Source organism: Chroicocephalus ridibundus, chromosome 11, assembly GCF_963924245.1.
Source record: "Chroicocephalus ridibundus chromosome 11, bChrRid1.1, whole genome shotgun sequence".
Taxonomy (NCBI): Eukaryota; Metazoa; Chordata; class Aves; order Charadriiformes; family Laridae; genus Chroicocephalus; species Chroicocephalus ridibundus.
In genome coordinates this window covers 15,804,793-15,929,025 of record NC_086294.1, presented here as the reverse complement: position 1 = coordinate 15,929,025, position 124,233 = coordinate 15,804,793, and the positions used below count along the sequence as shown (strand labels likewise).

Sequence of the window (124,233 nt, the reverse complement as noted above, 5' to 3'; positions counted from 1 at the left end):
TCCCAAAAATAAATAATAAATGTTTATTTTAATTAGTGAGAGACCGCTGGCCTAGTATTAAAATCACCTTCTGCTGACTGGATGCACTTAACTGACTGCTGATGTGCTCAGTCAACGGGGCTGTTAGTTCTTTCATTAATTCCAGACGAGAAAAACAGTCCCACAACAGAGTTGGCTCTGCTCATAAACAGCACCCATAATTATGGCAGCACATCTGTAGTTAAGGTTAAGCCAGTCTGCTCTTGCAACCTGTGATTTCCCAGGCTTCTACCTGGCAATAATGGGATCTGCTGAACCAAAACTTCTGCACTTTGCTCCTTGTCCAGTCTCTCTCATCTGCAGCAGCTCTCCAGAGCGGCAGGAATGCACATTTAAGCCAAATGAATTGGCAATTAAGGTAGTCTCGTGTTATCTTCCCATTAGATAACTGCAGTGAAGCAGGGAGCTTGACCCCCCCAGCCCTGCATGCAGGTACCTCACTGGGACTGATGGAAGTCCTTCTCCCATCTCTGGGTGTCATGTCTATGGCAGGGTCTGTCTCAGGCTTCCCCAATGGACAAAAATCAACCATGACCCAACCTGAGGTTTCTTCAACTCCCTGGAGCAGGACAACTCACTTGTTTAACCTTTGCAAGCATCTTCGTGCCAGTAATTCCCTGCTTTCCCTACGCAGGCTTTTAGATTGTTTCGAATGGGATGTTTTTTTTGACTGAAGGCGAAAGTAACCTCTTACAATGAGAATCCAGTTAATGCCTGTAAATATTAGCAGACTGCATTTCCCCACTGCCTGGACTAAGATAATCTCCCAGTAGTTGGGGTATCTCACTTTTACCATCGCCCTGTAGTATATTCATTGGTGATTCTTATCATGTACCTGAGTCTTTGTGTCCTCCGAACAGTAGGTAGGCTACCAGGAGAGGCGCTGAGCGATTAATAATGCAAGTTCCTGGTGTTCATCAGGAGTTATCCATCCAGCCCTTCAATTCTTCTCTCTCTGAGGGGATGGGGGAAACAGCATTCATTGACTGACTCCGATCCAAGAGGAGACGCAGCCCTGAGCTTGGGAAAGCAGATAGACTTGCTTCGCTGCAAGGTACCGTGTGTTGCAGCTGCCAAAATCCCCAAGGGGAGATGACCCCTGCAGACTTACCTTCAAGCCTGGCACAGCCCAGACCTGGGGAGGTGCTGGGCTGAGGCTGGTAACGGGGCCAAGCCCCCCCCCGGCAGCGGGGGCTCGTCCCTTCCTTGCAGCCACCTCTGGGGTGAATCCAGCAAACGAGCTGGGTTGCTTTGGGATTCGCCGCTGAACCTGCACCGCGTTACCCCAGGTAGTCACCCTGGCCAAAATGCATCCGAATAATACCCCTCGGAACAGTTCTTCCAGACGGTGTTCGCAACATGCCCACTCGTAAAACAGGTGATGCTGCTTTTGGTGCAACTGCTGCAAGCTCACATCATGCTCCAGCAAGTCTGCTCAAAGGTAGAGAAGATTTTAACTTGTCTACTACTTTGTTGAAGGTAGACTTAAACCAATACCTTTTTTTTTTTTTCCAAGTCTCTTTTAAATGACAGACTCCTTATCTCCTGATTCAAAGTTAGTGTTTCTCCTTGTTTAAGAAAAGAAGCCTGGATCTGAGACATCAGTCAGCCTTTTGCTGGCTGACACATACATCCCCGTGGACTGAGACAGGCTCGCTTGCTAAAGCCCTACTGCCACATGACAGCAGAAATGTTTTCTTTGCAGTTCAGAAATTACATCTGAGTAACAAGGCTACAGAAGGAGAGAAAGAGTTTTCAGTAGAATAATTATTTAAAATATATGCAGGTTTGCCACAAAGGGGTGTTCTCAAAATCAATACGACGGCATCAAGTGCCAAATTTCTATTAAATGTGAAACCTTTAAAAGAAACCCCAGTAATGTCCCATCCGTTCGCTGGGGAAACCTAACAGCCAGCCAGCCAGTGCCTCAGTAATTGCACATTCAAAACAAACAGCCACCGTTTGTCACTCTCAAGTATCAACACAAAAAAGTTTGTGGCCGCTCCGCTGCACGCCCCCAGAGTAGGGAGGAGGGTTTCCAAGGGCTGCCTTTGCAGTTCGCCTTTCTCCCAGGTAACCTTTCGGAGCCAGCAACCGTCAGGCTGAAACCTCTGCTTCTGACAAGCTGCTCGGTAAAGGTCAGCCACTTAGTAATGAAGCCATATACATCACCGGCAAAAAAGGAATACAAATGACGGGCAGTTCTGGGAAATAGCGGTCCCTGCGCTGCACATGCCACACTATCTGTCAGCGATGGCCCCTACGTTTAATTTGCTCCATGCCCCCAGTGAAAAGAATCAGAATAAATCAGGGAGTCAGGATGGGACGTCATCAGTCCATGTTTCTTCTGCTTCGTATCAGACCGAAGTCGTATTTGAAGCCTTCTAGGAAGAGGTTCAGATTGGGATTCACTGGCTTCACGTGCCACACCGGACACGGAGCCCGCAGCCTCACGTGCTGCTAGTGCCACGCTGGCACGGCACGGGACGAGCTGCCACCTCCTCCTGGAAACAGGGACACACCTGGGGGGCTGCCCCCTTCCCTCTCCACCCTGGCATCTCTGATGTCTGATTTTGGTCACTTTTTGTCTCCATCGCCTGTCGGGAAGAGAGCATCTCTCCATTTCTCACGAGCCAGAGGAAACCCTCTTTGAAACAAGTGCCATGATGACACACTGGCAGAGAGGCCACACACTGTCCCACAGGGATGGTGCTATGTGTCACCTTGCAGCTGTGATGGCTGTCCTTGGCTCTGACGGACCCGTGAAGATCTTAGCTGGATCAGGCATGACCCATGAATTAGCTTTCTCCTGATAAACATATATATATTATATACATATACACACATATGTTGTGTGTATACACACACACACATACATATACATACATACATTATACAAAAATAGAGATATATCATATAAAATAAATGACAGTATTGGACCTGAGGATGTGTTACTGATTACCTGAAATAATGAAAGGCAGCGGCAATTTGTTTTTTCCCCTACAGGAGAAGGGCATTTAACAAAATTACAATTGAAACATTATTTATAGGGTAACCTTGCCTCCAAAATCTCTTACAGCGGAAATAAATTAGGGCTCATCCGTCATGAGCAAATGCTGCTGTTCCCATCTCCTCTGGTGCAGTTTCATACCAGAGTAGGCAATTTCCCACGATTTCGCCAAGCACCTGGAGCCGATCCGATCTCGGCTGCCTTGGGCCACGCTCGGCTGCGTGGTTAATGCACCCTGCCTGCACGAGGGGTCCAGGCGAAGTCAGCACAAACGTTAAGGTAATCTGGAGCTTCCTGGTTCAGACAATTAAAGCTGGATCCCCAGGGCTTGTCCCCGTTGAGAAATCAGTGCAAAACCTCCAGGATGTGAATTGTCAGTGCCACAAGCATTCGCATTAAATCCTCCTGCTCCCCACTAAATTTAATTTCTCCCGGTTCAGCCTAACCCAGTTCCCAACCTGAACTGAGCTCAGCGACACAAAGGTAATTTCGGAGAGGAGTGAAGGTGTTGTGGTGGAAATTAGTGCAAAAAGCCGCAACTCAGCAGTAGTGGCTTTGCCTGCTCTTTCAGACATTCCAGATGGGTCTTTGGACATATTTCCTTTTGAAGGCAGGAGAGTCATCTTCCCTCACTTCCTACCTGCTGTCTTATTTTAAGTAATAAATCACAGTTTACTTTTTCCTCTTTTTCCCTTATGAAGCTGAAAATGCAGATCAAGCTTTTCTAGTCCTTCGAAGCTCCAGACTTCTGCAACATCAGCAGCAAGTAACCTCTGCTGCTATTAAACATTATTTTATCATTGCTGTGTGCCATTTGTCATAGGGAAATGACACTTTTCTGATTTCTTAAAATATTCCCCATGGTGATAGACCTTGGTTTTTCCCAAACCAGCAAACTTACTTCTGATATTCAGAAATAAGGGAAATATTCCACTCTGAAATGTCAGGATTAACTGGAGGTCACATCCAGGATGTCTGTGAACCTCCTGAACCATGCAGGAGGTGAGAAGACCGTACACGGTGTTGGGTCTTTTTTTTTTGTCAGCGAAAGATGATTTTATACACTTTTATAACAGAACATGAGATCTTGGAAATTATTTCTGGGTGAAAAATGACGGGGGAAAGCAAAGCAGCAAACAAACCTACCCCGGAGCTGATGACATGTCACCAGTGCAGCGTGCACCACGTCCTTCAGCTGACAGCAGTTTCATTAGCGGCCGAGCACGCTACATTTGCTCCAAGGTGCCTAAAACGCGCCAGACTGACAGCTCTTCGGTTGCTTTATTGGACCTGTTGGAGATAGGAGCAGGGAATCAATTAGCAGTCAGAATATTTAGGTTGTGCGGAACCGGGTGGACAAACACCCCAAAGCGACTCTCAGCCCACTGCAGAGGCTGGACCAGCATTTATCACCCCGAGGCTGCCGGCGTTGTAAGTGAGGGGGCAGAGACAACGATAAACAAGGATAATTTGGGCAAATTGTCTGAGGACACGCTCCATCATGCGGAAGGAGCCATTAAATCCCATCTACCCTGCAGGGGAGGGATTTGCTGTGGGGCAGCGCAACCCTCACCCAGCTGCCAGGAGCCACGTTACCCCCCAAGCCTCACAGTTTTCCAAGTTCTTCCCTGGTGGGAAAAACCTTTCTGGACTTGGAGGGAGAGAGTTTTCTGGGTCAATCCTGTCAATCAAGTGCCTTTTACAAGCAGCAAATTAATTTCCAACGTAAAAGCAGAAAAATATGAAAACTCAAGAGGAAACAGAAGGTAGGAAATCTAGGAAAATAATTGCCCGCTTGGCCAGACTGAAAGCGGCAGATTGCTTTGCAAGCTTATTCAGACCGTACGCGAGTACCCAAGGCTTTTCTCTTGCAAGCGGTAAAATAATCAATACCTACCCCACTTGTGAGGTTTAGTGAAAATAATGAACTGGCGAATATTTATAGCAAAAGCCACGGCACATTAGGTATTCCAAAGGACTTATGTAAGCACCACTTTCTTTAATACAGCTTGAGAGGAAACGCTTTAAGAAGCTTTATCAGCATAAAACATATTTTGAAATTCATGAAAATTAATAATTGGCATAGCAAAGTCAAAGCCATCTAAGTGGAATGACTTAACCCTGCTGGACAGTATTTTTCACTAACTATAATGGTTAATGTGTCAGTTGAGAGAGGAAAATTCTCTTCTATTGTCAAATGCAATGAAACAAAGGGGGAAACTTCTCCAGCTGATGGGGACTTTATGGAAATAAATGGAGTATGGCAAGCTCTATAGAATAAAGCTTATTCTTCAAAATCAAACCAACTAACCCCAGCTAAGTCGAGGAAACTGAGGCAGAGCAATTTCCTGTGACTGAACGAAGTGCGGGGTTTTAGTCTGGCCTCAGCCTCTATCTCCTGAGTGGGTATTTTTTTTGCACCAGGCCCTATAGGGCTGGCATGAATTTTGTATCGAAGTCCTTTGCTCTGAAATATTTGCAGTGTTCAGTGGCCGACTCCAACATATATTTTAGCATACAAATGTCAGAGGCTAAAGCTTGGATTTTCCTCCAGGAGGCTGTAGCCAGGAGTCCCTGCAGGAGCCAGGGCTGCATAGTCCTGCACTGCTACACATTCCTGAATTTGCTCAGTTGAATGTACGAATTAAACATACATTTACATATGGAGAAGCGTGACAAGGCTTTGTGCAGTTTAAGTTATACCCTGAAACTTGTTGAGCTTCCTATCTTACCCTGCCATTCTTGCAAAGAGCACCCAAACCCCACTTACCACAGTAGATTAATTTAGAAGAACCTTCCTCTCTCTTGGGTCTCAGGATAATTTTGTGCTTTACAGAGTTGTTTGGGGCAGTTATGGGCACCTCAGGCTTGGGATGCATCCTCCTGCAGCTACAAGCCAGCTCCTGGTGGCAATCATTCCTTCATGGACAAATCACTTTCCTGCCATCATCAAATACATCCCCATTAACAACCAGCAAACGATTCTCCCTGCCAGCCAAACCAATCAATCTCTGCCTAAAACCAACTACCTGTCTTCAAGCTTCCTCCTACCAAGGGCTGCAAACAAAAGTCTCTTATTTATCCTAGACTCAGTTTACCTCTCTGTGGCTACTTGCTTGCACATTCTCTATTCTTTGCTGAGACCAGGAACATTGGCTCTTTACCCTGTTACATTAAAGGCGTCCTTCCCAGTTCCCTGTTTAGAGGAATCCACAAGTGCCAGAGGTGGACACTCCTGGGCCAGGCTGGGCTGACCACAGCCTCCTCCCAGGCATCGCTTCTGTTCCTCCCTCAACCTCAGGCTGCCGTTGTGTTATACGGACCTCCTGGAGCTGTTTAAAATGAGATCATTTTGGATCACAAGACTTCGCCTGCATCCTTCTCTTTTCTGGCATTTATCACCTGTTGAATTTTTGGGTTCTTCATTGGAAGAAGCCACCATGTCAAAGCAGAAGTGATTACCCGGGTTCATCGAGTTTCAAATGAAAGCCACAAATACCACCAAACCGCACAGGATTTGTCTCTGAGTTAGAAGGGGTGAGGATTTGTAGCCTACAAAATCTAAGATCAAATGAAACCTCCAGCATCTCCATACCAATAAAATGAATCATTCCCCCTCAATAAATTCAAAACGCTGTACCTCCCAAGGCCATCTCAGCCAACAGTCATTTCTACTTTATATATCTAATTTCCTTTTGTTACAAAACTCTGAACTCTGAGAAACATGCTGCCCACCTGTCACCATCTTCCACAGCCTCCAACACAGAACCGATGATGCAATTTTTCATAGAAACACTCCTTACTCTCCATCATGAACTCCTTGAGGCAAGGAATGATTTCTTTCTCTTTCTATATGTTGTGCCTGACACAGCAGGGGCCAGATTTGTATGAAGCAGCATATAATAGGATCTACAGCATAATGCAGCATAATGAGCGATCACAAGCACAGTAGTAAATGATGTCATTTAGTGCACGCTCTCCCTGTGGTTCCCTATCATCAGCTTTTTATCGAGCAGGCTTGTCCTCACAGTTTCTTACCGATCTAAAAGTTTGTCTCTCTCATTATACCTGTCCAGGTGTCTATTCAATGCTTTTCTGCTGCAGCTCCTCTTTTCCTGCCCCTCTTTCTTTCTTAGCCTGCCCCAGGGAGTTGGGGACTACATTCCTGTTTATCCCTTTTTTCCCTTTATTTATTTATTCATTTATTTCCTTTGCTGCTTAGCTTCCCAACTTTGTAAGCAACGTGGACAGTCGAGTGCTCCGGAAGGCCAACACGTGATATGGAACCGCAGAAAGGCAGATTGGCCCCAAACCCGGAGATGATCCTCACAACACCCCTTCTGCTTCCTCTGCTGTGGAGGGGCCGAGGACTTTCACACCCCGAGATTGTCATCTCGGGTTTTAGCTCGCAAGGCCCTCAGTCCTCGTCCCACCTGCACCACCTCCTGCTACTTCCATCTTCACTCCGCACCTTTCAAAACACGCAGCAGGAACTAATACAAAGCTGCTTGCTTATATTTCCATGAATTGTCTTTCCCTCGTCCCATCTGCCACCTCTCTTCTTCAGTCTGGCCCACCCAGCTCCCAGATTTCGAGCACTCACAATACAGAAGAGTTAATCAAATCCAATCTCTCAGCAAAATCTCTGGCATCTGCTGTTCCATATTTGGTTCCCAGCAAGGGCTGCTCAGTCCCAGCCTCATCTCCCTTGTTTGTACCGCGGTTCCCATTAGACCAAATGAAGAGCGCAATTAATTAACCAGTACCCAAACTTGAGAGTTCCGCATGCATCATTAGAAATAATCAAAATAGCTCTGCTGTACATGTAAATATTTTTTGACTATGTCTTATCATTTACTATTTGCACGGTAGCAGTAGCTAGAAGCCGCAGCTCGCCCTAGGATCTCGTCACTGCGGGTCAGAAGTGGGCGAGACGCAGACAAATCAAGGGAGGGAAGGGGGAGCAAAACAAGGAAAGAGGCAAAACTTCTCCACGGTCCACATCATGCATCCACTTGAATAACACGCATACGAGCATGGTTTTTTTAACACAAGCTATGAAAATAAAAAAAAAAATTAAAAATCAGAAGTAGTATGCTCACCTCTACCAGGTTTACCTACTTTTTTTAAACAGAATTTCTCAACAAGATTTCAAAGAAGGGATTTTTAAAACCATAACCACAGTGTCTGATTTATCCCAGATACCAGGGTGTTTTCTGGCACAACAACCACCAGTGCTGGAGGGGGGGTGAGGGCAGGGCCGGGGGAGGCAGCCCTGAGCGCTGTCGGATGCAGCGGGCAAAGTCCCAACAGCCCCAGGTGGCCCTTCTATACCAGACCCGGCGGTGTTTCCCGAGTTTCTTCCGTGTGTCCCCCTTGGGGAATACCTTGTCCTGCATGGTGTCTGTTGGCATTTACCGCTCCTGGATTTCAGCTGATAGTGGCACATGGCACATCTCTCAAGGAGACATGTTAACCCTTTTGGTACCGGCATCGTTGGTCTGCCGACATCAGCCCAGTGAAGCGCTGGGCCTGGGGACACTAATGGAAAACCTATTATCCACCAGGCCAGTCCCACTTTTGCTTTCTTTGGAGGATGGCACCTCAGGCATTCGCTTATTTGACATGCATTATTTTTTTCTGGGACCCAGCTGCTTTAGCTCTACCCCTCATTTCTTTTCTTCGCAGAGCTAATCATTTAGATGCATGCGTAGCTCTGAAACAAAGCAGCCATTTCTTCCTGCACAGCAAAGCCTGCTGCCTTCTGCTGAAGATAATTCATGCGCCTGCTGTTCTCAGCAGTGGGGATGTAAAGGGAAAGGGTTGGGGTATGTTTAATAAAAATATATCTTATACTGTTTACTGACTGAAGAGTTCTTCGACAGATGCTCCGTCCTTAGCTATGTTTAAATTATTCCCTAAGCAAACAATACAAACTGCACACTTCATCTTACCCAATACAAAAATAAACAGAACATGCAAAATATATGGTCCTGGTATAAGATCCCATACAAAGAACACCGATTTCTCCTTTGCTTAAATATTTTCTGCACAATGTTTGTTCAGTAATTTATTCTTCCACTCGCTACAAAAAAATTAAATGTCCAAATCTGTTTATCTTATGAATTTTCAAGAGTAATAGTGAGTCTTCTATTTCAGCTTAAATAATGTTGTTGTGAGATACCTCTTGATGGATTGCATAAATAAAGCCAGACACAGAGACAGAAAAAAAACTCCAAGAGCTGGGATTTTTTTCCCCATTTTTCTTAGTTTAGCAGAGAGGCATGTGAATACTCTGATCAGCAATATTTTCCCTAAAACTTCTGAGGTGTTTGGGTCCTTTATAGAGGAAAAAAAATAAATCGCTACCTGAAATGGATTGCAGAAGAGATGTTTTGCTGCTTTCAGGTCCTTCCTAACACATCCCCTCTGTGTCCTGCCTTGGATGCGGGTGAGAGGCAGGAGGGGATCGGGTGAGGCGGGGAGCCAGGGGGGCCCCGGGGAGCTGGGGGGGGGGGTCCCAGGGAGCCAGGCGCCCGCCGCCCCCCAGCAGCTCAGCACAACCCGAGCTGCCGTGGTGCTGGGTGAGTCGTGAGCAAGTGGCCCCTGTGAACCCAGACCGGCTGGAGCCAAGGAGACCAGCCCAAACCGCAGAGCCCCCTCCCCTCCAGCCAGGGCCACCCCTCGACCGACTCCGTTCACCCTTGGACAAGCCGAAACATGCAATTTGGCCATCAGCCCAGCCTTGCAGGTCATCCCTGTAGGGCGGTGCGGATGCTGCTGTAAAGACTGATAAAAATCAGTTCTCACCTTGACCTTTGAAATCCAGAGCTGTGTCAGACGTACCAGACACCAGATTAGGGAGCAGGAATCTCCCTGATGTATCTGAGGGAGGATCTGACACATCGCCCACCACAGCCCTTCATCCCATATTCCCCCAAACTGGGCTCTCGAGGGCTGCCGCAGAGCCTGGAATATGATCCTAGCTAATCGTCTTTGCATGCACTTAGTAGAAGTGTTTCCCACTAATTAAATTACTTTCTCACAAGTTGTAAATGGGCTAAGCCTGGCAAAGACCTTTCATAGCTCTATAGCCACCTTATGTTAACTCACAAACAAATTACACCAATTCATTTCTCACGAGACTCAAAAGGCAGAGGGAGGAAGAGACAATTTAGAAACATCCTGGCACTGCTGCCAGGAGCTTCCTATCATTTTCACTGCAAAAGCAGAAGCTGGGTTATGCTCCGGCTTTCTTGAAGCTCAAAAACAAAGCAACATGTAATGTAGCTCTCCAGAGCCCGAGAGAGCGCCGCCATCCACCTGCTGCCAGCAGTTCCTGCGGATGCCACGTGCTTGGAGCCCTCCCAAGACAAAAACATGAATTTTGGTATTGACATGTTTGTAACAGGGCCAGGGACAAGCTCCTGCCTTGCTTTCACTCCTGGCAGACTTAAAATTGTCAGCAGCAAGGAGCCGATGGGGCAGACACGAGCCTGTTTCCTGGTGTGTACGTTAACCCACGTGTTGCACCAGGGCTTTAGCTGGGGGAGTTTCGATATCGACTTTTTTGGATCTGCCTCACCATGTCACTTCCCACCAAATATATTTAAAGACAGGAATAAAAGAATAAAACATCAGGGAGCTAATGGGTCTGATTCATGGTGGTGTTTCTCCAGATTTAGGTAATTCCTCTCAACACTCTGCTTCAGAAACGCAATAAAACTGAACGCAGAGACCAGCGGTGGGAGCGGAGCAATTGCGGTGAGCAGCGATGCAGGAACAGTGACGCAGCCCTTGAGGGAGAGGCAGGGTGCAGGTGGGAAGGGAAGAAAGGAGATGGCCTCAATTTATCAATTACTCATTCAATGAAGAGATTAGCAAAATGAGGAGGGCCCAGGGGTAAATGAATAATGCTTTGGTTTCTGCTTAGCTCTGCTGCTCCGGCTGGAGGAGCCGAGGCGCAGGCACTGCGGGGCTTTCAGCAAGGGCCACGGGTGCGTACGTGGGGTGAAATGAGATGAGAACCCCTCGAGGAGGGATCAGAAGTGCAGCTATTCAGATAACTGGGATGTTTCTCTGCTCTTGGTGTACACAAACTAGCGCGGTGAGGCTGGACCAGTGACAGAGACTGCAATATATGGACCTTTATGTTTAACAAGCTTTCTGGCTGGGGATAAAAATGTGTCTTTGAACAGTAAAGGGGCAGGAGGGATGGCACTGGCCCCTTCCCCGGGAAGAAAAGCAGAATAAAAGCAACTTTCTTATCACATCAGGAGAGGGAGAGGTTTATCACACTCAAGGGTCCCACCATACCTGTGGGTATTTCCAAAGGAGCTGAAGAAATATGGCCTAATTTCTCTCCATAGCCAGGGGATCACTTGTCCTGACTTCACCACAGGGATAAAACAGCTGTGCACAGAGGGCTTTTTCTGTTTGTCCAAGTGTCCTTGATAAATCACATCCCTGCCATACCTGGAGGGCTGCGTACTGACACTTCCAGGTACAACTTGCCACTCTCCAAATGAGCCGTAGGTCAGAGGGGTGTTAGAGATGGTAACAAAGCCGGCAGGATCCAGTCTAGCATCTCACGAGCCTTATGATAAATGTTTCTAAAAAGGGTTAGACAGAGACATGTAGTTTACCTGCAGCAGGAGCTGGGATGGGACAGGAGCGATGGGAGATCTTGGAGGGTCCATGTCTGACGCTGATCAGGGAGAGCTCACACGGACTCTTGTGATAATATTGAGGGGGAAATATTTGCCTGTGAAAACAACAAACCAAAGCAAAAAAACATTACCTGAACTGACTCCTCAGGAGTGCCTTTGATAAGAGCTTTGCAGTAAGGAAGCCCCCAGTTTCTCAAGAAGTTGAAGATAAGGAGTTTAGCTAGAATACATGGTAAATAGAAAACAGTAACCTGCTTAGAGTTAAGTACATTAACCACAGTCCAAATAACACTGAAATTAAGGTAAGCAAAGCACGACAGCTCCCACCGGACCCCTGGGAACTGCACACATAAAATGGTTCCTTCATTTAAATAACAGTTTTTCCAAAGTTTATTTCTTACTCAGCAGCAGTGCTAAGAGGGAGGGAGCATCTCTTGCAGCTTCTTCTCACTAAGAAAATTCCAAACTCAAGAGAAAATACCCGTAACTGAGAGAAAGAGGATATACTACTTCAGTTTTCTTTGCATCCATGTGCGCTGCTGAGTCTCATCCCCGTGAATTATGATAGCTCACTCAGCCTGGGACCTCTTTACAATCTTCTGGAATTAGCCCCATTAACAAGTCATGGAAATATTCCATTCAGGAGAATGATTAGGAAAAGATACACACTCTTGGCAGGAAAATTAGCAGCACATCTGAACGAATTTATGAGCTCCCCTCCCTCCGCCCTGACACCAAAGGCTGCAGCCGGCACGGGCTAAGCCTGGCTGTCCCAGCCGGAGCAAGGCCTGTTTGGGGTTTTATGGATGCTGAAGGAGACACCTGCTCTGCCTCTCATCTGCTGGGGGTCAGAGCAGCTGCAGGGGAGACCTGAAGGCACGCGTAGGAGCTGGGATACCGCCGGAGAAGCAGGTACAGCCCTCGGGAAGGAGCTGGGCAGACCTGGGGTCCAACCTCCTCCATCGGAGCGGCCGGTTCTGCCGCGACTGCCCCGACACCATGCACAGTCAACGGTCTAAGAAAATAGCGCGTGCTCGCAGTAATGATCTCTTAAACCTCCCAGCTGCTGCAAGGGGAGAGTCAAATACAAATACTGGTCACTTGACGCACTTTCCTGTTCCCGTGAATTGGTCACATCACGAGGAATTGCTGTGAATCTGCTTTCCACTGATGTGCAGCAGCTACATGATTTCGACCGCCAAACGCTGCTTGGGAGTTAGGAGAGTTTATTGCTGAGGAAACACGATCCTAGCGGTCCCTTTCCTTGATCCTTGATGTCCCTTCCAGCCTGGTATTCAATCTGTGATTGATTCTATGAAACAAGCACATACAGGGCTGGTTCGTTAGGACTCACGAGCTGGAAAACGCTTTCAAAACGCACTGAATAGAAAGATAGACGAGGAGAAGAAACACATCGTAAAATGCCTCTTTGAACATTACTGTCGATGAACCCAGTAGTACAAATACTTTTATGGCATGTTTGACTGTGAAAGAGACTGCGAGAGTCACTATTCTGTGAATTTTGGTAGATTTTCTTCTGCAAGACGGTACTGCACAGAGGTATCAATACAGGCCCAAAAGTAGGAGCAACCCAGATTATCTTGAATATCAAAATGTACAATCGTGCATTTTCTGCAAAGGAAATAAGGATAACTCGGTATTGCATAACTATATCCTCATTATCATCATGACTCACTTATTATTTTTACTGCATAGCTTTTTTCCAGTGTCAGACCCACAGTTATCTCTAAATGAGAGGTTTATATTCCCCTTCTTGTAAATCTAACTCAGTACAAAGGAAATTTTGCAAAATACATTTTGCTGACCTTTTGCTGTTGCCTCCGTGTTAGCCTGTCCCAGCCAAATCCCTGCGTGTCCTGTTGGCCAAACAGTTAAACTCCTTCCACCAAAATTACACGCTGATTTTGCAGATCCCTTGTTTTTCACTATTCCATTAGAGGGTAGAAAGAACAGCATAAGGCTTATCTAAACGGTGACCCCAAAACATGAGAAACTTGCAACCTCTGCACTGGTAGTCTATGAACTGAAAAAGGGCTCAGTTACTTGTCTAACAGAAATATTTACCCAGCTCTAGGGAAAATACTCAGCCACAGATTTTTATCTAACAGCCTCTCTGGTGACAGTTTAATAAGGAATTTGGACTCAAAAGGGTAATTGAACTTCAACAAGCTTTTCCTACAAAGAACACTGAAAGTTGCACTTTCTTCCGGCTGATGGATAATTTCATTGTTTACGGTATAGTATTCTCTCAGCATATGGGAGATCACTTATATTTTATGCATTTACAGACGTAGGTCCAAGCACATACACAGGTATTTTGTGTACCACAGAGATGTTGCAACAAAAAAAAATGCTGAGATTTTCGCATCTTGGGAGAGGTTTTAACCAGCTCCCAAATGTCAGATGGCAGTTAAAAGGGAACTATACTCGTGTTTTTATTCAAATAACTACTCTAAAATTACAAAAGATAAGTACCACCTTTCAGCATGAATAAACTTGAATACATGCTAAAAATAATTTTGCATTAACTCCTGAAGTTACTGCCTTCTGGAAGGTGTAAATGGATAGAGTTTGCTATTAGATGCTTTATATAACCATATGTCAAAAAATTCAATAGAATGAAAATTGCATATCCGAGAAGTGAAACTGCAGCATTTTGAGAAGTAGTTTTACAATTTTTTATTTTTTTTTAAAGAGCAACTCAAGCCTTTTCACTAAGCCCGAGATCTTTGACATAATTCACTTTTTCACTCTGGGTAGAGAGCATCAAAATTTTTGGGGACGGACAAAGAGGACTGAAACATAAATTAGGGATTAGGGTACAATTCTCTCACCCTCGCTTACAACAGTTTGTATTTAGGAGCGTGAGTAGCCCTGGTGAAATCAATGAACTCGACTGCAGAGTAAGGAACAGCTTGAAACGAGGAAGGGAAGCAGCGCCTGACCCACTATTGATAAATGAACTCCAGATTGTGGTTTGAGCTATAACCCAGTGTCCTCCTGGGATTTTTTTCTGCGTACCACACCAGATTTTTTAACCCAGCCAACTGGGTGTTCGATGAACTATTTTCTTGAGCATCTCTGGGCCAAGATGGCCCTGGATGGTGCTAGGAACAAGTTCCTTGTCTACCCCCCACCCTCCTCCTCTTGCAGCCTCTCTCACCCCTCACAGCTGACTCTGGGAAGCCCAGAGCAGTGGGACCAAGAGGGATCTGGTTATCGTCCCTCCACCACAGTGCCGCAGAGTTACCTCCTGAGTTGAGGAGCTCCGTATTAGTGCTTGGTGAGAACAGCACAGGATGTCACCATTTGGCTCGGCTGCCATGGAAGACGCTGAGGCTCCTGCAAGCTCGGAGAAGACTTATTTATTACATGTCGCTTATTTCTTAAAAATAAAGTTCTCTCAATACAATGTGTGGCAATGGGTAGAAGTACACCGCAGTGAGAGAAAAAATACAGCAACGCTTCAGCAATTGTTTGAGGGTTTCTTGAGGAAGGGCAGTGCTGGGATGTGTTTGTTTCTCACAACCTGGAGGACAATTTTCATCCTTCAATCAGGCATTATTTTCAGAAAGCACAGCTGCTGAGATTCACCAGGAGAATATTTGAAACTGTGAATAATAAAATATTTATTAACCCAAGTACAGCAGATTACAGCCTTTTATTCCTAGAAGATAGAGTGCAGGCAGCTTCTTTCTGTATGCAAGGATGAGTTCTGTAAATCCAAGTAAAGCGATATCAGAAGCAGGCAAAGCATAATACAAAATGAATTCATAAGTGCTAAGTAAAGAGTTTGAGAATTATTGCAAAGGGTGACTTCTGAGCATTCAAAACATGGAAGGTTATACCTTACTGTAGCAGAATACTCCAGGACTGATCATTTGGGCTGTGAATTTGTATTGTGAAACACATGGTTTATAAATACCTTGACCTTCACCCTGCCACTTCTGTACACATCTTCTGTAGAAAGAGAGAAGTTTTAAAAAATAGTGGTATATATTATTATACAATAGTTCTACTTCCCAACGATATAGTGGTATCCAAATTTCAATCTGATAAATGTGAAATAAGACTCTTTAATGTAGTTCAAAGTTACATTCAAGGAGGAAATTACACACTGGACCAGCTCCCAGAAGGAGTTTGTAAATTAACTCAGGGTCCTTAAATCACTACGCATGCAAGCTGCTTTTCCAATGCATTACTAGGTTCAACAACATTAAGACATTTTGGGGAAAACAATTCCCTGTAGAAATCATAGGAGTGGATAGTCTTTCTCCCAACTTCAGTCATTTCCCCTAGCACCAAGGCAGGTGCCGAGACTCCAGGCAAGAGGTTCCCCACAGGTCTGCTGAGCTGTCCTCTTGAGGAGCCCCGTTTCCTTGTGGATGGAGTGCCGTGATCAGGACCTTTGGTTGTGAGTTGCAAACGCACAACCTGATAGACAAACTCAAGTCATTACACGAGTGCTGTGACGCTTAACTAAGACAAGAATTTGAATATGTGTTTGAGGGCTGCAGAGCAGGTTTCCAAGACAGGACAGCAAACATCAGGGTCTTTAAAAATAAATTCTGAACAAAACCGTGACAGCGGAAACAGCCACATGTTGGGTCTTCTGCAGACTTGCCCCATCCCCTTCACTGTATTGTAGTATCCAACTCAACATTGACGTTGGTAGGACAGAACGTCCCAATCTTTCGTTACCAAGAGATCTATTCTGTACGTAACCTTAGAGATCTCCTTGCTGTAAGTTTGCTCTACTCTGATGACTTCACCCCTCTGGAAGCACAAGTGTCTGCCTCATTTGGACATAAAATACCACACATTGAGAGTGGGAGGATTTTTGAAAGTCCACAGCTTACCCTTCGGTCTCCTGACACGCATCAGAAATTTTCCCCTGACTCCAACAGGGGCAGACTTAGGCCAGCACAGGTTTCCTTTTACAGCCAGTCCCTGCAGTCACACATTTGCAAATCATTCGTAGCTGCGGATATTTATCTTTCAAACATGTCCTCTTTTGTCAATTAACATCTTTCAAAGCCAAGCCTTTGCAATGCGACAAACTTGAATCCAACAAGCAGATTTTAGGCTTTTGTTGAAGAGCCAAAAAATATGAGTGAAGTGTTAAGGACCTTTATCTTTGGGAGCAGTCACTTGCCATCCTTTTCCTTCTCTCTCCTTACATGTTTTAGCAGAGCTGCATGATTTTGTGTGTTACGTAATGTAGACTGGATAATTACCAAACGTCCCATATGTTGTAGGTCATTCCCACGGCTGTTGATGCTTAATCTCTTGTCTCCTGTTTCTCCGTCAGCAGGCATCCTACCAAGTTTTGATGCACAAAATGTATTGGGTTGGGGAAAAGGATTCCTTTTCAATAATAAAAAAGGAAAGAAAAAAAAAAAGGGGGGGAAATGTTTTGAACTAGCAGAGCAAAACATTTTAATTGAGCGGATAGAAAAAATTGGTCCAAAAAAGTATCAAATTCTCTCACGAGATGGCAAAATTCATCCAGCTCTGAATTTGAGGGGTAGATGCTGAGGGCAAGATGGAATCTGGAACGGAGACAAGAAATTATACAAACAGCAACCGCAGGAGAAGAGGGGTTATTTACACGAGACGCGATAAGCAGCGCAGTGCCCGACAGAGCGATTCATGAGGAAACCATTGCAGGACCGTTCATTAGTGATTGACACTTCAGATCCCGAGGTGAAGAATTCCTGAGGCTCCAACAGTCTCGTGTTTGGGGGAAGGTAATGAGAGCATTTTGTGAGCAAAGTAGGTCACGGCTCAGCAGGGGAGTCACGTCGTCACATTAAAGTATGAAGATGCATAGCTTCCAAGAGGGTTTCTTTTTTCCTGCAGTTATTTCGTTTAGCCAAGTATAATCTGTATTTTAAGGAAAACAAGATGGTCGTCATTTATGGGCCACCCCATTGTTCTTGTGAAGGCTTTGGGAAAGGGGAAAGTGATTGCACTGTCTCGCTACAAAAGACGGTGATTTGGGTAAGTAAGCTCAATTGCCTGAACAATATTCTGCAAATGAGTGTAAAAAATTATATCAGAGAACAAAGCATGAGTCACACAGAATTACTCAATAAGAAACAGCAAGTCAACTTTCACGGGATTTGGGTAATGTGGATATCTCCTCAAGTTATGCTTAGCTGCAGCAGCAGTCATGATGGAGACAAGACACACACAGCAATAAAACTACCCGGTCTTTTCAAGAGTAATAAGTAGAAAATTTTAGGTGACAAAACCCAAAACAAAACTCAGTCACATCATATCTCCGATAGCTCTCATAAACGCCACAAAGTGAGCCCAGAAATCATTTGAAGAGGTCTGAGGAGCGTGATGCTTTGCCCGCTATCCCGTCAGGAACAAGAGACTAATGACAGGAATGATTGAGGCTGGATTTTGACACTTGAGAGTACATAGAGTAGGTGTAGAAAAGATTACAGTTATGCACACAGATGGAAGGAGTAGATCACTGGAGAACAGAAGTGTGACAGTATTAAGACAGATAAAGTAATTTATTTTATAGGAAACGATTATACAGTTGAGAATCATGGGGCTTTTTTTTTTTTCCATCGGAGTGAAAAGAAAAGAATATCTGATTTTCTTCCACACGATCCACAAGATGTGTCATGTGCTTCTGATGGTGTCAGAGAGAAAGAAAATGGTTTAGAGAGTGGGCGAACATTTGGATTTCTACCTGATTGACAATGTGCAAGTCAGGGAATTGGCCCAGCATCAATGAGTATCTAATTAATTTTGGCAGTAAATACCGCCAACACTGCAGGAAAATGGTCATGTAACAGGTTCAGAATCAATACATTGTCCTATATTTAAAGACCCACCACTGAAATTAATATAATTTTACTAATTACCTGTCCCAGGCTTCCCCCTGTAGAAGCTGGAACAACTAATAGGTTTAGGAGTGGGTTTTTCCCCAATGACACAATGCACAGACAAGAAACGTTCTGCATCGGGGTACTAATGTTTTTGTCTCCTGCACCAAGTAAAGGCATGCATAAAGCAGGACTCCAACATCAAAAAGGTTTGTATTCCAGCACACTGAGGCCAAATCCTCTCTTATAGCCAACCCAGGAGTTTCGCAGAATTTGAATGACCAAATCAGAAATTCTATTAGAAGATGCTGGAAGAAAAAAAAAATAAATCTCTGACAAGCAGCTTGAGGGAGCTAAAAATTATTTCAGAAATTAATTGACTCAGAAGTAATCAGCAATACTACTTAGGCACTAGGTAAGCAATTATTTATTTTATAAAGTAAGAGCTCAAATGTATGTTAAAAGTGGAGGGCAGAATACTGGTAAGAAATATATGGGGGTTTTTTCCTGCTAATCTTCCGTAACATTATCTGCAAAACACACCCAGACAGTACAAAGCTACCAGAGCCTTTCGAAGTCTTTTGTATATTCTTCCTCCACACATTCGAGATAGAGACATTAAAAGTTGAACAAATCATCAAAAGAAATGTATGTGCCTAAATTCCCTTCGTTTCAGTAATCTACAAATTTTCTGAGGATCTGAGTCCAGAGACAGCAGATGGTTGTTTTTTCTCAGATATTTAAGCACCTACACATGCAAATAGGTGCCCAGCGATATTTTCAAGCATGTCCAAACACTTTGCTCTCTAAATAACCATTAAAAATATTGACGCAACATTTTCATCCTACAAGGTTTTTCGAAAATATCAAAGGGAAAAATACTTCTATGGAAATTTGTCAGTAATTGAAGTGATGTGCACCTCCAGGCTGCAGAGTGGGTACCACATAGATCTGCGATATTGCAGCCCAAAGCGATACTAGGCAGGGCACAGCAATGACAGTGGAACAATCTGGCACTGGAAGAGTGAAAAACGCCAGTTAAAGCTAAATAAAAACTACCGTTGAATTTCTTTGTGTCACAACCACACAGTTATCACTGCCTGTGCACACAAGGCATCTGCGCTCCCAAGGTTCAACAGCCAAACATCTCCAGCCCTCCCTACTCTCCAGGATCCCCCTAAAATGGATGGGAACACAAAAAAACAAGACTTGGGAAGGCTGATTTTAAGAAATTCAGCTGAGATTTACTCTATAAACATTCAGCAGAGTCTCGAACCACAAAAAGAGAAGACCGAGGCAGCTCAGAGCGGAGCAGACCAGAAGTATAAACGCTAAACAAAATTACCAAGATTTATCCCCCTCTTTCTATGAACGTGGATTCTGTGTACTCTAACGCCAGCAGAGCTCTCTGTTAAAGCAAACAGCCTGTGCTGGGTTTTATTAAGGAGGAGTAGGGTGTTACTTCTTGGTTCTTATAAAGAATATATGTCAAGAAGAACGTACGATATGTTTTGTCCTAGAGGTGTTTTAAGGTTCCCAACACTTCAGTGAATTTGTTTACAGCGAAATACAAAGGAAGACCATCTTGGGGAACAATTAGAGAGTTTTAAAATGAAACAAAAAGTTACAAGGAAAAATCTCTTAACTATAATTCATAGTTTTGTCTCAAGGGAATTAACAGAATTTTATGGCTTTGATCTTCTAAAGAATGAGTTTCTTAACTTCATTAGTCACTTTGCTTAATTTTAAAAATGGATGCCACGAGAGATAAAATGCCAGCGTTTTAAAAGGGACAGTCCCTTCTGTATTTGTCAGAATTGCCCTACTGAAGTTCACGTCAGAAGTTCAGTTAAAGAGATTTTATGGCAGACAATTTGTTATAATTAATGAGCATTCATAATTAATGGCTGGCCTGATGTAGCCTTTGAGAAGGATCACAACCTTTTTCTTTAAGATCTCAACATAACGATTTCTCTTTATGATCGCACCATTTCTCTCTACTTAAAAATTTAGCAATGGGGTAAATGACAGCAAGAGTTAGATAATTCCACTATCAACCAAACTTAAAAGTCCTTTAGCTTACTGTTCTCGGAGACCGTACTAACTGTACTGATAATAAAGCATGAATTTTAATAACAATACCGTACTCCATTTCTCACCAGCATAGGTTCAGAACTAATTAAAATACAACGGGAATGTATTTGCTTCTATCTAGGCAAGGAACATGACTGAGAAACAACATCTTCCCGCACTGTCTCAAGAAGCAGCACTCGATAACACTGTTTTCCTCTGCAAAGTCAGGCGAAGTTTTGTTTTACTAAGAGGGGGGCATTAGTTGTAATAATTAGTTGTAATAACACTGTTAGAGATGTGAAAAAGATAATACTGTTAGCCTAAGTGATACTGCTTTTCAGGCTTTTCAAATTTATTTTCGTGAATTTACAGCAACGAAATTAAAGCCAATTTGTTTGCTCCATGAAAGAGCAGATGTTACAGAAGCAATAAGCTTTTAGATTATTAAAATAACCCTTGTCACACACTGACAGATTTTCTTTCTAAGTGTATTCCAGAAGCATAAATTTCAGACCATCTTTGCTGAGGGCATTTGACAGCTTCCCTGGGTGGTGGCCGGTGACTCGGAATGAATGAAACACCTCTCCAAGGCTTCCCAAAGCAAGAGCTCTTCCAGCGTGGTGCGGTCCCATCCCTTTTGGCAACCACAGGCAGCTACCTTGCTTTGACTAAAAACAATTAGTCTTAGGTAACGAGAGCCAAAGACACTGAGCCATCAGCGTTAATGAAGAGGGTGACGAGGACTTACAAGGTTAAGCCACACTAACAGGAGAACCAAGAAGATGAGTAAGAGTGGTTTCCCTTCCAGCAGATGTTGCCGGCCAGGCTTGTTGCTCGCAGATCTCTTTTCCCATCTCTGCCTGCCAACTGGGCTTTCCTCTTCCTCCTGGCGTATACAAACACACAAATAACCAAAAGCAAACCTTGCTTTCCATAAAGGCCTGACCAGTCACCTCCCACAGAAACAAGGAGAGGGTGCTCCGTGGTTTATGAGGAGCCTTAGAAATGTGGAACATGAAGAAAATTGACTGATTCAAGGCTGGGTCTGCTCCAGGCAGGGACATTGTATCGTCACTTATATAATTAAATGGAGCCTAAATGTAGAGTGCTGATAATATACATCAAGCCCTTCTCCAGGATTCAGACTCTGACACAGAAGAAGCAATAAACAGACACAGAAACCTGACGTACCGGTCTAAGCCTTTTTCCACCTTTTGGGGCAAATATGTTCAGTGAACAGAGCAAATCTTTCAGATCAGCTCTGCTGTAGGAATTGAAACTACAACTTTACCATTTTCTTGCACATCTGCAGGTCGTTTCGGAGAGCAGAAGAAGGGAAGAGGTTGTTTTTCTTAATAAAGGATTTAATCCAAAAAAACTGAAACAAATCCTTTTGTTCTGCCATCCGATAGATGACTTTAGTTTGGGAGACAAGGGTTCACCTGACGGAAACCTTGGCTCTGCTGAGGACTGACCATCCCTTGCTGTGGGCAGGCCACCCGCTTCCAGAGGTGCTCCGTGTGTTTTACAGAAGGTTTCTATCTTAACACCAAGAAGACCTTTGAGTTAAAAATAATAAGCAACGGGATCTGTTGAGTCAGGCTGTTATGAATGGCAAATTAGAAATTATAAAACTGTTTTTCTTTATCAAGCAGCACACAAACAATTAAACTCCCCAATTCCCTGACCCGCTGAGGAACACTGTGTTCAATTTTCCTTTAATTTTTTTGCAGTCATGGATGGAAACATGCCTTAAAGCGGTAGCCAGCCACGCTCAGAGCCTGGTACTTCCCAAAACAAAGTTTATCTAAAACTCTGAAGTTTGTGCCCAATCTGAGAAGGGTGCTTATGCTGGTCTCTAATTTGATCTGCTGGTCCTACCTCCAAGGGCCTGCGAGTCAGCCCCCTTTATACGATCGTTGTTTCCCCGAACTAATGCTGCAAGCAGGCTGAGCTCACACCGAGACCAGTAATAAATAATCGACCTTGAGCAACACGACTGCTTTATTAACCCAGGTAAGCAGGGAGGCCCACACTCAGCAAACCCCAACGCCGCTGGGACACGAGGGCTGTGTTAGAGCAACGGGACCAAGATTTACCTTTCCAGAGAGTGTCCACACCTATCAAAATTTCAGCTCCATCCTTCCCAGGGTTCGGTTTCCTCTTCCACCCTGTTTTAAATGGTTCTTTAGTCTTTTTTACAGCATCAGAGCACCTTGCCATCTTCAGTAATTAATCCTCCGGACCCCTGCACGTAAGGAAGCATTATCAAGTCCGTTTTTCAAACTGGGAAGAGGGTTGCAAAATAGACACCTTGTGGCACAGAACCTGATCAGGGAGGTACCCAGGCTTGGCATGTGTGCAGTGAGGCGGGGGTGTCCCTTGTCTGTAAAAGAAACTTCCATATATATATGTCCAGGGGGTCACCTAGCTTTAATAACTTACCCTTGTTAATTGGTGTTGACTCCCCTCAAAATTTACAATCGGTATTATGGACCTAAAAAAAAAAAAAAACAAAAAAACCCAAACGCAAAATCAATAACCAGAGAAGAAAGAGGAACCCTGTCTGCCCAACCTGTCATCTGCTGCCTGATAGCCACAGCCGCAGCCGCCCATCACCGACAGACCATGCCCAGGCGCCTGCAAGAATGGAGGAAAAACTTCTGAGACCAGACAGGTGAGTGGTACCAGCGAGAAGCCATGAACAAAGACAGGCTCTGCTAATAAAAGAACACTGCGATGATCTGCGAAGCTTCCTGAACAGTCTTTGTCTCATCCCAAACACTTAATGCTGGCAAAATGAAGGTACGGAGAAGCAGGGCAATGCCAGAGGAAGAGGATTTCTAGCTGAGAGATCAACACTTCCTCAAAAGATGATGGGGAGACCCCAGCCCCTCCTGATCTGAATTCCCTACAATGAAGCTAATATTATGGTTAAACATGAAGCCTTACAGCATACCGGTGGGACAGGCAGGAGGAGGGTTATATATACAGGTGGGATGGGTTTTGTGCAGCAGCCTCGAGAAAGACTCACTTTGTTCCTTTTGAGAAAAGACATGGATCAGAGAGAGATGAAAAGCACTATTCCCCACAGCCTCCCCAAATCCGCTTCTGGTACCCGGAGAGCGTATTCGGGCTGGGAGAGACATTGCCTTTCGTATTGCAGGCTGGTAAGGGATTACTAGCACCAAAAGGAAAACATATTCAAAACTAAAACCTCGCAGTGAGTTGTAACACTTCATTCTTTCTTTTCTTAAATAGAATTCAACCCTCAATAATTGGGGTTAAACACGAGGAATACAGACAATGCCTCCGGCACATAGCCCTGTTAATGCACAGACCCCTTCTGGGACAGATCTCCCTGGGTAGCGACAGCCTGGAGCAGGAACCAGCCCCAGGGAGCACCGTTGCGCTGCAGAGACGGGACTGATACAGTCAGAAGGTGACAGGTCCAGGCAGCCCGCAGAGCAGCCGCGTCTGTCTGAGGACCGAGCGGACACACACCCGATGGCCCAGGAGAAGCCTTTCTGGTGCCCAGAGCTGGGCTGTCGCAGAGCCCAGCACAGCGTCTGCATCCCCGTTTGCACCCAGCTCAGCTCACAAACCAGTGCCTCGCGACTAGAAATCGATTCAAGTGTAAAGGAGGTACCAAAGACAACCTTTCTCTACAATTAGAACTTTTGCTTTTACTTACAAAGTACCCTCCTGCTTATGTTCTACATACATGGACATACTGATGCTGCATCCCCTGGAGCATCACTGGACACCCACCCACCCACTCCTGGCTGCAGGAAAACTCTTTCAAGTTGTGCTTTCCCTTCCGTGTGCACCAAGCAAGCTGTCGCAAAGAGAAAATGTGAGGGGGTTTTTTTCAGGACACGGGGAATCCACTTATCTGCCACACAAGGACACCAACCTTTTTGCTATGGTGAAGCTCCTCGTGCTGCAAACTCCTTTGAAGCTCTACCGAGCTGCTGCAGTGTGTTGGAGCAGTGATGGGAGGGCAGGGAGGTTGGGATGCTGCCACCACTCACCGAACGGCCAGAGTTATTTCCCTACATCCACTTGAGCAATGGCAAAGCTTCCCTGGATGGCAGGAGGCACAGGATGCTTGTTGCCCATCCTCCGGGTGGAGCATACCTTGGTGAATCACGATGCTCCTCACAACCCTGAGAAGAACAAAGGATTCGGATACAGCCTTGATAACATGCAGACAAGTTCCCTTTTTCACATCTCTGAAAACTTTCTAAATGCTTCTGCTTCAGCTGGTGCAAACATACCCTGAGAAACCTACTGTTAGAAGTTAGTTTTAAATAGCACGCGCAAGCTCTTTTGAAACAAAATATTCTCAAGACGTCTTTTCACTTTGACTAATTTCTTCAGGCATCCAGCCCCATACGTAAGCACCAAAGGCAAGATCCACAGATTAGGTGTCTAGTGCTCAATTTTATGCCCCTGCATTTGAAAATATCGTCCTTAATATCTGATTCTCAGGCACCTGGAAGTAAGTATTTTCCATTGGAGTGATTAAAAAAGGAAATAATCTCTGTATATTATTTTTATTTTATTTCCTTTATATGGTTTTAAGGCTGCTTTTACGCAGCACTGGGAAGTTACAGCCTGTGATTTGTTGCATTCTGGTCTGCTAATAGAAACATCCCCCTGACTGACGCTCACTCCTGAGAGCAGAAGGATCGTAACGCAGATTGTAAATGGTTGCATTACTAAGAAAGATAATGTTTCTTTCCACTTTCATTTCCCTCGGTTGATATTTATCGTGGTAGGGGTTGCGTAAGCATGTGAGAGAGAGAGATCATGCATTATTTACCAGTCTGGAAATGGGGAAAGGCTCCAGCCTTTCACAGCGTGGCTCCACCCCGAGCGGTTCCCACCCGGTACGATTTGCATGGTGTTTGGTGGTAGCTTGGCTGAAGGATCGTTAAAGCAAATACGATGGCCCTGCCAGCCCGGAGAGCAACCGCTGAGTGGTGCCGAGGGTCACAGGCTCCGTTTTCCCTTTTTTCTGCTCTGGATAGTTTATGCCACTATTTATTTCACACTAGGGCAAGACTCAGCTCAGGCCAGAACTGCCACCAAGTCACTGCCACTGTTGATAAATTCCTCGGGGTCAACTGGGGCTCCAGGAGGCTCCAGCATCTCCGAGATGAAATTTCTTGCTGTTGAACGTAGCTGGGGGAAGACATGTCCATAGGGAAGGGTGAGACCAGCGTAGGTGGAGAGCCTGTCCACCCCCGGGATTGTCCCCACGGTGCCACCATGGCTGACGATGCTGACCCAGCTTCCAAACGCGCCAGGAAGTTGCAACACTGAGAAGTTTATTATTGTTAAAGTCCAGCCAGTGTCAGAGACTCTGCGTTTGTCCTTGCAGCACCGCTGCCAGTGCACATTAAAAAAAAAAAAACTAATGAAAACAAGTCGTTAAATGCTGGAAACCTTAAAAAAAAAATAAAACAAGCAACAAAAACAGCAAAGCTACTGAATAAGAAATAAGTTAATGAGGAAAAATTACGAGGAACTGAAGACTTTAAATGCTCTTCCAAATTAAGGAGAACAAAGGGAAAGCATCAGCTCTTATTTTTGCAATTAAGGTATTATTTATGGTAATTTAGCTTTTTTAAGATTAAACCTGGATACAGTGCTGCAGAAAACACATCTGATTTAGTCCCAGGGCTTCTCATCAGTTTCTATCAGCCTCAGCCAGCCAAAAAGCAGGAGGAGTTTTGTGCGCTCCGGAGCCTGCGTGCGCACGGGGCGCTGGTAAAACACCCAGAGGATTTATCCCAGCGCCGGGCGGTTGGACCGTGACGATTAGCAACGGTTCTCAACCCAAAGCGCTGGCACTGGAGCTGAACATCTGTATCTTCGGGGCAGAAAATACATCTTCCAAAAGCAAGAGATAATATTTTGTAGGAGTAAAAGGGAGAAGAGAAAAAAAAAAAAAAAAAACAAAACAGATTCCGGCTCAGCGTGTGCCTGTGAACAGGGGTGGAAAGAGGAGGCTCAGAGGGGGCGCCCGTGTTTGCAGGGGAGAGACACGCAGCCACAGAAGGTCGTAGGGAGGCACTGACCCGGCAGAGCAAACAGCCCGTTTGTCCCCTCCCAGCAGTGAAGTGACTGTCCCATTGACAGGACCGTCTCATCCACCTCCAGGGACACCTCGGATGCCTCGGGGGGATGATCCCTGCAGGCTGGGGGGAAGGAGGGAGGTGCATGGCCCATGGCCACCAAGGAGCCACCCTGACAGAGCCCTTCCTTCCCCACCTCTGCCCAATTTGAGTCACCGAGCAGAGTGCCACAGGGCTAACAAAACCCACATTTCTCTGCAAGGTCAAAATGCACCCACAACGACAAAATCCACATGCATCCTCTATAGTGTTTTTCCCTCCTCCTGCACAGTCGGTAACATTTGCAGAGAAGCTGTTTATAACAAACTTTTTGCTCAAGTATGCGAAACATTAAGACTGTCCACACTATTTATAGGACTCGGCCCCCAGATGCCTCCCTGCTTTTCCTACAGACTAATAAAAACAATGCAGTAAATAAATAAAAAAGGACACAAACTCTGGTTAAACTCAAAAACAGTTCAGGGAAGAGGGAGACGAAGACGGGATGGTCCTGGGAAGACATCCAGCCTACCAGACTTCCGTGCCGTGCTGCTGCTGCTCACAAACTCTCTGATTTCATGAAGACGTGGTAGGTAAAACAGTTGCAAACTATATTAGCTTTTTTTATGACTCTGTTGATTTTTCCAGCCCCTGTGCTGGCTGCCTGCCTCGGCGCCCTGTTCTTTGAACCTGCACAGAGTAAATAGGTGTAACTACCATGGCTCTGTGGGCAGGAGATGCGTCCCCAGGAGGAACAGGGTACAGGCAGGGAAAGACCCCCCCCCATCCATCCTGGATCAGTGCGTGGAAGAGTCAGGTCAATTGGGCTGAAAAATGGGCAAGAAGGGAGGGAGGGAAAAAGAGAGAGAGAAACAAAAAAATCAGGAAAGCCCTTAGAGAAGATTTCCCTGGGAATGCAAAAGGTCCCCGAGACTTGTAGGTAAACACGCGGTTTTTCTGAGGAGAGACGCAGAAGGACGTGAACAAGGATGCGACAGCCTTCAACCGCCCCAGCAGAGCCGCTGGAGGCACAAGGGGTGTCACTGGAGCACCTGGAGCTTGGCAAGAGATCAGGAACACACTGACCAGGACCTCAGAAGGTGTTGCTCTCTAGCAGAGACTTCATTGTATTTTATTTAAAACTAACTGACCAGAAGATTTCTCCTCTCTTCATCCCCCCTCTCCCAGCAGAAACATTTCTTAGGCTAATTGGAACGTTTAACCACCCGGGACTGTTGGCTGCAATATCTCCTCATAAGCCGCTTTAAGCGTTTGCTTGGATCAGCACACCCTGGGACTTGGAGAAGCTCTTTCCCCACTTTTCCTCTGCCCAGTTACCCAGTGCCCCTCTCTCTTCCTCGCTCCTCTCGCCCCCGCCCTGGCTCTGCCCCCTGCCCCTTTCAAGTTGCGATGAGTTAAAAGAAAAGTATTAACGGCGCTTATCTGATGCATGGAAGCGAGAGGCTGAGACAGGGGGCTGGCAAGCAGCCAGCAGCTAATAGCAGCATAAAAGCAATTTGATGAAGGAAAAAAAAAAAAGAAAAAAATTAACATGCTAATTGTCAGGCTGGAGAGGGTGCTGGGGACCATAGGGAAGGAAGAAAGAAGAAAAAAAAAAATAAAAAGACATTTTCTGATTACTCTAAGATTTTAACAATAAAGGTCTGAGGAAGAGAGAAAGGTTTTGAGGCAATTTTCTTCTTTTTGTCCCATTCTCTGCTGCCCTCCCCCAGCTCAGAAGCTCCAGCCGGAGCCTCAGGCACAAGATCTCTTCCTTTTCAGCATCGTGTCACTGCCAGATGCACCACGGGCTGCGGAGCCGGTCGGCACCACCACGCGCTTCTCCCCTTCCCACGGTGGCAAGTGATGCTGCGGTGGAGCTTCTGGCAGGGGGAAAAAGTCACATTTGACAGAACCCTGCACAGTCCCACCTCGCAGCTCGGCTGAACTGAGGGCAGAGAGGAGGTTTCCAAAGAACTGACCCCCCTCCCATTCACAGGGAGGCTTTTCTTTTTTTTCCAACACAGGGAGGTGTTTCTTTTTTGGACAAAGGGATATAGGTCTATTTATTTATATTTTTTTAATTTATTTTTCTCAAAGCAATCGAAAGGAGTGCCTGGAATGCTCAAGCAGAAAGCTCAGCCTCTTAACGTGGGCTCCACAGCATGCTGTTAACTGGGATTAAGAAAGTCAACTAATGCTTCACTGCACCGGGATTTCAACAGCACGGAGCCTCCCGACAGCAAATTCAGCGGGATCTCAAAGCTGCAGCTGCCTCTCCCCACAGATGCCATTTAACCTCAGATTTGTGCGCATCCCACTTCTGAAAACCAGCTGGAAATCCATCGTGCCTTCCTTTCACGGCGAGTGAGCTCCCCTTCTGCCCGGCTGCCAGCTCCGGAGCCTTTTCCCATGCAGGTGGAGCGGGGCTCCCAGCAGATGTCGGGGGCTCCCGGTCCGTCCCGCCTGACCAGCAGATGATCCAGCGCTTTTCCCCAAAAGAGTTGTGCTGGGGGAACGAGGGCCAGGACACGAGGTACCTGTATCATTTTTGATTAATATTTGTGGGTGAATGCTGTAAATATGAGCCAAGAAGATTTAAAAGAAAGTCACTGAGCCGTGCAAGTGAATTAATTTGCTTTTAGACAAAATGCGGCTGGTTTTCAGCCTTTTACAAGCAGGAACATTATTCTTCTCCTATGCCAAAGACTGACTGCGTTTGCTCTCCTGCTTTACTTCAACTGTGGAGGAAATTTGAGCAAGAACATGTATAGTGAATTGCTAAATTCAACTAGTGCCACTGAAGCTCACCTCATCATTCAGACCAACACGCCCTACCTGAGCGGCACACCGAGACCCGTGAGCTCCTCCGCTTTTTACATGTCGACAGCCAGGGTGTTAAAAGAAGGGGAAATAAATAAGCCAGACCTGGTGACTTACATCATTCTGTTTTTCTTTCTGCTCTTGACTGTGACATTCATTGTGCTCTTCATAAACTGCCAGCTGAAAAATTCTTTTTTTGCTACTCTTCCTTACGACAGATCGCTCCGAGAAGCGAGGAGCCCGTGGAGGACACAAGCTGTCTGACACTAGCGAGCAACTATGTCTCACAGCAGTAGCAGGCACCAGAAACCCCGTGCAATAAGGCGTTATTGCCATGTGGCAGTGAATGGATGTGACCCTCTTTAAACAGGCGGCACCGCAGGAAAAGATTGCTGAAAAATATGCTGTATGCAAATCGGAATAGCTGTAAATAAAAAGCTCTGTTATGAACTGAAGAGAGAATGCTTTAGCAAATTTATCCAGTTTTGTGCAAAAAAAAAAAAAATTGCCCCGTGATTCCAGATTAAGCTCTGTATGTATGCAAATGTCATCATCCACCCATTCAGTGTCCATACAAGGATATTTGCATTAACAACAGTCTCCGATTTGGGCATCTGGTGGAGCTTGTTACCCGTGTTTATGAAACCATAGCATCAAGCGTAAAAAAACACGGTGTATTTACCTAACGGCTCCAAGCTGGGGGGATATGAGTTTACTTTCCAGACCCATTTCTCTCAACTGCTGCTGAAGCTGCGCGGTAATGCAGCGGGAGTCCTGCCAGGCAGGAGGAGAAAACAGAAAATGTTTATTTAGACTTTTGATTGTGATTCTGTTGGGGGTGGTTTTGATGTTTTACTGCATCATGGAGCAGGTTTTAAGTTACCATTTATGTGAAACACTAAATACCTAAGGAATTTGTTTTCAACTTTCTTAAGCTACAAAGGACATTATCTGCCATGGCATGAAACTAAAATAATCAAGATGGGGAGAAGGAAGGAGAGAAAATAAATATCATTAATATATGTAAACTAATGAAAGGGGAGAGCAGAGTGCTCTGAGTTCAGCACACAAAGTAGACAACTTCTGAAAGCCATAAAACACAGTTTTATAGCAGTAGTTGCTTTAACGGACAATATCCCCACTCCTTGCTTTTTACAGAAATCTACAATTCGGAGCATTCTTTACCAATATGGCAACAGTTTGAGCCAACACTGATCCCTGGCAAAAACCACTGGTTTAAATTATTAGCTATCTGATTTTGTTCTAAAAGCTTCTGCTTGACTTTGTTAGCCGACACGCTATTTTAGAGTTGCTGATTTTTAATAAACTTGCGGTTACGGCACAATTCCAAATCAAACTACGCGAACCCCAGAACCATATTTCTGTATCCCACAAACAGTGGGCAAAGGCCTTTTTGGTTTTTTTTTTTTGGTTTGGTTTGAACGGCAGTAGCTCAACATACCACTGAACTGCAGCTATCCAGAAACAGAGTCCTAAGACCTATTTTTGCCCCGGTTTTCGCTAGTGGATCATCTATCAGATGCTGCACCCCTAAATCCATCCTTAACATGCAGAGTACAGCAGGCGTGCTGTGTGTATATATGTACATAACTTATTTAATCCAAATGAAAAGATTTTACAACGCAGTTACACACATACAGGCTCGCACTCAAACACACAGACAAAATGTGTGTACATGGGAGCCTGTTTGCAAGCTTTTTTCTTTTTTTTTTTTTTTAAAACACAGAAATTGTACAGTTGATCACACTTCCATGTCATTGTCTTGGTTACCAAGAGCTTTTATTGTGCTCAAGTAAGTTAAACTACTACATAACAGGCTTAAATATTTTATTCCTTGATAGGTGGCCAATTTTTATCTCCTCTGAACCAAATTTCACTGGTGTAATTCCAAGTAATTACTCTAATGTAGAAAGCGAGAATAAATTCAAGTGTGTTCACCTCAGCCCTTTTTGAATAAATCAAGTTTTATCAAATCAGATATTTCTTATTTATTTTTAAGTAACGACAGCTTGTTTACAGCTATCAGCCACCATGAGTTTGCTCTAAGAACTTCTACCTCAGAACCTGATGAAGCATATGTTGCTTTGCACCCTCCTGTACTTTATTTAAAAGTTCAGGAATAACGCTGCAATAATCCTATTTTTCTCCACAGCCTGATAGTTGGAATAATACCCCAAAAGAACCTGTCACGCTTAGAGTGCTAGCTGATTTTCCGGGAAAGCTTTTATGCATGCCCTGCATTGCTCTCATCAATACCCAGAACCGCTTCCATTCCAGAAGAAAGTTCTATTAACTCCATTATAACCCATATATGAAATGTATGTATAGAAAACATCTGATATGTTGTCTTTCGTGAGGCCCAAAATTCAAGCTGACCGTAAAATCCACTTCCCAACCACAGGGACACCAGTGGGCGTTTATTCACTTGCTGGAACTGGTTTATTAGGTGCATGACACACGTGGGGTCCCAAATGTATACTCCATCCCTTCCCCTCACCTTCTGCCAGGCGCGCTCCTGCCCAGATACAAACACACCATTCACCGTGACTTTATAGCAAAACCCACTTTCTCAACGTGCCTTTCAAAAAAGCCTCTCGACACCCACAGCCCAGCAGCAGCCTCCTGCCTGGTGGCTTCCCTTCGAGCCAGACTGGAGGTCAATACGCTACAACACGAAGGACGAGCGAAACACCAGAAATCCGGGACACAACGCTGTGAGAAGTGGGGAGGCCCCAGTTCAGAGAGGCTCTTAATTATTTGCTTTGCTTTCAAAGGATGAGTAGCTCCCAGAACGCTCTGGAGAGCATCCATATGCTTAAAATACAGGGTTACGTGCTCTGCTGAATCAGGACCTGTGTGTTAAATAAGGTTTTAACTCTTCTTCCTCTGGGACAGGGAAACAACTCATCGCTTCCACCTGGAAGCAGCGAGATCTTCCGCATCTGATGGCACACTTCAATGGATTATTATTATTATATTTCAGTCTATTGGCTTTAATGTCCTAGTCCATGGCTGGTTGTGAACCCAGCTGCCCAAGCTGTTGGCACAGACACTGCCCAGAGGGAGTTTGCCACAGCGCCGGTACTGAGTAGCCCAGGAAGAGCCTCCAGCACGATGCTCCTCTGCAAGAGCACCCCAAAACTGGGGGCTCACTGATCCCATTGCTCTGCCTGAACACCGGGTTTGTTAACATTTTGGGGACCCAGCAGAACTCATGTTTCTCTCATTTCCTACCTGTAGGTGGGCTTCGATATGGGCATTCACCCTCCTGCATTTCCCTTTCCCCCAAGCGAAAACCAGGAGCTGAGCGTTTTCTACACCCCATGACACATGGCCATCACATCCGGTGCCTGGAAAGGATTCATCTGCAGGACTCGCGAGTCTGTCAAACCACACAGCAAGGCAAAAGGCAAAGAATAAATCCCAAAGCCTAAATGCTTCACATCTACTTGGGATGCTTCAGGCTGGTAAATGCCCTGGTGCCGCACGGCAAACCAGAAAGAAAGCTGCGTTGCGTGATCACGCTCTCCAAACTGGTGTCAAACCACAAGAGACACAGCAATTTGTAACTGCACTTGCTCTAATGAGTTTTCTTCTAGTAGCATCTTCAAAAGAAATGAAAAGCCCTTATCCCAAGACACCACTTCAGAACAGGAATCACCAAGACGAAGGCTCCTCCGCAACTCAGCTTCCATTAAGAAAAGAAAGAGAAAAGGCTGAGGACTTAACGCCATTCGTGAGCACTAACAAGAGCCAGGGTTTAGTTACATTCCTCCTGAGTTTTTGCTGCCCTTCCAAACTTACAAAGGGTGATTTCGGAGAAGATCTGGAGGGGCTGAGGAGGGTTTGAGCCTCAGTTTCCTAGTGATGAGCAGCTGTCCCTGACACGTACACATCCAATCCCAACGGAGGTGTTTGGGCAAGAGGTTTGGTTCTGCTCGGCCAGTGCAGTGTCCCTCCCTGAACGCTGCTCTGCTCTGACCACGGTCCTCCTTCTCCTAAAGCTTTCGAGAGCAAGAAACATTATCTACTTGGTATTCGGAACATTTAGAACGCTGGCAGATACACCAGACTGAGAAGATGAAAGGAAGACACAGCTGGATTGTGTTCACAGCCCATTTGACTTCAGGAGGTTGTTTCTTCCAAGCCTTAGTTCACAGGACCCCAAGCAAATCCAGGAACTACAGGTATAAGCAAAGAGGTTTGGTTTAAATCCATTAATCAATACAGAAAGTCTCCTGGTCAAGTTACACACAGAGTCGAATCGTTGTAAGCTTTTTTCCTTCTCTCACTCTCATTTTTGCCCTCTTCGCAACAGGAAATTCCTCCTTCCAGAGCTGAGGATTTGCCCAGGCAATGCTTGTAGTAGCCCCGGTGAATAATCTCCATTGACACAACCTAAACTTGCACTTCCAGGTTTAATATAGTATATTTACCTCTAATTTCTTACAGGAAACTTACGGAAAATTCCTTCTATAAAGATCTTTTAGAGTGAGACCGTTCATCAGAGGTCTGAAGTCTCACAGATCTCAGGAAAACTAGTCTCCGTTTGGCTCTTACAGAAAAGACCTTATTTTGTCTATTTTGTGTTCTCTCTCAAATTCCTCCAATCCAGCTCTAAAGCCGGTATCACCCACACAGCTCAGAGCTTTCTCAAGAGCCTCATGAATTTGCTGAAAGCAATTTCTATATCTAAGAGACTTCAGAAAATGAGATTTCGCAGGGGCGACTGGATTACACAGCACCTCTTATTTAGTCCTGGAAATAACTGTGTTGTTTGCAATAGCAGATGTGCAACTTCAAAAAGAGAATGGAAAAACTTATTTATAAAGAACAAAACTGCCCTTAGAACGAAAGAGCTGTTAGTTTTAAAAGCTGCTTTTTTTTTTTTTAATGTTTTAAAGAAAAGAGGAGGAGTTGGCATTTATCTTCCCTGTATTTCAAGATCCAAGACTATAACCCTGCTGCACTAACACCACTACCAACACTGGAGCGTGACAAGGAGTAAACCTGTCCCCTCTTGTTTAGTAAAGTCAATGAGCTAGAGGCAAAAAAAATGCAAAATACAATACCAAAGTCTGCAGGAAACGTTGCTGCCCTCCAACCTGGCAGTCGGGGTTCACCAAGGTGACAGCCTGCAAGGAGCAGGAACACAGAACGGCTGGAGAAGACCCGACAGCTTCCACAGCCCAGACCTCACTGCCCAAACCCCTCGCCTCCGTCTCCGTGGGAGCGAAGCAGCTTTGTAGGGTTTGTCTTGCTGGAAGGGCTTTAGTAACCAAGTAGACTTATTTCCGAACACGAGTTTGAATTTCATTTTCTTTTACAAGATTAAGACTGAAAAAATTGAGATTTCATGTTAATTTGCTCACGTGTGAAGAACTACCTATCATTTTGTCTTTATTAGGCTTTTACCATGCCATCGCCTGCAGCGGGTATGGGCACCGAAAGCATTTCCACGACACTTTTGGTGTTTCTGCAGCCACCACTCGCACTGGAGCGGCCGAGTCTCTGGTTTCGCAAAGCACCCCTTTGATGACAGCCAAAACCAACTCATACCTCAGGCCGGAGGCGGGTGGGCTCCGGGTGACGTACAGCAACGCAGCCGCCCCGGAGCACCCTCTGGACGCGTTGCCTTACTGCTTTCATCCCGCTTCTCTTCCCTCCAGCGTAGCAGCAGCCAGCACCATTCAAACGACAACAGAGAGTTAATCAATTAAATACAGAACTGATTGACCTGTCATAAGCCGACTTTGCAGCTGTAGCTGGTCTGGCTTGTTAGCAGTTTCCCCACGTACATTTAAGGGAAACATTGTGGCTAGTACAGCAAAAATTCTGGATAAAAGAGAATTTAACAACATGCTTCTCTTCACATGATTTTCTATAGATCTGTGTCTTCATTTCTTGCACTGAAGTGAATACTTTTAGTGTTCTTCTAGAGCAGAGCTCCTTCCACAGAGCCCTTCACACAGAACTGCCTGCTGCGGCATCGCCCAACAGCAACCGCTTGCTCTCCGTCAGGTGCGACCGTCACGCTCAGAAAACAGGACACTGTTGTGATGCTGGCGTCTTGCCATCCCTAGTGGAGCAGATGATTACCACTCCAGCATGAACTTAAGGTAGTAATGAAAAAAAATATATATCTGTCTTGCCTGGCAAGATATCTCTGCTAGGATAGATTTCCTGCCTCCAGATTTTTGGAATGAACTTTTAGATTGTTTTGGTTTTGTTTTTTTTTTGCCATTTCAAATGTTACTGTTGTTGGCTGCAATGTTTGCTCTAACTGGACCCCCCCATGCCCTACAACCACCAGCTGATGAAACTGCAGTCTCAGACTTACCTTTAGAAGCGCATCGCAGGATTAAGAGAATCCCAAGACAGCCATTCCCTTGCGTTTGTACTCAACTAGAGCTAGAAAATATTGCTTAAATACTTCTAAACACACTTGAACATGTGGCCCCGTAAGGCAGTTAACAAGAACAAGGTATCTTAAAATGATCTGATGCAAACTGACTGGAAATCGTAAAACAGTGAAGCACATATCACACAGATATTATATGTGTTCGTGCTCAAGCTAAGTTGACTTTTATGAAGGCTTGTTCACTCTTTTTTAAGGTGAACGTGCCCCAAGAACTCCATCAGCCAGAGGATTCTTATTCAGAATCTTGAGGTCGAGCCCTTTGACTGTGCTGGACTTCAGAGACCTCTCAGGATGGTTTTAGAGGAAAACGCTAAATACTAATATACTAAATATAGAACCACAGGACTAAGCCAGACCACATGTTTTAGTCTTCCTGCAACAAACAGCTAGGACATACTCAGTGCACAACATGCTGTTTTCCCCAGCATGTCTGAAAGCCTGGGCACACAGTCCCCTTCACCTGGGCAGGGGACACCACTCAAGGCAGGAGGTAAAAGGGACAGAGACTTCAAAATGATGTTTCTTATCAGGCTAAAGGAGCCTTCTTCCAACTTGCAGGAGCTGGAAAGTCATGGAAAAGAACAACAGAACCAAATATCTGGGAGAAGCAGGAATTGTCCTTCCAGTGGCTTTGGTGATGGTTTTATGCTGTGAGGATTAACAGTTGGGGTTTTTTTGCCCCCCCCCCCCCCCCAAATTTGGTTTCTACTTTTGCTGTTGCCACAGCACGACAGGAATTCTGGGGACAGATGCTAGACAGTCTGCACAAATCTCATACCTCCACTCTATAGCTTGCGTAGGCGTCGTTTTTCAGTCTAGGTAAGCTACTTTCCAGCATGCAGCTTTCTTCTGCTTCGCTATTAAATTTGTGAGTGGTTGGAGTGAGAATTCACACTACAGAACTCCAGTCAACCATCTTTGCTGCGCCTGTATGATAAAAATGCAGAGGATGACATTTCTTTACTTCAAAGTTTATACACAGACATCCAACACTAAGGGGAATGATTATTCGTCTTGAATGGTACCAACCCAAAGTGCTAACGCTGGCTGACTACCAAACCCTAATCAGCATAAGCCAATTCTCTCTCCAATACTAATTGAGCATTAAGATCCCAAAGTATCTAAAAACATTTACATATAACTGAGTGGCTGACAATTCACAGATACTTTGGGACTTTTTACAAATGCCTCAGCGCACACAGAAGATAGCTTGCTCTGCATCCTAAATCAGAAGATTAACAGTGCTTAAGTTTTAAAAGGAATCTAGAGACAGTATCGTCACTGAGTGCAGTCCAATGATTTTTTTAATGCTAGCAGTGTCTGGAAAACAGGCACTCTAAATCACATAGGCCAAAATACTGCATTTGGCAAGTTAAATGGAATCTGCATTTCCACCAAGTGCCTACTTCGGGAAAGCTATTTGGAAAAGCCTGATTCACATGCACTGACTTGACTCTGCAATCACCAGTGTCCTCTGACCAGAGTATCTATAGTAAAAGTAATTTCCTAAGTTCTCCTAACTTCTAGGAAACAGTTTTTCTAGATGAGTAGGATTTCTTGGGATGGTGTCAGAGAAGGCACAGTCCTTGGCTAGAAGAGGGCAGGGAGCACTCCAGGACAAGAAAGGCAGATTTCTCTTGGCACAGGATACAGTACACGCAAAGTTTAATCACTTTAAATGCCAGTGAGATATTTACTTTTTACGGAGCAGTGAACAGAAGTAGCCTCTGACTCATTTAACACACAATGCAGGTTGGAGGAGGGGGTGGAAGAGGTGTGTTTTGCCCAAAGCTTTTTTTTTTTTCTTCTGAAAAAACCCTATAAATGAACAATTTCACAGGTTACTTTGGCTAGCTACTCAGAGATATAACTATCAATGGTTACTACACCTCTAACTTCCCCCGAGAGAGAAAGACTTAAGAAAAACTCTTCAGTTCTAGAAAAATAATGATTTAAAACTTTTAATAAGCAATATTTTTGTTTGCTTGTTTGTTTTTTACTTGTATAGAAAGCTACTAATACAAGTCCATATAAAGTTTCTGGAAAGACAAGAAGCCACCGCAACACTTAATGCGGAACGTTACTCGCAAATTAGACTATCATCTCAGCAACGCTGTCACAGTAAGTCTTCTGGGAACTTCACATGGCAATCATTGCTTTGGAAGTAGAAACATCAAAACAGTATCAGGAGATACATATAAAAAAAAATATTACCTGAGTTATTGGATCCTCCTTTGCATAGTGCAGTTACACATTCAGAGGAAAAAAAACTATTGAGAAGATGAGAGAACTTCACAGAGCATTACTGCAAGGTGGCAGCCTGCTAGCCAAATTACATCCCAACGCAGGAAGCACAGATAAGATCAAGCACGATCAACACTTTTGTTTCAGTTTTATACTAAAATAATTGGTCCTTTCTGTAGTTCTTATACGGATATCCCTGTGGAATTGGGATTCAGTATTTTTGTACTCATCTTGCCAAAAAAAGAGATTTCTTTTAATTTGTGCACACCACCAATTACTATTTCAACCTCTATTTCTGTAATATCTTGGTAAACAAGACAGAAGTTTTCTCCCCCTCAATCTTAAAATTAAGGCTAATAGACAGTAAAAGAACAGCTCACTAAACTTCTCAATTTCCATTTTATTGGAACAGTACTCGAGTTTCAAGAGAGATTCGAACAGCCTTCATTTCAATGAAAAGGCCACCGGTCACTGGTTTAAAGCGCTACACATTCAGACATGGTGACGGTTGTTTAAAAAGGTTATGGTCTGCCACAATGGCAAACAAAGAAAAAACAACAAAAAAACCCAACAAAAAAACCAACCACCCCCAACACAATAATCAGAGTGTTGCTGAAGTCGTACAGATACGCGGTTTTCATACTATTGATTTAAGAACTTTTATAAATACCAACAAATTGTTATAGTTTTGGCTGGCTGCATTCTACAACAAGAAAAAAGAACTCTTTAAGTTAGTGAAACGATTTAGTCTCTGCTTCTGAGAACACTGCAGCTTTTGTGTTACCAAAAAGCTACAGAAAAGTATTTTTAAAATTACAAGATCACATTTGTGTAAGGAAGAATATGAACATGGTAAGGCATCAGAATATCGAGAGTTACAAGAACTCTTAAATCAACCTTTGTAAACAAATATTTGACACGTACTACGTTACGGATAAAGGAAATCAGAAAAATCTGTAGGGTTTTTTTTTTTGTTTTGTTTATTGAAATATGAGCAGCAGTATGCAAAAAAATATCTTTAAAAACATAACATAGCAAAACCTAATAATTTTAAAATTAACAAAATAAAAAGATGTTTAGAGTTAAATGAAAAAACTCATCACTAGAACTGTGTTTCCTACAATGTAAACAAAAGCATAAAGGTTATGCTTGCAACAAACACAGAAGCAGGTTTATGGAGCAGCACAATAAAGCAACATTATGTTGTAATCTGATGGTTTGGTCTATTGATTTGAATTCAGAATGGGTTACCTTCCTAAACAGAAACTTCACAACTACAAAAAAAAGTTAGCCGCATGTTTATCTTTTGAAGCAAAACATTTAGAAAATGTTTTGGTTTGGTTTGCCCCCTTTTTTTTTTTTTTATTTCCCAAAAACCATCACCAGGAACACTTTGGGCAACTGAAACAGTATCTTGAAAAAAGTTATTATTTCAAACTACGCAGAAACCCTGACACATTTTAATGTTCTCTAAACTTACACTGCAAGAGTATCTGCCCGAGAATTGACAACTTTCACATTGTAATACTGCAGAGGGGGGAAAAAAAAAAAAAAATCATAGCTTCAAGCAAAACCCAAAAGAATTCCAGTATTTTAAACAATTCTATACCGAATCGTAACACATGGGCTGTTTCATCATTCTTTTGATTAATGGGCTATTCTGTTAGATTTGTCTCTCATCGGTCAGTCATACTAGAAAGTTTTATTTTGGTCCTATACATACTATAACCCAATGTCATCCCTTCATGTACGACTACTTCATGCCTAATGCAATTAAATGAACGTAATACTTACACAAGGCACTGGATTGTCTGCCAGCAAGACTGAAGTCCTCTAGGAGGAATATCCAAGCTACTATCTTATCTTAGTGACTATAAAAGCAAACCCAGAAAGAACTTCAGTATATGCCTGTCCTAGGCTCTTTGCTGGTATTGCCAAAGCTGTTAGTTAATGCTGTGGTTGATGCGAAGTAGAAAGATGCCCAAAGAGAAGAAAATACACTACAAAAGCCAAAACAGTTTTCACTGAAGAGTAACGTTCAGTCTAAGCTGGGCTACACCAGAAAGGCTCCATCTTCCACTACCACACTACTGGCTGATTCAATTTCTCCATCCCTCCATCTAGATCAAGAAGTGACTTATACACAAGCACGCTGCAACAGAAGCGGCACGCTCTGCTGTCGCTATACTTAAAAAAACATCATTAGGGACAAACACTGCACAGACCCAATCCATCCGTGCACCGAAATCTGAATTTTGTATCAGCAGCACAGATGAACTAAACATGATTAGGAACACCATGAACCAGTAGCACACAAGATTTGCTAACTAGAAAGCTCTCAAAAGTCCTACTTAAAAGGAACAGAAAAGTAGAACATAGACAAATCTTACTGGGTCTGCTCCTGCAAGCCTACCCTGGCACAATCAGCAGTCACAAGGATATCCCCAGCACTGCATACATTACAGTTCAAGAATATGTACAAAAGCAGAAGAATGCCAGAGTACTTTAGTACTTAATGACAGCATCAGAAGTGGGTTAACTGGATATTATTGCAGAAATTATGGTTCAGTGCACGGGTAGCCAATCTAACCACAATCCTAGCACTAAGCACCAGCTCTGGCTCATGAACACCCACTTCAGCACCCATTCGTGAGTCATTTAGTTGGCCACATCTAAACATACAAGTGAACAGAGATGAAGCCAGGTGAAAAAGCATTTTGGACAAAGTAAAATCTTGTACCTACAACTGAGATCTTTCCTTAATACAATGTGCCATGACATTTATTATAAAAGCTAGTCAAGAAAAAAAAAATCCTGTAGTGTGAAATATGCATATTCGGCAACTCAACAAGTCAGGCCCAGGAAGAAGAAACTAGAAGCCTGATCCCGTGGCCAACTGACTTTGCATCTTATTTGATCAGAAGAACCATGTGTGGGTTGCCATTCCAAAGAATGAAAGAGAAGACCCCAAAGGCAAGTGGCAAACGTTGTTATTCCCCTTCTCCTGAAGATGCACTTGTTTGTTTTTAAACACACTTGAGAAACTGGTTAAAAAAAACACCCCAAAACCAAAAAGAAAACCAAAACACCAAGTAATACAGAAATTCCTGTACAAGAGAACATTAGGGTTCTGCAGAAGTGTTACAGTTTATTCCTTTAAGGTATTTCATAAGAAACATTTTAATGACACGTAAACAATTTTATTCCTTTAAGATCATTTGTTACTTAGGTACCATATGATGCATGATTTCCACATTTGAGCAGAAACTGGCATTCGATAGAAGACACAAGAACTTGTGTAAGCAATCAATGTCTCAGGATTGCAGTAGTTAACTGCAACACATCTTTTAATAAGTATTTGCATTTTAGAGTTTTCAGCCTCTCCCCCAAACACTGAACCCTTTTCTGAAGATGTGTTCAGGAAAGAGAAAAAGGAGGGTGAGAAGTTAAAAAATACAATAGGTCTTTTTCTGCATGCAAAGAAATTTTGTATACAATTCACTTCTAATTCTCTTAAGAGTATTTCTTTCAGCCTCCTTTTTTATTACTTAAAGGGGAAAAATACGCATATGTTATTTAACTGATTTCTTTTAGTGTTTAGTACAGTGTTTAAATTCTCTACTGAGTAATACAACAGCACAGGCAACAGGATTCCTTACGTGCGAAAGAGAAATTTCATCATCATATTAATGCAGTCCTTCAATCCCATAAAGCTGCCAACTACAGTTACGAGTCTTCTGATTGAACACCTGCCATCAGAGACAGGATCAAGACCACTGTTTCATGTAGGCTACAAAGAAGTGATTACTTTTGGTCATTACCAACAGGTCTGTATTAAATTACATGATCTGGAAATAAAAGCTTCTGCATTCAGTAACTAATTTGCTAAGCCACTCACAGTCTTCAAAGAGACTCAAACTCATACTGAAAGTGAATTAAATACAGTGTAATCACTAATACTGCGTAATGTCTACTGAGAGATTAAAGAGGCCTAACACAGATCAATTCCAGACAGGTAAAATAAACAGCTAGAACACCAAAAAGAAAACAAACAAACAAAAAAAAACACTTATTCCTTCCAAAAAGTAGTAAGCACTGTCATTTACAAAAGTAGTGTTTATGTTAAAATAGAGAAGGGTACCTAAAAAGAAATAGCCTTGGCAACCAAATCCAAACGGCATGAGTGTAAATCAAAGCAAAACAAGAATTACTACTCCAGAAATGTGCAAGATGTTTACCTTGTATCAATTACTATTTAAAACGGTGGATAAAAGAGATATTACAAAACTGAAGTGGGAAAAGGCTACAAACTGCTATTTTGCATTAATATACAGTGTGTTTATGACAGCATTTTCCAATAGACAATACAAGTGTTCTTACACCACTCCAATATTTGTAAAAAGTATATTTCATGTGTACACTTAGAAAAAAATCACATTGTTCAATCTGAGGCAAATTAGCCATAATAAAGTCTAATTTTGCTTATAACAGATGTCAACCTTAAGATGTTAAACAACTATGCTAAAAATACAGCTTGCAAGCTGGAGCTGCACATGTTCAAACAGTTTCATAAACATTAAAAAAAAATCCCAAACTATGATATGTATTTATTTTCTGAAGTCAGTCTTCAAATTCTTGTCCCTACAGGACAAAACGAAAAAAAATTTCCAGTTAAGACATACGCCTGTTTAAGTTTCAGGGGAAGGAGGGGAAAAGTGTTCTGAATTTTTCAATAGACTTTTTTCCCTTAGGGTTCAACTGTCACTTAAGCATCACAAAAACAAACTGAAATGTAAAACTGATTAGCTATACACAATGGAATTGGTCACAAAGGGATTTTAAAAAGAAAAGTTAAACCATAAGATCCATTCTCCATATAGCTCACAGTATCCACGCTGGAAGTTTCTCTAGAATTAGATTAAGTTCGCTAAAAATAATGCTGAAGATAGAAGTTCAGCACTATGAAACAGATGAGATGGGATTAAGAGGAGAACCCATTTGTGTAAGTACTTTATCCAGCCACTGGAGAGGCCCGTGAAGATGAATTTCTATCCAGCACGGGGTGCTCGTGACATCTTGTCGGTGATATTCAGCTCCCCATCCCTAAAAAAAAATTAACAAAATGTTACCAATTGAGTTGAGAACATACTTGTCTTTCAAAATAACTGTACCAACAAGAAGCAGGAAACCACGTTCTAAGATCCGAAGGTAAACCACAATCCAGTAACATTTCTTACCCAAAGGAAAAAAACTGAGGTTGGGAAGTAGTGGGAGGGAAGCTGCACCTGGAAGCCTGAATCAAGTCTTGTCTGCTACAGACTTGGCGTGACTACCCGAGCTCCTCTGTGAAAATGACTCCTGCCTACAGCCACATCTCTCTTCTGTTTCTCCCTCCTCCTACCCTCCACACTCTCAAACTGAGCAGTATTTACCACAATTGACAAAAAAACAAGACATCTTTTGGACAAGATGCTAAAAACCCCTGGAAGGCCCAAGTCTAGACGCCATGCAAAATCTGAAATGGAGTGCATCTTGATTTAACAATGTTGAGAAAACAATACTGTGAGAGTAACAGCACAGTGTGATTTCAGAAATTCAAATCATGTCTTTTTTCCATAATCAATTTTTTTAAACCCACTATTAATATCTTTGAAGGAGTTGCAATTTTTTCTGCAATCGCTTATGCTCCTCTCACATTCTTTTAGTGGTCTTGTTTGTTCCTTTGTATTTAGAGCATGAGCTCAAATCTTCTTTAATAAAATCATAGCAACCACAGTGATTAAATCCCTGTCCTGAAGTAACTAAATACATAGCCAACATTCAATACAGCAATCTGTGCTTTTCCTTTCTTGCATAGATTTCCTTCTCCCCAAATTAACCATTTTCAGCGTACTTATCATCGATAAGAACCACATCAGATCACAATAGCTTTGCCACATTCTTACAGTGCTATGTAATTACTGCTGAATACAAATCCACAATAAATTTAAATGCCCTCAAAAGAATTTGTTTACCTTTACAAAACTCATTCGAATGGTGCACATTTTGGTGAGCTCATATACTGCTTCAAATCCATGGTTGACAGACTGAGCTAAAAGCTGAGCAAACTCCTGATTGTTAAAAATTTTCAGACTGCATCCACTAGGAATCTTGCATACAGTTGTCGGATGGAAGCCGTGGTGGTAGTTGCAGTTCCTGCTCTGTACAAATATGCTGCTATCACTTAAACACTCAGCATAGACTTCCCCACCAACATAGTAGAGATGAACTCCTTGAAAACAAAGATAAAACCGTTTCAAATTACTTTTATTTCCGAAAATACAGTACTTAATACAATCCCCTTGAAATCAGAGACAGCAAATTTTCTGTTTGAGGTCAGAAAAGCTCTTTTGCCCACACTATAACATACTTTCTCATTTCAAAATACATTGGGCATCGTTATACATCAGCCACTAGATGTCCTTCTCTCATCAATTACAGATTAGAATGAGAATACTTACAGACATCAACAGTTATTTCAATCTATTCTCCTAGAGAACTTACATGGATTTTAAAACTCCAGTTTTATAAAACTCCAGTTTTATAAGACTGGTAGCTTCTGTCTATGGCAATTCCAACAGAAATAAGTGCATCCTGGGAGAAGAGGCAGTGACAGACGTGAATGAGAAAGTATATCCGTAGTCTGCTCTGATTTTCAATGTATTTTTATCAAGCAAAAAGAGACGTAAGACCAATTAGTTGCACAATTTAAATACCATCAGGCTTTACAGACCTTAAAATCAACAATGCCCCCAGATTTATCAACATCTCCCTGGATTCAACTGTGTACTGAATAGCACTTTAAGTCCTATCCTCCCTTTATGTTCTGAAGCCTGTATAACACTCTTACTAACTAAAACTTAATATGTGAAAGCTGCTCATCCTTTCAGTACCCAAATACAGATTCTCACTGCTACTTCAGTTGAGATACCTTCCTTCGCCCAGATCTCCCTTTCCCCCAGCCACCACTGTTAGATGGCTGGGATACAGTTCAGTTTAAGTCTTCCTTGCAATACCCTGGGAATCCACGGCAGACTATCCCATGGTTTGCCAGATGAGGCTGCAGCAAGTCAACAGATGCAAGTTAATCTTTCAGACAGCAGCAACTGTTGTGAACATTGCTAGAGCCACTTGGGACTAAGGCAGGATGAAGGCTACACAGAGGAGCTTCATCAACTATAAGCAGCTATCAGAAAATCTGGGGCGGGCAAGAATGCATTATCACAACACAACCCTATTAATTTAAAAAAGACAGAGACCACCACTTGCTACCTAAGTTCTTTTGGGTAAAGACCTTCAGAGAGATTTCTGAAGAGGGGAGATGGGTAACAGAACAGTCTGAGAAGAACACAGATACTTCAAAAACAATCCAATGCACAATTACAGGTCACTTTTGCTTGCAATGCAACACTTCTACAGAAAAAAGCTTAGCAAATAGGATTGGGTAACTTCAAGGAGACAAAAACCCAAGACCTTTCAAAAAAGACATAAATAAATGGTATTTTATCCCAAAACAATCTTAATTGTTCTCAGGACTGTTACCATAAAGCAAAGTTTTAGTTTAATAATTAGTATTAGAGATGTAGACATTTTAAAGCTCACTGCAGTCAATGCTACTCTACAACATGATGCTGGATCTTTGTTACATTTCTGACCTTAGATGGATGCGCATCGAAAGGGGTAACTCAAAACAAAAAGAACCTGACAAACCACACATGCCCCAGAAGTAAGTTGTTCCCCTTAGTAACAATAAATTTTCTTGAACAAGACAATTGCAGAGCCAAGTTTCCAACAGATATCAATAATATCTCATGGTCTCTAGAGAATCTGCAAAATTTTGCTATATTCATAGCAGTTTCTAATTAAAAGACTGATAAGGGACAGGATAGGTCTTGAAGAGGTACTCCAAGCAACAGAGACTTTCATTTAAAAAAAAAAAACAAAACAAAACAAAAAACCAACAACAAAACACAACACCAAAACAACTCAAGACCAACTATACCAAATGCTTTTAGGTGTTAAAAAGGCCTCTAGATATGCGCAACAGAAATGGGGTTCTCTTCTCAGGACTGACTTAGTTAAAAAAAAGGAGATATTCGGAAAAGGAGGTACTACATTTTAAGGTAATCCAAGCACATCCCATCAAAGATGAAAACCATGCATCTATATGTGCTATCAGCCAAACAGCAGGGGAAAACTAGAATATCTTGCAAAACCTGCTGTCTCCAGGAATCCCTCCCACACACATACACGCCCCATGGATTCACTCAGACAAATGAGCCCTTGCAGTTTTGCATTAGCACTTCAAAGTCCTGCTGCCAACTCATGCAAGGTATTTGAACATACTGTAGACAGCAGCATAATACCTTGCATGAACAACAACATAAAAAAAAATCTTTGATATACTGTGAAGTGGTATGAAGTATTCGATTTAAAAAGCAGATATAACATAGAAATCAGAAGTCCTGAAATATGTTTCTAGGTGATGAAACACAAAATTTTACGCACAGACTATCATTAACCATAACAAAGCAGCCCCCATAACAATACAGTTTGGTAAAGAAGGTGTAATATTTAATGTTTTAAATGAGCGCTAAAGAAAAGTGTATGCAATTCCTAGACTAATTAGAATCAAACTATACTTAAGTAAGTTGTCTTCAGATACTGGAGAGGTAGATAATATATCGTGGATTACTTCTACTATTTTTATCTGAGACTAATCATTGTTGCAGTATAGAGAAGTTGAAATAAAAACAAGGACTTAGCTTCTTAATCATGCGAACACAACTAAGCTTTACCTTTTCCAATATGTCGTCTAGTGTTCTCAATTGTTGAGTTGCGATTAACATTTGAGAGCAAACCTAAGCAGAACCTGTTTTTATTATTGGAGGGATCTGTAAACCCATCTACTAAGACACTTGTGGAAGATGCATGAAAAGCCTCCCCAACACGATTATTTAATTCGTAATACACAATCGAACACCAGTGTTTGGGTTCTTCATAGGCAACGGGCTGAACATCTGAAAATAAGCAAAATGTAAATAACAGTTTACATACATGTTAAAATATTGAATCTAAAGCTGTAAAGCAGGCCTTCCAAAATATCAACAGATAACTAAAAGCTTAGTCAACAGTTACGAACAGTCCTGGTTAAGATCGTAATGATTTTTAATTTCATGCATTTTAGTTAGTCCATTGATTTTATAATTAGTTTCCTATTTTAAGCCTGATATTAAAGAAAATAATTTGAACTCAATTTTCAGGGCCTTTGTGCATATACAACTCCTACAGCAGGCAGCGGCAGCAGAAAAGACTAATTTTGAGACATGAAAAAAGTTCAACTTATTGTAAGCCATACTATGGCACCTGAGGCTTTAAAAGCAAGAGATGCAAATAAGCAAGGCAAGTTTTATTTCTCAATTCTTTCTGCTACAGCCCCACTTTGCCCTGGAGGACTGCTTCCATTTACCAACAAGGTTTACTGAGCCATTTGAAGTTACTCGTTCAATTTGCTCATGAGTTTTAAGAAGCCAAACTATGTAAATTTTGCACTATACTATACAACTTACCTCTGGTAGATATATTTGGCATGATTTGAGGGATCATTGTATTGCTTGTGTCCATAGACTGAGAATTATCCTGCCCCATTTGATCATCAGGGGGCATATATGCAGGAGGCGGAGTATCAGCTACAAACATAAAATACAAGAATAAACCTCAACAATTTAGAACATTTATTTATTCATTCTGCAGTTGTAAACACACAAAAATACTTTTGAACAGGAGATGTTAAAGCATTTGGACCCATTTTCAAAGTAACCTGAAGACAACCCAGACAACTGTCTTTACAGTTACCTCCTTCAATAGTTGGACTCTCACCTATAGGACTAACAACAAGATTGGACACTTGAGGAAAACTTAAGAGATGTGCTTTTTTTTTTTTTGCCTTTTTTCTTTAACAGCTGCACTCCTGCAGCTGAGCAAGCTGACTATAGTTCCCACTTCCCCCCCACACACACAATCATTAGCTCTCTTGCCTGCTCTCTTCCCCATGTTTAGAAAGAAAGAAGTAGTAGAAAATATAACTTTATTTGTCATAGCATAACAAAGGCCTAAACCAAGTTTTTTTGCTGCTTCTGTAGGCCGAGTTCATTATAAAAGTGTGTATCTCTTCACTCTTCCGTTCATCACAGTAGTCAGCGTACCAACACATTATTTCAGAAATTCCCTCCAGATACCATGAATGCATCCATCCCAGTGATTGCAGTCCTTATCCAGGAGGGATACCCCACTGAATGGACACTCTTTCTGCAGCACTAGGCAGCCAGAAAGAACAAAGATGAGGCCACTGGAAAAATAAATTCTTTAATCTGTTAATTTCTTGGGTTTATAAATCACACCAATAAGGCTTCTTTCCTCTGCCCCATCAATTGTTATTTTTTTCCCCTATTTTCACCCAAATACGTTAAGTATCTACCAAAAATTTGCTCTACTTTTTTCTAGTTATATACCACATGTAAGCATCTTTATGCTGAGAAAGACATCAATAAACTTCTTGCTCAGCCTCTTACACCTGGCTTTCTTCTCATTGCTAGATATTCTTCTGAAGTATGTATCAGTTATTCTACACAGAAGCTGTGCAAAGTAACTCACCACTATAGTATCAGTGACAAAAAAAATATTTGGAAATATAAAAGTATAACACTTAACTCTGACCAGTGACAAAACTAGAAAGAATCTTCCCTAACATGCAAATAGAAAAGTAATTTCTTGCAAGTATCACAAATCCCTGAGGTAGTAAGTCACAACGCCATGTGACATTTCAATTATTTTTATTAAATTGACATTTAGGCTGTACTTACCTGGTAGCTGAAATGGACTAGATGGTCCAGAGCTAGCTGGGGAGCTTGGGTAAGTGCTGCTGGCTGGAGAAGGTGGATAGGGACTGTTTGGCGAAATGGAAAATGGAGTGCTGTTGGGCTGCTGGAAAGAATCTGGAAATGTTGCGTTGTGTGGCATGTGTGGTTCATTGTGGCTTAGGTTCCTGAATTGAACTAGTAGACTGTGCTGTGGATTGAATTCACTATGTCTAGGCACTAACACTGGAGGTAGAACTAGAAAAAAAAAAAAAAAACAAGCAAAAAAGTTTTAGATTAAAAACTAAGATAAAAGGAAAGAGAGACAAATAACGCACTCATATGAAAACCTCAACACTAGCTGGCGTGGAAATAGGAGTAGGGGATTAATCTGTCATGCCTTTGCCCCATCCTCTCTCATTTTTTTACATTATGCTTCATGGAAGACTCAAACTTTACTCTCTCAAAATCAGAGCAGAAATGCACTTATCTTTCATGCAAACAGAAGCAGACTTTTTTTAAAAAAAATAAAACCAAACAGTCCACACATGGCACATACCAAGTGTTGATTTAGAAGTGCAAAACTCACTGCATGTGAGTCAAATCAGTAAAAATGGAAATACAATCTGTATTACTATAGTCACATATAGTCCTTTCCACTGAAGACAAACAAAATCTCTATTACAACATACAAATATTGCTATGCTGGAGTTTTAAATTCAAGAGCGCTGGAGTCTGGAATTTAAGTGCTACCGCAGAGCACTTAAGCACTACAGCTGGTTGCAGCAGAGTTACAACTGTTTTGTGGAACAACGGAAGCAAATTTTCACTATACTTTCCAGAGCAACGAAATTCATTTCTCCCACTCATCACCACAACCCTCACCTTCTCCCATGGCAACATGCCTTAACAGCAGACTTGCTACCCAACACAAATGTGGTACGTACATTGCTCTAACTGATCATCACTCTTGGTTCTGTTCAGCTCTGCTGTCTGCTAACCAAGTGGGGAACACTGCACCCTAGAATTATTTTTTTTTTTTTAATCTCCTCAATTCATGTCCCTCACTGATGAAATACTGAGCCCCTGAAAGAAGGCTACCAACCTTCTTGCAAGGACTGAGGTTTTTAAACAAGTTTCTCAAAGAACCAAGTCTTTTGTTTACTACTTTCCTATTTTCTTATAAATGAGGATTTTGCCACAAACTTTTAAGGGTAGCAGGCTTAAAAGATCTGTGGGAAAAATGTAATTTACCACAAAGAAAAACAGCTAATACAGAATGGACAATACACCTTCCCCAAAACCCCACCAGAAAAATATACTTTGAACATTCCTCTTCCATACTCCCCCAAAACAAGTGTAATTTGTTATACAGGACTGGAGGAGGAGGAGGGAATGAACAAGGGTGGTCCCTGGAGATTCTGTTCAGTTTTTAGACAGCCGTGTTCAAACATACCTGGGCTCTCCACCCTCTTATAGTGGTATGGATTGATGCAGACTTCCTTCTGTTTAGATCCAAAAGGAAATTCACAAATATCCAATGGCTTCAGCTCATGATGGCTTTGTAGATCAGGCCAACGCCAAACACGACAGTAAATTACATGGGGAAGGCCTTTTCTGTGAGAAACCTGAAGTCGTCCATCTAAAGAACGAGGAATAGTAACACACTTGCTGGGCTGTCCTGGACTGCTCAAGGCTTTCTCCAGTTCTTCCATAGCACCCTTTTTCTTTTTCAGCTTTTTTACCAAAGCATCGACAGCTTTTTCTGCCCATTTTTCCTCTTCGTCTCCTTGTTTCCAGCCCAACAGACGCTTTACAGCTGGGCTAGTAAAGGAGAACAAACTGGCCATTGACGTCATTTGACACAAGTCTTCAAAAGGTTTGCTGGGTTTTGTCTGTTGGGGGTTTTTTTATTTGTTTTTTCAAATAAGTGTCAGTGTATACCAAAAGCAGTTATTGCCACTGATGAGCTGTATTATTTCTTGGAGGCCGACAAATGAACATATAGATGTCAACGATGAAGTCTTCACATCAAAAATAATGATCAATTCCTCCAATTTAGTTCTATCAGAAAGATAAGTTAACAAGTAATTAGTAAACAAGTAAAGAATATGGTAAAACAAAAAGGCACATATTAAAAGAATGCCTGTTTCAACCCTAGCAGTGCACCTGATTCTGTTTCAAAACAAAATCCCAGAAGTACTAGGACCTCAACGCAAAGCTAAATAAAGTAAAATGTGATCAGAGGTCCCATCTACTTGCTCTTGAGCTCCAATTAGGTAACCCATGTTTTTTGAAGAGTGTTAAAAAAAAAAAATGAGGAAGAAACTGTAGACAACTAAAAGAAAAACAAAATCACTTAAAAGAAAAACCCAATAAAAACCTCAAACCAGCCCCTTCCCAGACACTCAGAAAGGTGGTCAACCTTTTCAGCTGTGGCTATTTTTATGCTGCACTTCCTTCTATCTTTTAAAATGAGTATTTGAAGAACTGGATATTTTTAGCCTTTGGCAAAAAAAAAAAAAAAAAGAGTTTTATTTTCCCCAGAAAAAGACAGGGTGAGGGGGGAGGAAGGCATGGCAAAGTAAGCACTAGAAATGTGACCTTTACTACAAACTGCCTCAGAAAGGAGAGCAGCAGAACACTGTGCAGCTCAAAGTGGCTCATGAATGGTGGTGTTTTCTACCACTCACCAGCTCTAATGCAAATCCTCCCCCCCCAATTTAAGGAGTAACGATGACAAGAGGAAATGATGTGCTGTGGCAACGAACTGATAAGAACTTGTAAAATCCCTTGTGAATACTAAATAAGCAAGTACAGACAATGAGCAGCTGGCAAAAAGCAAGAGCAGAGCTAAAAGAAAGGATGTCAATAACAAAAGATGCTTCCTTTCTTGCTACAGAGACTGCCAAACAACATTGTCTCTCAACTTTTGATAAACCGTGGTGAATTAGAACACCTAACATACCCTGAGACACCAAATCTGCACATAAGAGAAAAAGGTGTGTGTGGGTGGGAGGGATGCAGGATTTAAGTGTTGCTTCTCTTAGATTGCTACCTTTAATCAAGGAGATCTTTTTTCCTCCCATCTTTGATTAACTAAAAAGTCATCTGATAAGGCTTTTCTAAGTGTCTAGGCACATTTACAAGCTCACTCAGACACATGGATGGGTACTTTCTTGTAACAGGCCCATATACTAAGCATCACCAGCGAAAGATACAGCAAATATCTCTAGACAAAGCATTCTACATTTAATCATCCCAGATTTTCTACTGAGGGGGTGGAAGGTGAGGAAAGGAGGGAACAGACTCAAGGACACTTGGCTACAATGAAGACTGTAAGTTTAAAAAAAAGCCAAAACACACTTATAAAGGTCCTTTACAAGGAAAAAATCCATTTATTTCACACAGTAGCTTAATAACACTGCCAATACTTTGATTATTCAGCTTTCTTTCAGTAATATGGAAAAAATTGGGAAAAGCAAAACAAACAGAAAAACTGAAGATCTTTCTTCCTAAGCTCTCATAAAAAACAAAATGAAAAAAAAAATAGAGGAACAAAAGTCTCTCACTGCTTCAAAAAGTCCTTAGAAGAGAGCATTGAAAAATAAAATAATAAAAAAAAACCCCAATTATGTATCCCCTTATTTCTTCAGAAATAAGGACATGTCTGCACTTTAAGTATAAATTTAGTTCTCCAGAACTATTACACATGACAAACTTTGCACCCTTCAAAGTAACAGGAAATACATAAAGGGAGATAAACTTGGCCAAGAACACAGACTAAATTTATTCTTTTACTGAGGATAAAAGTTTAATGTTCTAAAAAGTAAAAGCTGTTTACAGTCACAATTAACTTCCAAGCTTTGCGTACATTCAATAGCTGTAAGATATCAGCAGTTGCTCACACCCCTAAAAAAGGAAATGAACCCACCTAGAATCTCAGACCAGCAAGAAGACAATTAAAAAGTTCTATTTCTGTTTCTCAGCTATGCTTTCAAAGAATCTTAAGAATCATCAAGGCAGAACATGCACCAGAAATTCCTATACTTAAGGCGAGCCCATAAGAGATTTCAAGAAATGTCTCTTGGCTGTTGCCACTCAGATCTATTCCATTACAGCTGTCCTACCTATATTATGCAACCAAGTTTACAGCTTTATGATTCTATTCTATGATAATTTATAATTTCCCCCCCCCCCTTTTTTTTTTTTAAAGTATTTCGCACACAGTAACATGCAGCAACGAAGAATGAAATTTTACTAGTTGTATTATCATTTCAACATCATTTACCCACAAGTATGCTCACGGAATAAACAAGCTAACTAAAAGCAAAGAAAGCTGGAACAGTTCTACTAAAATGATGCTTTGCAGTAAGTATTATTTGTAGGGCAAGTGTCAAGAGAATTTTGATAAATGACTGTTGTATAAACTATGATTTCAGAAATAATCTGCTTGGAGTAAGTAGCATAATTAGCTCTAAAAACTTTACATTATTCTGAATACCCATAGACAAAAGCAAAACCTAGTAGAACAAGTATTCCAGAAGCATCAAAACTGTTTCAACTTCTTTAAAAAAGTTTCCATATACATGCTTGTACTGTAACCACCGAAAAATGAGACTGTTGAAGTTCAAAACTTTAATAGCATTTACTGTAATTCCATTCTGGCCACCCATGAGGCTTTCAAGACTCTTCTGCTGAAATGTATTTTTACCTGTTCAAGAACAGCAAGGGCAAAAAAGAAACCCTGCAACAAACTGATAGGCTTTGGGAGGTAAAAATGACATCAAATTTATCTCATTACAGGCCTTTCAGAAGTTCATTCTGGGAGGCAAAACTACTGAAGGCTTACAGCTTTTGCTTTTTCTTAAGAAAACAAGGCAGTATCAAAAAAGCTTCACGAATTATTTGTTGACTAAAAATATTCCTTTCTTTGAAGCCATTTGAGGTCGCAAAGCAGTAGGTTCAGGCATTTATTTAGAAATCAAACATTTTAGCATAGAAACTGCAACTCTTGTAGGGTCTTAAGATTTCTGAATGAATGTCATAAATCACATTTAGAACATTTACTTGCATTTAACGTAATTTCAGCATCTAATTTTTGAAAGGTTTCTAAGTAATCATGATATCTGCTAGGCACAGCTTCAGCAGATCATGTATATTTACAATCAATTTTTTCTGAGGCTTTGAAAGTGCATGTGATGAACTGTGATTGCGGTACAACAGTGCATCACTGTAAGATTTGAGCACAGAAACAAATGCTTTAAAGAGACATTTTCATTCACAGTGTTGCACAAATTACTCGCAGTGTTGCACCTCTAGACGCAGCTGGTAACAGCTTTCATGAGAAAAAACAGCTTTCTTAAATTTTCCTAAGAGGCAGAGATTCTATTATCCATTACCTTCTTTTATTGAATAACTTTTCAGCTGAGCTACAAGAGAACATCGGCTGAAAAACATGTTATTACTGTAAAAAAAAGTGCTCTTTTAAGAATGAGCACAATGCATTGCATGGGGTAGCATGAGGGGGCTTTTAATGGGTGAATATAAAAGGCAGTAATCGCTGAATCAAAATTAGACTTTGAGGCAGGCATTATTTAGACATTTAAAGTTCTTGTTAATGACTACAGCAAATGAAAGGAAACTAGTTGTGTGAACAGGTCCATTGTTTGAACCCCTTCTTAATACCTCATCACGCCAACTAGATATTAACAAAGTTTATTAACAGCAGAACTTAACAAACCACATTTAATTTGTGAAGATGGAAGAAAAACTATCTTTCATCTACCATCACAAATGCTAAGCAACTCCACTACCTTTTCGTTCCTCCTCTGAGATTTTCTTAGCCTACTATATTAAACTATCAAGTTTACCAGATTAATTTGATTCACTATCAAGGAATCTTCTGGCTAAAAGGGCCTGAGTGGGACTCACAGCGGAACAGATCAATATAAAATTAGGTACGGTGTATTTATTTTAATGAGATGCATTTTTTATGTAACATGTTCTGCCATCGATTCCAAACTAATTTCCCACCTGCAAAATCTAATTTTAAATTACCATTCACCAAGCAACCCATCACCCCAAGCAGCATGGCAATGAACGATGCTTTTCACAAGCATAAGAATAAAACGAGTAACAACTACATGGCCCTCGTCCATTCCTGCTGCCAATACTAAGCTTGTATTGCAAATGCACAAGCACTATTATTTTCCTGCTTAATTTACTTGTTTGCAAATTAAGAAAGCTTCCTGTAGCATCATACCCAATCTGAAATAAGGAACTTCACTGCTCATGATTAGAAGCTGCTTTGAGACTCAAATTCATAATATAAACAAACCACCACTTACAACTACACAATCGGTAGTTCATTACAGCTGCTGCAGACTTGCAGTTAGAACTGTGTTTTGCAGTCGGCTCTTGTGCCGAACTTTATTGCCCCTTCAAACTTAGAAATGCTCAAATATTTTGACTCCATACACACATTAACACATTACACATTCACACAGAAAGCTCAGAAACTCTATTACAGTATATTACCAAATATCACACTATATTCAGTTATCAATATTTTCTTTAGAACTACCTAAAACTACAGCCTCACACATCAATTTTCATCTGGTTTTATTAAGGCACTTCTTTCCTTATAAATTTCCTGACAGGAATCGTGCAGGATTGCGCTTGGCTTTTATTATCATTTTCCCAAGTCTACACCTTACATTGTAGCCTGGTACAGGGTCCCATGCAGCAGCGTTCATCACATCCTTTTCTTGAGGACAAATATAGAAGAAACATTGGCTCCACAGTTCTTCCAGGCACACCAAGGATAAAATAAACGCTAAAGTTACAGAGTGGTTAAAGAATTTCAGCAATAAACTTGAAGGGGCTACGTATTTCCCCTACCATTGCCATAGCCTTTCAACAACAAAAATTTCTCTCAATTATCCTGTGCAATATCTTACTCAGGGAATACAATCAATGACTTAACTCATCTTTTTATCCTCTTTCCCTTAAGGGTAAGTAAAAGATGAAAGGAGATTTTATGAATGATACCAAAAAAGAACTTTTGGTATTTTCATCAGAACTGGGCTTGCATGTCCAAATGCACATCCAGTTGACCAAAACTTATGATAAATGGTTTTATGCTAGCACTAGATTTCTTTGCTTCAAACATGCCTTGCAAGGCAATATATTCTAACTAATAATACGTGTAAACAAGAACAGAAAAGAATTGTCTGGTATCTTCAAAAATTTTACTAACCATGACTGCTCTCCAAACAAAAAAAGTATTGACAACTTCAAACATGGCTTTCTCACACAATACTTGTTCTTTTCATTTCCACATCTGTACATCATCTAACACAGCCTAAAAAAAAACCCCGAAGCATATAACTCTGTCAGCTGAGAAGTATTTAACTAGCACTCTCTTAAAAGAAACATAACAAAAATCTCTGAGGCCAAGCACAAGCAGCAAGTAATGCATGGTACATGGAAGAGCTGGTATCATAAAAGCCATATAGCTCAGAGTGCAAAAGTGATGCTTCTGTTTTTCTAAGTCTTCCCAAAAAACACTGTTAAAAAAAAATAATACAAATGATAATGATTTATATGACAAAAAAGGTCCAGTCAGAAAGAATTTCAAAAGCACGCTCACTTCCATCTGATGCCAAGAAAACCTCATAAAAAGTGGTACTGAATAATAGAAAGTTTTGAATTTGTTCTGCATCATGGCAAAACTTGAATTTAACTGTGATGGAAGGGAGTGCAGAGGGAGGGAGAAAAACCAAAAACTTCCAAAGCCTAAAAAAGTTAGCATCTATTTCTTCAGGCATCCACTTAGAATACAAAAATCCAATGCTCACATGGCCCTGGTCTCTGCAACTACTCTAATTACTGAGCAATTAGCTTTTGTACAAGTTCTCAAAAACGACAAATTCCATCTCAGAACCAAAATCTCCCTCCCTTAAGTGTTTTGTCAGAACCGTGCATTTTCTCACACTTCTCTTTCAGCTAATTGGCACTTTCCAACAGAAGCATTATGCTGAAAAATGCCATCATCAACAGTCGTCAGCACATCTGAAAGTCAGCCCTGAAACTGTCTCATGTTTTTGAGGTTATTTAAGATTTATTCTAAGCACAGCAGATAACTACAAGTTAGCATCCATTTCTTAATTAAAATTACATACAAGAGCATCACTACATTTCTCTAAACATGAAAACAAAAGCCTATGCCTCCACTGGTAGGCTGGTGGACACAGACAGGCAAGTGGGCAATTAGGAATGACCTCAGTCTACACCTGGAGAAAAAATGGGACAATAAAGGTCATCTTATAGTTTTCACAAACCCTGAAGTATGTTAAAAAATTAACAAACTGGACAAAGCCTTCCAAATTTTTAGATGTTCATATGCAAGACCTTCATTATTCATTAAAGAATAAGATCCTAAATACTGCTCACAGGAATGTGAACTGGCAACAAAAAGTGTAACCTGAAAGCAGGGACTGTACAGACCTTCATAAAGCTTTAAAAGAGGGGAAGAAAAATAAAGGTGTATATATGTGTGTGTGTGTATACACTTCCACTCCAACTGAATTGCATTAAGACTGTGACAAGTTTACAAAAGCTACAGGATTTGGAAGGAACACTGACAATAGTAATTCAGCAAGCTTTTTTTCCCCCTTCCACGGAATGAATGAATGGCAAAGTATTCTAAATTTGTCAGTTTGTGACATCCACTGACCCAGAATTCAGAGACACTACCTCATAGTTGGTGGATCAGTGGCAGCGATTCTGACAAAGATCCTCTGTCAATGATGACAGTCCTGGCAGGCTCAACCTTGGTGGTAGGTCAGTAGGGATACAGACTTGGCAGGCTGTGTCCTGCACCTTGCCAACCCACACTGGTCAAGCACGCCGAAGTGCCAGCCAAACTTTTCTACGTGGTCACAGGAACATGGCTAAAAAGGCTTCCAGAAAACAGTGCAGGAGCTTGCACTGCGACTAATGATAACTGCAAAAGTCTTAAATTACTGTTCGACTTGCTTTTAATGAGCTGTTTATATCAACGTTAGCCATGAAATATCTAAAGTGTTGTCAGCTCACACAAGAACAAATCTTTTCCTTCTGAGCACAAACCGCTCTCCTCACCTGTTACTAAAAAAAAATCATGTAAAGATCTTTAGAGAAGAAACATTAACACATTAAAATTAATCTCAGCGTATCTATCATAGACAAAAGTTGCATTTTAATCAACATGAAACATTTAACTGGCAGGGAAGGCAGAAATAGGGACCTGCACAGAATTGCCACAACGGTATTTCTGCAGGTATATAATTCAGCCAAGAGCAACAAAAGAGTTTTTAGAGTTTTCTTTAGAGAACTATAAAGAAAATATAGAGGACATTTTTCTGAAATTAAAAGCATACTCTGGAATATTAAAGATCACAACATAATTTGCAAAAATAAACCCAAAAACTTACACTACACTTAAAAGAGCACAAGCACTCCATCTTGAGACATAATTTCTTCCAGCTCAGATAATGTTCTGTCGAGATGAAAACTCTGCACAGGACGTGACCACTCAAGGTGCAAGATTAAAAATCTGACTTCATAACAAGAACCAAGTAGTACAGGGTGCACAGTTATAGTTCCTTCAGGTTGCATCGGAGGGTGAAACTCCAAACCTCAAACAAAAAACACCCACCACAGCTGTACACAGCATACCCTTTTGTTGTGATCTTTTGTCATCAAGAGAAAGAAATACACAGAGGAAGCCCCTCTTCCTCCTTTCCTAGTTCTCATCTCCATCACAACTGTCCATCTTGGGTTTCCAGTAGGAAAGTTTTCTTTAGGAAAAAAAGAAAATTCCTTCCTTAAGTGTATTTTCTCCATATTTGAAAGGAAAAGAAAGGCTTGACAAAGGCAGATACCCCAATAAGCACATGGTTTGTTGGGGTTTTGTTTTGTTTTGTGAAAGTGCGTGTCATTAAGCACTTAGCAGCAACTTCAAGGCTAAGTGAACAAAATTTTAACATCAGAGGTAAGAGTAAACCACTATCAAACGGTAGGGATTAAGACATTAAATCCAACACCACCCTACACAGACAGGGCACTCTCAAAAGTTACAACACACTAATTATGAAACATCTTCAATTAAGTTATTTGCTGCTTCTATTAACTTCCACTACCACCAGCTGCCAGCTTCATAAAGCATTACAGCTTTTGATGAGCATGGGCACATGACTGCAATAGCGTGTTTGCACCTTCCCCCCCACCTCCTCTTCAGTCAAAGTCTGTGATTCCTCAGAATATCAGAGGGATATTCTGTGCAGAGCTTCCATAACTAAGATATACAACACAAAATGCTCATTTCAGTTTTCAGTATTTTGAAGCCACCAGTGGAAGGTAAATTCCCTGAAATTAACAAAGGAATGAAAACCAGCAAGAGATTTCATCTAAAACCATCACGTACTGACAATCTAATTTCCCCTGGCAAAACAAAACTTACAGGCTGATGCAAATTTTGACAGTTATTCCTTGGAGGTTTTCTTAAAGCAGAGAGCCCAAGTCATTCACTGAGCAAAATCTCTAAATCCCTACAGATTCCAGCAAAAGCTTCAACAACTATTACTGAATCTATCCAATAATATAATATACAATTACAGCTAAATCGGTTCTTCCCTACCTCGTTATACTGAGAAATACCTTCATTTAATTAGCTTAAAGTCACATCAGAAACTACACAACTGGAAGAGAGCACAGATCACTTGATTTCCAGTCTTGTGCTTTTAACCGCAAGACCATATTTCCTCTATTAAGTTTACAACCCGCAGAAAACAGAAATTGCCATTCTAAATCACTTAAGCGGTCCATCTGTTGTCAGGCAGCTGTCAGGACTTGGATACACGCACCAAAGGCCACGGTGGACAAAAGCGTGTGTGCCCCAACAAATATCGCCTCTGAACCGACGGGTTTGAAACGTGCGGGTTTGTTACTCTCTCCCTTTCCTTCGGTCAGGCCTCACTGCAGCTAAGAGCGGAGTTCCTCGTCTTTTTTTTTTTTTTTTAAAAAAAAAAAAAAGAAACAAAAACCACCGAGCCTCTTAATAGCGTTGCAACAGTTTGCTGCTACAGTTACGTGCACAGACTTATTTTTACCAGCACGAAGCGTGTTTTAGCAGTCCGGCCCGCGCTCCCCTTCCCCTCCCGGGGCTGCTCCTTCCCCCACACGCCGCTCCCCGGCCCCTTCCCGACCCGGGACGCCCCAAACCAAGTCACAGCCGGGCCCGCGCGGCCGGGAGAGGCCTGGACCCCTCCAAGTTCCCGAAAAGGCCCGTTCCCACCCCAAAACGGGAACGGCAGCGCCCCGAGGCCGCTGAGGAGACGCCGCTCCACCACCACCACCACCATCCCCACCATCCCCCCCCTCCGCCACCCTCGGCCCCCCGGGCCGCCCCAACCCACCCGGCACGGAGCGAGGCGGCCTCCCCGCCGGTGGCGGCAGCGGGGCTGGGTATCGGTGAGGCTGGAGGCGCCGGCTGGGCCGCGGCCGCCCGCTCGCAACAAAACTTTATTGGGAGCCGGCGGAGGGGGGACAGCGGCGCGGCGGCGCCGGCGGGGCCAGCGCCGGGACCCGGATGTGCGCGGGGGGGAGCGCGCGGGCGGGATCCTGCGCCCCGCGCATGCGCAGCGCCCGCCGCGGCGGCGGGAGGAAGCGGACGCGGCGGGAAGGGACGGGGCGGGATGAGGGGGCCCTGTGGGGCGGGCTCTCGGAGCTCATACCAGAGAAAGACAGTAAAATAAACAAGAAGGCGAGGCGTCGGCTTTATTGTCGAAAGAGTAATTCACCCCAAGGTGGAGGAGTGAAAAAGTTGCCTCAAGCTGAGCGCTGCGGTGGCCCCCTCAGGAGGAACACCGCCGACCAGGCCTACGCAGGGCCCTCATGGAGCCGATGCAGGGGCTGAGATCATAGAACCATAGAATGTCTTGGGTTGGAAGAGATCTTTAAAGGTCATCTAGTCCAACCCCCCTGCAGTAAGCAGGGACATCTTTAGATCAGATTGCTTGGAGCCTCATCAAGCCTGGCCTTGAATGCCTCCAGGGAGGGAGCTTCCACCAGCTCTCTGGGCAACCTATTCCAGTGCTTCACCACCCTCATTGATCCAGCACTCTCTCCTGCTCAGTGCCCTGTGCCACATCTCGCAAGAGGCTGACACCAGCCCACCGGCCTCGGCCCCTGCGCTTGAGGGTTGTTTCGCAGCGCTGATTGGGTTTTATCTGCAGTGCTGAGGGACAGTTGAGGTCCTTCAGATGGCTAGTTAACTAAAACCACATGGTAAAGCTTGCAGAAAGCATGTTAGCAGTGTTAGGAATGACTCTAGAAAGAACCGTACGGGTGAGGACTTTGATACTGTATATAATGCAAGTATGGGGAAAACTCATGCTTTTCTTACAATTATCCTCATTGCATGAAATGGAAATGACCACTGTTTCCTCAAAGCTACTGTTTGATCAGCACAGAAGGAAGTTTCAGAGAGGTCGCAGGCCCAAACCACCTCCAACGTGGCACGACGACACCTGACTTTGTTTAAGCATACTGCAGCCGTAATTGTTTGTTTCTTGTCATTTTTAACTCAAGTAAATTGATTGATATGAGGGTAAATTAAAGAAGAATTGGGTTCCATGCTATGGCTTGATGTCATAATGTTTTAATTTTTTAAATTACCCTCAATATACAAGTGATTTTTGGAACTGCAAACACCTAAAGTTTCACTAGATCTGAAGAATGTGCTTACTTCACTGAAATCGATAATATTTAAAAATGACTTACGCATTCAAAGGCCTCTCATCGTAGGGGAGGACTGGCAAAGCCTTGTTTCCCTTACAAAAGACAAGGTACCTTAGAGCAACGTGTGGAAGGCTGAACCACGTCCTGCTCTGCTCGTCTTCACTGGGTTCACGAGCAGGTGGAACTGCTTGCCACGAAGTACGGTCGAGGCCCAAACTCTGGTGACATTGAGAAATTTAGCTTTATATGGGCAACGGGGACATCTGCAATTAGGAGAAAATAATTCACCCTTCAGCCCACAAAGTGATTCTAAGAGGAAACTTCTCCTACAGGAAGATTACTTCATAACCCAGAGGTTGCGTTCCTCAGAGGAGGCCGATCAGAGCCTGTTCCAGACACACCACTGAACTAAACTGAATCCTAGTCTGATCCACTACAGAAATTCCTACAGAAGAGTTTCTCCCTCTGGCAAAAATATCATGTAGGAACAGATATACGGGGCAAAATCGTAATCTGTAAATTTGTATCTCTGTTGTAGGACATGTAAGTACACCATCTTGCAGCAGTTAAAAATCTGGCATACCAATAGCATCTGGCATGCCAACTGAATCTTGCTATCAAACAGATTCATTATGGAAAAAAAATATTAGAAACAAGGAAATGTAATGAAAAGTGATTTTATATATACACATATATATGTATATGTATAAATACACATATAGTTAAGCTAAAAAGAAACCACATGAAACCTCATGTTTTATTTCTGTAAATTAAGGGTAAAACATCTACCAAAAAAAAAAAAAAAGAAAAAGCAATGTAAAGTTTGTAGAAACAGGGAAAAATATCCAGCGGGCCACACTGAAGTTTCAATTTCAAATATATTTGAGCTTGGAAGAAATTTTCTTCTGGTTCAAAACTACGTGTCTCTTGGTTATTTTTTATGTAAACAGAAGTTTTTAGCACCAGTGTACTCTGATCAGATCTATACAGAGGTCAATTAATAGCCCAACAGGATATCTCTACTAAAGTTCATGACAGCGGTGAAGGAGCAAGGCTTTGGTGTAGTTTGTTCACAGAACAGAGCTAACCTTTGGGGACTCCTATGTATCTCTGCACCAGCAATTGTTCTGCTTTGGCCAGGCAGTCCAAAATATGGGACAAAAAAAAACCCTGTTGGTCTTTTTCCAAATCTTTTGTGTAACTTAATTAATAAACCAAGTAACAAACAACAAATTGGCAGCAGGCATTTTAGGTGTTGTTCATGTGCCAGCCGTGATGTCTCTAAAAAACAAAATGTTCTCTTATTGAGAAGTTACAAAACAGTTGTACGTTGTCAGATGAAGCTACAGCACAGAGCTCTGATGTGCTTCCTCCTGCAGAGGTTTTAGAGTTCCAGTGATGAGGAAAGCTGAAGGTGTGCATGCAAGTGTATGGGAGAGGACAAGGAAAACTGTACGTTTTCCAAAACTAAGTTTTCCAAAATGTTCTCAATTTAAAACTGCAGGCAAGTTTGGGTTGTTGGTTGCAGCACACCACTCCTCAGAAAGCAGTGATTCTTAAGTACAATATACGGACTATTTTGGAGTTTGGTAATAATGAATAGGATCTACCAGCTGAAAAATAGTTTTCCACTTTCTTTTGCCATTTTGTCACAGATTAACGTTGAATGGCCAAAGACCAAATGTCTAAAGTCAAGTTATCCCCTTGTCAACAAGACAGTAAAGAACAAATTATGTTTGCTATCTAATGATTCAAGTCTGTATATTCTTAAGATCACAAAGGAATTAACACCACTTTCAGCACTGTCTACTTCATACGTGGTTTCCATCACGTAAATCCCTAGTGCCGTGCTCCCATGGGCCCACTCTAATAACATCAAGTTCGTTAAAAGGCTTGCAACAAAGAGGCTCAAGGCAGCCTGAACACAGTTTCCAGAAATCATGCGATGTCATGAATTCATGAATTTCCCAACTCATAGAACCATCAATCCTTTTTTAGCATTGGCAAACCTAGATTTTCCCACACATAGACATGCAGCTGTGATAACCCAAGGAGAAATGACTAGCTAACCTTCTACTTACCTGAATGTTTTAATTATTAATTGCGTATTCAGAGTCTGCAGAGACAACTGCACATATGTTTATACTTTTGGTCCTGCCTTGTAAAGTCAACTAAAGGACAAGTACCTGTCTGACATTCCTTTGCGCGCAGCCTGATGGCAACGAAGACAGAAAACTACCTTCTCATAAACCCATGTTACGGTAGATGTTTATGTTGGAGCTCGCTATAACCTTCCAGTCTGATCAAAGTACAAAACAATCAACAGAAAAAACTACCACCAGTTTGCTTCGGGCCTTGCTTGCATGGTTGAGAAGCAACCATGAAGTTCAACAAGTGTCTTAAATTACATTATTTTGATTTTTCTCTCCAGATTTTGAATATGATCCCTATATTTCTTAAAGAGATTTTTGTTTAGTTAGAAATTAATAGTTTGGAAATCAAATAGATTGTTTGAATTATAAGGAAATAGTCTTGAAAAAAGTTGCTTTATTATGAAACTTTGGCCTTCCTGTGACTTCTAAACTGACTGCATTGTTCAACTTAATTCCCTATCAGCTTTCTAAATTGCTGGGGGGGATGGGGAAATTAAAAAAAAAAAAAAAAAGCAGTTATGATGTCTCTACCCATATTAAACATTTGCAAAGCACTTTATGTTTAAAAAAATCCCGTAGTGTGAAAGATGGCTTGGATGAATGGTTTAAGCCAAATATAGGTTACAATCAGAATTGGGGGAAATGGATAGCAAAGCTGAAGAAAGTTTCACTCCCAGCTGTCAGCTGAGAAGAAATGGGGGAAGGGGGAAATGCTGAGAAAGGAATTTTTTTTTTTTTTTGGCAGTGAAGAGAGGAACATGCCATCCCTGTTTGAGAAGTTTCAGGGTGGGAAAGGCTAAGGAGGGGCTAACATACTATACATACCTTTACATATATTTTTAAGGCAGAAAAACAGCGTTATGTTTGAGCAGAGTTCAGCAAGTGGAAAGGGAGATGGCATTCGCTCTGGCTGTTTGGTCCTCTGAAACAACCCCGCAATTTACAGCTTGCTGAGAACAAGCACAGTGGATGGTAAGTGGCCGCCTCACAAGGAGGCGGCGATGCAAACGTTGTGTGCATCACATACGTAAAAAAAATGAAAAAAAAATGTTTAGTGTGTGGAGGAAATATATTAAAAGTGTTTATCTACAAGGCCCTTGGTGGTGTGGGCTCCTGTGAAGTTACACTCACCCGCTCATGATTTGAATTCTAGGAGACTAAATTATGTCCCCTGTTATTGTTACAGCCACACTTCTGGGTACCTTGCATGACTCAACTCACACAGCAGTACAGAGAAAGGGAGAGAAGAATTAGTCTTCTTTCCTAAAGCTACAGATATAAGACGTTAACATGAAATTGTAGACCAGGGGAGGGAAAGGTGGGGCAAAGGTATACTTCCCAGCAAGTTTAAAGCTGCAAACTTTTCTTCCTAGACTGGAAGAATAAATGAGATGAGATGTGTAACTGGACACTTGTACATCTATGTACCACAAAGACATTATGTAGAGGTTTAGTCAGTTCAGCTCAACAGTGTCTTTTCACACTCCACAGAATAAAAATGTGAATATACTGGGGATGGTATAGCTGGTTTGACAGATCCGAGAGACAACTAAGGGTGCAAAACTGAACAATCAATTCAAGAAATAAAGGTTTGAAAAACATTAAAAAAAAGGCAAAATCCTAAGAAGGGGAAAAGGACGCTTCAGGAAGAGTAAGACGATTAAGAAGTAATGAATTAGAGAAGCCTTTGCCTGAGAATTGTCGCAAAGTCCACATCAGAGTGTGAACCCTCTTCCATTGACACCTGCGGACAGGGTCTGGTCAGGGCAGAGTACTTCCAAATTGGATCTGCTTCTTGGAACAGGGGGTGGAAACCTTCCCGGAGGAATGGAAAAAATGTCCCAGCTGATTAACACAAAGTAATACACCGCTCTCTCAGAGGAAATGATAAAGAAAAGAATTTTACATGGCAAGATTCCTTTGAATATTCCTCCAGCATTGCTAGTTTTCTAGACCATCCTGCAGCTTGCCTTCACCATTGCATCAGCAGTACAGAAACATGCAGTACTCTCATTCTTCTGAATCAGTGATTTTCAACTATTTCCAGAACATGACCTCACATTACAGGAACACTTTCTGGAGACTGACACCCACTACTAAGCTCAGAAGAAGGAGAGGCCCTGCCTCCTAAAAGCTGTCTGCAACAACCAGACCAAATACCCGTAGACAACAGAGAAGCTGGACCCTAGAAGTGGGATAGAAAAGGTAGTACAGAAAGAGAATGAATCTAACATCACGATTAACTTTCTTCGACGTACCACAACCGCGTGATCACTATGAGCTTTTTTCTTCTATGAAAACTCTGCTCAAAATTAGCCATCAGCAAAATCATGTCTAATTTTTTTATAGATTTACTCCCTTCCCTACCTCTTTTTTTACGTCCCACACCATTAGCCATCCTGGGTGTATTCTTCAATGTTTTCGCCTGCATAGACCCAATTTTTCCTAGAGCTGTTGACTCCCCAGCCCAAGCGCCGCCTCCTGACCATGGTCTCTTTTGGAAGGGACTGGCATTTAGGTGGGACACATTCTCGCTTTGGAACCATGAGGAGATCTACCATGCAGCCCCATGCTCAATGTAATGATCTGCTGACACGGTCATGATCTGGAATTCCATTTCTTGTAGCAAGAGTTGGGACCAACATCCACAATAACTGTGCACTGAAAACTTGTATTTGTGGCTCCATGACCAAAACCACAGGAAAACTATTTTTAGCCCAACGGAGCTCTAAATAGTGGAAGCACTGAAAATGTAGCTCACATCATGGGCCAAATTCTTCTCCTGGTTACACCCACTCTATGGAGAAGCTGGAATATGATAAACACTCTGAAACAGAAATTTAAAAAAATAAAAAAAAAAAGGCAACTTTTGCTTATGAGTAAAATCAGCATTTTAAACTTTAAATGAAGAAAGGTACACATCCTCCAGCATTTCCTCTGGAAATAAATAAAAGGAAAGGAAAAAGGAACAGTTTGAAATAGAAGCAATCTATTACAATAATTGTACTTATTACGATAAAGGTAATTCATCCCACTCAGTATGTCTGAACAATACCTATAGCTAAAATCTCTCTCCATTCATTATGCAGATACTTTTGGCTTAGACCAGTGAAAAGGACACTGTGTTTATCTGTATCTCGAGAGAAGACGCAGCAGATGAGCGCAGCGCAGCCTGTGAGTAACAAATCAGGTTGTAATGGCTAGACCTACACTTGATTACTCACAAGCCAACTTTCTAACAGCAGTTTATCACCTCGGGATTTCACAACACAAACCAATTAGTGATGGCAAGGCAGAGTGCTCCAGCTTTCTCAGGTAGGAACCGACAGGACCTGACTTTCTCCTTCTGGCTGTATTTCTGCCAAAGTCCCCACGTTACAAGACGCTGGGCCTTTACAGCCTGTATTTAAATTTCGTGGCACACTTAGGGACACAACTTTTTTTCCACCCTCCTGACCAAATAGTTGGGTTTAATAATTTCCTTTACAATATCAAGATCTGCATATACAAGCATAATAATGCCTATTATAAAATTAAAGGGCTTTTGGCCATAGTGTAGTGCAGTTTTTGGATAGCGTGTTTCAAGCTATTTGCTTCTCTTTAGAAAATTTCCACAGAAATTTTATTTTTCTTTCTTTGCTTTTTGTTAGGAAAAGAGGGAACTAGATTATTTTCTAAAAAAAAAATTAAAACTTTTTTGAGAAGCCAGTAAGATGAGAAAATTACAAAATAGTTTTTTTTCTCATCATAATAGTAAAAAATATTATTTTTCATTCACTGTTTCATTGCTGATGAGTTTTCTTCCACTCTTTAAGCACTGCCCTATGACATATGTTTTAAAAGGAAATACAGGAAGGAAAATCAAAAGGCAAACAACACATTTTCAATTTTGGTTACATTTCTGCAAATCTGAAACAAATTAGGATGATTGTTATTGTCTAAGCAAGTTCATATGTCACACAGTAAAGGAAAAAATAAAAAGTTCATAAATGCTCCAGCTGCTTAGATGGGCCCCATGTAAGGCACTGTCACTAAAATAGTTCACAACCCTAATTACAATTCACCGCATCTTGGGAATGACATTTAGGATTCTCGAGGCGCTTTTAGATAATTTTTAGACTCCGCGTAGAAGTTCAGCTGTCACGAAGTCGGTTTTATTTTGTAACAGATTTTATCCTTTGGAATGTTATGTTTGGATTGAGCTGAAGATACGGAAAAATACATGCAATATAGTTTGCTTACCCGACTGAAATATAACTCCTAAAACAAAGCTGAAACTTTTTGTCCTTTAATGTTCATATTCTAGCCTGTGCTTGCCTATAGCTATTCAGATTGGGAGGGCAGGAGAAAAAACTCTCCCTTACTGCATTATTCTGACTCCATTAGTGTAGTCAGAGAGAATTCCTGCTCTCTATCCAGTAATTAAATAAATATTTAACATTGCAGGATTTAATTGGAATCCCAAAAGTTAACAATAGCCTCTGCTATCGGTGTCGCTATCTCAGGGGTTCTGTTTTCACAGGCGTATATTTAGCTCTCGGCCACATCGCCCACTTGCATTACAAATAGTACAACCCCCCTCCTTAAAAAAAAAAAAAAAAAAAACCAAACAAGAAGCTCAGTAAAATCTGGAAACTTTTATAAAGTGACGCCATCTCCGCGAATCTCCTTCCCCCTGCTGCAAAACTGCACTTCAAAGCTGAACAAATTAAGCGGCAGGCAGCCTCTCGTAAGAAAAAAAACAACCAGCAATAACAAACGAACAGAGCTTTACCTTCCAGAAAATTACTGCGGCTCCATTTTCCGACCCTTTATTTTGTCACTGGCTCCTTTCCGAGCAATTTCTGTTCCTCTCTGGCTCATGCTGGCGCTGGGGAGGAGCCCTGCGCGGAGGGTCCCCAGCGCAGGGACGGGATCGGGTAACACACCCAGCAGCACACCCAGCGCCGGCTGCGCAGAATTCAAATTCCCACTTTAGAAACTTTCTGCAATACTTGTGTGTCAAGTCTATTTTTGCTGCCTTCCTTCATCCTGTAATAACGCTCTTCGGTCCGATGCGACGCAGCCATCTTTTTGTGCTGATTTCAGACAAATCTGTAGATCAAAAGCGTTTTGCCGAGGTAAATCCTGGCTTTGCCAGAGCTCGCTGATCCCTTTTGGTGAATAATTTGTCTAGTTTGCAAAATGGGAACAACTGCAATCACAGGGTATCGACTCTTTGCATAAAGTCTCTCGACACAAAAAGAATACTCGCAATCTGAATGCATTTAATGGATATAAATGTGTATATATATGTATAATACATATAAATAGATATATATACACATATAAATATATATACACACACATAAGGCATTCAGATGGTATGTCTGTGTGCACATGCACACACACACGGCTCAAAATGGGCCAGTTTAATTAGGATAATGGCACTTTTCATGTAAAAAATAAGATTATAAAGTACAAATTATCTTCATACCAGGCCGTCTACATTTACATTTTGCCACTCTGTGTGTATATACAAAGATGGCAAAAAATAGAGTAACATTTATGAATAAGAATGTAAGTCTGCGAAAGACAGATCATTCGCTGTGACTCTACTGAGCTAAACACAATAAAAGCTGATTAGTCTTGTTGACAACAGAGCTCATAGAGGTTTCAAAGTCCAGTTAATAGCAAGTGTGACAGCTGCACACCCTAGAAGAACCACTTAAAACAGAAAATAAAATTCAAGCGATTAGGTGCTTGCAGAGTCCAAGCATTTCTTACTAAAATAATGCAATTATTATGATTATGCCTAATCATTAGCCATTGGTCTTCATGAAGATGACTAGGGTTGTGTCTAAATGAGCAGTTCAGCCCTCTCAAACCCTAGTTCATGAGAAACCTTGTGTCTCCTTCCCACTGCGAGCTTGAGTTCCCGTCCCAGAGCTCCAATTATCCAGCAAGATTTGAGCCAACAGTAGCAAGGAAGGTTCAGACACCTCCTGTACGGCATACGGTGGGGAGGGATGAGTGGTGGCCTGTCAAAGGACAGTCAGACTTTGCAGATCACTACTGGGTTTCTTTGAAGGGTTCAGCTGGAGTGTGAGGACAAGAATATTCTTCTTGATGTATTCTGCTTGTATTTCTAAAAGATTCTTGGCGATAACTCCCACCTTTCTCAGGGAAGATAATCTGCCAGGGGAAAGGAGGTAATGGTCTCCTAAGAAGGTATAACTACTCAAAGGAAAGGCAGCAGAGAGGCAATATCTGGTTACTTTTCACAGCAGAGGGAAATGGAATTTCACAGACAAGCGTGTACACATTGGTGCTGCTCGGCGTATTGCTGAGTGAGCTGGAGAAGGCAGTAACGATCTGTGGATAACGAAGTGAAGATGAGGACTCAGTGTGAAAAACTGGAGGAGGAGTTCGCCATACTGAGTGGGAAACAACAGGGAAATGAAATTTGCTGTAAATACAAACGCAGAGTTGCACACGTGGGGTGAAGTCACATCCAAGATAACGTGCTCTAATGTGCTATTACTCAGGAGCAATATTTTATAATAGTATGATGCAGGTGTTGAATGCATTTTTGATCACCAAGGAGTGCACTGAATGTCAGGAAGTCCTACAAAAGGACTGGCAAACAAAGCAAAGATGGCTCTGACGCTGTGAATTCCTGCTGCACCTGCATCTCAGATTCCATGCAGAGGGCTGGTTCTCCATCTCAAGAAGAAATGCTACGTCTGGCAGATGTACAGACAAGGCGAAAAAGAGGGATCTGAAGCATCAAATGGGTCCCATGCAAGGAATGCCTAAATAGTTTTTTCCATCTGGAAAAGAAACAGCTGAGAAGGGATATCTGCAAAAACCCCAAGTGGAACAAGGAAGGTGAAAGAAGACTTTGTCTTCCCGTTCTGGAGGAGGTGAGAGGAAGCTTAGCTGCAGGCTTCAGAGAAGAAAAAGGTAGTTCTTCACACAAAGCATAATAAATGGTTCAAATCTCTGCCACCAAACCTTGTAGCTCCTAAAAGTTTACATGAGTTCAAAAAGCAAAACCAGTGACAGAGGAAATTCACAAAAGAAAAACCCATTAAAGTTCACTAAATATAAAGACACCGACCTCTGGCTCCGGAACTCCCGCGGTTGCAAATTGCGGGGTGATTATTCAGTGCCATTACTGTTTGCCCTGTACTTACACTCTTCCTCTGGGCATCCCCTGTTGCTGGCCGTTGGACAGGACACTGAGCCAGCCAGCCCTTTGATCCCACCCGGTAAGGTCATACTCATGTTCTTCACACGCTATTAGGAGAATTGCTTCTCATCCTTAAGCTGCTGTCTCACTGCAGTCCTATTTTATTGTCTAAAATATCACGAATTCTGGTCTGTATTTTTTCCAAATTGTGTGATACCCCAGGTCGACCTCTCCACCATTCTAAAAATATCCTTACATATTTACAAATTGTACCTATAAATGCATCTGTTAATAGGAATAAAAATTCTGATCAAAACCAAATTGGTTTTGTTTAGTTTACCACTCTGGTTTTCTCAATATGTTGAGAAGCAAAGCTTCCGAAAAGTCAGTAATGAGTTTACACTATGTAACTCAAAAATGCATTAATTATTCTCATCTACATTAAGAAACTATTATTAAGAATGCCACATTAAAGGTAATTTAAATGGAAGCTTCAATTTAGTGAAGCTTCAGTATGGTAGAGCACAACTATGCAGAGCTTATAGCTCAACCCAAATATTAACTGAACTAACCATCTAACATCTTTTCATCCACGTTTTTGTATCATTATGTACAACAACAGACGTTATGTTTTGAAACGTGCATCTGGTCTCCCAGTGACACCAGAGCTGTGGGAAACTTCCCTTCATACCAAACAGAGAAAAAAAAAAAAAGACTTTATTACATTTTCTATGAAGGGAAAATGGTAGCAGGGAGGACAATCATTTGGCATTTGAAAAGTTGTGTTTTGATAGGAAAAAATCCTTGAAAAACAGTAATGCAAATGAGGAATATCTAATGGAAAAGTCATTTCCAAAACATGTATTTTGACAGTGATAAGATGGGATTGCAGCTGAACTTTTCCATTTGTCCATTCTCCTCCATCCCTAAACTAACAGTAAAACGCAACATATTTCACAAGGCATTTTAACAAATTTATATATGCCAATGGGACAGATTTAGGCCAGAATTTCTTTGGTCCAGCTCAAAAGGACAGCAAAATACTTGATGAGTATTTAATTATGACACTTTCTAAGAGAAAGGCATTTCCTATTAGAAATACAAAGAAAATTAAGTTCAGATAAAAAACACCACGTATTCAAAATCGGTCGGATGTATCAGTGGCAACTTCAGAGCTGAGATTTTTAATTCAAACCCCCAATTTTGAATTCCAAAGACTAACCTGATACAGAGGATCTTGGGTGTAAAAACGCAGAGGAGTTGCAATCGCACAGCAGTTCCCACCGCCCCATAAATACTGCCATTTGGGGGATTTCATAGAAAACAGAGATGCTTCCATTCTGGAGTACCAAGGATGTGGCACTGAGAAAGCGACACAATTCAACTTGAAATAAGCTCTTTCCTGCCTTTCTTATCCATAACTCATCACACCCACATTTTAATATTCGTGTTCGTGTTTCAGACCTACTCTGCCAATTTATTGTATAAGCAGCACCTTGATCTTCACTGTGTCGAACAAATTTCTTAGAAAAGCTCTGATTTTGATGCCAGTTTTTATTAGTGGGATAGCTGGAACTGCTGACAGAAGGCTATAAACCTCAGTCTTAGGGAAACACTGATTAGTGCGCACATTTAAGCATGAGAATAATGTCCCGCCTATTCAGCGAAGTATTTATGGCTATGCTTTACTTTAAGCACACGCTTAAATTCAATTAACTTCATTTTAATCACGGGCTTAAGTGCTTTGCTCTCTCAGGATAATAAGACCATTGGCGTTTCATTTAGCTGGCTGAGCTTGTTTTTAAGTAAATCTCGTACTCTCAAGCACAAACTGACAAACATGCAAATAAGAGTTACCTTTTTGCCTAAAGACAGAAAATGATAAACCGAGTAGTTTTCCAGTCCATGAGGGGAAGCACCTAGGCATGGAAGAGATTTTCATTTCCCTGATACTATCATATTAATTGTCTGGTAGTGAAGCGCTGCCTTGCAAGAAGAGGTTGTGCCATCTTTGATCTCCTCCTGTACATGAGCAAGGAGAGACGTAAGCGTTATTTTCCAGTGAAATGAAGAACGTTTGTTTGCTTGTTTGCTAGACAAAAGCAAATGTCTTTGAGACATTGTGGGCCATAGCTTTGCTCGAGATAAATTGGCACGTCTCTCTCATTCCAGGGGAATTACACTAATTTTACACCTCAGAGTACATCTCGGAGACGTTCCACGTCATGTATAAACTTGAATAGAGAGAGATTCTGTATCATGAGGTGAGATCATAATATACAAGTGTTTCACAGACATAAAACTATGAGGTCTGGGAATGCTTGACGGTAGCTAGTAAATACTGTATGGTCTGGTCATTAAGTGGGACCAATTGTTTATAAGAAGAATAAACCAGTTGGTAGGCAGAGCCAAAAAGCAGTTTTCTTTGCCATGGTACTCCTAATTAGCAGCTTTTCCCCACCGAAGCAGTAAAATGCAAAATTATGGTTTTATTAAATCTTACATGGCTCAAAAAAACCCTTTCAAACATCGTTAACATTTGATCTGTTCACTGGAGAAACGACCGTTTCAAGAAGAAGTAAAAAAATAATTGGAAAATTTGAACATAAACCAGCTTCCACCACTGGCCAGAATATTTCTGATGCAAATTGAGAACTGACATAAAGTAATGCCAATTTTACTACCATTCAATTTTAAAGGAAATAAATTGTGTTATGTTGTCATAGTTACTTCAATTAACGTGAAATAAAAGACTTTCAGAATTTTTTAACACTGTTAGCATTTATGGAACCAGACCAAAAGCAAACCCAGCAAAATCGGAATTTCTGTTTTCCATACAATTACTTCTATGAATAGTGATATTAACGAAAGCTTGGTATAAAAAGTTACATTGAATGCATGCAGCATACTTCATTTTATCTTGTGAACATGACTGCAATTATTTTCATGTACAGGAAAAATTATTGCTAGCGGAAGAACAAACAATGCTGAACGGATACCGGGAGAACTTCAGACAGGAAACCTGGTACCTTCAAAACCAAGAGTTTTGAGTAGTTTTGGTTTAGAGAGCTGAGAAACTGCCACCGGCTGCTCATCTCTGCAGGAACTGGAAGGTGCCAGTGGGTACAACCAGGGAGCTGTGGGTGTCACACGCACCTTCGAGGATGTCCCCAGCAGAAGGCAGAGCCATCGCTCGCACCATCCTGCATCCCAGGGAGCTGCTCCAGTCCAGAGAGGTGGAAGGAGAGTGCACTTTCCCTCCTGCAGGTCCGTATTGCTGCAGGAAACAAAGATGAATGATAATGAAGTGAGACTATGAGAAGCCTGCAATAAGCACTTGAGTTTTCTCTCAAATTACAACATAATGGTGCTGCAGATGGTGGCTCCAAAAGTTACGGACAACAAAAATGCTGAGTGGGATGGCTTTCCCAGGTCCTACCCTTCACCAGATGACAAATATATTTTTTCTGACTTGAAGAAATATCAGGCTCGGTTTGCAGAGGTCCGTCTCTGGCTGGTTCCTTCCCCTGCCAGCCTTTTGTCTTTTCCACTTACTTTCACAGGCTTTGCACTGAGAAGAGCGTAACGCCGTGTATAAGCCCTAAATATATTATTTAGTCCTTTCTTCTAAAAGGAAAAAAAAAACCTGTCCAGGGACAGAATGATTTCAGGCTGTTCAAATTCCTGACATGGAAAACCCTGTGGTTAGTCAAAGATAATCCTGTTATTTCCACCAGTTTTACAACGCTATAACCATCACTTCCCGTTGGGTGGTTATGAAGCTACATCAATGCAAAGGGAGAACAAAGTTAAACCATCCCAGCTTCTGAGTACAGAAAGGCTTTTGGACCTCCATAAAAGTTCACTTCCTTGTTGTAAATGACAATAATTCGGGACAATTCGTCTTAGGTTCTTTGCATTTAAACATAAAATAAGCTATAAGGCTTCAGAAGCGCTTTCAATCTGCACTGCAAATCAGAGGGAAAAAAAAAACAGTAAGAGTTAATAGTTGCTTTGTAGCAAATTATCATTTACAGCCGGTTCACCATTAATGTGTACCTGAGCAACCACTCTGAGTTCATAAAGTTCAGTAAATTCAGTAAAATTTAAATGAGTTATTGTATATTAAAGGCCAAGTCTTACGGGGTTTTTATGCAGGCAAAAGCCTCGCTGCTTTCTTTCTGAATAGGGCCTGATTAACGACAGCAGAATTCAGCGCTATGTTAATGCAGCATTTAGTGCCCCACTTTTGCTCACTGCAATGCTACATCTGTGCCCGTTTCATGTTCTCAGTTAAATTAGAAGAAAAAGAAAATATATTAAAATGGTGCATTCCAAGTATCTCTCACAGTCTTGCTCGTAAGCTGAACGGCCCTTTTTGTAACCAAAAGGATCAGAAACGGCCTCCTTTCCCGACTGGAGGTCTTTTTTTAAATCTGGCTTTTAAAATTCTTTATGGTAGCAGACAGAACAAACTCCATCGTCTATATCGACTCTCTGCTTGCAGATTGTCCTCCATTGCAAGGGGCACAATGCCCTTCCCTGGCCGATGCATGGTTGCGCGAGAATCATCCATTTTTATCACTTTCAGTTATTGTTTCCTTCCCTTGCCACAAATATTTCCCACAGTGCCACTGTTTTCTCTTGGCCTCCTTACTCATCCAAGCTAATAGTTAGGGGCACACTGGGCATTTTGTTATGCTTTTTTTTATGTTCTGGTAGGCATGAAAACACTCAGTAGGGATTCCATTATGTTTTAGCACTTGTGTTGAAGGGTGAAATAACTTCACAGCCTGTCAGAGGAGTGATGCATCATGAATAGTTCCTTCTTTATTCTACATATTTTTATTTAAACATTCTTAACCATGTTTTGTAACAAGCTGCTTTCACTGTACTAGACTGTCTGGAGGAGAAGGATCTGTTTTAACTTTCAAATGACCGTGAAAGATTGGAGAGAAGCAACAAACAAGAACATCTCTGTATTAAGTTATCAAACTTTTCCAGGGATCTGAGGCTGGAGAGCCAAATGTTAGCACAGTGTTTTTACCTTCGTTCAGTGTTTTGCTGCCCTTGTTTTCAGAAATTTGCATTGTTTTCACCTGGGTGTTGATTTCATCTTGAACTTTGACAATTTTTTCTCTTCTGTGATTTCTTTGAAGACTGAATGTGTCAGAATTTACAAAGGGCAAATCAGTGTCAAACCCCACAATGTCTGCGTTCCCCATTGGCACCCTTTTACTGATAATCTTCAAATTCTTGTCAACAGCTCCTGTTCCCAGCACAGAAAATGTCAGGTTTGCTATTTTTGCTGCATTACTAGAACTCATCTTATTACCACATTCAGCTAAATAACTGCACCAAGCCTTTGGTTAATGGACGTCTCTGATAAATTCATTTTTGTGAAACATTTAAACCTCCTTTTACAATATGAAATATGTGAAGGTCATTTAGCCTTAGCAAGTGGCCCTGCCTGGAAGGGATTGTGACACAGGTCAAGGGTGGAGCATCAGCAAGGGAGAAGAGGAAAGGGCATTTTCCACCTTTCAAAGCTCCTCACAGCGCAGTTCAAGCCAGAAGTTATTGAGCTTTTCTCCTTTCCTGACTCTTGCTCACCTCTTTAAAACAAGTATGTCAGCGATGGAAGGATTTTGTATACCCACAAGATGAAGTCAAGTCACAAAAAGTCTGCAAATTCGTCTCAGTCTGATAGTCTCCTTCTGACTTACCCCAGCTCCCTTTTGGAATCTTTCAGGGGTTGGCCAAAGCCACCGACTCCGATGGTACATCAAACTGGGACGATGCATTAGCAGTAGGTATAGCCTTCATTATCTTGCCTTATGCACTGACCTGTGCTCATGACTAACATTTCTTAAACAAACCATGACACTTTCCGCCAGATGTCCACCTTTAGAAACGGTCTAGACACTAAATTCTAGAACATCAAGTTGAAAACTTATGAGAAATTTCTTCAGAGTACTTAAATCAGGAACATCTGTGGTCACTTTGCCCTAAACCCCTCTCACGGTGAGCAGGACACGTGCTGCCCGGAGGCAGGCTGAGACTTGGGTCATGACTCAGAGTGTTGTTAATCTTCCTTCCTTAGGGTTTCCTTCCTCCCTGCCTCCAGGATGTGGGTCCTACACCAGCTTTCTGCCTGGAACAAAGGGTGGCCACATCGCGGCATCTCAGGCTAACCTCTTGCAAAGGAAAGGAGTTCACTGCACACACAGCCGCGCCAGTTCCTGCTGACATCCAGGGAAGGGACAGAGCTCCCTGCTGAGACCATTGGCTTTGATGCTACTCCTGGTAGTAGTGTCAGGAGCATCAGTCCATGGAGCCCATCCAGGGGTCTGCTTAGCAAATCCAGGCCTGACCGGGTTCAAGCACTCTGTGCAACGTCCTTCATTTCACTCAGCATCCACAGTCCCAGGGTGCTGGTAGCCATCAGCTGTGAAAAGCAGGGTCACGAAGTACAGAGACCGTAGTGGTGTGCTGGCTTCTGCCTTGCCGGAAGTCACAGGCTGTGCCCATCGCCTGATGCACCCCCAGGAATCAGCGGTCTCATACCCCCACGCTGAAACCAAAGCTCTGTTTCCCAGCTGATGCACCATATCATAGAATCGTCTAGGTTGGAAGGGACCTTTCAGATCATCAACCTAACACTGCCAAAACCACCACTAAACCGTGTCCCTCAGCATCACATCTACGCGTTTTTTAAATACCGTCAGGGATGGTGACTCAACCACTTCCCTGGGCAGCCTGTTCCAATATTTGATAACCCTTTTGGTGAAGAAATTTTTCCTAATATCCAATCTAAACTGCAGTCTGGCCTGTACAATAGATACCAAGTTACTTACGTGCAATGACAAGTTTCACATCCCGTCTTCTGTCCCTAAAGTGAAAGGCAGAGGGGAAAAAATATTTCAATCAGTCCATTACTCTTCTAAAAACATGGCAGTGAGCTGGACTTACACAGCCTTCACAGTAGGAGGAAACATGAGAACCCCCTGTTTAAATCTCCGTTGTTCTGTGCTGGTTTACAAGTCCTAAATATGAATTTCATTAACAATATTCCCCTTACGACTTGACTTAGGTTGGAAATTCTTTTTCTGCTGTTGGCTAAGAATATATCCTAAGAACAGTAACTCAATATTTTCTTATTGACCCAGCAGAAAAAGGATTCAGGAGTGATTAAAATAGGTAGCTATATGGATTCAGTGGCATAGATGCGTAAACTAAAGTGCTTGCAATAAAATAATCCCAAGCAGCTTTAAATAAGCAGAAAAATACTTTGGAACTATGTTTTTACTGATTTTTCATTGATTTCCTATAATGTGAAGAGCTGAAAGGAACTTTTAGCCTCAAAACCCGTAGTTTTGAGGCCAAAAACCCCTCAAACAATAACAAGGTTTCTACAACGTGATGGCAAATTTACACAAAATCAGGAGAACATTTTGGGAAGCTCTGCACTGGGAATCTAGACTGTCCTTTTTAGAAAAACCACGTAGTGGCTGGGGTTTGCAGAAGTGATTCAGTAAATTTAGCAGCATGTTTCTTCATCGATTCCATAGTTTTGCTAAGAGCCCTCTTTCCTTTTTCTTGAATTTTCTGAGAATTTTGAGAAACACTTTTGCTGATCCATTTGTTAGGAGAATGAATAACTGTGAACTACAGGGAAGAGCTGCTGGCTGCATGCAGCTTGTGCTCAAAGGACACGGGACCAGACTTTGTGCTCCCTCCTGCCTCACAGACATTTTATCAGCTGGAAGAAAATTAATAACATCCCAGCACTGATTTGCATTCACGAGCTCAATGAAAGAGAGGCAACGCAGAAAAAGTAATCACACAGGAATGTACAGAACATTAAAACCAGCAGCAAAAGATGGTGTATAGTCAAAACACAGGTGCTTCATCATCATATCTTCGCTCAAGTATCCATATCCTCAAATAACCTGCACAAAAATCCCTGGATGAGGTGGTGGTGGGAGGACTCCAGAGGATCAAGGAGACAGTCTGAGGAGAACACGGAGCTGGCGCCGGAGGATCGGAGGCAGCAGGAGAGTTCTGGGTTCAGCTTCTTCACGTCCATGCAAAGCTGCCAGATCACAGGCCGGGCTCTGTGGTGGGCAATCCGCTTTTGTTGTCTGGAAAGAACAAATAGGACCTGTGAGTTACACACACGACAATTATGGTTGTTTATGAACAGAGAATAAATAAAATACACTCTTTAGGCTTGCTTGGCCGTGAATTTTACAGCTAATAATTCAACATCAGGTTGAGAAGCGGCCTTTGCTGAAGAAGGGGAGAGGAGAGGGCAGGGCTGGACACCTCAGTGCACAGCGGTGCCAGCTGCCGTGGAGAGTGGCGTTCTTAACGCTGAAGCTAAATCACAATAAAACAGACACCGTGAAAGTCTAATAGTGTCTTCATAAACGTTATTCTGGTTGCATGCTCCCTTTATCAGGGTAAGAAAGGTGCTTGAACAGCCAGAGCTGTTGAAGAGCAGATGTCTCGTACACTTTTTTACCATCTTTACCAGAAGGAAGGAGAGAAGCCATGTATGCTTGCAATTATAAACCAGGGGCCTGATCCAGAGTCTATTGAAGTCAACAGAAAGGTTTCCATTGACGTCAGCCGGCGCTGGGATGGGCCCCCAGAGCTTCGCTCCACGCGTACAACATCTTGACTCTTGTCAGCTGGGGCTTCGCTGGGTGAATTTCGGGACTGGCTCAGGTGCCCAGGCTTCCTCTGCTCGCACGATGGGGAAAAGGGCAGCCTGGGAGCACAGGGCTGCAGGTTTTAAAGGCTGGTTCTAAACAAGGACCAAGCTTCAGCATATTGTGCAGCAGCCTTGGGCTGTGCTAAATTAATGCCATCTGCTACTGGCCTTCCTCCCCTCGCCTCCTCCCACCTCCTCCCTCAGGGGGCTTCTGACAGTGGAGAATAGCTGGAGTACAGTCACAAGCCTCACGCCTCTTCCTGTCCCTAACACACCCTTTACACCCTTTGTTTCTCTCTAAGTGTCATGGGTGGAGTAGGATCCCAGTACGCTGGCTCCATACCAGCTGGCAGCATCTGGCCAGGCTCGGCCCCATTTCTCCCAGGCTTGGAGGACCTGAAGCAGGCAGAGCCTCCGCTCTGCAATCTCCAGGGGTTAACGATGGGTTTTTTTTCGCCCAGGAGAGGAGTTATTTTCAGTGACGTCACCGCCCTCCCTGCTGAAAGCTATGAACTTTTCAAATTCAGAGGAGAATTGCAAATACCGTGTGAAATCGCTTCTCGCCCTGGCTTGAAACCTTTGCCAACAGCCCTTTGAGGGGAAGGCTCCCACCCTTAGTCTGAAAGTTCAAAAGGTAGGAACCATTTCTCACCATCAGTGTTTGTGAAACGCAATTGAAAGTAAAGATCCTAATTACATTTGGCATTTCTAATAGTCAGTCTCCCGCTAAACAAATGACATCATTTGTGGCATTGGCAGTAAAAGAGCCCACTGTAAGAGACTGTAAACAAGAGGCCATCCAGCCTCATTCTGCTCTAACAAAAGGAGGGGGAAGGGGGAGGGGGGGAATCTTGCTAAATGACCACGATGTTCACATTTTTTTTTTCAAGTATTAGAGATATCCTGACACCTCTGCAAAACAGTTTTGAAACGGGGGAAGAATCGCGCTCAGAACCTGGGGCTTTTGTCAACCGTAAGGAAATCACTGCGCTCAACAACACGCAGCCGCTCAGGCTGGGGGCACGGTCATCCCTTGCCTTTCTGGATCTGAATTTGTTGGTGTTAAAGATCTGTGAGGTTGGACTGAACCTCCTCCTGATTACTGAATGCCAGATTTGACATTTCCATGGGATGCATTTTCCAAAACAGGACTTACAGTCACAGTTCCTCTTGGCAAAATGGTGGCAGATCATTGCTCTCTTCCTCGTACCGCATGGCGTGCTCCTTGCCCTTCACCTGTGGTTGTCACAGCTCCCACCGCCGTTGAAGGGAGAAGAGATGGTTGTATTTAAGCCTAGAAGGAACTCCCTCTGGGGAGGAGCAAGACGGCTTTTCCCCAGCAGGGAGGAAATCCGCACAGTTTTGGTGTAGCAATGTATCAGCCTGGCCTTTTGGGGAAAATATTGGGATGCTTGAGCTGTGCACCAAAACATGATTAAGGGAACAGACAAAAATCCCTTCCCTCCTTAAAAAAAAACCCAAACAAACAAACAAACAAAAATATATATATGTGACTACTGTATTTCAGTCTCAGGCTGTGCATTTTCTAGCGTGCTGCTGTACAGCAGCCTGTCCCGTGGCTGCGCTGGGAATTAGCACAACGCCAGCTCGGAGCGACCCGCACTGCCAACACAGGAGGATTCTTCAGAGCTCTCCTTTCCTCATAACGATCCTGCTCGACTCTGCTTAGTTTGAGATATTTAAGGGCATCACAGCGTGAAGTGGTATGAACACGGACCATTAATTGTAACAGGATGCGGTTAGAGGCTTTTTGATATCTACATGCCCGTAACTGTAACCTGCGCTCAGCTATTTTCAGCCCTTCATGCAAATAGAAGCAACATTTGCATTCAGATTGCCCTTAGTGCATAGATGTGCTGGATGATAAACTAAAAGTACAGTGTAAGGGCAATACCCATCTGTTCCGTGTCAAATATATATTATGTTTTCCCTTGTCAGGTAGTGTCGATGGATGCCCTTTGCCAGATTACTTTTTAGGCAATTGCACTCACCACTGACAAACTGCTTGTTTGGACTGTGAGTCAAACTACGATCTCAATACTTTCCCACCGCTCAGTTCTTGAAATCTCCTTCCTAGCTGCGCTTCTGATAGCTTCCTTACCCTAAGGAAAGGTCCTCTCCCTGGTCTTTTTTTTTTTTTCTCTGCAAAAGCAAAATACAGGATGCCTTCTTGATCCAAGCATATGGAAATATCCCCTCGCCTACAAAGTGAGATGGGTTCATAGTGTTCCTTTCTCATATTAATTTAGTTGCAAGATGCTTTCTGAATCACTCCCAGTATCATCCTGCAAACCCTTTCACGGTAGTTAGGCTTTATTCATAGGAGCACTCGCCTTGCCGAGTGTGAAAGAGGCCATTTATGCTTAATAATGATAATAACCAGCAGTCGGAGACTGGGAAAAGAAAGGAAAATAAAACCCGGCAGAAGTTTACAGGAAAGGACGTTTAGTGTTGCCAGGAGGGTGAGAAGGTCAGACATCTGGTGGTTCGTCTCGCTCTGGATTACAGGCAGGAATGCATGGCCGCGGGGCTCGGCCGGCCACCGGGACGCGGGCGCTTGTGGCCGCCAGGACTTTGGGGTGCCCTGGTGTGTCCCCTCTTTTGTTCGGGGGTGCAGGGCACGGAGCGGGCTCATTCTGCACAGACAAACTCCCAGGGAAGGAAGGAAGGAAGGAGGAGGAGAAAAGCGCACCCTGAAAACATTTTGGAGATTAAGCTGGGGTAAAGACTACCAAGGGAATATTTAGGAAATCCCTCAGAAATCATGTCATCTTCATCCTCATTAATCATGAAAAAACGCCAACAAACAGGGATCACAGAGACCTGCGTGCTCTCAGTGGTCCCAAACTTTCTGAGCATAGACTATCAGATGTTCATAAAAAAGTGGGTGTTTTGGGAAGCCAGCTGCAAACCACCTTGCTACTTGCAGATCCTTCTATAAGGAGCCACAGCCGTTGCTGCTTTCTTCCCCTCTGGTTAGGCAAAAACATTGCCAGCGTGCTGAAACTGCGAGTATCAAAACCATGCAGTGTCCCGCTGTGAAAACAGTGGGATGGAGAGCTCAAATGGTGAGCTCTCACTTGGCCACAAGTCACTGAAACATATACAGTAAGGGGATCTACATTTCCCTAAAGCCCAGAATGATGCCAGAGTTTAACCTTCAAGAGCTCAGCTCACAAGAAAAGGAGTATCTTATTATCAAACCCTGTAAGATTTTGCAGTGTTTTTCCTCCAGCGCTGCAATTTCAACACTCCCAGCATTTATTGTAAGTTATCTCAAACATTCACTGTGTTCAGTTTACGTTCATCTCCATCTATTTTTAACAAAAAATAAACTCAAACGCGCACTGGAGCAGTACAATATTTCTCTTGAGTATCATAAGACTGCTTGATCACATCTTTTCCTGGCACTTAGTCCATTGGTTTATGAATTATTTTGTTACACTGAGTACATAGTTGATAGTTTAATGGCTGGAAGTGATTGTTCTCGAAATATGGATGGAGTTGTCATGGCAATACATTGCTAGGAAGATTAAGGCGTGCTTAAATTAAGGCATGCATCGAATTCTCAGTTGTTTGAGCAACTCTTTCCTTGCCATGTTTGGAGAACATCCTATCTAGTGCGATCCTCCAAGACGTCTTACTGGATTCCCAGTCAAGTAGCGACTAACCCAATGCTTTGAGTCACCAGTTTGCCATCCCTGGGCTGCGGCCAGTCCCGTGCCGGGTGCGCGGGGGCCAGCGGGGCAGCGATTGGCCTCCAGCACAGCAGCGATTGGCCTCCAGCGCCGCCTGTTTTGCAATACCAGGAATTCCTTCCAGCCCCTTTGAACTAAACCCCGAACAGACTCGCATGCCGCCGCAGCATTTGCCTCCAAGATACACAGGAAGGTTTTCAAAAGCACGGAAGAGTTGAGACAACAGTGAGGGCTGGTTTTCTAGAATTTGATTTTTAAGGGTTTTAAAAGGAATTGCTAGCGATAGATGGGGCCTGAGGAGACTTTCAGAAACACGTTTGGAAAGTGTCGCCCTGAGGTTGCCTCCCACACGCCCCACGCAGCAATTCGTTGAGAGAAAGTCACCGTAGCAATTCTTATCAGAAACTCTGACAAAGAAGATTTTAATCAAGTATCTCAGTATTTCTGAGAGACCGATAGCGTTTCTGGCTTCTGGTGAAAGACTTCGGCTGACACCAGTTACATCTCGGGTCATGTGTGACCTGTCACTGGGGACTTTTTCACCCAGTCTCACTGCCAGGGACGGAGATGGCGCGCGTGGGTGGGAAGGGAGAAGCATCATTTCCCCAAAAGCGGCTCCCTGTAACCAGCCCATTCAACGTTCGTGGTAGATTTAGTCTGTGCCTCGCCATCTACGCACAGTGGTAAAGAATATATTGTAAAACCTTATCTGTAAGAAAATTTGCATGGGAAAATAGCATTATTGGCAATCCCATGCAGGGTCTCATATCCATGCTGGTATTTGAAACATGAGCAAAGAGAAACATTCAGACATCGAAATGCAGGGAAAAAAAAATAAAATAAAAAGGCTAGTCTATGAATGTGTGGAAATACAATTTTCAGAGTTGTCTAAATGAAATAAAAGCCCTATATTTATTTCTGAACATCATATTGCTGTGGACAATGCAAATCCACAGCAATAAAAGTATATTTATTTTTGAACATCCTATTGCTGTGGACAATGTAAATCCACAGCAATAAAAGTTTGCAAAGAAAACAGTTTATTGTCAACTCCACTGACGTGGAGTAATAACAACTCATTGCAACTGCAGTCAACACCTTTCTTGTAAATCCAGAAAATAAATATTCACTGCCACGTACGTGATCTGCAGCTTGCAGCAAAGATGACCCCAAGCACATCCCAAGCACATGGGAAAAGGATCAAAACAAAAAGCACGTGATGGTTCTTAACAGAAACTACATTATCCATGGAAGGGACAAACACACATGGCCTTCAGATCCGTGTAAAACAATACCAGGGCTGCAGCGGGGCTGAAACCGGGAAAAGCAGATGCTGCCCAAAGCAGAATCGGCTCGAGAAGTTTAACATGCACAACACATATCGGGAAATCGGAGCACTTTCATGTGAGCAGAGGAGAGCTCATTGCAAGCTTATTTCCAGCTAACATTGGTGAACTGAATGACAGAGAGACTGAAGAGGCAGAATTCAGACCAGGACCCAAACATTCGCTGGGTCTGGTTGAGTTAGTCCTTGTGTTCAGCTTCTTTTGGAGCCAGGAGCCAGCTACAGAAACACGGCCTGGCTTAAGGTCAAGAGCTACTGGAAAACATAGGAACGGTTCTGCAGCATTTCCTCTAAAAGAGACGCTATTATCCACAGCAAGGACCAGAAGATTTCAGCTGGTGCTCATTCATGGGAAATCAAAAACTCACACAAAGCATAAGGAACCCTGAGACATGGTGGGAGGGGAAAATCCCCCCCAAACCATGTGTTTTTCACTCCTTCAAAGATGCATTCGGTTTAACCCTCAAATCTAGAGCTGTTTTTGCAAATGTAAGAAAACCGTCTCTAGCTTTTAATAGGTGCCAAATCCATTATTTTGGCTAGAGAGTCGAATTAGCTTTGGGCCAGTGGAACAGACTAGATGATTTACAATCCCTTTCACAGTGCTTGTCATAATTTTACAAACCAAGTACAACACGCAGAGTTTTAAAACCATCCAAGGGCAATATTGGCCTTGCCGTGCAATACAAACCTCTGCAGATTGCATGGAAGTTACCAACGTTGTTTTAAGGATGAATACATCTTAATTCCTTTGGTTATTCCCAGTTCACAGTAACAGACATGGAAAATTTACACTGTGGTCGCAGCTGATTTAGAACTAAGACTCCACTTGTGGATCAACCATGAAAAAAGTGGCAGATAAATCTCATTAAATAAATTGGACAAATATTGTCGGTTTTCACGTAGGCTGAGCAACCCGGTCTAGTGGGCGGTGTCCCTGCCCTGGGCAGGGGGTTGGAACTAGATGATCTTTAAGGTCCCTTCCAACCCAGACCATTCTATGATCTGTCATCACTAGGCATGAGAAGGTGATGCTCAGAGTCCCAGCAAGGAGACATAGGCATGCTGCATCCATGGTCCTCACCACAGCATCACCTCCAACCTCTATGGATCTCCTGTGGGATCTTGCAGAGGAACTGCAGCGCCATGCGAACAGGGTCAGGTGAACAGCAAAGCTCAGGCCAAAAGTGACATGGGAAGCAGCTGGGTCCTGCGCAGGGGAGGTGGCTGCAGCGCTGGTGGTGCTGTTGGCCGCCCGCCCTGCCCCGTGCAAGGGCTGCAGCGGATCTGCAGAACGGAGTGGGATGCAGCTGCCCCACGTTCAGGATGTAAATGTCAGGGTGAAGGAAAAGCAGCTTGTGCCCTGAGGCTATTCTTCCCCTTCCTTTCTAAAACAAAACAAAACAACCACCAACCAAAAAAACCAACAAACAACTTGCCCCCGAACTCAAAAGATTATTAAAAGCATGGGGCTGACACCTTCTCTAAAGGGAGACCAAAAATCTACAAAAATTCTCTAAACCACCAAAAATCCTCTGCCTTTTCAGAGTGTTGTCTCAGGGAGAGTTATCCTTTAGGCATCACATGAGGCTAAAACTCCCCCCCTCCTCATCGGGAGCGACAAACATCGCTCGCACAATTAACGCAGCTCTGGCACTGGCGTGGAAGCTGCCAGCCAAAGAAACATGCAAAGCAGCCACTTGAAAAACAAAATTCCCCACTTTCTTGTGCGTGTGGAATGAGCATGATTTATCCGGGAAGGAATTCGCCCTCAGTGTTGATCTCCTTAAAAGAGACGGTAACTAAAATAGCTACGGGCTGCTCGAAAATTAACCGGTTGTCATGTGCAGTGACGTTCTCCTCTTTTCCTATCATCCTAAACCCAGACTTTTATCCCAGCATCTGTGTCAGTACTTCGTTAGCCCCTATCCTGCAGCAGATCGTGGCGGTGTTTCTACATGGAACAGAGATCGATATCCCTGTTCGATGATGGCTAATTCAGTGGACGAGCCGGCAGCCCTGCTGGTGTGGGCTGCTGGGCCAGGAGAGCCGTTCCCAGTTTGGCCAAGGCAGAGGAATGGAGAAATTCCCAGGAGTGGAAAAGAAAGATTATTTGGTAGGCAGGGAAGAAGCCAGCTGACACAAACTGCTCACCCCGCCAAACAACCGGGATTGCAAGTATCAGGAAGCAGGATTAGAATCACAATTTGTTGGCGCAGACATCGTTGGCTTAATATTGTTTGTTGAAACCTAAAGTGAATTGGTTGGGGGGGGAGTGAGGGCGGGGGGAGGAGGGGGGCAACCAACCAACCACCAAAAAACCTCCCAAACAAAACAGTCTGTCTTTTGTAGGTTCGTGTACAAACTCTCCCACACGGCCTGGGACCAAGCTTTGGATCGAAGCCCCAGCTTGGCTTTTCATTTACCAGCCAAAACCAACGGAGCGGATTTAGGGGAGAAGGGGGGCAGGGCTGGGCGATGCGAGGGAGGTTGTCATCTCCTTGGGTTGCCTGGGCTGGTTTACATTTCCCTGTCTGCATCCCAGCTGTAGCCGCCTTCGCATCCCCACGCGAGGAACAGGGAGGTGAATCCTACTCCCTTTGAAGAGCTCCTCGCCCCTGATGGGTGCCCAGGGCTGGGCAGGATTTCACCCCTAAGGCCTCCAGCCACCTATCGCCAAGAAGTGGTATCAAATATGAAACCCCTGAGGAGGACAAGGGCACACCTTGGGCAGGAGAGCTGCTGAAGGCAGCTTATTCACAGGGGAGCTCCAGGAAATTAGATGGTGTCCCACACTGAGACATCGTAAGAATGATCCTACCATCATCGTAAAGATGAGGTACCACATGATATAACACGATGAGAGGTTTTTATCATGTCTTTTTACTGGGGTTATTATTCACAAAAGTCTTTGTTTTAGTCTTCTGCTTAGAAAAAACAAGAGTTCATTGAAGGGTTTAATGAACCTTTAAAGACATCACTGCAAGGACTGCCAAATTAACCTGCCAAAACAGCGTTATTGAGCTCCTGGAAATTCACGACAAGGAAATGCGTGTTTAATGTACCTCATTTAACTCCGATTATTCAGAGGAATCAGCAGGTGTATTTCTCTGGAGCACACGAGATGCTAATGGAGACAGCGTGCAGTCATTCAGCCTATGCCTTTCTAGAACTGAAGAAAAACAGTCGGAAAGAAAAATACTCTTTCCCCTCTCCCCAGAGCCCTCCAGAGGCAAAGAGGGGTTTTCAGTCTCTCTTTAACGATCCAGCATTTTTATTCTTTTCTGCTGCTTTGACCAGCATTTATCCCCCGCTTGCTGTGTGCTGCAGCACAGCTCAGGTGCCCCATTCCAGCAACCCCCCCCCGCTTTATGCACCAATGCCTAAATACAGAGGTACTTATTTATGGACTACTCTTGCAGCGTCAAAGTGAATACTAATAAATAAGTGAGTTCCTGGAGCACAGCTCAAATATCTGCCCTAAACAGCTGATTATTGCTCTTGTGGCCTCCTGTAGCAGAGCAGCGCAGACTGGTTTGATTGAACAAATGTCCACAGAAACCAAAACGGGGGCAATGTCACTGGTGAGACAGGACAGATCTGCGTTTGAAGCATGGGCAGGACACTTGGCTGACTCTCCCAACATGCCAGCGGCATCCCTGAGCCCATCTGCCCTGTGCTCCACTCCCATTTTGTGCTCTTCAAACCCAGGCTACGACCCTGAAAACTCTTTCTGCTTGTTCACCAGGGGAAGGGCTTTAACACCTCACTTGAAACATCACCAAACACTTAAACTTCTGGACGTGCCCCAAATTGTTGCAATTCCCGTGGTCCCAGCACAGCACCTCCCCGGTTTCCCCACACTCACACAGCAGACAGAGGTCCAGGCTGAATTCCGGGGGTTTTTTTGCATGAAGAAACTGAAAGCCACAACTTCCACTTCCTAAGAGAGTGCCAGGGCTACCAAACTATTGGTGGTTATTTGTGAGGGTGTTGTTTTACCCTGCAGATAAAGGCGCACAGACAAATAACTGAAGCTCCACTGATGCTGAGAGCAGAATGCTATCGCTCGCTGTCTGGGTCCTGAGCTCAGGCAGGGTGGAAAAGGAACAAATCTGGTCTTTGCTTCCAAAACTGCTCCATCTGATGGCGAATTGATGTAAAACATATCCATAACCGTAGAAGTGAGAGCCCAGGTCCGGCCAAGAAGCTGGCCCTTCACTCCCAGCCTCCACCTCGAGCACCAGCTCCTTCGGTAGCGTCGCAGCAGGGTGCAAATGCTCACACCCAGCACCAGTAACGCCTTCAACAACAGTGGGGATTTACCTAAATAAGTCCCCCTACGTTTAGCTCCCGGCATCTCTATGCCAACACTGCTTCTCTGTAGTGGAACATTTCTAACACTGTGGACTGCACATCCCTGCCATATTCTTCTCTGTAAAGACATGATCTTGGACAGAAATGGAGCAGAGAAATTGCCTCCGTCTCTCACAGTAAAAATTGAATAGCTACAAGCGGCCTATCGATATATTTTCACTGGAACATAGAAAATTGCTCTGATTTTAGGAGGCTGTGGAATGCCTCCAGCAGACTGCAAAACCACCGCGATGCTCTTATCACAGCAGCTTGAGCACTTCGGAGAGGGACTGCATGGAACTGCCCATCGCAGCTGCATCTGGAAGGGGCCTTCCAGACCACTGACTCCAGTCCGACATCCCCAGGGCAGCATCCCAGGACCTGGACAAGACATTTCAAGTGAGACAATCTCTGTTGCCTCCTCCCCAAGCCTGGCAGCGCTCCCACATGCAGTCTGTCACAGGATGATAGAATGGTTTGGGTTGGAAGGGACCTTAAAGACCATCCAGTGCCACCCCCTGCCCTGGGCAGGGACACCTCCCACCACACCAGGTTGCTCCAAGCCCCGTCCAGCCTGGCCTTGAACCCCTCCAGGGATGGGGCAGCCACAGCTTCTCTGGGCAACCTGGGCCAGGGGCTCACTGTCCTCCCACCAGAAATGCTGTTGGTGAGCCTGCAAAAACCAGTATCACCCCAGGCTTTGCCAGAGGGACATCTTCTGCAGAAATGCTTCTGGACACATAACAGCAAGAGAAGGGCGATAGGAGAGTAAGAAACAGATTGGCGTCACTTGGTTTCGCGTTCCCTATGGCAAGTGGCACTGAGGGGCTCTCCCAGCTGGCCAGGGCTCACCCTCCCACGTGCTGCTGGTGCCAGGCGCGTGGCAGCGAAGGTCAGGACTGCAAACAGAGCCTCGCTATTGGGCTGGGTAAATCCTAATATAAGATGAGAGAGGTAGCTGGGAGAGATAAAAAGGGGATTGTTCTGCTATTTCCCATAATGTGACTCTAGATTGTGCTAACGAGAGACAAGGACACCTCCTGTAAGTAGAGCAGTTTGAAGCAATAGTGCTATTTCCCTTGTTTCATTAGACCTTCCTGTTTGACACTGAAGAGGACAATCCTTCCTGATGTCCTGGATCTCCATTCCTCACTATCCGGGTCCCTTTTTTCCCCACTTATCCTCATTCCCACGCAGGTATTTGCAGAGCAGTGGAACCAGCAGCTGATGGGCACGAGCTCCCCGGCCCCTCTGCCCTCCATTTCCCTCAGTGCCGTGGGTTTCTGGAAAACAATGTTGGATTTCTCCCGCTTACTAAATCAGTCCCGGTTTTTACAGCGCCATTTAAACTACTTCCTCAGGAAATTTCACAGGCGCACTGGCAAGCATTGATTTCAAGCAGAAAATATCCCGGCAGGAAACTTAAAAAGGAAAGATGGGCTGTAATTATATCTCTTCTGGGCTGGCAAGACGGACGAAGACAAGATATAAACTAACACATGCACCGAAGCTATAATGCACAGTGATGCTGTAATTAATACAATCCAAGCTTTCAGAGCACTTTTCTTGCAATCGGAGTTTTGAAGGGGAAGCGCCCAGCCTTCCGTTTGGTCGCACAACACCATCACAGCGGCGGCATCGCACAGGCCACCCCATCTCATCCCTCCGCCCCCCAGTTAAACAAGCGCAAGCAATTAAATACCTGTGACAGCTGCTGGTTCACAGAAAGGGCCTGAGATGCAAGTCCAGGTTTTCAGTCAATTTCTAGAAATAATAAATGCTTTAATAGAAGAAAAACAACTGTGGATAAAGGCTCTGAGAGGGTCTGAAACTACTTCATGCTGCCACAACAACAGACATTAATTTTATTATTTCTTTGACACTGCCTTTTCTCAGCCAGTTTAGGATCTGCGCATGCGCTCCCCCCTTTACCTAAATGAAGATAGATCTGTGGTGTCTTTTTGCTGCAAAGCACCCGTGATTTACAAAGCGTGGACAGGTTTTAGGGTGATAATTATTTTCAAGTGAAATTCCCAGGTGGAGAAATGAGGGTTGGAGGGGGAGGACTAGATTCACAACAGCAGCATCCTACCTGTTTGGGACTGTGCCTTCTGCCTGTAGTACTGCTAAGAGGCTGCAGTCCTCTGGCTGCAGAGCAGACATAACACGGGTGGAAAGTCCCTTGGTGTTGGCTTCCTCCCTGCTTCCCCTTTGAAAGGAGAACATGGCGAATAAAAAGGGATATCCCACTCCTCCAGTGTCCCAAAGCCACCCCTTCGTGTTGGGCAGCAATGGGGAAAGTCGGGATTAGGACAGTGTCACATAAAGATTTAGCGAGGGATTAACCCTTTTAGCCGAGGTCAGTCGGAATGTGGTTGCCACCACCGCAGACCATGCCAAATCGGCTGCAAGTCGGCACCAGGAGCCGCTCGACAAGAGCTGTTTTCACTTTTACCGACCCAGGCTGTCCTTGGACTTGCACTGCAGGAGACAGTCACCCTGCAGAGCGCTCCCAGGCCCTGGCGCAGCCTGTCCCTCTCTGAAATAACAAAACCAATACTTTCACCCAAAGGAAGAACACAATGAGGATCTGGGTTTTGCTAGGTTTCAACCATACTATCGAAAAAAAATCAAAATAATAAATCACTACCCAGTTTTTGCATCTGCAGATTTGTCAAGCAGAAACTTCAGTTTTACTATTCTAAACGTGATTTTGCAGAAGCATTAAAATATAAGTAGCTTTTTGTCTCCCACTTCTATAATTCAAAGCCCATTTTGGCTTTGCCACACACACTCAGGTACAAATGTCCCATTTATTTATGAAAAGGGGAAAACACGCTTGCTATTTTACATCTCTCCTCAAAGCAGATTTACCTGTTGTGCTTTGACGGGGAAAAAAATATAATAATAATAAAAAAAATCTTCATTATTGGTACAAGCAGGAGATTCAGGCATAACTTTATAACCGCGTTTTATAGATCTGATCTGTGGGCGGGGAGATGCTCCTTTCTCGCCCTGCCGCTGCCGCGTAACTTGTTCCACTTTCCTCACCTCAGGGCTAAAGAAGAAACGAAGCTTTTCTTTCAAGGCTCAGTTTTGCGTTATTACCAGCATGGCTATTTATAATCCCTGGAACAATAGCTGACCTTGGCCCAGCGCGAGCACTTGGATACCCTGCGCCTGCATTGTCCCGCAGCATTCCCACCCCGCTGCCTCCCCTCCCCAAGGCTGCCGAGCCCTTGGACGCAGGGTGGGGACATGGCAGGAATCATAAACAAAGCGAGGCGAGCCACCACGCTCAAGGCTTGACCAACAACGCGGCTGAAGCCGGGGAGAGGTGATTTCTCCCTCCCTCCCCCCCAGCAAGAGCAGGGGAAAACTTCCCGGCTGACCTCTGTAATGAGCTAGAAGCAATCGCTGATAGCACAGCAAACTTCGAAGTATAAAGCAGCCTCTTTTCCCTGGTGGTTTTCTTCCTGGAAAATCAGCCAGGTGTCCTGGTTCTCCTCCTGGGTTATTTTTGCAGTACGGAAAATGCGACTAGAGAGGGGCAGGGTATGCACTGCCGCCTTGACCCTGCGGAGTGCCGTCTGCCAGCGTGGTCCGTGGGTAGCCCAGCTATGGGTCAGTGGGGGGAATCCTGCTCTGCTGCAAGGGAGGGGGATGCTGCCAGCCCCCACCGCCTTCCTACAGCCAACAGAGCCTGGATCCCCTCGCTCGGTGCTTATCTGCCGGCCCTGGCAGGGCTCCTGGGCTGCTTGCTGGGCAAATCCCCCCGCGCCTCTGCAAAAGCAGAGTGATAAAGCCAAGGCCACTGGCCAGCGTGTGGCCAAGGGGCCAGGCAAGGAAGGGCTAGTGAAGGAGGGGCAGGGAGCAAAGAGGAGTGTCAGAAATCAGCCCCAGAGCAGGGGCTTCCCCTGCTTGCTGTGGGGTCAGATGGACAGACCTGTTGGTTTCCAACAGGCAGCAGGTCCAGGGGTGCAGGGAGCTGCCGGTCAGACCGGCCAGAGGTCCAAGTGCTGCTGCCTTGGGCTTGCTTTTGAGCAGAGATCCCCACCAGAGGGACCTCTTGCTCAGAGCTGGGGAAACCAGGCTCCAGCCAGGCTCCAGACATCCTTCTGGGCTGGCTCCTGCCCCGGTGCCCAGGCTCCTGCCTGCCCCGCGGAGAGGCATGGGCTGGCCGGATCAGCTCTCGGGCTGTGGTGCCTGTCTGCTTCTCCCTGGGTCAACACCTGGGTCCAGCTCTTTCGGAGAAGCAGCCTGGAGTTGCTGGGGAAGGGGTGGGAGGCTTATGCGGGCAGGACCCCATCTCCCGCAGGCACCAGGGAGAGAAGGGAGGGCAGCTCCCCGCTTGGCTGTGCCCCCTCAGTACGAGCCCATCCCGGGTACCATGAAATTCGGCTGTTGGCTGAAGTCAAACCCCTGCGCAGTGACAGCCAGGAGCAGCAGCCCTTGCTTTGAGCCCAGGCTCCAGTGAATATGTCGGGATACGACTGCCGAGCTCCCAGGAGAGCAAAGCCCTGTTCTCGTTTTGAAGGAAACGGCACATCCTCCTCGTTCCGGCAGCAGCTGCCGCCGGTGCATGCGAGGAAGGAGGTGCACGAATGATGAGCTGCTTTTGGCCTCAGTTCTCAGCAGAGCTGCCGAGGAGCCACCGTGACCCCACCGCCGGGGTGTCGGCATGTCAACGGCTTCTACCTTTCTCCATCCATCCCAAATCAAACCTTGTCAAACAAACGCACACATGCACAGTCCTTGTGCCACACCATCAGACAGCCCGAGATCCGGTAACCGTTCACCGGGAATCATGTTCCTTTTCCACCTCATTTAGACCAGATACTTGAGTTTGCAGCTTAAATGCAAGGAGGGAGGGAACTTTTCACTCCTCACACTAACGTTTGTGTGGGAATTTAATTTAATTCCTTCTGATTTCAGGATTTCCCAACCGGAGTGAAATTAAATCAGCACATTTGCATAAAAGTGTTTGAATAACTGGATTTCTTGTCTCCCATTAAAAACCACTTCACCGCGGGATCTCCCCATCCACACCTGGAGGAGAGGCTGAGCACCCATCTGTGCCCACAGCCACGGAACCACGCACAATTAACCCTTCCGTGGGTAGATAGGAGGCTGCATGGACCGAGGGGACTTTTATCAGAACGGCTATTTCAGGCTGAACGATTTCCTCCTCCCTCTCCTAATAGGATCCTCAGCTGGCGCCGGGCCCGGGGGCAGGAGGAACCTGCCAAGGAAGCGGTTCTGAGCCCCGTCCGCTCTGCTGGGAGATTTTTATTTCTCTCTAGCATGACTCTGAGTATAAATAAGCTCTGACAACAATTGGATTAGAGGTTAGTTTGCCTCCCCAGATCCCCAGGAGAGCAGCAAAAACAACAAGGGGAGGATATGGAGTGCCTGAGAGGCAGTTTGTGCCAGCACGTACCTGTAGCAAACCCCGACCAGCCTCACAAACAACCCAGCGGGTCACGTAACGGGGTGAGGACGGGTGGCCCAGCAGCGCCCACAGCAGCCATTGCCTCCCGTTAACACCGCATTGCTTTTTCACCTTAGCCTGCATTAGCATGAGCAACCTCAGAGCAGAAAGGCTGGGATGGGGTTTAATTGCTGATGCTGTTTGGAGAAGAGGTTCAGGGGCAAGTTAAACACACACACAAACATTTATGAGCAGAAGCTTGCGATTAACCCTCCTTTCCAGATGGCTTCCTTGGAAATGCACCGGAATCACTGCTCTATTGCAGCGTGTATGATGCTATCAGGCAGCACCAGAACTGAATAACACCTTAAAACTCTTTCCCTGGAGCCAGACAAGCACAGAGGTTTCCTTCCAGCCCCGCTTCCCGGTCATCACCCAGTGCCTCCATCCAGGCTGGAGCTCTGACCCACAGCCCCAGTTTTTACAGGATTCAGTTTAAAATGCTCCTCCTTCCCTCATGTCATTGCAAAAGCTGTGTCGAGCAGCCAGCGGAGCGTGGCTGTGTGCTGGGCTCTGCCCGAAGGCGGCGATGCTGCCGGCGCTCTGCCCACGGGCTGCCGGGAGCTCCTGGGCTGCAGCTCAGGGGTACCCCGTTATCTGACATCTAGTCACCTGGCTCCGCACTCATCCAGAGGAACTACCCCTATAAAGTATAATAATATAATAATATATAATATATATAGGAAAAAATATTATAATTAGGTATAACTCAGTGTAATACCCATATAATAAATATATAATTGCTATTGCAGCATCAGATGTTTTATTGGCATCCCAGGGAGCATCCTTTTCCCTCCTCCCACTGAGACCGGCCACAGGCTGCTCCTTCCTCTTTCCAAAAACCCTTTTTTTCTGGGAGGGAAGTAAAAAAGACCCAAACATCTCAGGTCTTCCTTCAAGAGCAATGGTGGAAGCAGGGGATCCAGGGAACTTTCCCACCTCCGGGAAAACCTCAGAGAATTAATCCTATCCCTGCAGGATGGGGACGCTGCTCTCCAGCCTCTCCTAAGGCGCTCCAGGTGGAAACACCCATCATGGTTAGACAACAGCTCACTTGAGCCCTGGATGCAATATTCATTTATAGTTTGATAATAAGAATGTGGGCACAACCATTCACTTTTAAAAATATTTTTGGGCTTTATGGTTTATTTCATATCAAAGAAACTAAACCCTCGGGAATTAACCCACATGAAGAGTAAGAACTTCCCTGTTGCATGGGCACTGGAGGCAGATGGACTCAGCTCTTGACTTCGGTTGGTTCTGGAGGGCTTTTTGAACCACGAAGTCATAGTTAGAGCCCACACCTGATTGCACCACACTTCAAACATGCTCTGAATGCACCATGAATCAGCTGTCGATTTATTTAATTTTTTAAATATATAAATAATTGTGCTGCGGAGCAATTTTCAATTATAAAAATGGTAGTCCTAAATGGTGCCTCAAAAAAGTGGTAGACACCCACATACACGACTCCACCTGGTTACTAATAAACTTTGTGCTGAGAACTGAAACGCTTAATAATTATATGGTAAAATTCCAACCTCAGAATTGTCCCACAGCCTTTGCAAACAGCTTGTGCTTCCTTGCGTGAGTGGCGAGGCCCAAAGCGAGCCGCTTTTCCACGAGCGAGAAACAATGGCTGCAAGCTAAGTCTCACAAGTGCTCTGAATTATGTGCAGATTAATTCTCGTATTGATGTTAAGGGGGTTTCCTTTCTTGATATGATCATTTCCTTTAACTGCTGAACTTGGAAGGGAGCCGGCCCCTGTGCCATTGTGCAGGGCCACGCCGCGCTGGCCGTGGGGCGGGTGTTTTTGGGAGGGCTGCATGTCCCTATCCCAGCTGTCCGGCTCCAAAGGAGCTGCCGTGTCCCGGGGTTTCATCGTGTGGCACGGGGAGTCATTCTGCAAACATCAGCAGCGAGCTGCCCCGGCCACGCTCTGCTGCTGGGCAGAGGAGGGAAGCCCCTGAGATCTCCCTTGGTTTTGCTGCTCACGCAAAGAGGGGTCACCTGTGACAGCCCCATGCCAATTCCCTGCCCTTCCGTTAGGAAACTCACATTTTGTGCTCTTTAGTCTTAGTTTTCTCCTTTCAGGCAAAGGGCAGCTCCTCCCCAGCCTTGCCTGGTGTCCTTGAAACACCCCATCCTTTCCTGACCCATCACTTCTTGCCTGTTCCAGCCTTTTACCTTTCCGCCCCGGCACCATCCAGGTCCCTCTCCAGCCCCACAGCTTTCACCCAGCAACACACATGTGCAGATGCTGTTTCGATGGGTGGTTAAGCAACATCTCCCTGCAGCAATCTCCAGGCAGCACCGCACCAACATCTGCTTTGAACCCCATTTTCCCAGTGTCCCAGACATGATTTCAGCTCAAAGCAGCGCTTCATCATTAACAGAAGCAACGATGCTCTAAGAATTACGTGCCTGGCTCATCACGCTGCTGCTGATTAACACTCCGCAGTCTTGGAAGAAACAATTCAACGAAAACCGACAAGCTACAAAGGGAAAAATATTCCCTATGGCCAAGTTGAACTCCCACTGAAATCCCTGTAAGTGTTTCCACTGGCTCCAGGGGGAACCGGGCCAGTCTCTATCCAGGAGACAACCTATAAATGGATGAGATTTCTGTGTGAGTCATCTCTACATACAGCCAAATTTAGCTCCTTTCTCCAGCGCGTCTTTTGTCTTGTCAGTGCTGTTTATGTGAGGAACTCTGTCCTTCTGTCACCTCAATACTTCAATGGGCAGACACCTGGCATCACCCACAGGGTGGTTACCGCAGGCTGCAGAGCACAAAGCATCACCTCCCGACTTTCTGCGTGAATGTGAATTCATTTGTTCCTTCACGTCAGCATTTGCTTATGAAAATCAGCTTCCACACTACAAATCTTTTCCCCTCCATTTTGAATTAACACATCCCCATGAACAAGAAGCAGGGCTTCAGGAGACCACATCAATTTGTAAAGGCATTTTGTTAGATGGCACTAAAATAAAATACTGGCCCAGACTCACTTCCCAAGGAAAGCACCCAGGAGGAATGGGTGATGGAGCACTTGAGGATGACAAGTTTGTCAGGAGACTGGTAACTGTCTAACCAGCAACAAAATAGCATGGAGTCTGGAAAAAGGTGTCTGAGAATCATACTGGAAAATGGCTTTCAAAGCCTTTACACAGCACTCAGCCTTGACCTGACATCTGAACGGGCAGTGATGGAGAAGGAGCTACACCACCACCTTTGTAGATCCAGACATCAGAAAGTCATTAGCCAGGAAATTCTGTAGCTGGACATCTTCAAAATGTTTAAAAGAAATAAGCAGCCTTATCTGTTACAAGAGTTTAAGGAAACTGAGGCCAAGACAGTGCTTCAAGAACACCCAGAAAAACAAGCAGATCCAAATCCACCTTTGTCTGCTTCACCAAATTACCACTCAAGTAAATTTAAAGGGATTTAGGAGCACCTGATGTGCTTTAAGAGGGGATTGCTGAAGACACTGGCAGAGACAAGAAATGCTGTAATGAGAGGGAAGCCCTTAAGAGGCGACGAAGACTCTGTCACACCACATGTTTGAGACAGAGGAACAAACAAAAGCTGTAATTACTAGAAGGAAGCATTTCCAGAGCCAACAGTTATCTAATTAGAATAAAGGCGGATATTACAGGACAGACCTTAGGACAAGCAGCAAGTCTGTGTCCCCAGGCTGGCCTTCTATAAATGCTTTCTGCCAGAAATCGGGCTTTCTGGCAAGATGCAGCCAGTCCCCACTTTGAGGGATTCTTCTGGGCAGACAGTTTGCGTTTGTTATTGTCATTCAGTGCCCTGAAAATAACATCATCTCATTTGCCTATCTGTGGACAACCCACCTCCACCTCAAGCACATCACACCAAAGCCAAGGTTTCTACCAAACACATCCCTCCCCTCTCCAGGGCTCCAAAAGGACTCATGGCCTCAAAGACTCACAGATCTGATGAAATCAAAATCCCGGGGACAGGACAAGAGGTAATGGGCACAAACTTGAGCATAGGAAGTTCCACCTAAACACGAGGAGGAACTTCTTTCCTTTGAGGGTGGCAGAGCCCTGGCACAGGCTGCCCAGAGAGGTGGGGGAGTCTCCGTCTCTGGAGACGTTCCAAACCCGCCTGGACGCGTTCCTGTGCCACCTGCTCTGGGTGACCCTGCTCTGGCAGGGGGTTGGACTAGATGATCTCCAGAGGTCCCTTCCAACCCTGTGATTCTGTGAAAAACAGGATGCCACCAGGTGATGACCAGTGATACCTCTTCATCTGCTCAGTGGGTGTTTTTCCTTTCGGAGACTAGAGTTGGGTTCTGTTGGCTGCCTGCCATGCTTGAAACCCATACACTGTCCATTTGGACCTGTTCAGTCTTCATGGACTTTGTTACACTCCCATGTTAGTTGGCATGGTTGGCCAAGCGTAATCCTAGAAGGTGTTTAACTCTCAAATTTTCATAGCTACAGCCAGAGGCTCAGTGTTAGTGTCAGAGATGGTCATAAAGTCATTACCTCACGCTATGGAAACTGGGTGCATAATGGCTCACTGTCATCTTCCCCCCGCATCCCAGCGCTTTCACTCTACATTTCATTTCTTGGTATTATAAATTAAATTGTCCTCACTCTGAAAGATGAGAGAGCAGATTTTGTGTTCTCTGCAGTTAGAAGGAAAACATATTAAAACATTAATGTAATATTACCTCTAAAAGCGTGGTTGAGTGACAGCTGAGTTTTTCCTAAGTGTAATTTTCAACTTTTCAAAAATCCATTTAATTAAATTCATTTATAGCGACAAAATTAGAATCCAGATAACTAGGGAAATTTCCTTTCATTTACAATTTTTTCCGCTTTTTTAATTGCTTGGCTCAGAAGCAAACAGAGCTTTTCTTATCAGTCTTCCATGCTTATTGTTGATTTTCTTCTATAAACTAAACTCCAGACGTCTTCCCTGTAAAGCCATGCCAGAATTTACAGTGGCACCAAGCTAAAGCAATAATTCCAGCAGAAACTAAGCAGATTTCATTACTGTCAGCATGTTTTTCACATCAGAGGAAAAGGTTGGACAATTCAAATGTCACATAAAAGGTGGGATCATTTTACTAGGAGAGAGGGCTGGAGGATCTCAGTCCCCTTGGTTTTAGCAGCTATAATTCCTCCTACAAGGCAGAGGACTGAGCTGCCAAAATCTACAGTCAAAATACTGGAATAAAAGCTTTCTCTTGATTTCGGCAGAATTTGGACCAGCACAGGTATGCAGAAGTGAACTCGTTTTGTATCTCCTTCAGCTTTTACAAAAGGTTTTGGCATCTTTTAGCTGGAGCAGACTATTGCCACATAAGGTAGGTCTGCTGAGGAAGGAGAAAATGGTCCTTCAAAAGAGAAACCCATCCTGGAGACCAACATCTAAATTTCTCATTAGTTCTCTAGCCACCTTGTGCAGCCCTCAGGAATTCATCCAAGAGCTCAGGGGCATTGGGCATTTATCTTTAAATCAAACCATATCCTATCAGCAGCCCATTCATTTTATTTTTTAAGTTATTTTTTAAGCAAGTCTCCTTTCTCTCTCTGGCCTCATTTTCACCTCTTGTTTGAACGTTTGGGGACAACAAAACCGGGTCCAGCTGACCAACAGTTTCTCAGCATAGCAGATGGCAAGAGTCCTTCTTTCTTTAACCTTGAAATATGTTATTTGGAGGAACTGCAGGAAAAACAAACAAAAAACAAAACCCAAGACAATATAGGAGAAACCCAGCACACAGAGGGGAATAGAGAAATGTCTTTTTACCCTCACACAAGAATAGAGGCACTTTCAATCTGAAACCGCTAATGTGGACAGGCAAATTCAAGAAAACTCTTTAGAGCTAAGAGCCCATTATTAAAAGATAGAAGGGTTTCTTTCCCCAGGTAAGACCCAGAAGAAAGGCAGGCAGGGTCTCAAAAAACCTTGAGGGGCTTCACACCTTTGGGCTGTTTTCCGGCAAGAACAGCCAGAGAGAGGTGCCTACAGACCTACATTTGCCCACACTGGAACTGAATTTGTTCCCCACAGTTTACGTATATGGTGCTGCTGAACCAGTGGCAGAAGAAGGACTTAGGAGATTTTTTTTTTTTTCCATTTACTAGTCCACACACGTGTTCTTCCATTTTTTCAGTGGAGTAACAGGAAGTCTACCAAGTCCTGACACTGTTACGTAAGTGAAAGTCATCTTAATTACATGGTAACGGACACATATTTACGTTGATGTTTAACAGCTGATGAAGAAATGAAACTTGAGATTAATAGTTGATTTTTGAAGGAATTCATGACTATTCCATCAGTACTGACTCTGGAGGAGGTTCAGTCCCAGAGGGACTAAGGCTCCAGTGTGCCATAACATCACACCAGTGATTGATTGCTAGAGACATTAAATTAGGAGCCAGCTGGTGCGTGCATGGCCCATGCCTGGCTCTTGGTCTACATTAGCATTCCACGTTACACAACTGATGGTGGAATAACGAAACCACACGGAGAGCCACAGCCATTGAAAACCATGGGACCCAGCCAAAGTCCTGGGCTTTTTGGTTACAATAGAAAGAAAAATATTTTCTGAGTAAAATCAGAGACAAATGCTTTCTTCAGGACCTTAGCATCACACTTAGAATTTAACATGTTCGCTACAACTAAGGAAAAAAATTTAAAAAAGGTACATGGTAGAGCTACATTCAAGAATCCTAATGGTGGTACTACATTGCTTTTGGTTTTGAACATGAATGTTCCTCATCGCAACATAAAGTATTTCTCCATCAATTTTATTTTTTTCTAATTCAGAATTAGCTGGAAAAATTTCAAGTTAATATGCAAACTATCAGCCACATCTTTTTTCCGCTAAAACCACATTCAAAAGCTTTTGTCTGACATCACACCAACGACCTCACTGTTCACCATGCATTTCTGTTTGACATCCAGATGCACTAGACTCCAGTCCCTCCAGCTTCCAACAGCTAGCAAAAAACAGAGGGGCCTCTGCAAGAAGAGGGGAGTCCAGGACCCTTCCCAGGAGGTTGGGGAGACCTGCCCCGGTGTGGAGATCCACGGGGAGCAGAGGGAACACGAGTGGAAAGAAAGATGGTGCTGACAGACCCATGCTCACAAGGTGCAGTGCTCCATTCAGGATGTTCCCCAAAGCGCACGGGAAAGGGAACTTCCAGCCATTGCCTGACCTTCAGGCCAGCCCCGTGGCCACCATCTCTGCAAAGCCAGGTGAGGTGCCCTGGATGTCATATCACAGCCCAAACCTGGCCCAGGCTGGTCTCTTCCCTTCTGAAAGGTGATCCTGTTCAGATCCCCAACACCTCTGCAGAAAGGACGAGGTGGCCTGGGACTGACAGGTGTTGGGTCGAGGTTCAGTGAAAATCAATCCCGATTCTGCAGGGCAGAGCAAAGGCACTTCTACTTAGTGTGAAACGTTGGTTATTGAGGAAAAGGATCAAGGTACAGTAGCACATTTAAAACTACTTTGCAGATGGTGAGTAGGCTGCAAAGGAAAACCCAGGACACACAATATTATAGACGAAATGAAAGCTTGAAACAGCAATAAATTTAAGGAAATGATTTCTGAAATCCCTAGACTGTCTGTGTACAGTCTGACTGTATTAAAATGACTGTGCTCTTTCCACAGCTAAAATACTTGACGTGCCTGAAGAAACCTTATGTAAACAGGCAAATATACTTGCTTACATTTTATCTAGCAAAACTGCGCTTTGTCGTGGCCCTGTGCTGCGAGCATTGGCACAGCAAGTCGTTTTCTTTTTCAAAATGGAACAGAAAAGAGGAACGGGTAGTGGAAGAGACCCTCCCAGGAAAACCACACAAAAACCTGCAAAACACCCTGACAAGCAACGCTCTGCAACACCTACCTTCCCTGCTCTGCTTCTGTAGGAGAAACTTCGATGCCTGGAAAGAACAGCCAGTGCAAAGCAAAGGGCATTTCCAAAGAACAGTTCTAGTTTCTTTATCTAGGATTAAAATTTGCAGGTTTGTGTGAAACACCTTCATGGCCTCTCTTTCCAAGTGGTTCAAATGGATTTTCTTTTTCCATTAGCTGCTTACCGTTTGCAGGAGATGGTTGCTTTGGAGAAACCAGCGGTATGCCAGAAGCCTATCCAAAAGGCTACAGCTTGGACATGAATGCAAGAAGGGAATAGCTTTCAGTATTAAAAAAAGACATTTTCCATTAATATTTGGATGTCAAGTGAGTAATTTCAGCATGTGGAAGCTACTGCTGGGAAGGGATGTTCATGTATTAGTTAATGAGCAAAGATTGTCTAGCCCATGCAGCCTCTCTGGAATGGACTGGGTGCTGGAGACGGGACAAGTGGTGCTTGATTCAAAAATAATATGGCCTGAGCCCAGCCTCTGCTAATGAGTCATTTTGATCTGGGAACATTTCTTCAGTACAGCTGCCTTCAGATCTTAGCATTGACACGCATGGTTGAAGCCTTCAGAGACATAGGAGAGTCAGACAGAGTTTCCAACACCCCCTTCAAGAACAGGGTGTTCAAGTGCTCCAAGCATCAGGCTCCACGTACGGAACCTTCTTACTCAAGTGGCACAAGTGTTGGAAATGACCAGATCTTCTCAGTGCTTTCTCCTCAAAACCCCCCCCCCCACACATCCGCAGACATTTCCCACACAGAAGTTGGAAGAAAAAAAAAATGACTGTGAATATCCATTGTATAAGATAGATATGAAAAATATGAGACGAGGGACAACAAGTTGTGCCAAGAAGAAAAAAAAAAATTAAAGGTAGGCATTTCTGAGGTGAAGACAAGGGGAAAGGAATGAATCTTACCAAAAAGGTGGCATGAGGGAACAGATGCATTGGTAGATGCTTCTTTGAAGGCAACGCTGCTCTGGCAACCCAGCAGGGAGGTTGCTCTTCTGAAGACTGTTTGCCAAGCCAGCTTAATGCAATGTTTAACATTCTTATAGCCCAGTTAGGCAAGATAGAATCATAGAATCATAGAATTGTTGAGGTTGGAAGGGACCTTTAAGATCATCGAGTCCAACCTTTAGCCTACCCTGACAAGAGCCACTTCTAAACCATGTCCCTCAGCGCCCCATCTACCCTTTTTTTAAACACCTCCAGAGATGGTGAATCCACCACCTCCCTGGGCAGCCTATTCCAATGTTTAATAACCCTTTCAGTGTAAAAATGTCTCCTAATATCTAATCTAAACCTCCCCTGACGTAACTTGAACCCGTTTCCCCTCGTCCTATCACTTGTCACCAGGGAGAAGAGGTCAGCCCCCATCTCTCTACAACCTCCTTTCAGGTAGTTGTAGAGGGTGATAAGGTCTCCCCTCAGCCTCCTCTTCTCCAGGCTAAACAACCCCAGCTCCCTCAGTCGTTCCTCATAAGGTTTGTCCTCCAGGCCCCTCACCAGCTTTGTAGCCCTTCTCTGGACACGCTCCAACACCTCAATGTCCCTCCTGTAGCGAGGGGCCCAAAACTGAACGCAGTACTCGAGGTGGGGCCTCACAACACAAGATCAACAATGAGGAGACAGATGAAATGGAGGGAAGGCAGAAGGGCCAACATTTGTAAGTCACAGGTGAGGAAGCCAAAGCTGAACAACACAGACTCAGCAGCGACAGGAGGAAGAAAGCTGCATAGATGCTCCACGGGATCCCAAGGTTTGAATGTTTGCGCTGAAAGCCACTGGTGCCCACATTCTGTGTGCTGGTAGCTGCTGTGGGTAGCAGAACTACTTGAGGAAGCCACAGGATCCCAGAGCAGCCACCTCGGGACAGCAAGTCTGTCTGTAGGATATCTGGGAAGAGATGAATCCCACGGACACCTTTACTAGAGCCAGTTCTTTGCACCAGTGACAGAAAGAAGGCTGAGGACCTGCTCCCAAGCAGCAAGAGACCCCTGGAGACCAGAATGAACCATTTTAAGAAAGTTTTGCAGGTATAGAATAGTTCACAGCTGCCCTATGCAGACCAAGGCCTGCTCTACCGAGTGTGACTTAATCAAATAGTTCTACCTCTGTTCCCATGATTTAATGAATGTAGGAGTAGGAGGGAAAAACCCAAGTACCTCCTACATTCAGCCAAACCTTCCATTTGCTTTGACATTCCTTCTTTCCCTTCTCCCCTTGGCCTCCCAGGGCCAATAACGTTTCCATGCCATAAGCTGGAAACAATTAATGCAGAGACAACAGAAAAACATCCTTTACAGATTAGTTCACATAAGTAATTGCATTAGCCTTCTCTGCAAAACTGTGTTGAAGCCAAAAGGCTCCTGGCTTCAGTGGCTGCAGGTGGTTCCAATTATAGTCACCCTCTTACAAGTAAAAACACAGGCTTGCTGCAAGTGACAGCGATTCTGCTCCTCCAGTAATGGTGTGACACAGGTACGGTATTTGACTGCCAGAGACATGGCTATCTAGTCCCCAGAACCAGAAGAATGTGGATGGAGTTTATAGTAAATATAATTGTATTTACTACCTTACAGCAGTGGTATGTTTTCTACATAAGGCTCATAAAATGCAAAGCATCTGCATGTGCAAAATGTAGAGTGATGGAGAAAAAAAAATACCCATTAAAATCCAACAGATGAAACGCAGAACAAATTCCAGAGTCTTTGCCAGTATTAAGCTAGCAGCAATTACAGCCACCGGAGACCAAAATTTTACAGACGTCTGCATCCCATCAGCACATAGTTGTGAAAGGACAGGTAATGGTTCACAAACAGGCCTCCTGCCGTGGTTTGAAAGGCCACACTAACCTGGACATACACTTTCTATCTGGATGGAGCTGCTGCTATAGATGTCGCAGTGGTGTTACAGTACGGCATTATATCTTTAAGTACATTAAGTACTTATCTATTTATTTAGGCAGTTTACTTAAATGGAGAGGCAAGTTTGCATGGCTGACAACACCAGCCACAGAACTTGCAGCTGAGCTTCAGCATTGTCCCAAGCAAGATGCCAAGGTCTACGGCCGAGCTTGATGAAGGCAAGATGGGGTAGGGAGGGACCAAACCAGAAGCTGTCTCACACCTGCTCTAGGCAGGCAGGGCCAGTGCCATCAGGTGCACTGCTCGCTAGCTCACATTTGCAAATCCTTGGTTGAATTCTGGCCCTGGTTAAAAATAACAAGAGAAACAGAAGGTAAGGACATCTTTCCACAAAGGAGTGGGCTGGAAGTGGGTAACTCAAGGGTACATCTATGAATAGATCCCTGGCGGGGGGAGCTCTTTTGGAACAGCAGCACTAATACATGTCTTTGCTTTTGGGCCAATGCGTGGCACACACAAGTCACATATGGCACAATCCATACAGTTAACAAGCCCAGAAATACCAGGACATGGGTGCTCAGGCACACTGAGTTGCATGCGAGTAGGTTCGACTGCAGCCTCCAGCTGCAGAGCCTTGTTCCTCTGACAGGTCCAGTTCTAAGAGTCTGTCTAACGGGAACTTTGATTAATTGACAGGATAAACTATTTCACAGGGCTGTCCCGCCTCCTGCAGGACAGCCTCTCTCAGCTAAGCCCCCAGCATGGAGCAGAAAAGACATTTTTTGCAGAGCAGTCTGAACTCCAGGAGTTAGTAGATCTTCCTCTTTTCCATCCCTCTCTAAACAGCTGCCATGCCTAGTGAACAGCTGATACAGTCCCAGAAGTCAGGGAAGAAAATAGTTTTGAGGTAAGAGTCATTGCTTTGGGGTTGAATTATTAGAAGCAGGGTGTAAACAGTCATGGTACATTTTAATGTATGTAGGGATTTAATCAAGCTTAATTTCCTCTTCCACTATTGCAGCTGGGAAGCGTCTGTGGAACTGTAAGATGTCAAATGTTTAAACCTGACAAGTTAATTCCTGCATTGTGGAGCCAAGAACAGATGCGAACCCATTAACCTCCACCTGTTGTAAATCTCCAGCAAGTTCTGTGTGCTCAAGGGATACCTCATGACCATCGAGCATTGCATGGCTGGTCAGGGGAGATCCTCTCCTCTGGTCCCCAAGAGCCCCTTTGGGCTTTATAAGGGGCCAGCCATCTCTGATACTGCCTGACGTTCAGTTCATGGCACTACTTGCATCCATACAAGGAGCTGGGAGACCTCCAGAATCTCTTGGAGGGGAGGAGGGGGAAAGCACCAAGCTGCACCTGAGGTATGGGTGAGCTCCTTTCTAGCCTAAATCCAGCCTAAAATACCAACCTTAGTTTCTTAAGCCCGTGTAAGCTATGCTGTGATGGTCTCCATCTCTGTTACTGAAAAGCCCACCCAGGAGATAATGAAAAAGCTTTCTTATTATCATTATGCTAAGTTTTGGGTTCAGTGAATCGACATTTCCCAGCAAAGAAGAATTTTACTGGAAAACTCCTAAACCAGATCTAATTTGCTCCTGAATGTAATAAAAATTCCAGACCAGACCTTCAAGTGCTGCAGCGCCAGCACCCGAGGCAGGGTGGAGTGATGCCACCTCACCAGGGACCTGGCACACAGTGCTTTGGCCAGCTACTTTCCTCTCGCTCTTTATGGATGTTCCAGTTTGCCTTTACCTTAAACAACCCAATCTGCAGTGGACAACTGTAATATTAGACCTGTAGCTTGCTCCTTTTTTCACATCTTGTTATTCAAGCTATCATGGTGGTCTGTTGCTCTGAACTGTCTGTAATCTTGTGTTTAGCAGTGGATGGTGCAGGGCAACGCATTCATTACTCAGTGTTCGTCTTGGTCTGGAGTGAGCCAGCTTTGCCTTTCAGGACAGAGTCATCTACTCCCATATGGTGTCCTCCCCCAAACCCTGCAAAAGGGCTCTCAGCATTGCTCTGTTCCTGTTATTCCCTCTTAATCTCATGGAGGTTGGGAGAAAAATATCGAAGTGGCACCTTAGTACTTATCTATGTTAAGATAAATAAAAAAAAATAAGTGAATTGGGTAGGAGTCAAGCAACGCCCATCCAAGCTGATCAGCAGAGACTTAGAAGTAATCTACAGCCCAAAGATATACAGCACCACATTCTGGGAAGAGTAAAGTTCCTTCAAAACCACCCTCTTATTTAGAGCTTAGTGGAAGGCAGCCAGAATTTTCTCATCAATTATGCAGAAAATGAGTTTAATTGCTGGCCTTTCAAAACTAGGCTTGTAAATGGACCTCCTTGTCACAGCAGTGGCATCTGACCGCAAGCTCAATTGCTTTGTCTTGCATCTGCATGTTTAAGATGTTGCTGTGGTCAGAGGAAGACGTTGACCGTGGAGACATCTGAATCTAAACAAGAGTCACAGGACAGCAAACAGCGAAGAGCTGAGGCTGTTCCAATGGTTCTGATACACAAAGGCAGGGAAACACAGACCTTAGGTCATCTCCTTGTCTATGCATGCAAGATCCACATCAAGGCTTTGGCCAACTATTGGCTAAAGCCATCACTAAGAATTTTGAAAAGCCGTACCTCTGGATGGAAGGTATGTGTGAAAGAGCAAGCAGTTGAGTACCCTGGCCTCACACTATTAGATCTGTATCTTAGAGTGCATCAAAGAGCTCAGAGACTCACCCAGTGGCAGTGAAATGCCTTAACCGCATTTTCAAGCCTCACTTAGTGACACTTGGGCCTCTTAAGCATTAACTAAGAGCAAGACAAAACATTTCTCTCTGCTAAGATGTGCCCCTCCTGGCTGCCTACGCATCTGCAGAGGCTCAAAGGCACATTTCTTTCCCACTAAGTGTCTGGCTTAAATTAGACTCAGAAACTTGTTCCAGATACCAGAACATGGAGAACTCGTGACTCATGCTCCGTCATGCCCATTGTGACCCAGGGGAGCCTGGTGCCTCCTATCAAGCAGGGAAAGGAAACCCCAGTGATGCTTTAAAAGGTACGACAGGGAGCATCAGGGAGCTGCCAAGGAGTCTGCACATCACATATCTCTTCAGCCAGGACTTGCAAGCAGAAGTCAAGCCTCTGACGCAGGTGACTTAAGGTTTAGGATAGAGATTCACTGTCCACAACAGGACAAACACGCACTTCTGAGCAATTCCCAAGGGAAAAGTTGCTCAAGCAAAGCAGACTGTACCTTGGCAAACCTGTGCACTGAGGGAGATTCCACCTTAAAGGGAGCTGGAGGATTGATTATGTCGTGACAAACAACTAGTGAGATACCCTGTTCAAAACTCTTGTGGTCAAGAACATTTACGCAGATACTATCCAAAGGTCCCCACCTTTCTTTTCAGCTGCTATGGCATCTTTCCAACTGCTGAAAAATTTAACTTGGTTTTCCATATAGCATCTGCAGTGATAGCATAAAAAAAAGGAAAATTAATTACAAAGAGATGTTTTCTCTTATGCATGGAAAAATACAGGCAGGATTAATGCCAATACCAGCTGCCTGTGAAGGAAGGAGAGCGAACCCTTTCTTTTGCCCCACGTGCATCCTTCCAGGGTGCCTGAGGAAAGGAGAAAGACAACTGAGAAACAGTTGAGAAAGACCCAACCTAAAAGCCAAAAGTTTAGCAGCAACCTCAGCAGAACGGAAAGCAGGATTTTTAGGGATAAAACTTTTGCAGTTCTCATGTAATGAATTTCTGGATAGTGAGCTTCCTAAGGAAGCTGTCAGGGACCTCTGAGCACCATGGATGTCTCTGACCGTCCAGCCAGCAAGGCTCCCCTTCATCCCACACCAGGCTGAAACCCTCCTTCATCACAGTCTCATAATAAAATCAGGTGCTCACAGGGCTGCCCACCTGGGTGCTTTATCCCCACCACCACCCCCCTCCCCCGGAATTAAACCAGATAGAGTCATTCAAGTAGAAAAGCTATGAATAAATTTGCTGCTGAACTCCACATTTTATCTGGTAAAAAAGCCTTCCTGAGATCCTGCTGCTAATAGTTGCTAAAATTTACAGGAATCCTTAAAACTTCATTTCCTAATACGATCTTTTTACCTCTTGAAATGCATGCTGCTCACCAAAAACCAGCCGGACGGTGAAGTGCAATTCAGCCTATGCACGCCTACAGCCGAGCTCACCGTACACCATTGACTCGTTTCAAAGAAAATAAACTCATCTAAAAGAAGCGGATAAGGATTTGCTACCACTGGCCAGAAGTTAAAAAACAACAAAGAAAATTCTCAGCATCAGAAAACCCTTCTCTTTCCGTTAAGGTACCATAGTGAACAGAGTTTATTGAAAGAGGAGCTCAAAAATATCTGTATATGAAGATAATTGTGAGGATGGTAGAGACTGAGTTATTTTGATAATTCATCCTTCAAAAGACTCAAGGTTTTAGATCTGTACTCCATTTTGAAGATGCTTGAACTGAAGAATACAATTTCAGAATTAATATGCACATTGAGGATATTTGCTTCATTTCATCTCTATTTCAATACCATTGACTATGAAATGAATCAGTTTTTTTAAAGCCTAGTAATGCCTTTTGCCTGAACGTGAATTTAGTGAATTCATACATAGCAGAAGTTGTTTAAAACAGCTAATTCCACAAAGATTTAGTGTTGCATTTTTTCCATGTTTTAGTGCTCCAAAATATTGCCTCAATACCAAGTAATGAATGAGCAGAAACAAGAAAACCCTAGAAAAGAACTTGAGGGGAAAAAAAAGCCCAAAACGCGAAGTACAAGATGAAACAGGACTCCTTTCCCTCAGGTGGCCACTGCTCCCACCAGCCTCATCCCCGGCTCATTGCTCTCCATTCGAGTTCTGTATTTTTATTTTTCCCTTGAAATGACATTAACCAACAGTTAAGTGCCAGTGCCCTGAGATGGATAACTACCATGTCCCTTTACTGAAAGCTTCCCAATGGCCCTTCCCGCTGTGAGACAGCCGTAATGTCAAGGCTGTCCCATTGCGTGGGGCTGCCACGTCACACCGCACAGCCGCCTGTGCCGAGGTATAATCCAATTTTCTTTTTTACAGCCACCTTCTATATTACCGCACAGACATAATGCTTACAGAAAATGGCCTGTCTGGGAGGGACCAAGGCTTCTGAACTTCTCTCAGGATATGGAACAGTGGAAGCCTGTTGCTATTTAGGCTTTTTTTTTTTTTAAATAAATAAAAATACTGGTCTTAGCTACAGTTTACTTTTCCCACTTAGAAACGTGGAAAAGTTTGTTCAGCTTAAAATTTCCTGTTTGGCATTAGCAGCTGCTGGCTATGATATTTATAAATATTTCAGCAGACGTTTCTCGGGGAATCTGGTTACAATTAAGCAGCCAGCGACGCAGCGCTGCAGTCCCTCGCTCCCAGGCAGAATTGGTGCCGCCCGAGGTTACCCGCGGGAGAAGAGGGGCTGCTGCTCGGCCAGCGTCAGCAGCCAGCGGTGTCACTTTAGGGGGGGGTCTGTTTTTAAACAGGAAAGTGAAATCACTTGCTCGTGGTATCCAAATATAGCAGCTCGGGAGGCACATTTGGTCAGCAGGCCTGGGACCACCTACTCCGAGCATTACTCGTGGCGCTTCCCTCGCTCCCCAAAGCCCCCGAGCATCCCCGGGTCGTGCAGTGCAGAAACGCGCTCCTTCAAGCTAAGCATCCCTCCCTGCCCATCAGCCCCACACATCCCAGCATTTCGTGCTCTCCTTGGGTACGCCCAGCCCCAGTTTGCCCCAATTCTTGTTAACATGACCTAAAGCTAAGCAAGTTGGAGTGAAGGGCAGAAGGAAGAGCCTAGATGAAGACAACCCAGGCAGGTCTGCCCATGGTTTTCTAAATCATTTACTTCCACTGAACCAAAGGCAGGTTATTTCTCCCCAGGCAGCCACTACATCACTTCAGGGCTTCCTGGGGCAAATTTCTTCCCATCCTGTTTAAATAGTCTCTGATATGATCTGGATTGTTCTGATCCTTAAAAAGAAAAAATGCTCCAAGCATCTCAGCATCTCCTTGGGCTTAGCAAGGCTTTTGTACAGTTGATGCAAAGCATGCTGTGTGGACATGCTTTTGACCCTTGGTGCCATCACCCATTGATGGGCAGAGGAGGAATAGGAGAACGTGGCTTCCCAATGAGCCAGCTCACTCTGAGGAGCCAGGAAACCCAATAAACAGTGAGGCAATGGTATTGCCTCAGAAACCACTAACCTGAAACAGCAGCTGCCCTTTTTACTGTAAAGGTACTTAGCAGGGGAGGGATTACTCAGAGGAATGGCAGGTGGAGAGGGCACGTGTGCCAGTGAGTTGCCTTCCCCCAGGCTATCTGGGTTTTACCTCCTCAACACTACATCTTGCTCTCTCCCTGTGTAAAGCCAGGGCAGCCCCGGAGACTCTACACTGTGCCCCAGTGACACCAGCCACGCAGGTGGGACCTCACAGCAAGCACAGCTCCCGCACCCAAGCCTGAGCATGGGATGAGCATCGTTCTTCTGCACACCCAATGGAAAGCATCTCCCAGGTCTGCATCAGGAGCTTTGTGGGCACAGCACAGGACCACCTCTGAGCCTGCACAGCCCAACCAGCCCTACTGTGCCTCATGCTTCAGTGCTGATCCAGCTCACAGTGCCCCATCTTTTGGGACGTCAACTCAGAGGCCTCCGCAGCTTCACAGGCATTTCAGACAAGCTTGGAGCACAGGTCATTTTATTATTCTTTCCCTACATTTCAGGGTAACGCAACAAGAATGTAAGGTAGAAGCAGCCCAAAAGAAGAAAGCCCATAAACAATTCTGCAGTCAAAAGCTTTTTATGGGAGAAGTGACTTTAAGTTCCTCATTTGCTGATTTTACGTAAAAAGAGGCAAAATATGCTGATCAAATAAAAGGCATAATTGCACAGCCTCACCCCCAGTTTCCGGCCGAACGCGATAGCACTGTGAACTTCTTAAAGAGCAGCATTTCCTGAACCTCAAGTGCTCGCAGATGGTGTTGTCCTGGAGCACTTTCTGCTGATGTTCTGTGCTTCCCTTTGCCTCGCGTGACTACTCTGCAGCTTTGGTTTGTTTATTCCACTTTTTCCTGCTCTGCAGTTATGAGCTAAGGAAGGGAACCAGCCACTTTTGCTAGTTTAATCACTTGCTGGTGCCAGTGCACGTCCGCGGGGGTGATTAACGGGGTGTGTCGCTACCATTCATGTGAGCGAAGATTGCAAAATTGGGTCCCTTTAGCTTGAGTGAGGGGATGGATGTCCCATTGTCAGGGACAAGTCTGTAAATATTTCTATCTGAGCACTTTGGGGTCTACATGATAGGAAGGGTGAGGGGACCTGTTCTCTGTCAAGCAACAGGACCAGACAGAGACAGACTTGGTAGGGCGCCCTGTCCGGCCAGACCCACAGGCTGAACTCTGAGATGCCCACCATAAGCCAGTTCCAAGCTGGAAGCCACATCACCACATGAGCCTGTCTGGTGTCCAAAGCCAGGAACACCACTGACAGCATCACTCGGAGAACACACACCATGCTGGCTATGGGGATGCCTACAGCTTACATCAAATGGATGTGTCTTCAGACTAGTGTTATAAAATCAGCCTTAACTATCAAGCCATGACTGCTGTCACTGGCATCATGACACTTCACCTTTCTTCAGAGCCACCCTCTGGCTCTTCATGGGGCTTGGTAACTCCACAAGAGCTGCATGTACAAAGATAGTGCTGTAATACTTGGGGGTTATATGGAATTGCCACCTAACGGCCACTGAAAAAGGTCACTTATCCCAGCTGCGTACTTTGAAACAAAAGCAGAGAGCTAGAAGACCTACACAGAAGCGCCGGTGGAAATCCTGAAATCTATGAATTCATCATCCCGCCTCCACAAAACCACAAATTCAACAAATGCCCTCAGAAGGCCTCCAGGTTTTACACAACTATTTTCCAGACAGGAGACGTGTGTTCTTCCTCCAGAAGTAACAGTTAAAATATAGCCGGTTTTGCATAATAGGGCTTGACACACAAGCTGCACGTGGAAAAAAAAAAAAAAAAAGATGTGACTTCAGCAGTCAGATGAAGTCCCATGGGAAAGACTGACCAAACAGGCAAAGAAGAGACAGGTTGCAAGTGAAAAGGCTAAGGGGCAGCCGAGCTCTCTGAAAAGCTGCAGAAAAGTCAAGGCTAAGCCTACCAGGAAAGAGACATGCCCAACTCATGACAATTCTGTAAAGAATTTTTCAGCATACCACAAATGGCAGCATCCAACAAATCCTTCCTGTCACCTTCCTTTCCAGGAGGTGATAACCGATCCTCAGGAAGGTTATTCTACCTTAGCAGGGGGATGCCTTCCTACGCCATTGTGTGCTGCGTGGCTCACCGCTCACTTGATACCCCTCCGCTCTTGCACCAAATGACTTCTAGGAAAAGCGCTGAGCTTTTGCAAAGTTTTTACTCGTAAAAATGTTACAAAACAGTAAGGCATCATTTGTTGTTGGAAAGAAAACTGCCCTAAATATTCTTCTTTGGGGAATTCACAGATTTCTGAAAAACTTCTCAAATGTCTCACCAAAAAGAACTCTGAAGAAAGGAATGCAAGAGTTGCCTGAGCCGCAGCTGGATGCTTCTAATGCCGATTGCTCCTTTGAGCCCGTCTTTCACCAGAGCTGTGTTACCCTTAGTTTTCCTTTTTGCTCCTCCTGAGACAAGATCTAACAGGTGCAATGATTTTCCAATAAATCACACATAGAAGCAAGAATTTATGTACAGCGGAAAAGCAGGGAGTACAATTTCTTCCAGTGATGGCATGTGGGTGGCTTCACCCCTGCCTTCAGCTTTGGCTTTCAGGGGTCATCCTTCTGCAGCGCATCTGGCTGTGCTGCCTTGGCTTCGTCCAAGCCTCTGCCTGGCCTTTGACACCCGCAAAGGCTTTTGCCTGTCCTCCTTTCACATAGCGAGGCGCAGGGAACTGCCATCACAGCCCTCCCAGCCTGATTCCCCCCCACCCAAACCCCAGCACATGAGGCAGGTCAACTCCAAACCTCCTTCATAAGCCAAGCAAACAGTGCTCCGACATTTCCATGATGCTGGAAGAGCACGTGTTTTCCACTACGGCGCTGCATGCGAGATCTCTCCTGGGACAAAGCACAGCGCTGCGTTTTCTCTTGCTTTAACTATATTTGCAGAAGGGCATGGGAAAGCAAAAGAATTTTCTAGAAGAAAAGCGTCTCTGGCTCTTGTCTCAAATGCAAATGAGCAAAACCACCACATGAAGCTTCCTGAAACGCAGCATTTCACATTCAACATTTGCTTTCCTGGCCCTTCAGAGGTGCTGCTTTCTTTTCATTCCTCCAACCCAGGAGAGCGCTGGTGCTGAGCCGGCACAGGAGCCACCCACCCGCGATCGCTAGGCATCAGCGGGATTTCGGGACTTAGCAGAGCACACACTTAAAAGCTGTATTTTTCCTAAATGGATTTCTGCATACATTTAATTATTTTGTTGAACTGGAGCCACTGCGAGTGAAGGAATCATTATTCTAAAAAAGTAAACAAGGGCGGCTGCGCATTCCGGCAAATTTTCAATAGAAAACCACTCTTGACTCCAGAGGAGGAAAAAAAGCAAGATTCTCCTCCAAAAGCCTCATATTTGGTCTCAGTTTGGCTCTTTTTGCCCTAGCCCTGCAGGGAGTTCCTGCAGAGGACAGCCCTGATTCGAGCTTGCGGTGGCACGTCCCCACGCGCTTTGGGTTTCAGGTGGAAAATACCCTGACAACACGAGAAACCAAAACCCACTGGCGCACTTCGGTTTTGTGCCAAACACCCCTGTGGTGTTTGCTGCGAGAAGGCCAATCCTAAATGCCGTTTGTCACACGGCTGCCCCAGGGACTCTGCAGCTGCTGCAGCCCGAACCCTGACCCAGCAGCACCTGAACCGGGCTTTGTTTCTTCCCCCCTGCAAAATATTGCTGCCTGGAGACTCCTGGAGCTGTGGGGTGGGATGGGGTGGCTCCCCAGCTCCTCCATCCCACCACAGCCCCCAGTTGGGACATCCCCCAGGTTCCCACACCCAGCCAGGCTGGCAGGAGCTCTCTGCCCCTCGGCCAGCACTTCCCTGGGAGGCTTATGTTTCGCTTCAGCACCAGCAACTTCCTTCTTCCTTTCACTTCCACCTTTTGCCACATCGAAAAAAAAATAATTAAAAAAAAAAGTCTTTAGAAAGTGACAGATAAGTTTTATATTCCCATCATCTCAGCACTCCTCATTTCCCCATCTTTCAGCTGCTTTCCTCTCGCTTCCTCCCTTTGCTCCCCTCGAAGGCTGAAGCAATGACATCTCGCTCCCCTTGGTGGGGTGACTGCCAGCACCCACTGCTCCACAGGGATAAACATCCATGGGGCGAAACACCCCCAAAGAGTCCCTGAATGAAAGCAAGAGGTGCAGTCCTTGCTGATCAACTAAAGCAACCCAACCACTGCTGTTGATATAAGCCATCTGGGTAACCCTCCCGGAGCACAGTGGGGCAAGAAACCAACTTGGAGCAGGGAATGGGAGGGAATTAAGTCATCTCAAGAGTTTCCACCAACATGAACTGTCATCCAGAGACACCAAAGCCCTGGGGGGATTCCAAGCACAGAGCCCGTGGGAAGGCACCCTGGGATGGCTTCCCAGGATGTGGGATCCCAGGGAAATTATAGAGGCAACACAATGGGGACACCAGCCCTGCATCCATGGCGTTGCGGGGAGCTGCTGCTGGCACCCACAGCAGCTATGGGGATGGAACAGGCGGCAGGAGGAGCAAGGGAGGGAGCACTGCCAGAGGGCCAGGGAGGATTAGCAATGGGAGAGAGCAAAAAGGGAACTGTATTGAAAGGATAATGCACCTCCACCTGCTGTAAGCTCTGCTGGGAGTTGTAAACCTGGTGTCCCCCTCAAAGCAAGGCTAGCAACATCAGGCCATACACAAAACACAAAGGAGATCATCACTGCATCACCACCAGCCCCAACGCCTGCCCATAAACCAGGCAGGGGAAAGCCAGGGCTGTATTCCCAAGAGATGAAAACTGCTCCCTCAGCAGATGAGACTTCTTGCAGTTTCTAAGAACATCTAAGTAAATTTTCTCCTACTCCCGTCTACTCAAGTGGGTTCATTTTGCAAAGAAACTCTTAATTAGTCACTAGGCCAGACACCAAGAAGGTACAAGCAAGGGGCACTCACCTAGAGGAGGATCAGATCTGCTTTCCACCTTCCCAAGTTGTGAAGAACTCCATATCACTAAGTCACGAAGCATCACAGAGGACAAAAAAGCAAAGCAACGCAAAACAAAACAAAAAAAGGCAAGATTCTGCCCTCAGAATTACACATGCTACTACTGAGCAAGATGCAAAGTTTTCCCCCTCTCAGGCTTTTGTAGGAGTTAGTAATTAATTATTCTGATTGCAAAAAGCTGAGCCTCCCCCAGGAGCCAGTCCCCTGATAGGACTCCTCTTCCTTGGCCTCCTGGGAATAGGTGGCTTAAAGGGTTCTCCATCACCACTCCAGCCTTAAATAACAGGACTGCATCATGCCAGAAAAATAAAAAGATGAGATGGGAAGTTGGGGAAGGGAAATAAAAGAAGAGCTTGATTATTTTTCCCCACGTTTGAGTTACGCAGATGGCTCACAGCATATGGGATTTCACTTTGGGCTTTTAATAAAAGAAAAACTACCATCCTGGTTCTCAGCCAGAGAGACCAAAACAATCTGGATTTTTTGTATTCTGCACTTGATACCCCTTTTGGTTTTTTTTTTTTTGCTTCATAATCCTGGGTTTTACCAAGGTAATAACTGCCGGGGAGTGAATATAAAGCCCTGATGGGGTGAATCGGTGCTGTTAGCATCGTGCCGTGGAGCGCTGAGCTCCAGCTGTTGGTGAAGGTGGCTGAGCATCAGTGGGAGGATGCACACGGCTGCCCTGGGCTCCTTGAAATGTGTGACAGCGACTGCTCATGAAAATACCACCGAAAAATGGTGACAGGCCAGGATCAGAGAGGAGAAATGCTTTGCCATTCCTCGCTAGTAACCATTAGACCTGTAAATACTGATCCAACCAAATCTGACCCCCCTCTCCTCACTAGTCATCAGATGGTCAAACTGGGCCATCAGGCAATTCAAACCAAACAAAAAAAACCAAACAAGCAGCATCAATCCCTTGTCATATTTATATTTTTGATTTTATTTTTAATTTTTTTATTAAAAAAACAACCATTATTAAAAATGAATCATTTACTGGAAGGCTTCAGCCAGGGAGAACTCTCATTTCGATCTCGTGAACAAAACGCAGCACAGTTAAAACCCATAGGCATAAACAAAACCCAATAAAAAAAAAGAAAAAGAGAACAGCTCAAACCATAGCTTATAATTATGCAGTTTCCTCAATGTCAATAGAGAGGCTTTTGTTAAAAGCCTTCAATTCAGAATTTCATGGAAGACTTTTAAAACACAGGGGAAGAAGGAAACATGTGCTTGTTTAAAAGAAAAAACAACAAAATAAACAAAAAAAAGCCCCCCAAAACAGGAAAAAAATTGCTTGGGTAATGGTTAATTAATTCAACAAATTTACTTCCTCCAAAGGAATCGCTGTTTGCCCAGCCATAAAGTTGGCGCCCAGTGACGTATTTGCTCAGAAAGCTGAACATACGCGATACCCGCCAAGTCATTCTGGCCAAAATTTCCCAATTCTGGCACTGCTTTGGAGGGGGGTTTCAGTGAGATCGTACCTGGCTTCCCGCGTGGGGAGCCTGGAGTTTGCAGTGCCAGTAGGTACCACTGGGAGACTGGAAAAGGGGCTTTAATTCAGCCCCTTTGGGTCTCCCCCAGTGAGACAGCACCAAGGTGAGCCCTGAGCTTCTCTCTGAGCTCCTGAACCAGGGTGCAATTAAGCACCTGCCCTTGTATGAACGTATCAAGCCCAAAACTGGGTGTGTTAAAAATTGCAAATTAGTGACTACTTTGTAAAAAAAAAAAAAAAAAAAAAAACACCAAAAAAAACCCAACCAAAAAAACCCAAAAAAGCAAACCCCAAACCTGTCCTCAGTGTGGGAACTTTAAGGTCGAAACCAAATAAAAATGGTCTTAAAATATATACATATATATATGGCTTTTCATTTTTCCTATCCATTTCATTGGAAGCAAAAATAAATTTAAGGGTGATATTTGGTTTTTAAAAACGATTCTGTCCTTCTCTTTAGCTGTCAGCCGGAGCGGATGGGATGGAGGCGCTGCCTGCGGTTGCTCACGACGCGGCTCAGAATCCACCCGAGTTCTCCTTCATCCTCGCGAGTAACCGGGAGTAGACGGGTGCTGCAAGGAGAAGACAGAGTTGGGTGGGACAAATACACAGCATCTCCGTGTCCCCTCCCCTCCCGGTTGGGCTACATCTTTGCTTGGAGCAAGAAAACAGAATAAACTTCTCTTTAAGGGACAGGGACGCGCAACGGAAGTTAGAAACAAGCTAGAGAAGATGTTTTACCTAGTCGAGGATTCCTCTGAGAAACCTGCATGGGAGGAAAATACAAGGTTTGCATAAATACAACAAATCTCCGACAGCTATAAGAACATTTTGCATGTCAATATATTTACCCCTAGTCTGCAAAAACTATGGATGAATGACTCTTCATTATTGGAAGATGACATATGTAGTACCGTGCCAAGGTTACATTCACAGTAGGCTTCATGTTGCAAAATGTATTATTTCTTATATAATTAAATCATGTAAGAAGAGAGGAATGGTCATTCCGTGAAACACATGCACTCACTCTCTTTGGAAGTCAAAATCTGAATGCAACATTATCTTCCAATCGTTGTTACCAAGATGTAATTTCAGTAGTTCTACAGTGAGAGATTTTTTTGTCTTTTACCTTGGATAATGCAGATGCCTGTTTGAAGATTTCTAATGCGGGATCCGCAGGCTCGTCACCTCTCTCTTGCGGCCTTGAAGCTACGGGTGGGACACAGATAGCATTGAAATACTCTTCAAAGCACACAGACTGCTTCCTTCTGATATTTTGGAGGGTGTGTTGAAAATCCCAGAACAGATTAATCCTCAATAAACTGAAGCAATTGCCACATGTCACCTCTCCCTCCCAAAGCAGCTCTGCCGTAACGGTGTAGCTCTAGATATTTCTAACCAAGGACCTACCCTGAGGCTGTAAAACAGAGTTCACAGCGTAAATCACACCATTCGTGGCCATGATATCACTTTCAGCAACCGGCTCCTTGTTGATATGTATTACGTTGTTTTTCTGTTCAGAAAAAGAAAAAAAAAAAAAGTAGAAAATGAGAAACTTTTGTCATCAGTGGTTTCCAATTTTATTAAAAAAGCCCTCATTTTGCATTTATTCATTTACTGGATGGCTGTAGGCGTTTTCATTCCTCTTGCCAATTAAGGAGAATATAAAAACAAACCACAGCCTGAGCAGCTTGTCCTGGAGTGGCTGGTGGGCTTCGGAGCACGGACTTTCTCGATGCCCTGGCTGGGAATGCTGTCCCGCGGCATCAGAGCACAGCCACCAGCTCCCTGGCGGCAGCGGGCGCTGCTGCTCGTGCCAAGCAGGATGGCTGTGGGGACAGCATCAGGAGAGGGCAGACCAGGACTGGACACGGGAAGAGCCTAGCACACAACTTGTCCAACTCAATGCCCTTGGAAACACTGGCCTTTCCATTTTCATTCCGCATTTTCTTCCTTACGCACAGAGTGGGTCTTGAGTTATTTATTTTCTGAATTATTTTTTTTCCCTCAGTAGAGGATCCTGTATTTTCTTAATGTAGTGCAGAATTTGTGAAATGAAATTATACATCTAAATAAATCCCGCTGTGTTAAAGGAGCCCATGCCGAGATCATTTACGTTACACTAAAAAAGATGTGCTAGCTGAACAAGCCATTTGTTTAATTTATTTATGCTTTTTCCCTCATGACTCAGGTTTAAATTTATAACAGCTCCTGGAAATCATTTGCAATTGGCCTTCTGGGGAGAAAGCTGAAGCAAACCACATTTCAAGACTGCCAGCTTGTTGAATTGAACACATGGCAACAGTCCCTCTGCAACAGCCCAGAAAACCCTGTTTGGTGGGTCTGTGCGCACATTTAGAAGAGGTTCCCACACCGTCCAAGTGCGTGCAGACATACTTTGGTCCTCGAGGTGGACAGCTAAACACAGCCCACAGCCCCGCTGACCGCGAAACCCCATCCCAGGTGACTCACCATGCTGACTTCCAGTTTATCTCCCTGCATGGACTTCAGCCTCACAAGGGCATTGACTGCGCCGCTCACCAGGATCTCATCAGCCACGTGGAACTTGAGGAGGTTGGCAAGCTCCTTGGCATTACCTGAGGGAAGAAAACATTTACATTTGCAAAACAGCATCAGCCCTTGCTTCCCGTATTTCATGTGCTGGAATGACTTTGCATGGAAAATACCATAACTTCCTGAAAGTGCAAGGCAGGACCTTGGTTGGAGCTGGTTAGGACATTGAGGCCATCAGGATCCCAGCAATTCCAGAAGGAAACTCTTCCAATGTCCCACCTTGGTACATACCAAACCTGCCCTGTATATGAAATCCCTCTCTCGTTTTTTCAGTCCCTCATTCTCTCACTGTGCACAGCATGAACCTGCTTCTGTTGCTGCTTTCACTTCCCAAAGAAGTCTAGGAGGGCAAAAAAAAAGGCCTATGTGAAATAAGGAAGCAGATAGAGCACACTGGGTATTTGCAAACGTCAATCCTTCGCCAGCGCCAGTGTCACTTGGCAATATTCCTCACGGCTGAAACTGCAGGATTCCCGGGTAGGAAGGGGAAAAGCGCAGGAGAAATGTCACTAATGGCTCACAGATTGCTGGCCTGCTCCCCACCCCACTGAGTGTCTACTCATCTAGCTGCACTTTGAAACAGACCTTAGGAAGATAAGATGCTTCCCCTTCGCCACCTATTTTCCAGAAGAGGCAACGATGTGCACAGCACGGGCCAGCAGCCCTCCTCCATCTTCTCCGTTAGAGGATGCAGTGTCACTGACAAAACCCACAAGCAGGCGATGGGGAACAGCTAGTGCAAAGATGGCCTCCATCTACAGAACCAGAGCAGCTCCTTCAGCAAGGGGGACTTTTTGTTTCACTGCCCATAACTAAATACGCTGTCAGCTTTTTTTTTTCCATTGCAGTTTTTCTAGGGTGGCCCCAGTTCACACTGCACATCCCCACCAACATGATTCACTTCTTCATCAGGAGCGTAAGCTAAATATTTGTGTGAAAAAAGAAGAACATCTGAAGTGGCTGCGTCTGGGATACTTCACTCCTGCAGCCGTTTACAATAGCGGCAAAACAGTTCTGAAATATTTATATATTAAGCACTAGCCTGGACGTACAGCCTGATACTACCAGTTCCTCCATCCCTGCACTTAAAAGGATAACCAGCTACCATGGGCAGATGCTTCCCAAATTATGATGTCAATGTTTGGTTGGGGTTTAATGACGAGAAGACATTACACTCAAATACCTGACATTGTTTCCAACCACAGCCAGTTTTCAACATGAACAAAATAAAAGATTGTGCTGCTTATCCAGAAGAGCTCTATTAAACTTTCCCATGCATTTTTCCACACCCAGCCTGCACGCCTGTGCTTTTCAGGATACTGATCTTCGTCTGTGCTAGACTGGGGTATTTGTTGTCCTCTCAGGATCAGACTGGACTTCCTGCTTTGTCCACGTACACATAGATGGAGCAACAGCTCCATCCTTTAATACTTAAATTTCATGCAGTGTAACTTGAAGTGGAATCTGGACCATGTTTTCTATTTGCAAAACTTCCTTTAGACACCCTGATCCCATGTGGTCGACTGCCACATTCTCACTTCTTTCACCCCTGCCTTGCAAGGCAGAGATCTCACTGGTTCCTCTAGAAACACCTGAGGGTTATCTTGCTTACACCAGCCAGCACAGCCAAATTTAAGTCATAGTGAGTTTGCAGCACAAACACGTGTTCCAACCACAAGAAAAGTATAAGCCCATGCCCACGCTTCGTGTGAGAGTTCAGTGCCATCCTCAGCTTTTGGCTGGATAGGACTTATCCAAATCAGTTGTGTAGGAAGCCCATGCTTCCAACACACTGGGTCAAAGAATGAGATACGTCAGAGAAACTTAGCCATTCCTCCCACACCATGCCAATAGCTCACAGCAGCTGTTCATCTAAACACTCTGAAAATGCTCACCCATTAGTTTGTTCAGTTCCCCCTGCGGCATGGCTCGGAAAGCTTCATTTGTTGGAGCAAACACTGTGAAGGTACCTGGCCTGTTCAAGTTCTCCGTTAGGCCTGCAGACTGGATTGCAGCCACCAACGTACTGCAAGACAAACACACAAAAAATGCTTCACTATAAATTACTTTTGTTGGTCTTTGCGCAATTGCGTGTTGTGTTCAAAAGAGAGCTGTGAAGTTACAATTGCAAAATCCTGCTGGGGTCCAGCAAATCACAGAATGATAGGATGGTTTGGGTTGGGAGGGACCTTAAAGATCATCTTGTTCCAACCTCCCTGCCATGGGAAGGGACAATTACCCAAATCAATTAACCAAAAAGTTGATTAGGTAGGAAATGAGCCTGTGAGGTCCAACCAGAACATCTGAGAAATAGCAAAGCAAGCTGGGAATGCTGAATCCTCGGGGACCAAATGGTAGTGAGGAGACAGAGAGGGCTGGCCATGGTGGCTGTGATGGGCAGAGAAGGCTTTGGAGCCAGCTTCTGACTGTATTAAGCGGGACCACACACTTGGCTCATAGCTCATTGAAGGGTTATTTGAAGTCTCGCTCCCTATAATTTAGGCATGAGACCATGGTTTTGGATGCTCTTTCTATCTTAAAAAAAATATAAATATATATAGTCATGACCACAACCCATAATAAATGGAAACTGCTTTGCCAGCTTTTCTGCTCCTAGCACTTAGGAAGAGCAGAAAGGTCACCTGAAGCGATGGTCTGCCTTGAGAACATCCATCACTGTGCCAGACGGTGGAGTCAACATTTTGTCCACACTAAACAGGGTTCCAAACCTTCCTCTCTTGTCATGGGCAGCAATGCAGGCGTTTTCAATGCAAAGATTCTGCAAACAAAATTCCACCAAAAAAAGACTTTATTCGCATATGCTTCAAAAGAGAGATTTTTATACTTTCCACAATGCTCAATTACACTTTTTACATGACAGCCATAACATTACAGACATCAAGCATCATTCAAGCAGTGCATGCTGCAGGAACTTACATTGCGGTACACAAAAACTCTCAGTTCCCTGTCACCCAGAGTCTGCAGTTTCTGCCCATGGTAAAGATATTTAGAGGAGAGCTGGTCTCTAACAATGTGGTTCAGAAGCAAGTTTTTCATGTTGCTGTCAACGACGGGGAGTCTATCTGCAGCAAAAAGTATGGAAGGA

General features: G+C 43.9%; 3 protein-coding genes across 6 annotated transcripts in view; 1 reads left to right on the top strand and 2 right to left on the bottom strand.

The window, feature by feature from the left end:
- The first annotated feature begins 27,251 nt into the window (after positions 1–27,251).
- SMIM32 (small integral membrane protein 32) lies at positions 27,252–31,605 on the top strand. 2 transcript variants are annotated; one of them, XM_063349529.1, is made up of 2 exons: positions 27,252–27,374; positions 28,886–31,605. In XM_063349529.1, exon 2 carries the CDS (start codon positions 29,552–29,554, stop codon positions 29,870–29,872), a length of 321 nt encoding a protein of 106 aa, XP_063205599.1. In that variant the 5' UTR covers positions 27,252–27,374; positions 28,886–29,551; the 3' UTR covers positions 29,873–31,605. The 2 variants fall into 2 exon arrangements, with proteins under 2 accessions (XP_063205599.1, XP_063205601.1); XM_063349531.1 differs by having other exon boundaries at positions 27,303–27,378.
- Positions 31,606–38,170: 6,565 nt separating this feature from the next.
- On the bottom strand, positions 38,171–69,057 carry SMAD5 (SMAD family member 5). Of its 3 annotated transcripts, none has more exons than XM_063348989.1 (7): positions 68,903–69,057; positions 50,646–51,253; positions 49,196–49,447; positions 47,903–48,022; positions 47,132–47,353; positions 44,309–44,565; positions 38,171–43,397 (listed from the first exon to the last, which is right to left on the bottom strand). In XM_063348989.1, exons 2-7 carry the CDS (start codon positions 51,046–51,048, stop codon positions 43,254–43,256), a joined length of 1,398 nt encoding a protein of 465 aa, XP_063205059.1. In that variant the 5' UTR covers positions 51,049–51,253; positions 68,903–69,057; the 3' UTR covers positions 38,171–43,253. The 3 variants fall into 3 exon arrangements, with proteins under 3 accessions (XP_063205059.1, XP_063205060.1, XP_063205058.1); XM_063348990.1 differs by lacking the exon at positions 68,903–69,057 and adding an exon at positions 62,018–62,036; XM_063348988.1 differs by lacking the exon at positions 68,903–69,057 and adding an exon at positions 60,652–60,819.
- Positions 69,058–117,972: 48,915 nt separating this feature from the next.
- Positions 117,973–124,233, bottom strand: part of TGFBI (transforming growth factor beta induced) — a 22,878-nt gene continuing 16,617 nt past the window's right edge. Inside the window, exons 10-17 of the mRNA XM_063349468.1 lie at positions 124,065–124,210; positions 123,770–123,906; positions 123,023–123,153; positions 121,026–121,150; positions 119,964–120,066; positions 119,683–119,762; positions 119,295–119,319; positions 117,973–119,125 (exon numbers count right to left, since the gene is read on the bottom strand). Coding sequence (XP_063205538.1) covers positions 119,070–119,125; positions 119,295–119,319; positions 119,683–119,762; positions 119,964–120,066; positions 121,026–121,150; positions 123,023–123,153; positions 123,770–123,906; positions 124,065–124,210 — 803 coding nt within the window. The 3' untranslated portion in view covers positions 117,973–119,069. The remainder of the gene's footprint in view (positions 119,126–119,294; positions 119,320–119,682; positions 119,763–119,963; positions 120,067–121,025; positions 121,151–123,022; positions 123,154–123,769; positions 123,907–124,064; positions 124,211–124,233) is intronic.

What these genes read in the sequence shown, in the direction of transcription:
- SMIM32 (XM_063349529.1), top strand. Translation starts at nt 29,552, where the DNA reads ATGTATAGTGAATTGCTAAATTCAACTAGTGCCACTGAAGCTCACCTC.
- SMAD5 (XM_063348989.1), bottom strand. Translation starts at nt 51,048, where the DNA reads ATGACGTCAATGGCCAGTTTGTTCTCCTTTACTAGCCCAGCTGTAAAG. An exon ending in TAAGAGGGTGGAGAGCCCAG is followed by an intron (nt 49,448 to 50,645) that starts GTATGTTTGAAC and finishes TTTTTTTTCTAG; the next exon opens with TTCTACCTCCAGTGTTAGTG. An exon ending in TTCGAATGAGTTTTGTAAAG is followed by an intron (nt 43,398 to 44,308) that starts GTAAACAAATTC and finishes ATTTTTTTTTAG; the next exon opens with GGATGGGGAGCTGAATATCA.